This window comes from Dendrobates tinctorius, unplaced genomic scaffold (genome assembly GCF_039654945.1).
Source record: "Dendrobates tinctorius isolate UK_male_01 unplaced genomic scaffold, ASM3965494v1 ptg000143l, whole genome shotgun sequence".
NCBI classification, from domain to species: domain Eukaryota; kingdom Metazoa; phylum Chordata; class Amphibia; order Anura; family Dendrobatidae; genus Dendrobates; species Dendrobates tinctorius.
The window spans coordinates 9,894,844-10,016,739 of NW_027361810.1; the positions used below are offsets into that span (position 1 = coordinate 9,894,844).

Genomic DNA, 121,896 nt, shown 5'->3' on the forward strand with positions numbered 1-121,896 from the left:
GGAAAGTAAGCAGAACAATTGCGGATGGTACCCACGGTCCGGAGGAGAGGAGACTGTCCTCCGGGCTTTGGGTACCATATCCCTGTAAAAAATAGAATTTAAAATAAAAAAATATTGTTATTCTCACCCTCCGACGTCCCGCGCAGCCTTCCCGCTTCTCTCCACGCTCTCGTTCCCAGTAATCCTTTGCGAAAATGCTCGCGATGACGTCCCTTCTCGCGGGATCGCGAAGTCTCGCGGTCATTCGCGCGACGTCATCGCGAATTACCGCGAGACGTCGCGATCCCGCGAGAACTGACGTCATCGCGGGCATTTTCGCAAAGGATTACTGGGAACGGATGCGCGGGACGTCGGAGGGTGAGACTAACACCGTTTTTTGTTTTTTTTTTTTACATTCTATCTTTTACTACTGATGCCGCATAGGCAGCCTCAGTAGTAAAAAGTTGGTCACACTTGTCAAACACTATATTTGATGAGTGTGACCAACCTGTCAATCAGTTCTCCAAGCGATGCTACAGATCGCTTGGAAAACGCTAGCATTTTGCAAGCTAATTACGCTTGCAAAATGCTAGTTTTTCCACGGGAAAATCGCGGGAATTTAAAATGCGATTTTCCCGTGGACTGGAATTCTGGAATTCTCGCGGTAATTTCCGCGAGAGTTCCGGTACGTGTGCACTTAGCCTTATAGTAGTTATATTCTTGTACATAGGAGCAGTATTATAGTAGTTATATTCTTGCACAGAGGGGCAGTATTATAGTAGTTATATTCTTGCACATAGGGGCAGTATTATAGTAGTTATATTCTTGTACATAGGAGTAGTATTATAGTAGTTATATTCTTGTGCATAGGGGCAGTATTATAGTAGTTATATTCTTGTACATAGGGGGAAGTATTATAGTAGTTATATTCTTGTACATAGGGGCAGTATTATAGTAGTTATATTCTTGTACATAGGGGCAGTCTTATAGTAGTTATATTCTTGTACATAGGGGGCAGTATTATAGTAGTTATATTCTTGTACATAGGGGGCAGTATTATAGTAGTTATATTCTTGTACATAGGGGGCAGTATATTTTGCATCATTAACGTAATATAAAACATGGCAGGAGTTCCCTTTAATCAGAGGTAGAATGTAGGTAATTTCTCGTTACATTAAGATCTCAGGAACTTGATTAGTTTGTTGAGGACCATATGACTGATTCCTACGCAAGATTAATTTCTAAGGTAACCTGGAGGTGAGGTCCATTGAGTGATGATCCGCTCTCTCTGCAGGTCCACCCTGGCACAGGGTGCAAACATTTATTTAGCTGCGGCTCCAATGACAGCAGAATATGTGATATGTCAGTAATCCCGGATACAGCGATCTTTATGTACTGATTTAAGCAGGGACATCTGGCCGTCACACTGTGGTCAATACGACCCAGCAGTTTGTTTTGCAGCCGCTGATAACACATTAGAGCGGTTTTATTCTTAGATATTTGCCATGTGATTTATATGCGGAGATGTAAAAATAAGTATTTTGTAGAAGGTCATTAATTAGATCATGAGTGATAATGGCAGGAGGAACACCGGCAATATTTTTTATTATAAGCCCAAGATCTGGACTTTCTTCACCCAGGTGCAAACATTTTTTTTTTCTTATTGGCTATCATATACAGCGGCTTGTGAAAGTATTCACCCCCTTGAGCTTTTACCTATTTTGTTACATTACAACCTGTGTGTAAATATTTATGATCCGATTTATGTGTGATGCATCAGCACTGAATAGTCTAAGATGGTGAAGTGAGAAAAATATAGGCATAAACTAAATTTATGGGATCAAATAACTAACAATTGGCATGTGCGTATGTATTCACCCATTTTGCAATAAAGCCCCTAAAAATTTCTGGTGCAAACAATTCCCTTCATAAGTTCCATGCTTAGTGACAAGACGTTCCCCTGTGTGCAATCTAATGGCACATGTCTGTCAGTATATTCACTTTACCTTCTCTGAAAGGCCACAGAGACTGCTACACCATTAACAAGAGGCACCACTAACCAAACACCACCATAAAGATCAAGGAGATCTCCAAACACCACTATGAAGACCAGGGAGATCTCCAAACACCACCATGAAGACCAAGGAGATCGCCAAACACCACCATGAAGACCAAGGAGATCTCCAAACACCACCATGAAGACCAAGGAGATCTCCAACCAGTGCCATGAAGACCAAGGAGATCTCAAAACAACACCACAAAGACCAAGGAGATCTCCAACCAGTGCCATGAAGACCATGGAGATCGCCAAACAACACCATGAAGACCAAGGAGATCTCAAAACAACACCACGAAGACCAAGGAGATCTCCAAATACCAACAGGAAGACCAAGGCGATCTCCGACCAGTGCCATGAAGACCATGGAGATCTCCAAACAGCACAATGAAGACCAAGGAGATCTCCAACCCGTGCTATGAAGACCACGGAGATCTCCAAACACCACCATGAAGACCAAGGAGATCTCCAACCAGTGCCATGAAGACCATGGAGATCGCCAAACAACACCATGAAGACCAAGGAGATCTCAAAACAACACCACGAAGACCAAGGAGATCTCCAAATACCAACAGGAAGACCAAGGCGATCTCCGACCAGTGCCATGAAGACCATGGAGATCTCCAAACAGCACAATGAAGACCAAGGAGATCTCCAACCCGTGCTATGAAGACCACGGAGATCTCCAAACACCACCATGAAGACCAAGGAGATCTCCAACCAGTGCCATGAAGACCATGGAGATCGCCAAACAACACCATGAAGACCAAGGAGATCTCAAAACAACACCACGAAGACCAAGGAGATCTCCAAATACCAACAGGAAGACCAAGGCGATCTCCGACCAGTGCCATGAAGACCATGGAGATCTCCAAACAGCACAATGAAGACCAAGGAGATCTCCAACCCGTGCTATGAAGACCACGGAGATCTCCAAACACCACCATGAAGACCAAGGAGATCTCCAACCAGTGCCATGAAGACCATGGAGATCTCCAAACAACACCATGAAGACCAAGGAGATCTCCAAACAAGTCAGGGACAGAGTTGTTGTGAATTACAAGTCAGGGTTGGGTTGTAAAAAAAATATCCCAATCTCTGATGATCCCCCAAAGCATCATCAAATGGAAAGAACATGGTACCACAACAAACCTGCCAAGAGAGGGTCTACTGGTGGTCATATCAGTGCAGCTCTCTATCGCCACCTGGTGGTGATATCAGGGCAGCTCTCTATCGCCACCTGGTGGCCATATCAGGGCAGCTCTCTATTGCCATCTTGTGGCCATATCGGGGCAGCTCTCTACTGCCATCTGGTGGCCATATCAGGGCAGCTCTCTATTGCCATCTGGTGGTCATATCGGGGGAAGTTCTCTATCGCCACCTGGTGGTTATATGTGTGCAGCTCTCTATCATCACCTGGTGGCGATATCGGGGCAGCTCTTTATCGCCTCCTGGTGGTTATATGTGTGCAGCTCTCTATCGCCACCTAGTGGTCAAATCAGGGCAGCTCTCTATCATCACCTGGTGGTCATATCAGGTACAGTATATTTACTGGATCGTCTGTAATTTTCTCGTATAACTCTCAGAAATAAACTGAAGTCACAAAACAGAAAGGAAATGTCACTTCCCATCTGTGACACAAGTATAATGGAGCACTCGTCACCATCTATGCAATGGAAAAAACTACGGTCATCAGTGAGGGATTCAGCCACAGCCTGGAAGCCTGTCTTCCCAGGAATGGCGCAGCCGCTGGATCCGGGCGCGTCTGTCGCTCCGTCCCACGTTATCAGGTGATTACTGACAACAGGTTATTATGTTCTTTGTTTCTCAATGAATAATTAACAGAGGCTTTTTTTTGCTGTAGGTGAAACTGACAGAGCGGATGACTGGCAGCCGGGGTGGGGATGGGGCAGAGAACAACGTGATCTGCAGGTGACATATGAACGCTGGATTCTGGCGAGCATGGATCTCATTAACCTCTTCCCTGCCTGGAATATAGGCAAATAATGGAGGGAATGATGACTTCATGTCCCTATGGATTTACTGTCCCCCACCGGTCATTGCACGTGATACTGCCCTGCGGCGTACTGCGGCCACATCGTCACGTGCTTATCGATATCACAGGACACCACATGACATAAGTCACCAGAGCCCCAGTGATAGAAAGTAATGGAGAGACAACTAGTGACACGATGGAGCAGCAATTCTCCTGCTTACTGATGGTTTCCTGATAAAACTAAATTTTATGCAACTGGAAAAAAGAGAAAAAAATTGAAAATAAGTTTATATTTATATGAGAAATATTTCACAACAATAAATGAATATTGGATCATTGATCACATTGGCGGAGACTAATAATAGGGGGGGGGGTCGTGTGTGAGAGCAGCGGAGGGGCCCCTGGATTTATCACTGGTCATTTAATAATACTTATGGTAACACTCTGCCTCCTTTTATACCTGGGACATCCTCCAATTTTCCGGGACCATTTCTGAATACTAGGGATTGTCCTGGAGAATCATGGAGTTTTGGCAAGTATGATCGCTACGTCAGAAAGACCCCACTGACGTCACAACATCCCCTGTGTGTCACAACATCCCCTGTGTGCCAAAAAGACACCTGTGATGTCAGAAAGACACCTGTGATGACAGAAAGACACCTGTGATGACATAGCTGTGATGTAACCAGTGAAGATGGGGTAACAGGTGGGGAGAGGTTGCTGGAGCACAGGTGGAGGGTGAGCAGTTTCTGGGGCACTGGTGGGAGTGTGGAGAGGAGAACGTATGGGGTTAGTTATTGGTTGGAAACTGAAGCTGAACACAGTTGAAAAGAGGCAGCGTGACCTCAGTATCAGTGCGGCATCGGCCTCCTTACAGAAGGAATCCAGGGCCGAATCCCAGATAATCTTCCCAAGACTAGAGGCCCCAAGAGAACCAGGACGGGTTCAGAGTCATCAGAAAAAAGTGACTGTAAAGAGACGTGCGGCCAAATCAGGCACCAAAGTGCCAACTGCAAAAACTAAGAGACAAGCAGCAACTCTCCCCCATACACAGGAGCACTGGAGAAAACTCCCCTGAACACAAAATGTTCTGCAGCTGAAATCCCAACAGCCCGATCCTTCTCTCCTAAAACATCTGTCGGAGGTGCAGGGGCAAGGGGGGGATACCAGCACCTGGAGCAATGGAAGTATATTGCTCCCCCTACCCCAAAACCCATCAGCACCAAGACCCCACCACGAGTTCAGCATCGTACCCCTTATCCCCCACGTACACATGGTGTATTGTAAACAATACTGAGGTCATTGTAGTTTGCCCTCTGCTTCTGTAGCTTTAAGTTAGAAAAATAATCTATATATATAAACGCCTTATCGTGTCTGTCTGTAACCGAAATCGCAGGCAGCTGATTGGTCGCGGCTGCCAGGCCCCCGCCAGGCCACGACCAATCAGCAGCAGGCGCAGGCCTTAATCTGTAAAATAGAGAATTAAAGTAAAAAAACATTATTCTCACCTTCCGACAGCCTCCTGTCTTCTTTCCACGCGCCCGGCCTCGCGTTCCCAGTAATGCTTTGTGGCTTAGGCCGCTAATGACGTCAGTCTTCTTTCTCGCTCTCGCGAGAGTGACGTCATCAGCGGTCTAAGCCGCAAAGCATTACTGGGAACGCGAGGCCGGGCGCGTGGAAAGAAGACAGGAGGCCGTCGGAAGGTGACAATAACTTTTTTTTAATTTTTTAATATTATTTTTGTACAGGGCCGCGTTGCTGATTGGTCGCGGACAGAGGGCCGCGACGCTGATTGGTCGTGGCTACACGGAAAGGGGGGTGAGGGGACCATGCATACCAGGATTGGGGGGTGAGGGGACCATGCATACCAGGATTGGGGGGTGAGGGGACCATGCATACCAGGATTGGGGGTGAGGGGGCCATGCATACCAGGATTGGGGGGTCAGGGGACCATGCATACCAGGATTGGGGGGTGAGGGGACCATGCATACCAGGATAGGGGGGTGAGGGGCCCATGCATACCAGGTTAGGGGGGTGAGGGGACCATGCATACCAGGATTGGGGGGTGAGGGGACCATGCATACCAGGATTGGGGGGGTGAGGGGACCATGCATACCAGGATTGGGGGGTGAGGGGACCATGCATACCAGGATTGGGGGGTGAGGGGACCATGCATACCAGGATTGGGGGGTGAGGGGACCATGCATACCAGGATTGGGAGGTGAGGGGACCATGCATACCAAGAAAAGGGGGTGAGGGGACCATGCATACCAGGTTAGGGGGGTGAGGGGACCATGCATACCAGGTTAGGGGGGTGAGGGGACCATGCATACCAGGTTAGGGGGGTGAGGGGACCATGCATACCAGGATTGGGGGGTGAGGGGACCATGCATACCAGGATTGGGGGGTGAGGGGACCATGCATACCAGGATAGGGGGTGAGGGGGCCATGCATACCAGGATTGGGGGTGAGGGGACCATGCATACCAGGATTGGGGGTGAGGGGACCATGCATACCAGGATTGGGGGGTGAGGGGACCATGCATACCAGGATTGGGAGGTGAGGGGACCATGCATACCAAGAAAAGGGGGTGAGGGGACCATGCATACCAGGATAGGGGGTGAGGGGACCATGCATACCAGGATTGGGGGGTGAGGGGACCATGCATACCAGGATTGGGGGGTGAGGGGACCATGCATACCAGGATTGGGGGGGTGAGGGGACCATACATACTAGGAAAGGGGGGCGACGGTGAGCATAAATACCAGGATTAGGGTGTGAGAGGACCATGCATAACAAGAAAGGGGGGTGAGGGGACCATGCATACCAGAATAGGGGGGTGAGGGGACCATGCATACCACGATTGGGGGGTGAGAGAACCAAGCATACCAGGACTGGTGGGTGAGGGGACCATGCATACCCCAAAAGGAGGGTAAGAGGACCATGCATACCAGGATTGGGGGGTGAGGGGACCATGCATATCAGGAAAGGGGGGTGAGGGGACCATGCATACCAGGAAAGGGGGGTGAAGGGACCATGCATACTAAGAAAGGGGGGTGAGGGGACCATGCATACCAGGATAGGGGGGTGAGAGGACCATGCATACCAGGATTGGGGGGTGAGGGGACCATGCATACCCCGAAAGAGAGGTGAGAGGACCATGCATACCAGGATAGGGGGTGGAGGGGTAGCATGCATATCAGGATTGGGGGTGAGAGAACCATACATATCTGGATTGGGGGTGAGAGAACCATACATATCAGGATTGGGGGGTGCATTATTGCATTATTATTAAATCTTCAAAAATAAACTGCATATATATTCTAGAATACCTGATGCGATAGAATCGGGCCACCATCTAGTAGGTTATACATTGTTGTAATATATTTTTCTTTCTTTTTTATGTAACTATGTTATTACTCTAGCCCTAACACAAATCCTAACCCTAGTTCTAGCCCTAACCCTAACCCTAGTCCACACCTTAAACTTAGCTCTAACCCTAACCCTAGCTCTAACCCTAACCCTAGTCCTAGCCCTAACCCTAGCTTTAACCCTAACCCTAGTCCTAGCCCTAATCCTAGCTCTAACCATAACCCTAGTTCTAGCCCTAACCCTAGCTCTAACCCTAGTCCTCATCCTAACCTTAGCTCTAACCCTAACCCTAGCTCTAACCCTAACCCTAGTGGTAGTCCTAAACTTAGCTCTAACCCTAACCCTAGTCCTAGGCCTAACTCTAGCTCTAACCCTAACTCTAGTTCTAGTCCTAACCCTAGCTTTAACCATAACTATAGTCCTAACCTTAGCTTTAACCTTAACCCTAGCTCTAACCATAACCATAGTCCTAACCTTAGCTCTAACCCTAACCATAATTCTAACCCTAACCCTAGTCCTAACCCTAACCTTAGTCCTAACCTTAACCCTAACCCTAGTCCTATCCCTCACCTGAGCCCTAACTCGAAACCTAGCTGTAACCCTAAACCTTGTTCTAGCCCTAACCTGAATTATGTTTAGAAAAAGTTTGGAAAAAAAACTTACAATGTTTAATAATGTTAGGTTTTTGTTTGTTTGTTTGTTTTTTTACAGTGGACACTTTTATAATCTTGGGTCAGCTCCCCCAAGAGATCCTCATCTGTCCTCAAACAAATGTAGAAGTCAGAGGAGATGCAGAGAGCTGCGAGAGAGCATGGTGCAGCACTCACAAGTCCACATTATTCAATAATGTTGCTGCCTATGCAGAGCGCAGCAGTGGAGATGAGTTTGCCATTGGCTTCTGTGCTTTGCAATGGCAGAGTCCCAGCCCCGAAGCTGGTGACTACGGACGTTCTCAGCGAGATGCGATGAAGCCCACATGTGATATCACAGCTCCAGGGGTCCTGAGTAGGAGCAACATATGGGCTATATTTCCACCTGTTCAGTGCTCGCCATGGACCGCCTAATTCATAGCCCTCCCGACAGACGCCAGTTCTAAGCCCACCCATTAGATTTTGTGAGACGGTTCGAAAGAAGAGATTCCCCTTCAAAGTGACCTCATGAACAGTAAATGTAATGGCGGACCCCCACGTTCATCCGCTGCTAGTGCACTAATAGGACCACCACTGACAGCTCTATGACACTATATGGCGGTGGTTTTAACGCACAGACCAGCACCAGGAGGGTTGGGGTGTAGTTGTCATAGGAGCTGGTGCAAAGCAGATTTGGGGGAAGCAGGTTGTCAGACTCCGCATTCAGTGTGAACGTGGGGAGAGAAATATGGCAACCGTGCGGAGAAGAAGAGAGCAGGCGGCTGCTGATAGCATCGCGCTCACAGGAACATGCCCTTCTGCGGAGCCGGTTACCAGGATGCAGGACGGTTCCTTTTATTGTGATTATACTGAGCAAACAGCTGCTCGGAGCCGAGATAAACAGCAGCAGGTGCTCTCCGGTGTCGGCCGGGTGGGGGCAGGGTGTGCCACCAGCGTGGCACAGATCTCGCCAGGTATCTGGCCATACAAGAGCGGTGCCGCCATGGTAAAATGTATCACATAAATCCAAATGTCCTAGTGATAAGAACACGGGGTCATCGAATGCTGGAGGGATCTGTCAGCAGAATGCAGGCCGCCCTTTATGGTGGTCGGGAGCAGCAGCGCAGGCACCGGCTACAACCCCAAATTCATCACCTGCACACAATCCCTGCGCGGTCTGATGCGGCCGCCATACATTTGGTGGGTTAGTAAGAAGAAGGTAACGAGCAGGATCTGACTACACAGGGTTTGTTTGTAGTCTGTTACCATAGTGACTGCACAGGAGCTGCGTACAGGAAACGGAGGATTTTCATCAAAACTGTTTATAAAGTTGCTTTTTTTTTTTTCTTGTTTTAGCTTCATCACAGCAATAAAATAATAATCTGGCGCAGAACTGACGATGGCCTTTAACCCCTTCCACCAGCTCCATTCACTATCTATGGTACTGTCAGAAAGCGGAGGGCGGCGCTGCTATCGTCAGCAGTCCCATAGACAATGAGTGAATCCTTGGTGCCAGGGCGTCACCATCGCTGTAGTGGCACGGGTCACTTCTGAGCCCCATTTGCTTGATGAGTGCCGGTCCCAGTGATGGGACCCCCCGCGCACCCCCCAGCGATCAGCGTTCCTGTGGATAATAACCTACTAACTCCTTTAAATCCCAGGCATAAAATAGTTTAATATGTTATACAGTAACTGAACTGAAAAAAAAAATAGAGGTAAAGAGAAAGTACAAAGAAGTTTCAATTTAAAAAATATATATATATATGTTTCACAATTTTTTAAAATCAGTAAAATTAGAAATAAAAGCCAAATTTTTATTATAAAGCCCCGAACTGTAAAATTAACACTATTTGTTCCGTGTGGTGAATGGGTAAAAATAAAAAAAAAACTAATAAAATTAAAAAATAATGCAATAACAGATGTACAGATGGAGCAGACCTCGGGGCAGCTGCAGCCGCCTTCAGCACAGATGATGGCTGATAAAAGCAATGGCCGCCTGCGCTGTCAAGTGTCTGCGGATGGAAACATAAAAGAGCTGATAGGAGACACAGGAACAGTTAATCCAGGGGTTAATCATTGACATCACCCGCACTGACAGCTCTGCAGCCACATCCAGGAGGACATCTGTATCCTCATTGGGGTCCTTTGCTTCAGAAGCAGGGGCGTAACTACCGGGGTAGCAGCCGAAGCGGTTGCTTTGGGGCCCGGCCCATACAGGGGCCCGGGTCCCCAGCACCGATCGGCGCTACCCGGTAGTGCAAATGGGTGGACATACCGCTGCGGCCTGTTTAACCGGTGCCGCGGCGCGATCCAAGAGGCCCGGGAATAGCAGAAGCCAGGAGCGGAGCTGCAAGGGTCCGTCCTGCTTCCTGCCCGGAGGCCACGCTTCCTGTCTGACACAGGAGTGCCGCTGAATGACGTCATCATTCAGCGGCCGCTGCTGTGTAAGCGAGGAAGCGCGGGCAATGCTGCGAACAGGTGAGAGGAGAGAGGTGGTGTATGTATGTCTGTGTGTATGTGTATGTATGTCTGTGTGTGTATGTATCTATGTGTGTGTATGTCTGTGTGTGTGTATCATGTATGTATGTGTGTATGTCTGTGTGTGTATGTATGTCTGTCTGTGTGTATGTATGTCTGTGTGTATGTATGTCTGTGTGTATGTGTCTATGTGTGTGTATGTCTGTGTGTGTGTATCATGTATGTATGTGTGTATGTCTGTCTGTGTGTGTGTATGTCTGTCTGTGTGTATGTATGTCTGTGTGTGTATGTATGTCTGTCTGTGTGTGTATGTCTGTCTGTGTGTGTATGTATGTCTGTCTGTGTGTGTATGTATGTCTGTGTGTGTATGTATGTCTGTCTGTGTGTATGTATGTCTGTCTGTGTATGTCTGTCTGTGTGTGTATGTATGTCTGTGTGTGTGTGTATGTCTGTCTGTGTGTGTATGTCTGTCTGTGTGTGTATGTATGTCTGTCTGTGTGTGTATGTATGTCTGTGTGTGTATGTATGTCTGTGTGTGTATGTATGTCTGTCTGTGTGTGTATGTCTGTCTGTGTGTGTATGTATGTCTGTGTGTGTATGTATGTATGTCTGTGTGTGTGTATGTATGTCTGTCTGTGTGTGTATGTATGTCTGTCTGTGTGTGTGTCTGTGTGTGTATCATGTATGTATGTGTGTATGTCTGTCTGTGTGTGTATGTATGTCTGTGTGTGTATGTATGTCTGTCTGTGTGTGTATGTATGTCTGTGTGTGTATGTATGTCTGTCTGTGTATGTATGTCTGTCTGTGTGTGTATGTATGTCTGTCTGTGTGTGTATGTATGTCTGTCTGTGTGTGTATGTCTGTGTGTATGTATGTATGTCTGTGTGTGTATGTATGTCTGTCTGTGTGTGTATGTCTGTCTGTGTGTGTATGTATGTCTGTGTGTGTATGTATGTATGTCTGTGTGTGTATGTATGTCTGTCTGTGTGTGTGTCTGTCTGTGTGTGTATGTCTGTGTGTGTGTCTGTGTGTGTGTAGGTTAGCCTGGCCCTGGAGGAGATGGGGACATGAGGAGAAGACCGCGATGGGGAGAGAAGGCCATGATGATGCCTGGGGTGATGGGAAAAGGCCATGAGGGGTTAATGGGAAAAGGCCATGAGGGGTTAATGGGAAAAGGCCATGAGGGGTTAATGGGAGAAGGCCATGAGGGGGTAATGGGAGAAGGCCATGATGGGGGTAATGGGAGAAGGCCATGATGGGGGGTAATGGGAGAAGGCCATGATGGGGTAATGGGAGAAGGCAATGATGGGAGTGATGGGGTGATGGAGCAGGCAATGATGGGAGTGATGGGGAGAAGGCAATGATGGGAGTGATGGGGTGATGGAGCAGGCAATGATGGGAGTGATGGGAAGAAGGCAGTGATGGGGTGATGGAGAAGGCAATGATGGGAGTGTTGGGGTGATGGAGCAGGCAATGATGAGAGTGATAGGGTGATGGAGCAGGCAATGATTGGAGTGATGGAGAGAAGGCAGTGATGGGGTGAAGGAAAAGGCAATGATGGGGGTGATGGAGAGGGCAATGATGGGGTGGTGGGGGGAAAAGAAATGATGATGGGTGGTGGGGGAGAATGCAATGATGGTGGTGGTGGAGGAGGAGGAAATGATGGAGGTGGTGAAGAGGGCAATGATGGGGTGGGGGAGAGGACAATAATGGGATGCGAGGAGAGGGGGCCAATGAGGGGGGTGGAGGATTGGGATTGGAGGAAGGGGGACTTATAGTGGCCTTAGGAACAGAGGGAGGTGGAGGAAGACATTCTTATCGCTTTCTATGTCTAACACAGTCCCTTAGTATATAGTGTACTCACTATGTCTAACACAGTCCCTTAGTATATAGTGTACTCACTAATTCTGTATAACACCATCCTTAGTTACATAGTTTCCTCTTTTATTATGTATAACACCATCCCTTATTACGTACCAACCTCTCTAGTTATATATGGTGCTGTCCCTTATTATATAGCTTCCTCTGCTGTTATGTATAGTGCTGTCTCTTACATAGTGTATTCTTGTTATTTACAGTGTCCTCTTTTATTACAGTACATAGTCCTGTCAAGGGCCCCGCCACTCTGTACATAGCGGAATTCAGGCCAGGGTTCGCGGCAGAGGTCAGGTAAGCAGCTCCGCTGCGATCCTAATGTGACTCTAGTATGCATTTCCGGTAAGAAGGTGTGTCTTGAAGGCGGTGTGTCTTGAAGGGGGTGTGTCTTGAAGGGGGTGCGTCTTGAAGGGGGTGCGCCTTGAAGGGGGTGCGTCTTGAAGGGGGTGTGTCTTTGAGGGGGCCCCGTTTAAAAGTTTGCTATGGGGCCCAATCAGTTCTAGTTACGCCCCTGTTCAGAAGTCTATTTTTCTAAGAAAGATCCCCCCATGAATCAGCCGATCACAAGATTTATCACATCTGTGATCCCCAGGGGGGAACCTGATACCAAGTGTTAAATTTTCCTACAGCGCCACCACAGGAAAAATGAAGTATTACACTGTTATCATTGAAAACAACTATCTGTCTGTCAAGTGCATGGAGATGCCCGGTCCTCCAGAGTGAGAGACACCACTCATAGCAGGTCTGCACTTTAGTATTATTTGTGGAGTTAAGCTTTAATTACACATAGGCTGTCAAGAATTGTACATCGAACCCACACACATATCTATATATTGCGCCCAGCCGCCTTGGACTGGCCCACAAGAGAACAGGAAAATCCTCCGGTGGGCCCCTGTGCAAGAGTAGGCCACCACCCTCTTATATGAGCAGTACATGCACAATATACTTCACTATGTACAGACAATGGCAGCGTCTTACTCATTTTGCAATCTTCCCAGTGTATTGTTATATAAATTGGTGATTGAGGATAATGTCACATTTACATGTAGCTGAAAAGTGGGGCTCAGGAGTTGGTTACTGGCGGGCCCTTGGCTTCCCAGTCCGACACTGCTTTCAGCCTTTGCATTAACGATTGTCAGAGCTCACTAGGTGAGATGCATCCTCTAAGTCCAAGATCCATGAGGGCACATGGCCCTCACGCGTCATTGTAGGAGTTTGGTGAGGCACACAGGACACAGATAACAGACTGGGTTACAGTTAGCAGAGGTACTGGAAGCTGCAGGTGGACAGAAGACGTCCTGGAAGTAGGCAGGCGGACATGTAGCAGAGGTTCAGGAAGATCGTAGACAAGTAGCCAAGCTACTGTAAAGCAGCAGACAGGTCAGAGGTGTCTGGGAGACCACAGACAAGTAGCAGGGGTGGTCAAATGCCACAAGCTGACAGGTAATTGAGGGACTCGATGTCACAGGCAGCCAGGAGATGTCCTGGAGACTTAACATAAGTAGCTGAGATACTGGGAGCAGCAGGTAGGCAGGGGATGTCCTGGAGACCACAGGCAGGTAGCTGAGATACTGGAAACATCAGGCAGGCAGAGGACATACTGGAGACTGCACAAAAGTAGCTGAGATACTGGAAACAGCAGGCAGGCAGGGTACATCCTGGAGACTGCAGCCATTGAACTGTACACAGACAAACTAAGAGTCAGACTAGAAAGTCTTAGTATCTTAATACCAAGACAGAGATGTGTGTCTTGAGAGTCATTATAAAGACCCAGGCAGCTCAACACACGGGAGCACGCCAGGCTACTTGCAAAGTCAATCGTGCAGCATAAGAAAGTTTAGAGGACAGGGGTGTAGGGAGAAGAACCCAGACCCGGGACAGGTGTGGAACACCAATGTGCTTCTTTCCTGAAATACTTTGTGCTGCTGTGACGTTCTGTTGAGATATTTTATTATGTTATTTATGATTAAAAAGTATGGCTCTTCTGCTACAATACAGAATGCAGCCACCCTGGTCTGGGCCCTGTCTCCAAGGGCCCCATAGCAGCTGCATGGTCTGCCTCTATGGTATACTCTTTGATTCTTGTATTACTTCCGTCGGTTAATACTGATTCATCTATGATGTCCTGTATTGTTGACCCCAGTACTAATAGTGACGGTGGCACCCTCCCTGCACATAAATACCAGCTTCCCCTTTTGAAGCTATATGTGGTATTTTCCTGAGGAAGGGGTGGTATTCACCCTGAAACGCATAGATTAAAACACTTCTTATCTGCTACTACGTCTTGGAAATCTATTATTTGGGCAGCGCGGACTGGAATCCACATCTTCTCTGCAGCGTATAGCCTCCCCTTTATAGAGTTCCGGTGACCTGGAAATGCAACGACACAATGTTAGCCTAAGGCTCCTAAACTCTGGTGCATTAGCTATTCAGTTTCCCTAGAGCGCCCCAGTAGGAGAGATTAAGTATTACATCGGTCCCATTGTGTATAAAGCATGGTTGTGTCTGGCCTTCCAGAGTCAGAGGTGTGCTCCTCTCAGGGTAATAGATGAAGATCACTAATGGGGGACTCTCCCTATGGATTTCCCATGGACATGTTGCTAATAGTGACATCATCTACTTGGAGTCGTCAAGAACATTCCCCCAAAAAATCATATAAAACAATTTTTTTGCAAGTGAATGTTAGAGGCTGCTTTGCCCTCCTTCTGGGCATCAGTGCCATCTCTGCAGTGTCACGGTCAGTGCTTCCATCTGCAGCATATCACCCAGATATGACACCCGTAGGTGGAGACCCAGGCGTCATCAGCTAAGTGTCAGGCTGTGCTCGGCCGCCCAGATGTACCCGATGCAGTGTTAAACTCCCTAATCCTGCGCCTCTACGCAGCGATACCTAACACTAGAGGTGCTCGCCCGGATAATCCTGCCTGCCATTATGAATATGGATCAGGTAACAGCTGGCTCCTTCTGGGGCTGCGGGCAATTAAATTGGTGGGTTACAAATGACATTTGCATTTTCCAAGAAACAGGTTTCATATGTAACCAGGCACCGGGCACAAAAGCGCAAAACAGATTCAGTGACAGCGAGGGGGGGAGATGACCGCGCCAATCCCTGCCCTGCCGCCCCGACCCTCCGAGCTGTGAAGCCGTGAAATCCGTCATTTTATCCATCATCGCTTCAGCCGCCCCCAGATTATATTTATGTGGCGGTTAGGTTGTTCTAGAAAGGCAGGTATTGCCTCTGCCGGATGGGGGGGGCACATAATTACTATTTTTGACCTGCAGGAAAATGATTCAAAGGAGCAAAGACAGAAGACAAACTGATAAATATTGTTACAATGTATCCAAATTTACCTCCGAGTGACACATGCTGATTCCTGCCTCTTACATGAGGACACCACTATCACCAGTGACTCCGGCACAGCGACATTGTCTGTTGGAATCTGCGGTAGTCGGAAATTAGGATTTTGCTCGATGGTTTCTCTGGTTTTATGTAAATGAAGCTTAATTGACTTATAATAAAACTTCTAACCTACTTTGTCGTTCATTTAATCTCCATTTCCAGATCTCTGATGTCAGTGAATGAACGGTTTTGTTTTAAACCAGAGGTTGAAAACCTGAAAAGATCTGATACTGCCCACAGCTGAGGGTTTGGTACATTTTTATCCATTCTGTGATTCAGCAGGATCCAGACGGACGGATTTCAAGGTCCATATATGAATCACTACGCCTGGACTGTCCGTGGGTCTCCTGGACTGAACTTACAGTCTGTGCTGAAAATACCTAAGTGACCACGTAGTGATACAATGGGCAGGCACATCAGTTGGGCAGGAAAGGGAACCTGACGGCTGCCCCTCTATCGCCGCCATGTCTGCATAGCCGTGTTCTGCCTTCTAACAAGAACCTTCATGAGGTTTATTGATTGCTGAATTAATTTAAGCTGAACCTTGAAGCTGCACTTTGGTTGTTGACGCGTCGGGGAGCGTTTATTACTCCGGACCAATCCGCCTTCTCATCACAGAAGCCCAAAAGGTTAGAAAGAAGCAGAAAATTGGGCCAAGTATAGAAACCCATTTAGTATAGCAAGATTTACCCGCCAGCTATCACCCGACAGGCTTTTTATTGACTTTTTCTAACTTGCTGCGTATCTGCCGGCATCTTTGGGGATATTATCTTAATTGAATGCAAGTTTTTTGGCCAAAAAATTATCTTTGCAATTAGGTTTCACCACAAATGTTTATATGCAAATTGTCTCTTAAGAGAGGAAGAAGACTAGGACTCTAGCGCCACCTACAGCAGCAATCATAAAAGTCAATATGGACCCTCTAACAAGCCTTGTCACATGACTTGGGATAAAAGCCAAATCATAATTCAATTTGCAGACCATGTGTTTCGGGATACTGCCCATCATCAGTGCAAAGTATGAGATCTGGTCTGGCTGGGTTAGAGGCATCTGTGTTATGAATGGGTCACCGAGGACAAAAAAGCAAAACAAGCTAAGTCACAGAAAACCAGAGAGGTTGGTAACTATGCAGATTGCAGATCCCTGATCCTACCACACAACTAGCAGCAGCCATGGAGCGTACCTACGATGTTCCTAGACGCTTCGTCACAGCCGGAGGACTAAATAAGCCTGAAGCATGAAAAGGGGAAAACTAACTGCCCCAGAGCAGACCCCAAAGGAATAGACAGCCCCCACACATGTATTGATGGTGAAACAAGATGAAGGCACAAACACAGGCAGGAAAATAGACTGAGCAAACGATGGGGCCCAAACTAACTAGAGAGGAAAGGAAAGGAAAGACACTGTCTGCAACCTGCAAAAAACCCTACAAAAATAATGTCCAACACTTCTGATAGCAAAATTAACCCTGAAGTCAATAAACTTCTCCCACTATATCAGCACTCTGAAATATTCTGAGACAGAGCAAAAAGAGACCAAACTAGTAAGGGACAAAAAGCAAATTGGCAAAATACTGATAAATAAGAGTGGAAATTCAGCACAGCCCCCAGCCGGGGCTGGCAGACCACACAAAAAACTGAATAGACCAACAAAATCAAGTGTGAACATTAGCAGAAAAACTTAGCTTTAGATGACTGGAACAGAGCTGAAAATCAAGAGCTGACAAGCCAGAAGGAATCACCAGCAACTGAATAGGGTGTCGGCTGTCTTAAATCCAATCTGAGACTCCTGAGGTCCAATCGTCATCCTCATTCTCAGGTGGCAGATCTCCACCGATCAAATCAGCCTCACTACCTCCTGTTACCACCAGAGGGAGTCTGGAAGGAGAACTCACAACTGGTGAACCAGAGAATGAACTCACAACACATCTGACCGGGATTCAAGGGGTAAAGTTTCTCCTTGCGGAGAGCAACATGTCAAGTCTGACATGCCAAGGTGAGGAGACTTTTAAGCTGCGAAGCTCCTCTGGGAAATTTCATGTACAAATTGTTTCTTCAGGGAGGAAGAGGACTAGAACTTTAGCGCCAGCTATAGGAAGTAGCGATCCTAAAAGTCAATGTCGACCCTTTAGCAAGCCTAGTCACATGACTTAAAGTTTTACTTTCACAGGCTCCTTGGGCCCGATATCATACAGGATATCTGGAATTAAAGATTTGAAAAGTTGCAAAATTTAGGCGCAACCCTAAGTTTGCAACTTTGGGTGTCTTCACCCAAGATTCTCCCAGCTGAGCGGTGTATAGGGATGAGCGGACTCGTGGAAGTTCTCTCTCTCTCTCTCTTTGTAACTCTTTTATCTGCCTATTTTGGCCACAGACCACATTAAACTGTGCAAAAAAAACCAAAGAGCCTAAAAAGCAACGCAGTGTAAAATTTGTAGCTAAGCCCAATTGCAAAAATCATTTTTATCCCAAAAGTGGACATCCCCTTCCATATGTCTCACTGAGGAGCCTGCATGTTATATCACACTGTCCATGTATTCATTAATTTTTCAGCACGGGGGATTCACACCCTCTATGTGTTGTTGGTTTTTGTATATTTATTTGTTTGTTTGTCTTCTTTACATTGATATATTTTGTGTGTATTTGAATTCCAATAATGTCTTAGGCTTATTTTTTGTCGCCTGCACATTGTTGATTCATTGGGCCTTTTTGCGCCTCTGTGTAGTGTTTTCCCTTTTTGTACATTTCTGTAGGTGACACCAATAGAATTAAATGTATCAGTCGGAAGGAAATTCTATTTCCGATTGTATACACTGGAAACATTTGTAACATACCCTCAGCAGTATGAAATCTTACATTTGTCCAACTCTTAAAGGGAAGGTGCCGCAATTTTTAATTTTTATTTTTAATTTTGTATTAATAATTATTGATTATAGAATCAATTATTTTTAATACAAAATTAAATAGATTTTTTTAATAGATTTTTTTTATTTATTAATTTTTACCTTAACCACTGGGGGCTTCCATTTTCATTTGGAGGAGTGTATTTGTCTGTGCAGGACACTTACACACCTCACTTACAGCCGCCCCTGGGCATAAGACTGCGGTTGGACGGTGACCGCATATCTTGTATTGGGGCCGCTGCTCCTGCCTCTAGCTGCTACCTGGGCATGTCCCCTGGGCTGTCCAGGTCACAGCTGTAGGAGGAGATCGCTGCCATTTTGTTGTAGCCCACAGCGTTTGCGTTTGTCATCGCATGCACTAAACATTGCGTGCAATAACACAGGGAACATGATGCGCACAGCAAAGGCTATGGGCTAATACTGACGGAGCAGTCAGGGAGAGAAGGTGACGGGGACTGGAGGTCCAGGGTGAGTCTCTGCGGCGGCGGGGAGAAGTGATCGGAGCCTGTCATTATTACACTACATGCTGCAGCTCACCGGCCACCGCAGACCACAGCAGGGAGATCATCCATCTGCTGAGCTCTGAACAGACTGACAGAAGTGGACGCAGTGCCGTGAGGGAGAGCGGGGTAGCCTTGCCTGTCATGGTGGCTTATTAATATGATTTTAAAACCTTCCAAATAAATGTGAGTTTTATCTTTTTTCACTAATTTTGGTGCTGGAGACCCCCTCTTTTTTTCTTTGGAATTGGACAATACTTTATTGTTTTTTTTTCTATGCATTGAAAAGATGGAGGACACATACCAGGATGGGGGAGACGTATATCATGATAGGGGTCATATACCAGGATGGGGGCTATATACCAGGATGGGGGCTATATACCAGGGTAGGGGCCATATACCAGTATGGGGGTCATATACCAGGATGGGGGAGACGTATATCATGATAGGGGTCATATACCAGGATGGGGGCTATATACCAGGGTAGGGGCCATATACCAGTATGGGGGTCATATACCAGGATGGGGGAGATGTATATCATGATAGGGGTCATATACCAGGATGGGGGCTATATACCAGGATGGGGGCTGTATACCAGGGTAGGGGCCATATACCAGTATGGGGGTCATATACCAGGATGGGGGAGATGTATATCATGATAGGGGTCATATACCAGAATGGGGGCTATATACCAGGATGGGGGCTATATACCAGGGTAGGGGCCATATACCAGTATGGGGGTCATATACCAGGATGGGGGAGACATATACAAGGATGGATGTGCCATATACCAGGATGGGGGTCATATAACAGGATGGGATTCATATACCAGGATTGGGGCCATATACCAGGATGGGGGTCATATACCAGGAAGGGGGTCATATAACAGGATTGAGACCATATATTAGGAAGAGGGGCATATACCAGGATGGGGGGTATATATCAGGATGGAGCTATATAACAGGATGAGGGCCATATACCAGGATGCGCTACATGGGGCCATTATACTGTGGGGCACTATATGATGGAGGGATGGAGGGGATATATACAAGGAAGGGGGACATTTAAAGAAGGAAGTAAAGAAGTATTGCCCATTTATTGAGAGCAAGAAGAGATCTGGCAAATGGCAAAGAATAGACTTACAAAATTTAACATAGTCTCAGAATCCTTACATATATGAACTAGTAACCTGTTTCCGAATATGTATTCTTTGTTACAGCCCCTATTCTGCATGGACCATCATGGATTTACTCGTCTCCGCTCGGCTGGCGCTTGTGTAACAGGTTTCCTGCCGCCTCTGATGATTCCACTGGCAGAACTGTGCCAGACCGGCGTTGTAATGACATTAAACTGCGTTATGACAAATTAAGATTTCATTTACCTTTCAGATAAGAGAGAAGTCACATATGGAAGGTGTTTGATAATGAGGACAGACAGTGATGACCCCAGAGATGTGTGCTGGCGCCGCTCGTAATTAGCATTATACGGCCAGGGCTTACAGGGGGCACAGGAAGCAAATTAGCAAATGCTTCATCTAGAAAGCGCACATATGAGGATGCGGACTATCTCTGCTGCAGAGGGGTCGCTTGTATGTCCTGGGCCCCAATGCAAAATATGAAATAGGGACCTAAACCTCTATGTGTCTTTTATGTAAATAAAAAAGGGGCAGATAAATCTTTGCAGCCCCTCAAGCACTAGCTCCTGGTACAGCTGCTGCCCCTACAACCCCTAAAGCTTCTGTATATCATATTATTAGTTACATGAAAGCAGACAATATTTTTATATTAAATGTATCTATCACTTTTTATGTATATACAGGGTAGGCCATTTATAAAGATGCAAGCCAAAATGGCCATCTTCAAAATGGCCGCCATGGTCACCACCCATCTTGAAAAGTTTTCCCCCTCCAATATACTAATGTGCCACAAACAGAAAGTTGATATCACCAACCATTCCCATTTAATTTAGGTCTATCCATATAAATGGCTCACCCTGTAGATCCAAAATACTGACCGTATTTATTAACTACTGACTGAATGTTTATAGAGGTCAGAGCTTTGTGCTTTTCATATACACCTCCCCTGCTACCCTTTCTGCACCCATAGAGTTACATAATAAGATTCTGTCTGCCGGCAGCCACCACTAGGGGGAGCCCCCTGTATACAGAGATACATAAGATCCTGTCTGCAGCCACCACTAGGGGGAGCTCCCTGTATACAGAGCTACATGATAAGATCCTGTCTGCAGTCACCACTAGGGGGAGCTCCCTGTATACAGAGATACAGTACATGATAAGATCCTGTCTGCAGTCACCACTAGGGGGAGCTCCCTGTATACGCAGATGATAAGATTCTGTCTGCAGCCACCACTAGGGTGAACCCTCTGTATACAGAGAAACATGATAACATTCTGTCTGCAGTCACCACTAGAGGGAGCTCCCTGTATACAGAGATACATGATAAGATCCTGTCTGCAGTCACCAATAGGGGGAGCTCCCTGTATACAGAGCTACATGATAAGATCCTGTCTGCAGCCACCACTAGGGGGAGCCCTCTGTATACAGAGATACAGTACATGATAAGATCCTGTCTGCAGTCACCACTAGGGGAGCTCCCTGTATACAGAGCTACCTGATAAGATCCTGTCTGCAGCCACCACTAGGGGGAGATCCCTGTATACAGAGATACATGATAAGATCCTGTCTGCAGCCACCACTAGGGGGAGCTCCCTGTATACAGAGATACAAGATACATGATAAGATTCTGTCTGCAGCCACCACTAGGGGGAGCTCCCTTTATACAGAGATACATGATAAGATCGTGTATGCAGCCACCACTAGGGGGAGCTCCCTGTATACAGAGATACAAGATACATGATAAGATTCTGTCTGCAGCCACCACTCAGGGATATACAGAGAAAACACATTGACAGTCCTATTCATTGACAGTATTCCTCACTGAAACTTGATTGACATACTGTATGCCAAACCTTCTCCCTGTGTTTGGGGTCTCCTAATGGGACTCAAACTCACTTCCAGTTCACACGCTGTTGCTCTATCTAGGAGCCACAACCAGCAATGATGTAGATAGGATAATTTGGTAATCTTGACCTCTATTGCAAGCAGTGAAACCAGAAGCAGGTTATACAATATAACAATGTATTTCCATGTTCCCTGTTTACTGAAGTGAAGAAAAAGATTTTTTTGCCCCTATAAAAGTAGTAAGAATAATAAGCAATTACAACAACGTCATTTTTTTTCCCTCTAGGAATCTTCGCATTATTTGGACCCACAACAGTCAGGAGCTTAAGTTATTGAGCCTCAAGCTCTGGGGATATAAATGGGACAATCTTGTGTTCTTGATCTGCATTACAGGCTCCGACTCCTCTGATTCTAGATTATACTGATACATTGTACACAGCAAAGTATTTCTATGCATTTGTATTCTCGAGGGAAAAATACGATTTTTTCATCTTATAAAATTATTAAAAAAGTAATAATGAAAAACACTTGATAATGAAAAAAATATGTCATATTTATTATTTAAAAAAAATGCATTGAAAATCACAAATCAGCAAATAATATGGACATATTTGTGTACCTGTAATCGTAACGACCCGCACAACACAGCCATCAGATTATTTATGGGGATCGGTAGATGACGTACAAAAATGGCATGATTGATATTTTTTCTCTATTAAATACATGAAAAATGTAATAAAACTGTTACACTGAGGCCGTGTTCACACGTGGCGTAGATGCTGCGTTGTTTCTGCGGCTTTTTTTTTCTGCAGGTGTCCGCACCAGATGACGCAGTAACAGTCTTCTCTGATTAATACATGTTTGCTGTGTTTCTTTTATGCGTTTTCCCCCCTTATTTGATGAAATTTGGGGGCAGATTATGAAGCAGAGTTTTTAACCCTTTTTTAATAGTAGAGAAAAGCTTTGATTCTGCGCTCAGAAATACAAATACATTTTATTTTTAATCTTTTTTTTTTTTCAGAAGAAGCCACCGATGGCGGAGATTTCATGGAATCACATCCACTTTGCTTGGAAATGTAGACCGTGTTCACATGTAGCGTCCATGCTGCGCATTTTCTGCTGCTTTTATGCACAATAATTCTGCTGTGTTTAACTGTCCAAACAAAGCGGATGTGATTTCACGAAAACTGCGCCCACTGTGCACCCAAGGATGCTGCTGAACAGTGCGGGTTTTGGTGTTTTTTTCTCTCTCGTCCTCTGTGTGGAGCCTAAAAAAAACACATGTAGAAAACTGCCGATACTTTATCAAGAGCAGAAAACAAAAGACACGGCATTTCTGCAACGTGTGAACACGGCCTTATAGAGACCAAAAAAGCCAGATGTTGTATAGTGAAGCTACATAAGGATGAGAAAGTCCTGGCGGCTCCGACCGTGAATGAAGAAACAAAAAATAAATCCCCAGGACCCAATTAGAGATGAGCAGGACACATAGATGACATAGCTCCAGCCCTGGGGGGATCAAAAGCCACCGGGGACTCCGGAATGCCGGAAGGTAAGAGATTCCCATCAAGCTGCCCAGTACCACTAACTTGCACGCTGGACCAGAGACCCGTGAATCCATCCGCTCATCTCTAGTCCCAACTGTCCCAGACACAGCGGACAGTCCTGGATTTGGGTCTACGCCCTGCAGGATCGGACGTCTGCTGAATTTTCTTCACTACCACCGCCCCTCTGACAACTCTCAGGCATGGATTTGGATGTGGCCAAAATTTGCCGCAACACACACACACACAGTGCGCCACATGATCTGTTCCTCTTTCTGTCCTTCAAAAGTTGGGAGGTATGTGTAATGTACAGACAAAGCTAGTGGTCAGTCAGCAAGTAGGACATCCCACTGGACTTTCTGTGCAGTGAGCTCCCCCTAGTGGTGGATGTATGAATCTCTGTGTAGTGAGCTCCCCCTTGGAGGATGTATGAATCTCTGTGCAGTGAGCTCCCCCTAGTGGTGGCTGCAGACGTTCAGACTTGTATTATTTAACATTATGGCTGTGCAAAGGGAGGAGGTTTTGGCGATCTATATAAGATAACTGGAACTCTGATATTTATAAAAAGATAAGTGAAAAAATGTGTGCTTGTTAAAGACATTTCCATATAAAAATCTTAAAAAGTAATCCTGAGTACATAGATGGCTTTGTATTCTCCCGTTCTAGTAACCTTCGGTCCAAGTATTTCTTGGAAGCTGGGTGACAACTAAGATGTTTGACATTACAATTTCCACCCAACTTTCCCAGACTCCAGCTTTACAATTATTATCTGACCTTATTACAGAACGGGAAGTGACTCATTATAAGGACATTTATAGGAGCAGTTCCTGTAATAACCGCATGTAACAAAGATTCAGTGTTCGGGGCAGGTTTTTTACGGCCTCTTATCTGTTCCCCGTTTGGCTCTGAACGCCCCATTTATAAGAGGCACTGGAGATATCATCGTCTGAAATGCAAAACGACTTCTTTAAATCTGCTTCAGTTTTACTGGAGAAATTGTATGATGACAATAAGAACTGAAGAGTCCAATGAAAAGCGGACAAAACACATAAACAGAACATTATCAGAAGGAAAGTGATTGTCCAGGACAGCGACACTGATGGCATATATTCAGGATAGGTCATTAATATTGGACTTGTGGGGGGCCGACAGTCAATACCCCCACGATCAACTGTTTGCAACCCCTGCGGCAACCAGATGTAATGAATGAAAGCAGCTGGAATAACAGCACAGCTCAATGCACCGAGTAGTGGCCATCTTTGGGTACTGCAGCTCAGCTTCTATGGAAGGGAATAAGAGTCAGGCTGCAGTGCCTGAGAATGGCCAGCACACAGTGTATGGCGCTCTGCTGATTTGGCTATGTACGCAGCTTACGTCTGGCTGCTGCGGTAGACGCCAACAGCTGATCTTCAGGGCTATGACTAATCTTGAGGATAGGTCATCAGTATCACAGTCGTGGACAACCCCTTCAATACCTGAATCTATGCCTGGTACTGGAGCTGATAGAAGTGGTATGAATTGTTTGCAATTGTCTACAGGGGCAGTCTGCTGTTTGATGAGCTACTTTGATGGCACTTTGGCAACAATTGGGCTCTTCATGGGAGTGGCCTATATTCAGGGGTGGGATTTACAAAAAAAAAATGTCCAATATCCCACCCACAAAGTACCTTGACATTTCAGGTGTTCCTGAGAATTATATTTAAGCTGAATTTCTTTGCAACATTTTGCAGCATTTTTCATGTTTGTCTGTTGTTGTTCTTAACAGTGTTTTTGGGGAGCAAAAAACTCTGTAGTTCAGATGTTTAGCACTGTTTCCGGGGCTGCTACCCCATCTGCTGATCTATTGGTGATGTGTTACGTGCTCTGGTCCATAGTCCGGAGGCTTAATACTAATGACTGGCTTCAGATACGTTAATTACAAGATGTTCCGCAGCATTTGTGCATGCAATAAAAGTCATCGTCTTATCCAGGAAGCCGGAGGCAGCGACAGGCACAGGACAGGGTTGTTGGGATCACAGCCCCAAACTGCTGCAAACAAATAATAAAACAGAAGTCGAGGCCGCGATGGGGAAGAACATGGAGTATCTGATGGGAGATAACAGCTCGCACCATCTGTCTCAGGCTGGATATAGATTTCTGCTGTACCAGGATCAGGAATCTCATTCAATATCGCTCTGACTGTAGAAAAGCATTTCATATCAGAAATATTGTGTAAGGCTGCCTGATTATGGCGAGAATGGCCTATCACATCCATGAAAACTAATGACATTATTAATAATGCCGCTTATTCAGTCCCTGGAAACTAGTAACATCACTGATAAACATCATCATCAATGCCCTGGAACATAAAGCTATCACATAGATACATCCTATCAATGCTCTGGTATCCACTTACATTAATAAGATTGTAACCTAGTCCTTTAAATTTTATGACATCACCAAGACTATGGCCCTGCAATTCCCTAAAATATGGCACCACTGAGAATGTCTAGCAATTCCCTAAAATATGATGACACCACTGAGAACGTAGTCTAGCAATTCCCTAAAATATGAGGACACCACTGAGAATGTAGCCTAGCAATTCCCTAAAATATGATGACACCACTGAGAACATAGTCTAGCAATTCCCTAGAATATGATGGCACCACTGAGAACGTAGTCTAGCAATTCCCTAGAATATGATGGCACCACTGAGAACGTAGTCTAGCAATTCCCTAGAATATGATGGCACCACTGAGAACATAGTCTAGCAATTCCCTAGAATATGATGACACCACTGAGAACGTAGCCTAGCAATTCCCTAAAATATGATGACACCACTGAGAACGTAGTCTAGCAATTCCCTAAAATATGATGACACCACTGAGAACATAGTCTAGCAATTCCCTAGAATATGATGGCACCACTGAGAATGTAGTCTAGCAATTCCCTAGAATATGATGGCACCACTGAGAACGTAGTCTAGCAATTCCCTAAAATATGATGGCACCACTGAGAACGTCTAGCAATTCCCTAGAATATGATGGCACCACTGAGAACGTAGTCTAGCAATTCCCTAGAATATGATGACACCACTGAGAATGTAGCCTAGCAATTCCCTAAAATATGATGACACCACTGAGAACATAGTCTAGCAATTCCCTAGAATATGATGGCACCACTGAGAATGTAGTCTAGCAATTCCCTAGAATATGATGGCACCACTGAGAACGTAGTCTAGCAATTCCCTAGAATATGATGACACCACTGAGAATGTAGCCAAGCAATTCCCTAAAATACGATGGCACCACTGAGAACGTCTAGCAATTCCCTAGAATATGATGGCACCACTGAGAACGTAGTCTAGCAATTCCCTAGAATATGATGACACCACTGAGAATGTAGCCTAGCAATTCCCTAGAATATGATGGCACCACTGAGAACGTAGTCTAGCAATTCCCTAGAATATGATGACACCACTGAGAACGTAGTCTAGCAATTCCCTAGAATATGATGGCACCACTGAGAATGTAGTCTAGCAATTCCCTGGGATATGATGACACCACTGAGAATGTAGTCTAGCAATTCCCTAGAATATGATGGCACCACTGAGAATGTAGTCTAGCAATTCCCTAAAATATGATGACACCACTGAGAACATAGTCTAGCAATTCCCTAGAATATGATGGCACCACTGAGAACGTAGTCTAGCAATTCCCTAGAATATGATGGCACCACTGAGAACGTAGTCTAGCAATTCCCTAGAATATGATGGCACCACTGAGAACGTAGTCTAGCAATTCCCTAGAATATGATGACACCACTGAGAATGTAGCCAAGCAATTCCCTAAAATACGATGGCACCACTGAGAACGTCTAGCAATTCCCTAGAATATGATGGCACCACTGAGAACGTAGTCTAGCAATTCCCTAGAATATGATGACACCACTGAGAATGTAGCCTAGCAATTCCCTAGAATATGATGGCACCACTGAGAACGTAGTCTAGCAATTCCCTAGAATATGATGACACCACTGAGAACGTAGTCTAGCAATTCCCTAGAATATGATGGCACCACTGAGAATGTAGTCTAGCAATTCCCTGGGATATGATGACACCACTGAGAATGTAGTCTAGCAATTCCCTAGAATATGATGGCACCACTGAGAATGTAGTCTAGCAATTCCCTAAAATATGATGACACCACTGAGAACATAGTCTAGCAATTCCCTAGAATATGATGGCACCACTGAGAACGTAGTCTAGCAATTCCCTAGAATATGATGGCACCACTGAGAACGTAGTCTAGCAATTCCCTAGAATATGATGGCACCACTGAGAACGTAGTCTAGCAATTCCCTAGAATATGATGACACCACTGAGAATGTAGCCAAGCAATTCCCTAAAATACGATGGCACCACTGAGAACATCTAGCAATTCCCTAGAATATGATGGCACCACTGAGAACGTAGTCTAGCAATTCCCTAGAATATGATGACACCACTGAGAATGTAGCCTAGCAATTCCCTAGAATATGATGGCACCACTGAGAACGTAGTCTAGCAATTCCCTAGAATATGATGACACCACTGAGAACGTAGTCTAGCAATTCCCTAGAATATGATGGCACCACTGAGAATGTAGTCTAGCAATTCCCTGGGATATGATGACACCACTGAGAACGTAGTCTAGCAATTCCCTAGAATATGATGGAACCACTGAGAATGTAGTCTAGCAATTCCCTAGAATATGATGGCACCACTGAGAATGTAGTCTAGCAATTCCCTGGGATATGATGACACCACTGAGAATGTAGTCTAGCAATTCCCTAGAATATGATGGAACCACTGAGAATGTAGTCTAGCAATTCCCTAGAATATGATGGCACCACTGAGAAAGTAGTCTAGCAATTCCCTAGAATATGATGGCACCACTGAGAACGTAGTCTAGCAATTCCCTAGAATATGATGGAACCACTGAGAACGTAGTCTAGCAATTCCCTAAAATATGATGGCACCACTGAGAATGTCTAGCAATTCCCTAGAATATGATGGCACCACTGAGAACGTAGCCTAGCAATTCCCTAAAATATGATGGCACCACTGAGAACGTCTAGCAATTCCCTAGAATATGATGGCACCACTGAGAATGTAGTCTAGCAATTCCCTAGAATATGATGGCACCACTGAGAATGTAGCCTAGCAATTCCCTAAAATATGATGGCACCACTGAGAATGTCTAGCAATTCCCTAGAATATGATGGCACCACTGAGAACGTAGCCTAGCAATTCCCTAAAATATGATGGCACCACTGAGAACGTCTAGCAATTCCCTAGAATATGATGGCACCACTGAGAATGTAGTCTAGCAATTCCCTAGAATATGATGGCACCACTGACAACGTAGTCTAGCAATTCCCTAGAATATGATGGCACCACTGAGAACGTAGTCTAGCAATTCCCTAGAGTATGATGGCACCACTGAGAACGTAGTCTAGCAATTCCCTAGAGTATGATGACACCACTGAGAATGTAGCCTAGCAATTCCCTAAAATATGATGGCACCACTGAGAACGTCTAGCAATTCCCTAGAATGTGATGGCACCACTGAGAACGTAGCTTAGCAATTCCCTAAAATATGATGACACCACTGAGAACGTAGTCTAGCAATTTTCTGGGATATTATGACATCACTGAGAATGTTCATAATAGGCAACAGGTGGGTTGATCAACCTTCAATTTATATGGCAAAAGAGAGAATGGGTGCTTGTTCCTGTGGAGATACACAAGAATGTATTTTAATGCCTTGTATTTTTTTCTGCCTTATCTAAAAATTACACCACAAAGAGAAGTTTAGCCACGTTTCTGGTGACGTGCCCTTCGTCAGGCGAAAATAGAATGTACAGGAGATATCCCTCTTGGAAGAGAAAAAAAGGAATGTATCCTATTGTATCTTACAGTTGTGGCCAAAAGTATTGACACCCCTGCAATTCTGTCAGATAATACTCAGTTTCTTCCTGAAAATTATTGCAAACACAAATTCTTTGGTATTATTATCTTCATTTAATTTGTCTTAAATGAAAAAACACAAAAAGAATTGTCCTAAAGCCAAATTGGATATAATTCCACACCAAACATAAAAAAGAGGGTGGACAAAAGTATTGGCACTGTTCGAAAAATCATGTGATGCTTCTCTAATTTGTGTAATTAACAGCACCTGTAACTTACCTGTGGCACCTAACAGGTGTTGGCAATAACAAGGATTAAAGTTGACTCAACCTCTGTCCTGTGTCCTTGTTTGTACCACATTGAGCATGGAGAAAAGAAAGAAGACCAAAGAACTGTCTGAGGACTTGAGAAACCAAATTGTGAGGAAGCATGAGCAATCTCAAGGCTACAAGTCCATCTCCAAAGACCTGAATGTTCCTGTGTCTACCGTGCGCAGTGTCATCAAGAAGTTTAAAGCCCATGGCACTGTGGCTAACTTCCCTAGATGTGGACGGAAAAGAAAAATAGACAAGAGATTTCAACGCAAGATTGTGCGGATGTTGGATAAAGAACCTCGACTAACATCCAAACAAGTTCAAGCTGCCCTGCAGTCCGAGGGTACAACAGTGTCAACTCGTACTATCCGTCAATGTCTGAATGAAAAGGGACTGTATGGTAGGAGACCAAGGAAGACCCCACTTCTTACCCCAGACATAAAAAAGCCAGGCTGGAGTTTGCCAAAACTTACCTGAAAAAGCCTAAAACGTTTTGAAAGAATGTTCTGTGGTCAGATGAGACAAAAGTAGAGCTTTTTGGGCAAAGGCATCAACATAGAGTTTACAGGAGAAAAAAAAGAGGCATTCAAAGAGAAGAACACGGTCCCTACAGTCAAACATGGCGGAGGTTCCCTGATGTTTTGGGGTTGCTTTGCTGCCTCTGGCACTGGAATGCTTGACCGTGGGAGGTTCCCTGATGTTTTGGAGATGCTTTGCTGCCTCTGGCACTGGACTGCTTGACCGTGTGCATGGCATTATGAAGTCAGAAGACTACCAACAAATTTTGTAGCATAATGTAGGGCCCAGTGTGAGAAAGCTGGGTCTCCCTCAGAGGTCATGGGTCTTCCAGCAGGACAATGACCTAAAGCACACTTCAAAAAGCACTAGAAAATGGTTTGAGAGAAAGCACTGGAGACTTCTAAGGTGGCCAGCAATGAGTCCAGACCTGAATCCCATAGAACACCTGTGGAGAGATCTAAAAATGTGTCAATAATTTTGGCCACAACTGTATATGGAAGGAACATTGGTCTGTCTCGGAATCCAGAGAAAGTGTTATTACCCTGAGGGGCATCTCCTACATATTCTATTTGAGCCTGATGAAGGGTACAGCACCAGAAACGTTGCTAAACTTCTCCTGCAGTGTAATTTTTGGATAAAAGAGATGCAACATAAAAAGCATTCAAAGGTGTCCTTGTTGTGTCTATTTATGGTGTGCTTTTATTCTAACAACTATTTGATCATTAAGAAATGTAGTTTATCGATTTCCAGGAATATGATGATATCCCTGAGAATATAGCCAATCAGTTCTTTAGAATATGAAGTATCATCAAGAATGTAGACTATAAATTCCTTGGAATATGATGACGTCACTAAGAATGTAGCCAATAAGTTCCTTAGGAATATGATGACATCACTGAGAAGGAAGCCAATTAGTTCCTTAGAATATGATGACATTACGGAGAATGTCACAACTCAGTGGTCAGGTGACCCGGGACTCATTCCTTGTCCCAAACACTAGGGGCACCCTAACTTGCCCTGTTGCCCAGATTACTTTTGATGGTGAAGATGCCGGGGCCACATACTTTGCCTTAGCTCCTGAATTCTCCCTCCGTCTGGACCCTTTCCCCACCCAGGGGAGAGGGGAGTAGTAGTGTACCATAATACACCAACCAGACTAACAAGGTAATACAAACAGGGATAAAGGAAAATACCAATCATACAAATATACTCACACAAACAACAGAGGTAAACAGTGGGGAGTGGAGGATGGGGTAAAACCAAAGTAGGAGAACGATGCGAACTAGCACACACACAAAACCTAGCAACAGTCACAAATAAATCCACTAAACACCTTATCAAACAACAAACCACCATTTCCTAAAAATACAGCATAAGCTATCCTCTGGCAATGAGTGCTAATCAGGGCCCAGAATATATAGAAGGGAGTGGCCAACAGTGAACAGGTAAGAGCCTTAATGCAGGAAGGCTTCCAAGAGCTCTCAAAAGAAATCTGCACCATTTAATATGAAGGTGAAGTGCTTAGAAACAGCGCAGGAGTAGGAGAAATCATATGCTGGAGTATTCTGGCTCATCTCTATCGCAGCAAACCCATGATAGAGAATGTAGCCAAACAGTGCCTTAGAATATGACCACATCATCAAGAATGTAGACTATAAATTCCCTGGAATATGATGACATCACTAAGAATGTAATCAATCAGTTCCTTGGAATATGATGACATCACTGAGAAGGTAGCAAATCAGTCTCTTAAAATATGATAACATCACTGAGAATGTAGCCAATCAGGTTTTTAGAATATGATGATGTCACTGAGAATGTAGCCAATCAGATTTTTAGAATATGATGACGTCAATGAGAATGTAGCCAATCAGAGTTTTAGAATATGATGTCGTCACCGAGAATGTAGCCAGATTTTTAGAATATGATGACGTCACTGAGAATGTAGCCAATCAGAGTTTTAGAATATGATGACGTCACTGAGAATGTAGCCAGAGTTTTAGAATATGATGACGTCACTGAGAATGTAGCCAATCAGATTTTTAGAATATGATGACATCACTCAAAATGTAGCCAATCAGTTCCTTAGAGTATTTCCTTTAGAGCCAATGACATCACTAAGAACGTTATCTATCTCATCTCTGGCTTTGTTGTGTGTGTGGACTGTATAATTATACATTACATGTGGATGATATGGAGGGTGATGTTCATGTCTGTGTAGTATTTGGTGAGAACAGATCGCGGAGGTGTATCATCAGATTTCATGGGAGCTTCACACATGTTATCTACACAACACAGGGCAAACACACCGCCATATCACCACCATCATGTACATATATACTCTGCCTTCATATACGTCATCTATACCGGATGTACAAACACACAGCACAATGCAAACAGCTTGGGAGTCACATTACTCTGGGAAACACACCCAAAATCTCCTCCAGGGAAACATCATGGATGATTGCGTAAATTTAAAGACTGGTGGAAATGTCTTAAGGTTACATGATGCTAAACTGGCGACGTTGTGAGACTCCACCCACAGAACGAGCACTCCTCGTGGTGGAGATGGTACAGACAGGGCAGATTGTGATCGCTGGGACCACCGGCCGCCATGATAATGGTTAATGGGCGAGTTACAAATTGTGCAAATCATTCAGGGAAGGTTTCCAAATCCAGACGGAAGATCCATACATGCCCGACACACAGGAAAGCACGACGGGTAAAATAAATAAAAGACTCATTAAACTTTGTATCAGTTTATTTTCACTCTAAAATACGAATCAGTTTTGTCTTTATTGCGTCCGGACGTGGAGCACGGCACAGTAACTAGTGCAGTTGTCCATTACATATACTGTACGTTATAGTACTTTTACATTCAGGGCTGTGCAAAAGTTTTAGGCAGGTGTGGGAAAAAATGCTGCAAAGGAAGAAGCTTTCACAAATAGAAGTGTTAGTAGTTAGCAATTACCAAAATGCAAAATTAATAAAAGAGAAATGTAAATCCCATCTATATACAGTATATATAAAACATATTTCGTCACCAACCGTCGTCTTCACCACTTTTTCTAAGGATTCTACCAGACAGGTGATACTGATCATTTTCATATATAGTTAAGACACAGTCATTCACAGAAACAGACACAGCTGTGTAGGAGGCTTAAAACTGTGAGAAACAGCCAAACTTTGCTACAAAGGTGAGGTTGTGAAAGATAGTTTCACATCCCTATCCATTCACCATGGCGGGACTGAGTGCTGCAACAAGACACAAGGTAGTTATACTGCATCAGCCAGGTGTCTCCCAGACAAAGACTTCACAGCACACTGGAGTTTCACAACATGCTGTTCATGTTTTTTTCATGAAATTCCAAGAAATGAGCAATGCTAAGGACCGTAGCAGCATTTGTCAGAAAAGAAAACTCTGAGCATCAGATGAAAGACACATCATGTTACCTCCATTGGACAGCAGATGTCCAGCAGAGCCATCAGCTCAGAACTGGCAGTAGCCAGTGGGAAACCACTACATCCATCTACTACCCGGAGAAGTATGGGCAGATATCATCTTTACGGGAGAGTTGTGACCAAAAACCATCTACATGGAAACAAGGCCAATGAATATGCATGAAAGCACAGAGGTGCAAAAAAATGGCAGCAAGTCCCTGGACTGAGAAGTCAAAATGTGAAATATTTGTCTGTAACAGAAGCAGGTTGTCCCCAAAGGTCTGGAGAGCAGCACAATAATGAGGGTCCACAGGAGGAGTGATGCATGGTGGAGGGTCCAGAAAGTCTGAAGCTGCATTTCAGCAAAGTTGTTGATTTAGTAAGGATTAGTGATGAGCGAGTATACTCGTTGCTCGGGTTTTCCTGAGCATGCTCGGGTGTCCTCCGAGTATTTTGGCGTGACGGAGATTTAGTTTCTGTCGACGCAGCTGCATGATTTGTGGCTGCGGGACAGCCTGAATACATGTGAAGAATGCCTGTTTGTTAGGGATTTCCCACAAGTATTCAGGCTGTCCAGCAGCCACAAATTATGCAGCTGAGGCGACAAAAACTAAATCTTCGAGCACTCCAAAATACTGGGAGGACACCCGAGCAACGACTATACTCGCTCAGCTCATCACTAGTAAGGATTAATCGTGTCCTAAATGCTGATAAATTCAGAAAGATAACTATAATGTAACACCATCAGGAGGCGTCTGATCATCTCCAAATTTATCTTGCAGCTGATCAACGACCCCAAACATCCAGCCAGTGTCCTGGAAGTGATGATCCGGTCAGAGCCCTGATCTCCCATCATCCCGCCTGTCTGGGATCACATGAAGAGACAGAAGGATCCGCACAAGCCTCATAAACAGGAGATCTGGGGTCAGGTCTCCAAGATGTTTGGGACAACCTCCGGCCAAGTTCCTCCACAAACTGATAGAAGAACTAATGCTGTTTTGAAGGTAAGGGGAGGTCACCAGATACTGTTGGGATGTAGATTTATCTTTTATTTAATAATTTTGCATTGTGTTAATTAATAAAAATTAAATAAACGATTAACACTTGTAGTTTTTAAAGCAATCTTGCTTTTTATTTTACACCCGCCTAAAACATTTGCACAAAACTGTACATTTTATAATCACATCTAAAAAAAGGAGTTTTACAATATACGAGATTCTTCTATATAAACTAATGAAGTGTTGGGGATCCCAGAACCAGATTAGGAGAGTTTTTGAGTCCCCGACCGCCGCTGTCACCAGTCCCATTGTCTCCTGCTGTGTTCTGCTTACATTGCTCCAATCAATCACTGACCACAGATCAGTGACACAGGATGGTATTTTACCACCCATTGTTTAGGATACTTTACTGTATAGATGGCCACTCGGCACTTCTGGGGTCGGTAACCTCCTCGGGATTCTCTGATATCAGCCAGACATAATACTACAAAGCTATGATCAGATGGATCTACCCACTGATCACTATTACTACATGAAGCCATGGATGAGGCATAGTTACCAAGTTGCAGCAGTGAATAGAAGTTTTTATACCCATTACAAAATGGGGCATCAAGTCTGACGCCCAATCGCCACTCTATACATTGTCAATGGGGACGGCGAAAAAAGCCAATCACAGCGTTCAGCATCCCAAAAGGGAAGGAGCGGTTGAGCGTGCACACTTCTGCATTCTAACAGGGATAGAAATTTCCCATTCTACCGATCAGGGCGGGTCTCAAAGGTCGGACCCCACAGATCAATATGTTATCACCTATCCCCTCCTCTGGGGGGAGTAATGGAGCTCACACAAGTCAGGTTTATGATTGAGTTTGATCGCGATTGTTTAACTGTATGGGGCCGATATATTTCCATTGGTGGCTGTGACTTTTTATATGTACTGTTAATAATTATCTTAATAATTATTTTAATTATCATTGAACAAAATCATTTGCAGAATTGATTGAATTAGTTACTTTAGAAGAAAATTATTTACTGTGAATAGAACAGAGAGCAGTACAGGAGTGCTGCAGAATAAAGTGCGCCGTACTCATGAGATATTTATCTGCAGCTCATTGCCGGCCATATACATAGTGAAATGTCGGCAGAACTTCTTGGTTTCAATAGGACAGGGTAACCACATAACATGTCTTAGGGCAGGGGTCCCCAGCCTGTAGCTCGGGAGCCACATGTGGCTCGCGGTCCCATGAATTGTGGCTCACGACCCTCTCTCAGAGCTGAATGTGGCTCTCTAGGTCAGAAAGGTTGGGGACCACTGTCTAAGGGTCTCCAGACTGTTCCTCATCCGCAGATGTCTGGGGATCAATCATGTTGGCTTTCCAACTGCTTTTAATTTATGGGAGATAAACTGCAGATACACAGGCAGTAGAGGAGGGGAGTAGGAATGATGGTTCACAGAGGAGTGCTGCAGGAACAAAGGCAGAAGGAGAGGTAGAGGAAGACTGCTGCAGGAACAGAGGTAGCGGAGGACTGCTGCAGGAACAGAGGTAGAGGAGGACTGCTGCAGGAACAGAGGTAGAGGAGGACTGCTGCAGGAACAGAGGTAGCGGAGGACTGCTGCAGGAACAGAGGTAGAGGAGGACTGCTGCAGGAACAGAGGTAGTGGAGGACTGCTGCAAGAACAGAGGTAGAGGAGGACTGCTGCAGGAACAGAGGTAGAGGAGGACTGCTGCAGGAACAGAGGTAGAGGAGGACTGCTGAAGGAACAGAGGTAGAGGAGGACTGCTGCAGGAACAGAGGTAGCGGAGGACTGCTGCAGGAACAGAGGTAGCGGAGGACTGCTGCAGGAACAGAGGTAGCGGAGGACTGCTGCAGGAACAGAGGTAGAGGAGGACTGCTGCAGGAACAGAGGTAGCGGAGGACTGCTGCAGGAACAGAGGTAGTGGAGGACTGCTGCAGGAACAGAGGTAGAGGAGGACTGCTGCAGGAACAGAGGTAGTGGAGGACTGCTGCAGGAACAGAGGTAGAGGAGGACTGCTGCAGGAACAGAGGTAGAGGAGGACTGCTGCAGGAACAGAGGTAGTGGAGGACTGCTGCAAGAACAGAGGTAGAGGAGGACTGCTGCAGGAACAGAGGTAGAGGAGGACTGCTGCAGGAACAGAGGTAGAGGAGGACTGCTGCAGGAACAGAGGTAGTGGAGGACTGCTGCAAGAACAGAGGTAGAGGAGGACTGCTGCAGGAACAGAGGTAGAGGAGGACTGCTGCAGGAACAGAGGTAGAGGAGGACTGCTGCAGGAACAGAGGTAGCGGAGGACTGCTGCAGGAACAGAGGTAGCGGAGGACTGCTGCAGGAACAGAGGTAGCGGAGGACTGCTGCAGGAACAGAGGTGGAGGAGGACTGCTGCAGGAAAAGAGGTAGCGGAGGACTGCTGCAGGAACAGAGGTAGAGGAGGACTGCTGCAGGAACAGAGGTAGTGGAGGACTGCTGCAGGAACAGAGGTAGAGGAGGACTGCTGCAGAAAGAGAGGTAGCGGAGGACTGCTGCAGGAACAGAGGTAGAGGAGGACTGCTGCAGGAACAGAGGTAGCGGAGGACTGCTGCAGGAACAGAGGTAGAGGAGGACTGCTGCAGGAACAGAGGTAGCGGAGGACTGCTGCAGGAACAGAGGTAGCGGAGGACTGCTGCAGGAACAGAGGTAGTGGAGGACTGCTGCAGGAACAGAGGTAGAGGAGGACTGCTGCAGGAAAAGAGGTAGCGGAGGACTGCTGCAGGAAAAGAGGTAGCGGAGGACTGCTGCAGGAACAGAGGTAGCGGAGGACTGCTGCAGGAACAGAGGTAGAGGAGGACTGCTGCAGGAACAGAGGTAGAGGAGGACTGCTGCAGGAACAGAGGTAGAGGAGGACTGCTGCAGGAACAGAGGTAGCGGAGGACTGCTGCAGGAACAGAGGTAGAGGAGGACTGCTGCAGGAACAGAGGTAGAGGAGGACTGCTGCAGGAACAGAGGTAGCGGAGGACTGCTGCAGGAACAGAGGTAGAGGAGGACTGCTGCAGGAACTGAGGTAGCGGAGGACTGCTGCAGGAACAGAGGTAGCGGAGGACTGCTGCAGGAACAGAGGTAGTGGAGGGCCGCTGCAGGAACAGAGGTAGAGGAGGACCGCTGCAGGAACAGAGGTAGAGGAGGACCGCTGCAGGAACAGAGGCAGCGGAGGACCGCTGCAGGAACAGAGGCAGCGGAGGACCGCTGCAGGAACAGAGGCAGCGGAGGACCGCTGCAGGAACAGAGGTAGAGGAGGGCTGCTGCAGGAACAGAGGTAGCGGAGGACTGCTGCAGGAACAGAGGTAGAGGAGGGCTGCTGCAGGAACAGAGGTAGAGGAGGGCTGCTGCAGGAACAGAGGTAGAGGAGGGCTGCTGCAGGAACAGAGGTAGAGGAGGGCTGCTGCAGGAACAGAGGTAGAGGAGGACTGCTGCAGGAACAGAGGCAGCGGAGGACCGCTGCAGGAACAGAGGTAGAGGAGGGCTGCTGCAGGAACAGAGGTAGCGGAGGACTGCTGCAGGAACAGAGGTAGAGGAGGGCTGCTGCAGGAACAGAGGTAGAGGAGGGCTGCTGCAGGAACAGAGGTAGAGGAGGGCTGCTGCAGGAACAGAGGTAGAGGAGGGCTGCTGCAGGAACAGAGGTAGAGGAGGACTGCTGCAGGAACAGAGGTAGCGGAGGACTGCTGCAGGAACAGAGGTAGCGGAGGACTGCTGCAGAAAGAGAGTTAGCAGAGGACTGCTGCAGGAACAGAGGTAGAGGAGGGCTGCTGCAGAAAGAGAGATAGTGTAGGACTACCCCAGGCAGAGAGGTAGTGTAGGACTGCCGCAGAAAGAGAGGTAGTGGAGGACTGCTGCAGAAAGAGAGGTAGTGGAGGACTGCTGCAGAAAGAGAGGTAGTGGAGGACTGCTGCAGAAAGAGAGGTAGTGGAGGACTGCTGCAGAAAGAGAGGTAGTGGAGGACTGCTGCAGAAAGAGAAGTAGTGGAATACTGTTAAAGGAAGATTGGCGGTGGAGGACTGCTGAAGGTAGCGAGGTGGTGGAGGACTGCTGCAGAATCAATAGGAAGTAGAGGACTGCTGCAGGAGCAGAAAGGGAGTCAGGCTCATTATTTAATGTCCAGCAGTCTCTTTCCGTATGTAGAAGCCTTCTACATGAATTAGATTGTAACGCTGCACAATAAAGATAGGAAAAAAAAACAAAAAAACTAAAAACACTGGGGAAGCATTGTCCTAATGATTAGTCAGCCCTGACAATTAAAGTTCAGCAAATATGTACCTAACCTAAACCAGTCACACTACACTGATTATATTGTATCCACAGGAAATATCACCTCTAAGGCCTCGTTCACACGTTCAGTATTTGACCAGTATTTTACATGTATTTATATGCAAAATCAGGAGAGGAACAATCTGAAAAGTATAATAGAAACAAGTCACCACTTCTGGATTTATACCCACTCATGGTCTTGGCTTACAAATACTGGTGTAAAATACTGACCAAATACTGACCAAATACTGAACATGGCCTAAAGATGCATGCATTCAATGTCCCAAATAGTCAGGAGAAACCCTGATATTTTGGATGTGGTAGAGGCGCCCACTAGTGGAAGAATGGCATCTATTGGCATCTCTTCAATTATAGCAATGTCTAAGAAGGAGATTGTTAATAATCTCTGGGAGAAGCTGGGAACTACACATGTGAATAGGGAGCGAAAAGGGGTGAGAAAAAGCTAGAGCAGTTATAGGAGCAAGGGGACTGCGAGGGGTTAAAGGGACATATGACAAAAGGGGGTGCAAGGGAACATTACATGAGATATAGGGGTGCAGGGGACATTACATGAGATATGGAGGTACAGGAGACATTACATGAGATATGGGGGTGCAGGGGACATTACATGGGATATGGGGGTGCAGGAGACATTACATGAGATATGGGGGTGCAGGAGACATTACATGAGATATGGGGGTGCAGGAGACATTACATGGGATATGGGGGTGCAGGAGACATTACATGAGATATGGGGGTGCAGGAGACATTACATGAGATATGGGGGTGCAGGGGACATTACATGGGATATGGGGGTGCAGGAGACATTACATGAGATATGGGGGTGCAGGAGACATTACATGAGATATGGGGGTGCAGGGGACATTACATGGGATATGGGGGTGCAGGAGACATTACATGAGATATGGGGGTGCAGGAGACATTACATGAGATATGGGGGTGCAGGAGACATTACATGAGATATGGGGGTGTAGAGGACATTACGTGGGATATGGGGGTGCAGGAGACATTACATGAGATATGGGGGTGCAGGGGACATTACATACGATATGGGGGTGCAGGGGACATTACATGGGATATGGGGGTGCAGAAGACATTACATGAGATATGGGGGTGCAGGGGACATTACGTGGGATATGGGGGTGCAGGAGACATTACATACGATATGGGGGTGCAGGGGACATTACATGAGATATGGGGGTGCAGGGGACAATACATGGGATATGGGGGTGCAGGAGACATTACATGAGGTATGGGGGTGCAGGGGACATTACATGAGATATGGGGGTGCATGGTACATTACATAAGATATAGGGGTGCCGGGGACATTACATGAGATATAGGGATGCAGGGGACATTACATGAGATATGGGGTTGCAGGGGACATTACATGAGATTTGGGGGTGCAGGGTACATTACACGAAATATGGGGGTGCAGGGAAAATTACGTGAGATGTGGGGGTGCAGGGAACATTACATGAGATATAGGGGTGCCGGGGACATTACATGAGATATGAGGGTGCAGAGGACATTACATGAGATATGGGGGTGCAGAGGACATTACATGAGATAAAGGTGTGCAGAGTACATTACATGAGATATGGGGGTGCAGTGGACATTACATGAGAAATGGGGGTGCAGGGGACATTACACGATATATAGGGGTGCAGAGAACATTACACGAGATATGGGGGTGCAGGGGACATTACACAATATATAGGGGTGCAGGGAACATTACATGAGATATAGGGGTGCAGAGGACATTACATGAAATATGGGGGTGCAGGGGATATTACATGGGATATGGGGGTGCAGGGAACATTACTTGAGATATAGGGGTGCAGGGAACATTACATGAGATATAGGGGTGCAGAGGACATTACATGAAATATGGGGGTGCAGGGTACATTACATGAGATATGGGGGTGCAGTGGACATTACATGGGATATGGGGGTGCAGTGGACATTACAAGAGAAATAGGGGTGCAGGGTTCATTACATGAGATATGGGGGTGCAGGGGACATTACATGAGATATGGGGGTGCAGGGGACATTACATAAGATATGGGGCTGCAGGGAAAATTACATGAGATATGGGGGTGCAGGGTACATTATATGAGATATAGGGGTGCTGGAGACATTACATGGGATATGGGTGTGCAGAGGACATTACATGAGATATGGGGGTGCAGAGGACATTACATGAGATATGGGGGTGCAGAGGACATTACATGAGATATGGGGGTGCAGGGAAAATTACACGAGATATGGGGGTGCAGGGAACATTACATGAGATATAGGGGTGCAGGGAACATTACATGAGATATAGGGGTGCAGGGAACATTACATGAGATATGGGTGTCCAGAGGACATTACATGATATATGGGGGTGCAGGGGACATTACATGAGATATGAAGGTGCAGGGTTCATTACATGAGATATGGGGGTGCAGGGTACATTATATGAGATATGGGGGTGCAGGGTACATTACATGAGATATGGGGGTGCAGGGTTCATTACATGAGATATGGGGGTGCAGGGTACATTACATGAGATATGGGGGTGTAGAGGACATTACATGAGATATGGGGGTGTAGAGGACATTACATGAGATATGGGGGTGCAGGGGACATTACATGAGATATGGGGGTGCAGGGGACATTACATGAGATATGGGGGTGCAGGGGAAATTACAAGAGATATGGGGGTGCAGGGGACATTACATGAGATATGGGGGATGTTAATTAATCTAAGTAATCAGATGTCCAGGGAATGTCCAGACACTGTAGCGCTCAGCGCTGAGTCAGGTATCTGTTTGGCGTAGTAGTCCTCGGTGTCCGGCTACACCGGCATAACGCGAGCCGAACGAACAAAACGTTGTATCAAGCATTGGACGTCTGGCTCGACGTCAGCCCGGTGCAGAGATGGAGCTCGGGGGCAGCGGGCTGTGATCCACAGGTAACCGGGGTCTGTAAACAGAATAGCAAGGACAGCTTATGCGAAGGACAAGCTACCGGTATGGTCAAACTACAACTCCCAGCATAACAGGAGCTGCTGAGGCTCCGGATCCCTATTCAGTAAGTCCAATCAAAAGTTGAATCCACACACGGGTGACAGTCAAGATACATAGCAAAGTGTACAGAGGAGTACACAGAGGACTATGTAGAGAAGTATACAGAGGAGTATACGGAGTATACAGGGGAGTATATAGAGGAGTATACAGAGGAGTATATAGAGGAGTATACAGAGGAGTATATAGAGGAGTATATAGAGTATACAGGAGTAGAGGAGTATACAGGGAGTATATAGAGGAGTATACAGAGGAGTATATAGAGTATACAGGAGTAGAGGAGTATACAGGGGAGTATATAGAGGAGTATACAGAGGAGTATACAGAGTTACACATAGAAGTACACAGAAGAGTATACAGAATTATACAGAGGAGAATACAGAGTATAAAGAGGAGTATACAGGAGTACACAGAATTATAGAGAGGAGTATACAGAGTACACAGAGGAGTATACGGAGTATACAGGGGAGTATATAGAGGAGTATACAGAGGAGTATATAGAGGAGTATACAGAGTTACACATAGAAGTACACAGAATTATAGAGAGGAGTATACAGAGTACACAGAGGAGTATATACAGGAGTATACAGAGAAGTATAAAGAATTATACAGTACAGAGCAGTACACAGCAGAGTATACAGGTGGGTAATATATGTAGCTACACACCTAACCTCTGTGCTCCCACTATGTATCTATTCTGTACCCATGGAAGATGTCTGGCTCCCATTTAAATCATGTCAAAAGCATAAAATTCAAACAAACTGAGACCCCCCGGGGAATTTCTTCCCACGATGCCATAATATAGCTACTTATGGTGATTGTGTGTCCGGAGGAGACTTACCTGTCTGTCCTTGTGAGCAGGTGTACAGGCTCTGGTGATTGTGTGCAAAGCTGGAAAACCTATAGTCACAGGTGCCCAGGTAAGAGACAGTGCCGAGAGTATGACCACTTATCTGTAGTAAGGAGGAACCATCTAACCTGTGCACCAAGAAAGACCACCTGTAGCTCTTGTGCCCATCTGTGTTTGTCTAGTGAGGACCACCTGAGTTGCTGCTGGGTGCTCTGTGTGCCAGATGCAGATGATCTGTATTCTGTAACTACTTTTTGGTGGCAGGTAAATGACACCTATAGCTGTATGTGCCAGGTAAGGGCCACTCGTGCACCAGGTATGGGTCACCTGTAGTTCTACGTCACATATCGACCCTGTCCAGCTTTGTGCTGGGTAAGGTCCACCTGCAGCTTTATTCCAGGTCTGGGTCACAGCTAGTACTGTGCTATGTAAGGTTTAGCTGTAGTTTTATCCCAGGGAGAGGCTACTTCCAGCTCTATGCTGGGCAAGAACTGACCTGTCGCTCTGGGTCAGGTATGAGCTACCTTCATATGTGTGCTTGGTAAAGCCCACCTGTAGCTTGATGCCAGGAATTGACCGCCTATAACCCTGTGCCAGGTAACACCTTCAGCTATGTGGCAGGTAAGGATCACCTGTATCTCTGTGTCCAGTAAGGACTACCTGTATCTCTGTGTCCAGTAAGGACTACCTGTATCTCTGTGCCTGCTAAAGACCACCTGTATCTCTCTGGCAGGTTAAAAAACACCTTCAGCTCAGTGCCCAGTAAGGACCAATTTTTATCTCTGCGCCTAGTAAAGACCACTAGTAGATCTGCGCCCGGTAAGGACCACCTTCAGCTGAGTGCCAGGTAAGGAGCACATGTATCTATGTGGCCAGTATGGATCACCTGTAGCTCACTGCCCTGTATTGATCACTTTCATCTCTGTGCCCAGTAAACACAACCTGTAGCTCTGCGCCCGGTAAGGACCACCTGTATCTCTGCGCCCGGTAAGGACCACCTGTATCTCTGTGCCCGGTAAGGACCACCTGTATCTCTGTGCCCGGTAAGGACCACCTGTATCTTTGTGCCCGGTAAGAACCACCTGTATCTCTGTGCCCAGTAAGGACCACCTGTATCTCTGTGCCCAGTAAGGACCACCTGTATCTCTGTGCCCAGTAAGGACCACCTGTATCTCTGTGCCCAGTAAGGACCACCTGTATCTCTGTGCCCAGTAAGGACCACCTGTATCTCTGTGCCCGGTAAGGACCACCTGTATCTCTGTGCCCGGTAAGGACCACCTGTATCTCTGTGACCGGTAAGAACCACCTGTATCTTTGTGCCCGGTAAGAACCACCTGTATCTCTGTGCCCAGTAAGGACCACCTGTATCTCTGTGCCCAGTAAGGACCACCTATATCTCTGTGCCCAGTAAGGACCACCTGTATCTCTGTGCCCAGTAAGGACCACTTGTATCTCTGTGCCCAGTAAGGACCACCTGTATCTCTGTGCCCAGTAAGGACCACCTGTATCTCTGTGCCCGGTAAGGACCACCTGTATCTCTGTGCCCGGTAAGGACCACCTGTATCTTTGTGCCCGGTAAGAACCACCTGTATCTCTGTGCCCGGTAAGGACCACCTGTATCTCTGTGCCCAGTAAGGACCACCTGTATCTCTGTGCCCAGTAAGGACCACCTGTATCTCTGTGCCCAGTAAGTACCACCTGTATCTCTGTGCCCAGTAAGGACCACCTGTATCTCTGTGCCCAGTAAGGACCACCTGTATCTCTGTGTCCGGTAAGGACCGCCTGTATCTCTGTGACCGGTAAGGACCACCTGTAGCTCTGTGCCCGGTAAGGACCACCTTCAGCTCAGTGCCAGGTAAGGACCACCTGTATCTCTGTGCCCGGTAAGGACCACCTGTATCTCTGTGCCTGGTAAGGACCACATGTATCTCTGTGCCCGGTAAGGACCACCTGTATCTCTGTGCCCGGTAAGGACCACCTGTATCTCTGTGCCCGGTAAGGACCACCTGTATCTCTGTGCCCGGTAAGGACCACCTTCAGCTCAGTGCCCGGTAAGGACCACCTGTATCTCTGTGCCCGGTAAGGACCACCTTCAGCTCAGTGCCCGGTAAGGACCACCTGTATCTCTGTGCCCGGTAAGGACCACCTGTATCTCTGTGCCCGGTAAGGACCACCTGTATCGCTGTGCCCGGTAAGGACCACCTTCAGCTCAGTGCCAGGTAAGAACCACCTGTATCTCCGCGCCCTGTGACAAGTTAATACCACCTGTTGCTGGGTGCCAGGTAAGGGCTCCCTTCTGCCATATGCCAGGTAAGGCTCCCCCAGCTTCTCGGCTGCTGTGGTTATGGCGGAGACGTCCTCGGAGCTTCATCTCAGGTAGGACGGTACCTGTAGTTCTCGGGGTAAGTGCCGGCAGTTCTGCTTGACTGCTGTGACACGTTGGCAGGAGCTCGCAGGTGGAAGCAGCTGTGTGGAGTGAGCGCAGGCTCCGTGGCTTTATATAGCCCTCCCACCCAATTAGCCCTGGCTCTGTAATTTATCAGCGGAGCAGAAAGCATCCATATAGATAGGAGCACATACATACATGCACACAGACGAGCCACGCATGTCCGCAGAGAGGATATTGGCTTTTCAGAGTAAATGGAGAGAAGTCTTCTCAGCGCACCTGTCACTTAGGTGCGTTGGTCCTGTGCAAATATTGACACAAGAAGGGGGGGAGGGGGCGCGAAATAGGGCGAGGGAGGAGGAGTCCATTACGTTTGGGGCTTTTTGCAGCTTTTTTTTATGCAAAGTAGTTATCTGTCTTTTGTTAATGCAGCCTGATGGGTCAGAAGAGAAGGCGAAAAAAGAGGGTGCACGGCGCAGGGGGAGGGGAACATGGATTTATTAACCTGCATTGAAACAACACCAGCTGCCACCTTCCACCCACCTGAAATGGCTCATTTGCACACATTTCTGTAAGGAGGGGGCACAGGTGATTGGACGGTGGGGGGTTGCTGGGCAGACGCCACTTGATGGGGTATTTTAAGGGTATTACAGCCCCAGACCGTCCTTCGCCATCATAAACAGACATCATGAATTTGCTAACAGGCGCGTGGACTTTTTCATTATTCCCGGACGCCATCTGCGCGGCTTTAGCTGCACCTGGCCTAACCGATGTGTTACCTGACAACGCGCGCCCAGGGCTGGATATACCAAATCGGTTTCAGGACTATAGAAAGTCTTTTTTACAAAAACAGAAAATTTATCACAATAATTAAAAAATGTAAAAAAAAAGACATTAGACGGAGGGTCTGAAAGACTCCACGGCCCAATACTCTTTCCCATTGAGCCCCTTCTTCACTGGACAATACCCATGTGCTATAAATGGTGGCGACACCGGCGCACAGTATAATAATGGCGCAGACACTGTGCTAACCCTACAGATATCACTCTGCAGGTAGGTTACTACGTGGCCCCTGCTCCGCACTATTAGGGGTTCAGCCGATTCTGCACCCCCCATCCCCCTTATGACGGTCCGCAATGGGGAAACATTCACGTACACCGATAACGCGTCTCACACGACCATCTGCTTTATTGATTTTCCTATTTGCTGGTGAATCATTTCCACAGATTCACTGTTTGTCTGTAGGTAATGGTGACGGCTGCAGTGAACGATTATTGCTTACTGCAGCCATTAATGCAATCGCTCCTCATCTGCTCGACTTTAGAAATCAAAATTTGATGACTGCTCTGTATAATTCTCAGTTTTTGGAAATTACATGAGCTCCAAGCACAACTCAGACTGGTATTTGAACCTCAACCATAAACCAGACTGGTACCTGAACCCCAACCATAACCCAGACTGGTACCTGAACCCCAACCATAACGCAGACTGGTACCTGAATCCAAACTGTAATCCAGACTGGTACCTGAACCCCAACCATAACCCAGACTGGTACCTGAACCCCAACCATAATCCGGACTGGTACCTGAACCACAAACATAACGCAGACTGGTATTTGAACCTCAACCATAATCCGGACTGGTACCTGAACCCCAACCATAACCCAGACTGGTACCTGAACCCCAACCATAACGCAGACTGGTACCTGAATCCAAACTGTAATCCAGACTGGTACCTGAACCACAAACATAACGCAGACTGGTATTTGAACCTCAACCATAAACCAGACTGGTACCTGAACCCCAACCATAACCCAGACTGGTACCTGAACCCCAACCATAACGCAGACTGGTACCTGAATCCAAACTGTAATCCAGACTGGTACCTGAACCACAAACATAACGCAGACTGGTATTTGAACCTCAACCATAATCCGGACTGGTACCTGAACCCCAACCATAACCCAGACTGGTACCTGAACCCCAACCATAATCCGGACTGGTACCTGAACCCAAACAGTAGCACAGACTGGAACCACAACCTTAAACATAAACCAAACCTGTACTTCAACTCTACTCATATGCAAAATTTCCATAGGCCTTCTTTCCACCAATCACTAAGTATATTAAAATAAAAGTTTTAATATTATTATTACTAAACTCTGCAACATTCTCCCCTTTATTTTCCATTAGCCACATAGCCGTACTGCCCTATGTATTATGACACTATTACAGAGGGACACAATATCACCATTTATTTATTATCCTGACAGTGAATGTCCACACATAACCTTAAATACAAATAAATACCTGCAATAAAAAAAAAACCAGTTGATTGCAGACTGTATAATGTCAAAACATACAAAAGACAAAATAAGAAAAACCCTGCTGTAATTAAATAAATAAAAAGCAAAAGTGCATTTAAGTAATACAGAGTTCTTAGTAATACTGTATTTGATCAAATATAGCATAAAAGCCGTCCCACCATCGACAAGGTGACTCTGTGGTCGGGGCGGTCCTACACTGCCTAATATTAAAAACCTTATCATGTGTCAAAGTTGATCTCAGTGTGTGAATAAGGGCAGACAAGGACCGGGTCCCAACCTACTGGACACCAGTCTAGGGAAGCCTTTATATGTGTTTACAGTATATGCTACATGTATACTAACTCAAACCAAGCTCAATTTTTGTGTGACTATATACTGTGTAGTGTGCGCCATATCCGATTTACAATACTGGTATATCCGGCTGGGTGAACAGGTAACATGCTGGCTGTGTCTTATACGTGCAGGTGGTAATGCCTCCGCTGAAAACCAGGCATTAGTAAGAGCTATATAATTGCTGATTAAAAGACATTTATACAGTCTTGAAAATACCGTAAGTGTTTGATACACTACCATTTTTCAAAGTTTTCCCACCTACAAAGAATGGAGAGGTCTGTAATTGTTATCGTAGGTACACTTCACCTGTGAGAGACGGAATCTAAAAAAAAAAAAAACAAAACAGAAAATTACATTGTATGATTTTTACATAATTAAATTGCATTTTATTGCATGAAATAAGTATTTGATCACCAAACAACCAGTAAGAATTCTGGCTCTCACAGACCTGTTAGTTTTTCTGTAAGAAGCCTCCTACTCTGCACTCATTACCTGTATAAAAGACACCTGTCCACACACAATCAATCACACTTCAACCTTTCCACCACGGCCAAGACCAAAGAGCTGTCTAAGGACACCAGGGACAAAATTGTAGACCTGGACAAGGCTGCGTTATAATGTGATTTTCTGGATTTTATTTTTAGATTCTGTCTCTCACAGGTGAAGTGTACCTACGATAAAAATTACAGACCTCTCCATTCTTTGTACGTGGGAAAACTTGGAAAATTGGCAGAATATCAAATACTTATTTTCCCCACTGTACAAATACCCCCTATGCCCTACAAGTGGCTTCCTCAGTGGGTATAATAGCCCCATGTTCCCCTGATGAAGCCACTTATGCAGTGAAATTTGTAACGTGTGTTTGTGAACAAGACAGGACTTTTGCAATAAAAAGAAAAGTAATACTTTAATATACTTTGTGATTGGTGAAATTTGGGTAGTTATTGTATTTATTTGCTTATGGCAATTTTGTGAATAGTTCAGTTAATGTATCGTTCCACCAATCTTGGATCAAATTATTATTTAATTTTGTCAAACTTAAACATAAACCTTAATACTATCCGCAACCCAAAACATAACCGAGAATAATACCCCAGCCTTAAAAAATAACCCAGGCTGGTACCCCAACCCTAAAAATGAAGCCGACTGATACAGCAACCCTAAAACCCAACCCTAAACATAACTCACACTAGTACCCCAGCTGTAAAAAAATAACCCAGACTAGTACCCCAGCCCTAAACATAAGTCAGACTACTGTAGCACCCCAACCCTAAACATAACGCAGACTAATACCCCAGCTGTAAAAAATAACCCAGGCTAGTACCCCAACCCTAAACATAAGTCAGACTAGTGTCCCAATCCTAACAATAAAGCAGACTGATACAGCAACCCTAAAACCCAGCCCTAAACATAACTCAGAATAATACCCCAGCCGTCAAAAATAACCCAGGTAGTACCCCGACCCTAAGCATAACTCACACTAGTACCTCAGCTGTAAAAAATAACCCAAACTAGTATTCCCAACCCTAAACATGACTCAGACTAGTACCCCCAACCCGAAGCATAACTCAGACTAATACCCCAACCCTAAACATAACTCAGACTACTGCCCCAACCCTAAACATAAGTTAGACTAGTACCCCAGCCGCAAAAAATAAAGACTAGTACCCCAATCCTAAACATAACCCAGACTAATACCCCAGCCATAAAAATAACCCAGGCTAGTATCCCCAAACCTAAACATAAGTCAGACTAGTACCCCAACCCTAAACTTAACTCAGACTAGTACCCCAACCTGAAACATAGCTCAGACTAGTACTCCAACCCGAAACATAACTCAGACTAGTACCCCAACCCGAAACATAACTCAGACTAGAACCCCAACCTGAAACATAACTCAGACTAGTACCCCAACCCGAAACATAACTCAGACTAATACCCCAACCCTAAACATAACTCAGACTAGTGCCCCAACCCTAAACATAAGTTAGACTAGTACCCAAGCCGTAAAAAATAAAGACTAGTACCCCAACCCTAAACATAGCCCAGACTAATAAACCAGCCGTAAAAATAACCCAGGCTAGCATCCCCAATCCTAAACATAAGTCAGACTAGTACCCCAACCCTAAACATAACTCAGACTAGTACCCTAACCCTAAACATAACTCAGACTAGTACTCCAACCCTAAACATAAGTCAGACTAGTGCCCCAACCCTAAACATAACTCAGACTAGTACTCCAACCCGAAACATAACTCAGACTAGAACCCCAACCTGAAACATAACTCAGACTAGTACCCCAACCCGAAACATAACTCAGACTAATACCCCAACCCTAAATATAACTCAGACTAGTGCCCCAACCCTAAACATAAGTTAGACTAATAAACCAGCCGTAAAAATAACCCAGGCTAGCATCCTCAATCCTAAACATAAGTCAGACTAGTGCCCCAACCCTAAACAAAAGTTAGACTAGTACCCCAGCCGCAAAAAATAAAGACTAGTACCCCAACCCTAAACATAACCCAGACTAATACCCCAGCCGTAAAAATAACCAAGGCTAGTATCCCCAACCCTAAACATAAGTCAGACTAGTACCCAAACCCTAAACATAACTCAGACTAGTACCCCAACCTGAAACATAACTCAGACTAGTACTCCAATCCTAAACATAAGTTAGACTAGTACCCCAGCCGTAAAAAATAAAGACTAGTACCCCAACCCTAAACATAACCCAGACTAAAACCCCAGCCGTAAAAATAACCCAGGCTAGCATCCCCAATCCTAAACATAAGTCAGACTAGTACCCTAACCCTAAACATAAGTCAGACTAGTACTCCAACCCTAAACATAAGTCAGACTAGTACCCCAACTTTAAACATAACCAAGGCTAGTACCATAACTATAAATGCTGTATAACCTAGACTATTACTCCAGTCCTATAACAATAACCCAGACTAATGCCCTAGCTGTAAAATCCTCAAAGTAAAAATGACATAAATCAATAGTGCATATGAAAACAATAAACTTTGTAATATATCTTATAAGGGAAATCTGCATCTTTCTCCTCCTGGACAGATCTTTCACTATCAATTCATAGCTAAGATCTGTATTCAGTGAAGGCAGATCTTCCCATTACTGAGATAGGAGATGACAGTTGGTGCTCATAAGATTCAACAGAGATGGCAGGAAGGAGGAGCTAGAGTCAGGCAGACATTCTGCTGCAAGTTCTCCATAGAACTTTCTGAGCACCAACTGTCATCTCTATGTCAGTAGAGGGAAAGTCTATATTCACTGAAGAAAGATTTTACTCGTGAATTGAGATATTTGGGACTGAATGATCAGTCCAGGAGAAAAAACAAGCGGATTTCTCTGATAAGATACATTACAAAGTTTCTTATTTTCATGCATCCTAATGATTTATGACATCAATAAATAGATAAATAATTACGATGACATTTACTCTTTCAGTCTCACAGGATTTCTCTACGAGTCCTGGCAGCAAATAATTCACTTTTTACATGGTTATACTAAATCCAATGATTGAATCCAATATATCCCCCAGCTCGACCCATCTCCCTCCATCCTGCCCGCAGACACAGACCTGGCAGAGCGGCTCCAGTATTATAGAGCAGATCCTTATCTTATAGGGGACAGTTTCATAAATCCTTTGATGGTCCTGGATGGTGACAATGTAACACTGACCAGAGCCAAATATAAGAAGTGACTGATGCCTCCGCTCCTGCCTTGTAGGTGACTGGCAAATGAACGAAACGAGCCCCAGTCCTGAGACACAGGTGACATTGTGTGCCCCTGTGAACAGTCTTAAACCTGCCCCTGTGGGGGCAAATGTTGAGAGCGGGCAATAGGATACAAAGTATTTTAAAAATTTGTGTTCAGAGGAAACATTTTTGCTGAGAAAAGATAAAATCTTCACCGTTTTTTTTTTTTTTAATCTGTTGAATTTTTAGGGGGCTGAATACATTATGTAAGGCAGAAGATAGGAAAAGAGCATAAATGTCTGCAAAATAGAAGCAAATATCAGACAAAGACATTATTGGTCCCTGGTTAAGAGGAACTGACAAACTTCCTATAATCCGGCAGGTGCCAATTGCCAACATCCCGGAGAATTGTGCAGACGGCCGTCCAACCCCCTGACTCACCAAAACAATTGTAAAGTAAGAAATCCAGCAATCAGAGGATAATTCTAATCCAGGATCAGTCTCTCATGTGATTAAACACGCACTCATCCTCCTCCTCCTCCCATCAAAGTGTTTATCCTCTTAATATATTGCAATCACTATATTATATAGCACTGTGCACTTACAGTTGCTCATTTTACCCTTTCTACCCAGTTAATTCTTCTCTTTTATCTGCTCTATGTAGAAACAGGAAGTCTCTTGTCCCTGCAGAAATGATCTGCACCTGCAACTCCTGACTCAGCTGCTCCCTCCTCCCCATGCTGCCACAGACTTCTGAGTGACTCATTAATTGTGCAGAGAAAATTGACTTCCTGTTACTAAATGTTATTATAACTACTATAATACTGCTCCTATGTACAAGAATATAACTACTATAATACTTCCCCTATGTACAAGAATATAACTACTATAATACTGCCCCCTATGTACAAGAATATAACTACTATAATACTGCCCCCTATGTACAAGAATATAACTACTATAATACTGCCCCCTATGTACAAGAATATAACTACTATAATACTGCCTCCTATGTACAAGAATATAACTACTATAATACTGCTCCTATATGCAAGAATATAACTACTATAATACTGGCCCTATATACAAGAATATAACTACTATAATACTGCCCCTATGTACAAGAATATAACTACTATAATACTGCTCCTATATACAAGAATATAACTACTATAATACTGCTCCTATATACAAGAATATAACTACTATAATACTACCCCCTATGTACAAGAATATAACTACTATAATACTGCCCCCTATGTACAAGAATATAACTACTATAATACTGCCCCCTATGTACAAGAATATAACTACTATAATACTGCCTCCTATGTACAAGAATATAACTACTATAATACTGCTCCTATATGCAAGAATATAACTACTATAATACTGGCCCTATATACAAGAATATAACTACTATAATACTGCCCCTATGTACAAGAATATAACTACTATAATACTGCTCCTATATACAAGAATATAACTACTATAATACTGCTCCTATATACAAGAATATAACTACTATAATACTACCCCCTATGTACAAGAATATAACTACTATAATACTGCCCCTATGTACAAGAATATAACTACTGTAATACTGCCCCTATGTACAAGAATATAACTACTATAATACTGCTCCTATGCACAAGAATATAACTACTATGATACTGCCCCTATGTACAAGAATATATCTACTATAATACTGCTCCTATGTACAAGAATATAACTACTATAATACTGCTCCTATATACAAGAATATAACTACTATAATACTGCTCCTATGTACAAGAACATAACTACTATAATACTGCCCCTATGTACAAGAATATAACTACTATAATACTGCTCCTATGTACAAGAATATAACTACTATAATACTGCTCCTATGTACAAGAATATAACTACTATAATACTGCCTCCTATGTATAAGAATATAACTAATATAATACTGCTCCTATATACAAGAATATAACTACTATAATACTGCTCCTATGTACAAGAACATAACTACTATAATACTGCCCCTATGTACAAGAATATAACTACTATAATACTGCTCCTATGTACAAGAATATAACTACTATAATACTGCTCCTATATACAAGAATATAACTACTATAATACTGCTCCTATATGCAAGAATATAACTACTATAATACTGGCCCTATATACAAGAATATAACTACTATAATACTGCCCCCTATGTACAAGAATATAACTACTATAATACTGCCCCTATGTACAAGAATATAACTACTGTAATACTGCCCCTATGTACAAGAATATAACTACTATAATACTGCTCCTATGCACAAGAATATAACTACTATGATACTGCCCCTATGTACAAGAATATATCTACTATAATACTGCCCCTATATACAAGAATATATCTACTATAATACTGCTTCCTATGTACAAGAATATAACTACTATAATACTGCTCCTAGATATAAGAATATAACTACTATTATACTGCCCCTATGTACAAGAATATAACTACTATAATACTGCTCCTATGTACAAGAATATAACTACTATAATACTGCTCCTATGTGCAAGAATATAACTACTATAATACTGCTCCTATGTACAAGAATATAACTACTATAATACTGCTCCTATGTACAAGAATATAACTACTATAATACTGCCCCCTATGTACAAGAATATAACTACTATAATACTGCTCCTATGTACAAGAATATAACTACTATAATACTGCCCCCTATGTACAAGAATATAACTACTATAATACTGCCCACTATGTACAAGAATATAACTACTATAATACTGCTCCTATATATAAGAATATAACTACTATAATACTGCCCCCTATGTATTAGAATAACTGATATACTGCTGACTATGCGGATACGATTATAATAGTGTTGGCACAGAGATGATTAGTTTGCTTTTCTCCAGATACGTTGCAGTGTGTTACCACAAGACATTGCTCATTAGTTTCAGTCTAAAAATGAATTAACTGAGACAATTACGGTTTTATAGTCTGGTTTCTGCACTTACATGAGCTGCGGCCACTAAGGGGTTCAACAGATTAATCTAATAATGGAGAGTAAATGTGAGACGTAGTGTAACTTAGTGTCTCTATTAATTATATGCTGTGACGTACATTGTAGCCACTCTTTACAAACACTGGAGGGCATTGATGGCAGGGAGGGGCGGTATTCTACATATATCGATGGCTATGGGGAAATGATACACAATGTAACATACTGGTTACTTTACAATGAGTGGTGCAGGATAGTGGAGCCAAGGTGAATGCTGGTAATAGTAATCATAGAGGGTCTGAGAGGTATATCAGACGGTTTTTGGAAATGATTCTGCATATGAAGAAGAGTGGGACACGCAAGCAGTCATCACTCCAGCAAGTAGAGGGGACTGGGCACATCTATGCTCACAGTCATTATGGATTTTAGCAGCCAGACCCCCCCAAAATCATTTCCATGTTACAGAAAGTACCAAATATACTAAATAATGTAGCAGTGAGAGGGAATAGGGTGAGAGATTAGGAAGATTTCGTCAGTGAGGGCCGGACACAAAGGGCCAGTGCTGTCAGTTGCCTTTTAAGTGATTGCATCCCGGCCTCTCCCTTCACCATCTGCTTCTGTGTGATGTTTATTCTCTTCCTCTTTACTATCAACAGTTTCCTTTCTGTTGGTTTTGAATAATAAGGGAGCCGTCCGACTCATTCAAATCTCTGAGAAGTGGATTACGACTTCCATATGAAAATTCTCTCCAGTCATTTTTGCGCCAAACAGCTGCTGTCACCAGAAAAACACCTGAGCTTTGCATACGATATGATGGCCGCACCTAAGACAGGTACAGCTGCGCCCAGGACTAACCTCGTGCCCAGTCTGGGTGATGGCAAAGCTGGATGCACACTGACATGAATCTATAGTAACAGTAACCTGATATGAATGCATATTTCTCAGCTCTCCTAGATATTTTAGGAGAGTCCCCCAAATAAGAAGAGGAGGCCTCCTAGACTCCCAGGAAAGCCACAAAATCTCCATGGTTGTCCACCTACTTATTTCCTCAACTCCCGTGCTTCCTTCTGCTCCCAGCGTCCCCCACAACAGTCTTAGATGCCTAGCAGCTCTAGGGTGCAGGAAGCAAAGGAACGGAGATCTCCGGTCTGTAAAGAGGTAGTTTGGGGGTTTGTAAGCACGGGGGCTGGTTTTAGAGTCAGTAAAGAGAGAAGGGTCTAGTCTAGGATTTATAAACAAAGGTTTAGTCACAGAATCATAGCATGTTATAGTTGGAAGGGACCTCAAGGGTCATCATGTCCAACCACCTGCTCAATGCAGGAGTCACTAAACCATCTGAGACAGAAGTCTGTCCAGCCTCTGGTTGAAGACTTCCATCGAAGGAATGCATTGTCTTTAAATTTGATTAGTTTACCTTCAGTTCCCTTATCTAGATCATTTATAAAAATGCTGAACAACACTGAGGCCAGTAGAGAGTCAAGTGGTACCCCACTGGAAACACTTTTCCAACTGGATGTGCAACCATTTATCACAACTCTTTGAGTACGATCACTGAGCCAGTTATGAATCCACCTAAGCGTAGCCTTGTCAATCCCATACTTAGTCATTTTTTCAACAAGGATAGTAAGAGATAATTTATCAAATGCTTTGCTGAAGTCGAAATACACTATATCTACATTTCCCTGATCCACCGAGTCAGTGATTCAATCATAGGAAATTAGATTAGTCTGACATGACTTCTTTGCTACAAGCCCATGCTGACTCTAGTTAATTACTGTATTCTTATTCAAGTACTTACATACATGCTGTTTGATAATTTGTTCACAAACCTTTCCTGGTATAGAAGTAAGGCTCACTGGCCTGTAATTTCCTGGATCCATCTTCTTTCCTTTTTTGAAGACAGGGACAACATTTGCCCTTCTCCAATCTTCTGGGACTTCTTCTGGTTTCCAGGATTTTTCAAAGATTCTGGCTAGTGGTTCTGCAATTTCCTCTGCTAACACTTTCAGTACCCTAGAATGTAATTCATCTGGACCAGGAGATGTAAATTCATGTAAACTAGCTAAGTGTTCCCTCACCATCTCTCTGTTTATGGATCGTGTGGATTCTTTGTTCCTTCAATGGCACCGTGAAGATCAGTTGATGTTACAATTGCTTTCTTAGAGAACGCATATGAAAAATAGGAAAAAGTTCGACCATCTCAACATCATTTTTGACTTCACCCTTTTCACCCTGTAAAAATCCTATAATATCTTTGACTTTTCTTTTGCTTTTGACAGACCCTCTTTAATCCGTTACGTTGTGTGAATCACTAGCGGACACAGACAAAAGAGGCTCCTGCACAAGAACACTATATGGGCCCTTTGCCCTTATCTCATCACAATGCACAATTCCACATGGTTTGGAGATGTAAATGGGCCCGTTGACCTCTTGCAGCCACACAGATTGCACCAATGATATGTCTGCCCCTGGTGTGAATTACCGGTGGGTGGAGTGGGGGTTCTCATACAATATGGCCTCTATGCTCAAGGTGATGTCGTCATTTTCTCTCAATGGCGGGCGGCTGTGATACTGTGCATTTGAGGAAGTTCTGGATGATAGTAGAAGATTTGAATGCCATTTACAACCTGGGGTGAACTTTGCATATTTGTGCGTAATACTCTGGCTTTTATAACATCCTGGGAGCTTCAGCACTCGCTGATTTATGGACCGCTGGATGGGTGCGATACAGTACGGCTCCACTAGTGTGGCACCTTGTGGGCTGGTAATCCTGCGTGTGATGTGCATGGCAGTTTCTGAAGATCGTGACATCCCTGACACAAGTGGAATATCGGCTCCGCCATGCTCTTCCATCTGAGGTTATCGTATATACGTCAACATTTTGAAAATCCCTCCATAACTTTCCACTGTCTCCCACCCCTGAATGTGCGCCTGGATGCTTGGGTACAACCTGATGAAGAAGCATCCTGGCACTGCACAGGACACCTGGAGCTAAGCTTTTCAGGAGGTGCTGGGAGGCTCCTCATAGGTGTCGCCGATCCTCTATATACACATAGAATGGGCACATCACATTACACTGTCATTTTTTTTTAGCTATACAACATGTTTTGGGGTGATCTGTTGGGATAGACAACCATTACTAGACAGCATCAACAACCCTGCAGGCCTCCTATGGGGTGAAGGTTCCCTATAACGTTCTCCTGCGGGACCCGAGGGTCTTGTAGTATGTAAAGGGGACAGGATCTAGGAACCTAATGTGACTATTCTAGTTTTATCAGGATTTATAGAAAATGTCAAATATAATCTGCTCATAGTGAGAAAAATGTGACACCCCCTGTCCTGATACAACAGGAGCTGTGTGCGGGGCTGGAGCAAAGCCTCAGGGCACAACAGCCGATAAGCGGCCGGGAAAAGAACATTAACCCTTCATCTAACACTCACTGCATCACAGGATTACGGGGTTTTTTTTTCACTACCGGTTGTCAAGTAATTATTACAGTGTAAATATCGCTAGAATCAGTATGGAGTTTCCTAATCCAGGATGTTATCAGATTGGATCAACATCTTACTGTTTACATGTAGAAATAATCTATATACAAAGTAGAGTCATACATACTGATGCTGAGTGACATCCTGTATTATACTCCCGAGCTGCGCGCAATATTCTGCTGGTGCAGTCACTGTGTACATACATTACATTACTGATCCTGAGTTACATCCTGTATTATACTCCAGAGCCGCAGTCACTATTCTGCTGGTGCAGTCACTGTGTACATACATTACTGATCCTGAGTTACATCCTGTATTATACCCCAGAGCTGCACTCACTATTCTGCTGGTGCAGTCACTGTGTACATACATTACATTACTGATTCTGTGTTACATCCTGTATTATACTCCAGAGCTGCACTCACTATTCTGCTGGTGCAGTCACTGTGTACATACATTACATTACTGATTCTGTGTTACATCCTGTATTATACTCCAGAGCTGCACTCACTATTCTGCTGGTACAGTCACTGTGTACATACATTACATTACTGATCCTGAGTTACCTCTTGTATTATACTCCAGAGCTGCACTCACTATTCTGCTGGTGCAGTCACTGTGTACATACATTACATTACTGATCCTGAGTTACATCCTGTATTATACCCCAGAGCTGCACTCACTATTCTGCTGGTGCAGTCACTGTGTACATACATTACATTACTGATCCTGAGTTACATCCTGTATTATACCCCAGAGCTGCACTCACTATTCTGATGCTGCGGTCACTGTGTACTCATATTACATTACTTACTCTTGTGCTCTTCAGTGTAGCCACAGAGCTGAGCTTTGGTTGGTGGCAGGCTGTTACTATAAACCACGTTGGAGACGATCCATTGATGTCACATAGTCATTTGTGGGTATTTCCTTTGCCCAGTCTCCAGTGTCCGCGGTGAGAGCGTTGCTATATTGCTATGTCTGGCGCTATTTCACAGTCTGACCAGGATCCTTTTCTTCCATTGATGGCAGATACTAAGTATCGCTGGAGTCAATAACTGAGAGGAATAAGTGCTGGCGCAGGTGAGGACTTGGAATTGCAACAGGTTTGCAGAGAGGAGCGCAGCGGGTGCGTCGCCAGGTACAGACTGTGCAGCTTACAGCGCACTGAACCACAATGGGCACCATGGATAAAATCCATCCAGAGTCATTTATAAAGCGCCGGCCCGCAGTGTTTCGTTTGGGGATGGTTGTGACAATATAGAGCCCAATTCCAACTTCTAATGAATAGTTGTTACATCTATGGCCGTCTAAACTGAGCAGGGACACTTTATAGTTAACGGGTCCCCCAATAATAAGTTGAATTTGTTTTTAGGGACCCCCCATATGACCAGGTGCTATAGTTAGAGATAGTAACCGTAGACCATAGGAATCGCTGTGTTTCCATGTCAGCAGCGTCACTCGCCTTCTCGAGGACCATGATATTTTGGGGATTTCATGCCTGGTGTAGTTTAAGCCTTGATTTAAGACAATGCAAGGAGTGTCACTTTAAACGGCCCATCTGCAGATTTAGTGCATTACACAGACTGAGCCGCTGCACCTGCGGAGATAAGGAGCAGGTTTTGTGGACAGGTCTGTCCTCACTGATGTCCTAGTGATTAGATAAGGAAGGTTCCCCTATAGAGAGCAGGGAAACAAAATATACAGATGTAGCAGAGCTGAGTTTGACATTTGGAAGACCTAATGCTTTACAGAATTGGCAATTACGTTTTGCAGAACTGGGGGCAAAGCTTCTTGTGCAATAGAATAACAAAATCTGCTCTGTTACATCTACAGAAACTCCCTGATACACAATCAGCCGTCACATTGTAAAGGCAGAACAGAGCGTTATTGTACTGAAAGCAGGAAAAATGGGTAAGAGAAGGACATGAGAGACAAGGGGCAAACTGCAAAGTTTAGGCAACTAGGCCAGAGCATCTTCAAAGTAGATCTTGTGGAGTGTTCCAGGTATACAGCGGTTCTTGTGGCGTGTTCCAGGTGTATGGCGGGTCTTGTGGAGTGTTCCCAGTATACGGCGGGTCATGTGGGGTGTTCCCGGTATACGGCGGATCTTGTGGAGTGTTCCCAGTATACAGCGGGTCATGTGGGGTGTTCCCGGTATACGGCGGATCTTGTGGGGTGTTCCCGGTATACTGCGGTTCTTGTGGGGTGTTCCCAGTATACAGCGGGTCATGTGGGGTGTTCCCGGTATACGGCGGGTCTTGTGGGGTGTTCCAGGTATACGGCGGGTCTTGTGGGGTGTTCCCGGTATACGGCGGGTCTTGTGGGGTGTTCCCGGTATGCGGCAGGTCTTGTGGGGTGTTCCAGGTATACAGCAGGACTTGTGGGGTGTTCCCGGTATACGGCGGATCTTGTGGAGTGTTCCCAGTATACAGCGGGTCATGTGGGGTGTTCCCGGTATACGGCGGATCTTGTGGAGTGTTCCCAGTATACAGCGGGTCATGTGGGGTGTTCCCGGTATACGGCGGATCTTGTGGGGTGTTCCCGGTATACGGCGGTTCTTGTGGGGTGTTCCAGGTATACGGCGGGTCTTGTGGGGTGTTCCCGGTATACGGCGGGTCTTGTGGGGTGTTCCCGGTATGCGGCAGGTCTTGTGGGGTGTTCCAGGTATACAGCAGGACTTGTGGGGTGTTCCCCGTATGCGGCAGGTCTTGTGGGGTGTTCTCGGTATACAGCAGGACTTGTGGGGTGTTCCCGGTATACGGCGGGTCTTGTGGGGTGTTCCCGGTATACGGCGGGTCTTGTGGGGTGTTCCAGGTATACAGCAGGACTTGTGGGGTGTTCCCCGTATGCGGCAGGTCTTGTGGGGTGTTCCAGGTATACGGCGGTTCTTGTGGCGTGTTCCAGGTGTATGGCGGGTCTTTTAGGGTGTTCCCAGTATACAGCGGGTCTTGTGGGGTGTTCCAGGTATACAGCAGGTCGTGTGGGTTGTTCCCAGAATGCGGAAGGTCTTGTGGGGTGGTCCCGGTATACGGCGGGTCTAGTGGGGTATTCCCGATATAGATCAGGTCTTGTGGGGTGTTCTTGTTATACAGCGGGTTTTGTGGGGTGTTCAAGGTGTAGACCAGCTCTTGTGGGCTGTTGCTGGTATACGGCAATTCTTGTGGTCTGTTCTCAGTGTACATTGCGTCTTGTGGGGTGTTCCCAGTATACGGCGGGTCTTGTGGGGTATTTCCGGTATAGAGCAGGTCTTGTGGGTTGTTCTCGGTGTACGGCGGGTCTTGTAGGTATACAGCAGGTCTTGTGGTGTGTTCCCAGTATACGGCAGGTCTTGTGCGGTGTCTTTCCGGTATACGGTAGGTTTTGTGGGGTGTTTCCAGTATAGAGCAGGTCTTGTGGGGTGTTCACGGTATACGGCGGGTCTTGTAGGGGTTTTCTAGGTATTCGGCGGGTCTTGTGGGGTGTTCCCAGTATGCGGCAGGTCTTGTGGGGTGTTCACGGTATACAGCGGGTCTTGTGGGGGTGTTCCAGGTATACGGCAGGTCTTGTGGGGTATTCTTGGTATATGGATAAGGTGGATCTTCAGGAGATGGTTTAAGAAGAATGACAAAGAATTCAATGAGACGACTTCCCCAAATCTGATTCTAAAAACCACATTCTAATAGACAACTTACAAGACTCCGAGGATCCACTGCAAAGTGTTGAGATCCCACACAAAGAGATCTTGTGGTGTCACGGCCTCGGTGGGTCAGAGCACGCGGGGGATCAGAGTATTAGGTTGGTGACCGATAGGTGTTTATTCTGATCGTACAAGTCACCTGGCAATGAGTACAGGGGCCATTATTCATTTATTTTACTCATTTATATAGCGCTATTAATTCCACAGCGCTTTACAGACATGTTACACATGAGTGAATCTGACAGAAATAGGGCGCAGTCAGGATTCCCTTCTAATAGTGACGTTCCCTTTTTTACCAATATTTTTAAATGTTCAGTTTAATGGAAACCAGTGTATGCTGGGACTTGTAGTTGCAGGCTTTATACACATTGCCACTGGCTGCATGCTGGGACTTGTAGTTGCAGTGTGTGTGGAGACTTGCAGGCTATACACACATTTTACCACTATACGTCTGTAGATACTTTGGCTGCATGCTGGGACTTGTAGTTGCACTGTGTATGGAGACTTGCAGGCTATACACACATTTTACCACTATACGTCTGTAGATCCTATGGCTGCATGCTGGGACTTGTAGTTGCAGTGTGTGTGGAGACTTGCAGGCTATACACATATTACCACTTTACATCTGTGGATACTCTGGCTGTATGCTGGGACTAGTAGTTGCAGTGCAGGCTATACACACATTTTACCACTATACGTCTGTAGATACTATGGCTGCATGCTGGGACTTGTAGTTGCAGTGTGTGTGGAGACTTGCAGGCTATACACACATTTTACCACTATACGTCTGTAGATACTATGGCTGCATGCTGGGACTTGTAGTTGCAGTGTGTGTGGAGACTCACAGGCTTCTGTACATTTCTGAGCAGAGAGCGCAGTTTCTGGACAGTGTACACTTTCAGCACAATGGCCGGGCACACATCCAGGTCTAAATCCGGTGGGATGGAGCAGTGGTGTAGGGTTCACAGGGCGGCTCTATGGATGTAGGTTGGGAGGGAGGTGACAGCTGCACCACGCTGTGTGCGGCTATATATGAGCAGTCAGAATGGCGGTATATCCCTACACATGTGATGAAGAGAAAAGTAATGATCATATACTAGAAAGCTCCTCGCCATTTTCAGTAACTCTGATTGCTGTTGGCAAATTACAACACTGCTTGCTTACATTTCAATGCCGAAAAATAAACTCAGACCTCAACCGTCTCACAGCTGATGATTCGTTACAATTGAATCCCATCCAGACAATCCTCTGTGAGCTAAATACATCAGAAATCCCTCGCTTATCCCAGGATCCAGGCTGCTTGGCTCACGGAGGAATGTCCAGACTGGATACTACTGTAACAAATCCACAGCTTTGAGAAATATGAGGTCTGGGCAGATTGTCAGACTGTGGACAGAAATTAGTGTTTGCATTCACCAGCAGCAAGCAGAGATCTTAAAAATAGAAAGGAAATGAGCCACAAAAGTTTATAAAAAGTTGAAGAAATGTTTCATTACACACTGAAGACTGAAGGACCCCCCTGGAGATTAGCACTAATTTTGGAGGTTTTCCGAGGTCAGAGTCTGCCGCTGGGTCACAGAATAATTTATTCCTCGTTACACAAATTGAGCACAGAGTCGGTGTGACATAAAAGCACTCGGGCAGCGCAGCACAGGTCTTGTCAAATCTATGGCTGGATGTGAAATCCATGGCTCTGTGTAGTCACTCTGTATCCGGGTTACTAACCGTATGTACAATACATATATTTAGAGGAGATCTTCGCTCCAAAGGGCTCATCTGAAGGAGGGGCTTCTTTATTTCTTGCCTGCACAGGATGCCCCCTTGGGGAGAAGAGCCCCTCTAAAATGTCCTCGGATAAGTGAACTCATGTGACTGGAGAGGAGACGCTTTGGTCCTTTATTCTGTGCGCTCACGGCTGAAGGTTCGCAGGTAGAACATGTCCCGGGGCTTCGGGGGTGCTTGGACTTGGCGGTACACTGTGTGACACGGTACAGGCTGAGGCGGCCGGTGTGATTCCCCTGTGAAGCAGAGAGCCCAGGATGTGATATCTGTACACTACACACGGCGCCGTGGTGTTGACACAGCTGTAAATTATGTGGAGCTTCTGTCACCTGGACAGGTGGAGCGTCTGCTGTGTACCCATGTTCAGCGTGACACCCCTAAAACTGCCATACACCTGCAATAGCTGTCAGCACACCGCTGACAGTTATTCCTCCCCACCCCCAATTCAGAAGAGCATTTATGTGTTTCTATTGTGGATCGGGAGATAAGCAGCTCCAGAAGTGATTGGCAGCTGCTTATCTTCCCAGAGTACAGGCGCTGATGATTTCTTCAGTACGCCCAAATACCTGTAAGATAGGTGGCTGATCCTGCCAGATTAAGGCTATGTGCACACGTAGATTTCCTTCCTGCGGATTTTTCCGCGCAGATTTTAAGAAATCCGCAGGTCAAATGACCTGCATTTTTCCTGCGGATTTCTTCCTTTTTTATTGCGGTTTTCCAGCGGTTTTCCCCCTGCGGATTTGGAGAATGGAGCAGGTGGAAAACCGCACAAAAGAAGTGACAAATCCGCAGGTCAAATGACCTGCATTTTTCCTGCGGATTTCTTCCTTTTTTATTGCGGTTTTCCAGCGGTTTTCCCCCTGCGGATTTGGAGAATGGAGCAGGTGGAAAACCGCACAAAAGAAGTGACATGCTGCTTTTTTTGGACCGCAGGAAATCTGCAGGGAAAAGAGAGAGGGAAAAGAGAGAGGGAAAAGAGAGAGGGAAAAGAGAGAGGGAAAAGAGAGAGGGAAAAGAGAGAGGGAAAAGAGAGAGGGAAAAGAGAGAGGGAAAAGAGAGAGGGAAAAGAGAGAGGGAAAAGAGAGAGGGAAAAGAGAGAGGGAAAAGAGAGAGGGAAAAGAGAGAGGGAAAAGAGAGAGGGAAAAGAGAGAGGGAAAAGAGAGAGGGAAAAGAGAGAGGGAAAAGAGAGAGGGAAAAGAGAGAGGGAAAAGAGAGAGGGAAAAGAGAGAGGGAAAAGAGAGAGGGAAAAGAGAGAGGGAAAAGAGAGAGGGAAAAGAGAGAGGGAAAAGAGAGAGGGAAAAGAGAGAGGGAAAAGAGAGAGGGAAAAGAGAGAGGGAAAAGAGAGAGGGAAAAGAGAGAGGGAAAAGAGAGAGGGAAAAGAGAGAGGGAAAAGAGAGAGGGAAAAGAGAGAGGGAAAAGAGAGAGGGAAAAGAGAGAGGGAAAAGAGAGAGGGAAAAGAGAGAGGGAAAAGAGAGAGGGAAAAGAGAGAGGGAAAAGAGAGAGGGAAAAGAGAGAGGGAAAAGAGAGAGGGAAAAGAGAGAGGGAAAAGAGAGAGGGAAAAGAGAGAGGGAAAAGAGAGAGGGAAAAGAGAGAGGGAAAAGAGAGAGGGAAAAGAGAGAGGGAAAAGAGAGAGGGAAAAGAGAGAGGGAAAAGAGAGAGGGAAAAGAGAGAGGGAAAAGAGAGAGGGAAAAGAGAGAGGGAAAAGAGAGAGGGAAAAGAGAGAGGGAAAAGAGAGAGGGAAAAGAGAGAGGGAAAAGAGAGAGGGAAAAGAGAGAGGGAAAAGAGAGAGGGAAAAGAGAGAGGGAAAAGAGAGAGGGAAAAGAGAGAGGGAAAAGAGAGAGGGAAAAGAGAGAGGGAAAAGAGAGAGGGAAAAGAGAGAGGGAAAAGAGAGAGGGAAAAGAGAGAGGGAAAAGAGAGAGGGAAAAGAGAGAGGGAAAAGAGAGAGGGAAAAGAGAGAGGGAAAAGAGAGAGGGAAAAGAGAGAGGGAAAAGAGAGAGGGAAAAGAGAGAGGGAAAAGAGAGAGGGAAAAGAGAGAGGGAAAAGAGAGAGGGAAAAGAGAGAGGGAAAAGAGAGAGGGAAAAGAGAGAGGGAAAAGAGAGAGGGAAAAGAGAGAGGGAAAAGAGAGAGGGAAAAGAGAGAGGGAAAAGAGAGAGGGAAAAGAGAGAGGGAAAAGAGAGAGGGAAAAGAGAGAGGGAAAAGAGAGAGGGAAAAGAGAGAGGGAAAAGAGAGAGGGAAAAGAGAGAGGGAAAAGAGAGAGGGAAAAGAGAGAGGGAAAAGAGAGAGGGAAAAGAGAGAGGGAAAAGAGAGAGGGAAAAGAGAGAGGGAAAAGAGAGAGGGAAAAGAGAGAGGGAAAAGAGAGAGGGAAAAGAGAGAGGGAAAAGAGAGAGGGAAAAGAGAGAGGGAAAAGAGAGAGGGAAAAGAGAGAGGGAAAAGAGAGAGGGAAAAGAGAGAGGGAAAAGAGAGAGGGAAAAGAGAGAGGGAAAAGAGAGAGGGAAAAGAGAGAGGGAAAAGAGAGAGGGAAAAGAGAGAGGGAAAAGAGAGAGGGAAAAGAGAGAGGGAAAAGAGAGAGGGAAAAGAGAGAGGGAAAAGAGAGAGGGAAAAGAGAGAGGGAAAAGAGAGAGGGAAAAGAGAGAGGGAAAAGAGAGAGGGAAAAGAGAGAGGGAAAAGAGAGAGGGAAAAGAGAGAGGGAAAAGAGAGAGGGAAAAGAGAGAGGGAAAAGAGAGAGGGAAAAGAGAGAGGGAAAAGAGAGAGGGAAAAGAGAGAGGGAAAAGAGAGAGGGAAAAGAGAGAGGGAAATGAGAGTGGGTTAAGAGAGAGGGTAAAGAGAGAGGGAATTGAGAGAGGGAAAGTGTGGATTGTGAGGGTTTTGTGGTTTGTGTTGGTTTTGTGTGTGGTTTTGGAGAGGGAAAAGAGAGAGGGAAAAGAGAGAGGGAAAAGAGAGAGGGAAAAGAGAGAGGGAAGAGAGAGGAAAAGAGAGAGGGAAGGAGTGGGAAAGTGAGAGGGAAAGAGAGAGGGAAAGAGAGGGGTTTGAGTGTGGTTTTGTGTGGTTTTTGTGTGTGGGGTTTTGTGTGTGGTTTGTGAGAGGAAAGAGAGAGGGAAAAGAGAGAGGGAAAAGAGAGAGGGAAAAGAGAGAGGGAAAAGAGAGAGGGAAAAGAGAGAGGGAAAAGAGTGAGGGAAAAGAGAGAGGGAAAGAGAGGGAAAAGAGAGAGGGAAAAGAGAGAGGGAAAAGAGAGAGGGAAAAGAGAGGAAGAGGGGAAAGAGAGAGGGAAAAGAGAGAGGGAAAGAGAGGTTTGTTGGGAAAAGAGAGAGGGAAAAGAGAGAGGGAAAAGAGAGAGGAAAAGAGAGAGGGAAAAGAGAGAGGGAAAAGAGAGAGGGAAAAGAGAGAGGGAAAGTGTGAGGGTTATGTGGTGGGTTGTGGTTTTGTGTGGTTTTGTGTGTGGGTTTTGTTGAGGGAAAGGAGAGGGAAATGTGAGAGGGAATTGGAGTGGGTTAGTGTGGGTTTGTTGTGGGTTTTTTTGTGGGGATTGTGAGAGGGAAAAGAGAGAGGGAAAAGAGAGAGGGAAAGAGAGAGGGAAAAGAGAGAGGGAAAAGTGTGTGGGTTTTGTGTGTGGGTTTTGTGTGTGGTTTTGTGTGTGGGTTTGTGTGTGGTTTTGTGTGTGGTTTTGTGTGTGGGTTTAGAGGGGAAATGAGAGAGGGAAAAGTGAGTGGGAATAGAGGGGAAAGAGAGAGGGAAAAGAGAGAGGGAAAAGAGAGAGGGAAAAGAGAGAGATAATTTTTTTTTGTCCGGCACCCAGAAAGAAATTCGGGTTAAATCAGTGTTTGCAGGATCCGCCAGAGGAAAAAACGTTACAAGCTCCGTTTTGAAATTTTTGAGGATGGTGACGGACAGCAACTTTTGGCGGATCCTCACAAAAAACGGATGCAACGGACAGCAATCCGTCACAATCCGCCATTAATGCAAGTCAATGGGAAAAAACGGATCCTCAAAAAAAATTTGAGGATCCGTTTTTTTTCAAAACCTGGCGGATTGTGACTGATTGTAAAAAACGGAAGTGTGAAAGAGGCCTTAGACTAACGTCAGCCGAACCTACAATGTGTACGAGGCTCTTCTGACTCTCCTCTGACAGATGAGGTGGGGGGAAATAATGATCCATTGCAATGATCCGTTACAGTGTGCAGAATGCACACAGTCAGGATTCTGTGTGGTTACCTGCTGGAGACGACGTCACGTGACGGCAAGTGCATGATTTGCAAACTTGCCGTAACCTGCCGACTAGCAATTTTTCCTGCAACTATAAATGTTGTATTGAGAGAAACGGATGAGAAGCCACGTGGCGGCAAGTATCCAAATCACAGAGAGGCAACTGTGCACAAGCCTGACAGTGTGCATATTGCAGCATGGTTGACCGTGCACTGATCAGCCTCACTGTTCTTCACGTCCCCGTTAACGTACCTGGGGGTTGCAGGTGGCAGAGCGATGACGCGAGGCCGGGTGGTGAGAACGACTTCTCCACGGTTGGCTTCCGTCATGATGTTCTGTAGTGTGTTTTCCAGTATGGACTCCACCAGTTGGCTGAACACTGGTGTCCTGAAACAGAGAGTGGGCATTTAGAAATTCGGTAGCACCTGTGTAGTGTGCGCTGCACCTCGCACCGTGAGCAGAGGGTTAAATGTCTCCTCTTGCTCATGGATCCAAGTTTCTGTAACACGTTTCTTTACATCACAGGTTTGGGTTGTCTCACATGGGGGCTTCACTTTTCTGTGAGAAGAGGGAAAGAACTGGACCCAATGTACCCCAAATCACAGAGTGTTTGTCAGTGTTTTCTCCCCCATCTCACCAGTAAGGACTGGTCAGCGGGGGTATCCTCACATAGTGAGACCCTTTTCAATCAGTGTTCATCATGTCAGACAGTCCAGGGACACGTCCTAATGGCAAGAAGTTTGGTAACAAGCAGTGAATTTTCAGCCTGAAGTTTCTGGATGGAAAATCCACTGTATGTTACAGACCCGGCAATGTGCACGAGGTTTTAGGAAATCTCTTTCGCACTGCAAAAAAGATCTACATTGTAAACTCGGATTTACGCTGTGGATGTCAGTGCAATGAAAGGTGAAATGTGCCGCCTAAGTGTGCCATGTTCACAACAATAGCCGCCTTAATATTCACTGCCATGGATTTAATAGTTGCGCTTCTGCTGAGGGAGGTCTGCAGGGGAACGTACCATAATTCTGCAGCAGACCTCTAATCGGATGAAGGGGTCGGCTGCAGCTCTAGGTGGTCGGAAGCGCTTCTGTGCAGGACATGTAGATTGGATGCAGCACTATATCAGTGCCGCGACCCCTATAATTTGTAGGAAGGCCCCGGGGGAAACAACGGGGTTTTCCTCATCTATGCTGATTATTGCAGAGACGAGAATAACAGCAACCCCCACTCTCTTCTATATTTCTGAATCATGGAAAAAAACAGTGCAGACGCTCTCGGCTGTCTCCGAAGCCCCCAACCTCCTGTGGCTGACGCTGGGCTGCTGATAGTCCCACCTCAGCAATGACTGGAGAAGGGAACAATCCGAAAGTTTGCCATTTTTGACCCCAGTGCATGAATGGAATTTAAAAAAAAGAAAACTACCCTTTTATTAAAATATGACTGAGGCCATTGGATTTCTGCAGAGCGCAGGATCTGTGCTCTGATGAGGGGCAGACGGTGTATCCAGCCCCTAATTCTCCATCCTGCTTTCTGTACCATATACAAGGGCCGGACTCGGGCCGTGTCCCTGTCTGGCATCTATCAGGACCTGATTTCACGTCGGGCGCTGCTGTCTCCCCGGTGACTTATTCCGGGTGACACCAAGGATCAGTCGTATACGGAGGTGGCATAAGCCAAGGCCTCGGTGTCCTCGTGACAGAACATGATGTTAGATCACCTCTTGGAAAATAGATCAAGTGTCGTCCGCTATGAATGATGTGATCTGGACAATCTGGTTAGGTTTAATGGGTCGCCCAATAATTAATTGTGAGGGTTATGGCCAGCTGTCCCTGACATGGGTTAGGTGGGGGGTTTGGTGGTAAGACTGAGAGAAAATAAAGGTGGTCACATGGACATCAGCGGCAGGAACCCAGGGGTGCTGGAATAATAAACTATTGTGTCACCTCCCATACACATTAATGTCGCCTGAACCTGCCGATACTGACGTGTTCGGCTGACGGTCTGATGTGTATGGGTCGAATGATGATCGGGAGAGATGTAGATTTCGGACTGCCGATCGCGTTGTTCTAAAGGGGATAAGTTGCTGCCAGACATGTCAGCCGGCGGCTTTCTCATAGAGGACACAGGAGCGATCAGGCAAACAAGCGCTCCGGGGTATGGGAGAGACAGCTGAGATGGACGATCGTTTATGGCTGGCGTTGTTAGGGGAAAACAGAGGGAAGATTAGGATAAAGACTGGATATCTGAAAAGGGATAGATTTTAGGCTAGGAAAGAACAAGACTATATGTTAGGGAGGCCATACACATTACACTTAAAGCATTATTCCCCAAAAGTCAAGTTATTCCCTACCTAAAGGATACAGAAAAACTTGCTGATCTATGGAGTCCGGCTGTAACTATCCCCTAAATACCCAAATTGGGTCCCTGAAACAGAACTGCACAGTCTGAACCTCTGCTGCATTCATCGAGCATGGGACTGCCGAGCGCAGCGCTCTGCTGTTCCCAGCAGTCCTAGAGACAATTAAAGGAGTGGAGGTCGAACCTGCGCTACATTCATTGCGGCTACATAAAAAATGGGCATCACATAGTCCTCCATACAATATTATGGACAACACATAGTCCTCCATACAGTAATATGGACACCACATAGTCCTCCATACAGTAATATGGACACCACATAGTCCTCCATACAGTAATATGGGCACCACATAGTCCTCCATACAGTAATATGGGCACCACATAGTCCTCCATACAGTAATATGGGCATCACATAGTTCTCCATACAGTATTAAGGGCATAATATGGTCCTCCATACAGTAATATGGGCACCACATAGTCCTCCATACAGTATTATGGACACCACATAGTCCTCCATACAGTAATATGGGCACCACATAGTCCTCCATACAGTAATATGGGCACCACATAGTCCTCCATACAGTAATATGGGCACCACATAGTCCTCCATACAGTAATATGGGCACCACATAGTCCTCCATACAGTAATATGGGCACCACATAGTCCTCCATACAGTATTAAGGGCATCACATAGTCCTCCATACATTATTATGGGCACCACATAGTCCTCCATACAGTATTATGGGCATCACATAGTCCTCCATACAGTATTATTGGCCCCATATATTACTCCACACAGTGTAATGGGCTCCTATAATGCTCCCCACATAAAAAATAAAATAAAAAATCAAATACCCACCTCTCCCGTCTCTTCAGTGTCTTCTGACTCTCTGCACTGCTCAGCACAGAGGGCGCTCTGTAGTGACGTCATTACACCCTGAGACGTCACAGAAAGTCAGTAGACGCTGAAGAGACCGGAGCAGCAGAGACCAGAGCAGCGGGGAACGGGGAGACGCGAGTATTGGGGGAGGGGTTGGTGCCTGCGCTGGCACCATGCTCCCCTAACTTCTGGGCCCCTTAGCATGCCAGTGTCCCAGATGGCAAGTTGGGCCTCCCCCCCGTGCATCCAGAGCCCCGACACTTGCCGGGGTGTGTCAGATGGTGACGGTGGACCTGATAGCGCCTAATGAGAATGGATATAGGGGCCACCAGATGAGAATATAGAGCCCTATAATTAGGGCGATGATCGCAAGGTGTTCATTTTCAGTCATTTTCCAGCGTAAACCTGACCAGCAATCAAACAACAAGCGAGAAAACAATTGTCACTTCATGCAAACACGAATGTGCTGCCGGGAAACTGGCGATCAAAAGAATGACTGCTCATATGGGCCCTCTGATGGTCATAGGGGCATGTGATTGAAGGGAAACAAGCACTGGCTGACTTCTTTGGTCGTGGAGAGGAGCTCCTCGCTGGTAATTTATGGTGCCTAAATAAAAGGACTCCAAAGTCAATAATTTGTAATGTTAGAGTGCCCCCTGGTGATGAGTGGCAGTGAGGGATTACATCTGGCCTTTGATGTCGTGCTGATTGTGAAGTCAAGTGATAAGCACTGGTGGGGTCCCTTTAAGGGTATGTGCACACGTTGCGGATTCAGCTGCGGTTCCGCAACGGATTTGACCCTGTGTATCTGCAGCAGTTCCGCAGGCATTGTACAGTACAATGCAAAGCAATGGGATTTCAAAAATGCAGTGCTTATGCTGCGGATTTTTCCGCGCGGATTTCCTGCGGTTTTAAATCCGCAGCATGTCAATTCTTTCTGCGGATTCTGCAGCGGTTTGACACCTGTTCCATTGTCCAGGTGTCAAACCGCAGGCAAATCCGCAGATAAACCGCAGGTCACTTTACCTGCGGTTTTACCTGCAAATCCGCGTGGAAAAATCCGCAGCTGAATCCGCACTGTGTGCACTCACCCTAAAAGTTATTAAAATAAACACTTTGCAAATGTTACTTTTAATGTTATATAACTGTAAACACCTTTCAGATCAGTGGGGTCCGGGTCATTCAGAAGCGCTCAGCTCCGGCATGAACGAGTACAGAGTACATTAACTTACTACTGAGCCTGTACACCACTCATACAGGAGCGGAGCCCTTCTGCCTCCAGAGGTAATTGCTACTGAATAGTATTTGGGGAGATCGGTGAGGGTCTCAGGACCCTCACGAGACGTTTAGAATACGGCGGAGCCCTGCATGCAGAGCTGGTAGGCAGTGCACGACTCGCTTAGTACAGAGCGGTGCCGCCTCCGTGCCCCGTCTTACAGGCGGGTGTACAGAGATATTCTCTCCCAGCAGCAATGCTTCATACGGCATCAGATGGAGCAAGTCACTATTTTCAGTCCGTTTCCTACAGAAAAACCCTCTGCATGAGTCTGTATGAAGGTCTCTATGTGCATGAATCCTAGTCTGTAGGTCATGATGTCCAATGGTAAAGAACATCCAATAGTCCGGCACCTTGCTGTTCACATGGATTACTGGGTATTCTCTGCATTATTTGCACTATGGGTTTATTTTACCTTTTAATCTTCTCCCTCTGTTCATCTTGTGGTATGAGCATAGGTTTGGTCTGGGTCTCCTCGTGTGTCATGTCTCTTGATATTACCCGTGAGTCTGCTGGCATCTCTTCCTCTGCTGCCGGGGGTGCAGACTCTGCCACCATCACGCTCTGGTCTTCCGGGGCGGCGTCTGTCGTGGTTGGCCTGGACTCCGAGCTGCGTAGTTGGGTGAAGTAGGGCAGAGGCTCATTCTGGATCTGGATCAGCGCTTCATGAAACTGCTTATCATCCAGGAGGTTCCTACAAGATCAGGGAAGAGCAGGTTATAGCCGAGGGCACACAATACATAATCTATAGCAATCTATAGGCATATTACCCAGGTCTGCACCGGTAACACGAGCCTCAGAAATCCTCTGCCTATAACACTGGTATTTACCCGCATGCTGCAATCATCTGTTACCTCCTGCAACAATGTGCGGTGCTATAGGAGCTGACAACGGTATTAAATAGTGACCTCTGGCTCTCTAGCTGGAGTGAAACGGCAAGTCCCAGCATGCTGTGCAAGCTGTAGACTGCGATGCCGTGCTGGGACTTGTAGTTTCACACGTTGCAGACCATTTTTTTAATCTGTGCTCCTTGTAACTTCATGTTGCATTTGCCATTTTATCAAAATCAAGACAAAACTGCAACCTGTGAACACAGCCTGAAATTCATTTTAGGTGGCATCAATGGTGACCTATCGATGCCGGATTATTGGTGTAAAAGCTGAGAACAGCCGCATCACGTCACCTGATGATTGAGGTCATAACGTCCCGAGTCATCTCCTGCTGAGCATCGCTCGGTCTCTCTCTGTATCTGTCCGGCTCTCCTGTCTCTGGCTGAAGCTTCACAGGAACAGGAATTTCCATCTTCTTTTTGTATGGACTAAAAAGTGTAGAACAAAAATAAATCTCAACAAAAGAATAAAAGTAAATTACACAATGAATTGCTGCAAATGCAACTAATGCCAGAAATAAAAAATCCACATAAATAGTTCAGTGACTTTATCATGTATTATATTCCAGAGCTGCACTCACTATTCTGCTGGTGCAGTCACTGTGTACATACATTACATTACTGATCCTGAGTTACATCCTGTATTATATCCAGAGCTGCACTCACTATTCTGCTGGTGCAGTCACTGTGTACATACATTACATTACTGACCCTGTATTGATCCTGAGTTACATCCTGTATTATACTCCAGAGCTGCACTCACTATTCTGCTGGTGTAGTGTCACTGTGTACATACATTACTGATCCTGAGTTACATCCTGTATTATACTCCAGAGCTGCACTCACTATTCTGCTGGTGCAGTCACTGTGTACATACATTACATTACTGACCCTGTTTTGATCCTGAGTTACATCCTGTATTGTACTCCAGAGCTGCACTCACTATCCTTCTGGTGCAATCACTGTGTACATACATTACATTACTGATCTTGAATTACATCTTGTATTATACTCCAGAGCTGCACTCACTATTCTGCTGGTGCAGTCACTGTGTAGATACATTACTGATCCTGAGTTACATCCTGTATTATACTCCAGAGCTGCACTCACTATTCTGCTGGTGCAGTCACTGTGTACATACATTACATTACTGACCCTGTTTTGATCCTGAGTTACATCCTGTATTATACCCCAGAGGTGCACTCACTATTCTGCTGGTGCAGTCACTGTGTACATACATTACTGATCCTGAGTTACATCCTGTATTATACTCCAGAGCTGCGCTCACTATTCTGCTGGTGCAGTCACTGTGCACATACATTACATTACTGATCCTGGGTTACATCCTGTATTATACCCCAGAGGTGCACTCACTATTCTGCTGGTGCAGTCACTGTGTACATACATTACATTACTGATCCTGGGTTACATCCTGTATTATACTCCAGAGCTGCACTCACTATTCTGCTGGTGCAGTCACTGTGTACATATATTACATTACTGATCCTGAGTTACATCCTGTATTATTCTCCAGGGCTGCACTCACTATTCTGCTGGTGCAGTCACTGTGTACATACATCACATTACTGATCCTGAGTTACATCCTGTATTATACCCCAGAGCTGTTCTCACTATTCTGCTGGTGCAGTCACTGTGTACATACATTACATTACTGATCCTGAGTTACATCCTGTATTATACTCCAGAGCTGCACTCACTATTCTGCTGGTGCAGTCACTGTGTACATACATCACATTACTGATCCTGAGTTACATCCTGTATTACACCCCAGAGCTGCACTCACTATTCTGCTGGTGCAGTCACTGTGTACATACATCACATTACTGATCCTGAGTTACATCCTGTATTATACCCCAGAGCTGTTCTCACTATTCTGCTGGTGCAGTCACTGTGTACATACATTACATTACTGATCCTGAGTTACATCCTGTATTATACTCCAGAGCTGCACTCACTATTCTGCTGGTGCAGTCACTGTGTCCATACATTACATTACTGATCCTGAGTTACATCCTGTATTACACCCCAGAGCTGCACTCACTATTCTGCTGGTGCAGTCACTGTGTACATACATTACATTACTGATCCTGAGTTACATCCTGTATTATACCCCAGAGCTGCACTCACTATTCTGCTGGTGCAGTCACTGTGCACATACATTACATTACTGATCCTGAGTTATATCCTGGATCATACTCCAGAGCTGCACTCAGAGTTCTGCAGGCTTTGGGTCCTGACTAAAGATAACTCAGTGTGGTAGCACTATATGTGAGAACTGTAGCACTTCAAAGAATGAAATTGTGGGTATCTGAAAAAGGGACATCATGTGGTATCACTATAAGGGGATACTATGTGGAAGCACTTTGAAAGGAGCATTATATGGTTGCAGTATAAAATGGTAGTATGTAGTAGCATGTTAAAGGTGCAGTGTGTGATAGCCCTATAAGAGGGACCTTACTGGTGGGAACTATGTGGTGGCACTATTAAAAAAGCAATATGGTGTGGCACATTGCAGTAGTACTAAAAAGGGAAAATATGCCAGGGCAATATAATGGGACAAAATATGGGGTCGAGGTGCAGGGTCACCATCATCTCTTGGCAGACTGGAGTGTGGCACAGTCCTCAGGGGCCCTGTGTGACAGATCTGCCAGGCACTATCTTCAGGGCCTGCAATGTATGGCACTGTTATATTCCAGGGGCACAGTGTAGGACAATAGTCAGTACGGATGTGAATGAGGGACTAATGACACGATGACGTGCACTCTACAGGTCCAGGATGGAAGGAGAGTCACATCAGAGAAGACGTCACCTGTAGTCACACCTTACTCCGCCACGGGACGACTTCTATGGCCTATAGATGATTGTCTGTGTACCCCTACCAATTACCACTGCTCCTGTCATACTGGGAGCGGTCATTTCACATGGTAGAAGCGCACAAAGCAAGAGAAATTACAGGGTTTGTCCAGTGAGAAGCTATCACCTATCCATGCGCCTAGATTGCCGGGGATACAAGCGCTGAGACTTCTGTCCCTGCAGCTCTCTTCACTCTCCATGAAGTGTCTGAGACATCCCTTGTCCGGCAGTCCTACCTGTGGACAGGTAATGTCTTATGGCCCTTTATCTAAGACCTTACAGAGCCTTTCCTTTCTTGTGCCCCTTTTATGCTCAATCCCGTCCAGATCTACATTCAGGATTCCGCTGGCTTCCTGTTAGCTCTCAGGCGCCACCATTTTCTGTTCCTGGGTTATTGTGAGTCAAAGATCATCTGCTCAGGACGTAACTGAGCGTCACGGCGTCAGAAGGGCTTAATATATCATCTATTTTGTACGTGGTAATTGCTTTATCTGATTATCAGCTTAGGGACATTTACGCTGCGGGCACCCGATGGGTTTAGTCTGGAAGCCTTCTGCTGGCAGCGCCGGGACTGCAGTCCCATCATACATTGGTCTCTCTGCAGTAATGACCGAACACTCACCGCTGCTGGAAATGGCGCAGTAAATCATCCTGGAATTGGTTGAGAAAATCTGGAGTGTGGTGGGATCGTCCGGTCACTGACAGGTGGAGCTGTAATGGCACAGGTGGATGGGGTCTCGCCCAGACTCGCTGTGCCTGCTTCACTGCCTTTCGGTTCTCTCTGCCTCGGCTGGCGGGTGCTCGGACATTGTCTCCATTCTTGATGGGTGGTAGGGTCTGTTAATAAAAACACACTCCAGTCTGTAATTGTCTCATTAGGTAGGAAGTATATATTATGTGACATTCACATGGTCGCCTGAATAACAGTGATTTGCAATTTATGACCCAGTGCCCAGAGTCAGTGTTGGAATAAACAGGTGATGTGGCCCTGATGACATATGCTATCACTGCACAAAGATGGAAAATTCCTTTTAAATTGCTTCATAGTTGAAAGATAGTGCTGCCCCCTGGTGGTTATCTTTTTCATGACGTGCAGTAGCATTATCAGTGCGTATGGCTTCTGATTACTAATGTGCATGACACATTGAAGAACAAACCATAAAGTTTCATGACCTGCAAGCATGACGTGATCCGCAGCTTACCTTATATCTCCTTATTTCCGTCAGAGGTTGCCTAGCAGGAAGGATCTGGGCACCGCCGGTCTCCAGCGCACACTACGATATAAGCAGACATTCAGTACACGCCAGCCATTACCGGGGAACACTGCACAACTTATATTTGACAACTAATGTTTTTTTTTTTTTATTGACTGAAATTGTTTCTTATATTACAGTCACCTCCACAGCTGCATTCAAACTTCTGCTCACTACCAACTTAATTCTGCACTTTTGTATTGTTTTTTCACATTTGTCCTTGGATAAATACCATGGATTTAATTCATTTACATTTTGTGCCTACTCTTTGTCTTGTTTTTCCTGTTTTAAAGCCAAATTCTTCTTTTAAGTTGCGCCTAGTTTTGAAGTCTATTTTCAACTCATTCGTCTGTGTTTTTTTCCTGTTCGCCATTGTGGGCTTCGTTTTTGTAATCCAAATTTTTTATTTTTTTGTGACTTTTGAAAAAGTAGCTACATTTTGGCACAGATATATTCCAGTTCTCCCCTTTCCCGGAGTGATTTTTTTTTTATACATCAGCAGAAATTTCTACACAAATGTTAGAGATGCATGTAACATTTAAACAGATTGAGCCGCCCTTTTGCTAGAAAAAGGAGAAAAAAAGGGTAAAGGAAAAAAAAAAAAAGCATTTTTTAAATTTTGAATAAAATTCGTGAACTTTCCTCTATGTGCCATTTTGAAGTATTTGGTCCTAAAAATGGTAAGAGAATACCACAAGGTAACAAAAGAAAGTTGACTTAAGAAAATGCGAAAGGTGAATCGGGTGCCACATCTCCACAATACACCACAGGGCGCAGGTGTAGTACAGATTCTGAACCAGCAGCAGGGAATCCTGACCAAAGAGGCAGAAGCATGTAGGTGATCGCTGCTGCGCCCATTCAGCTGTGCTCTGCGCTATGAGGCTGATCCCCAGAGAGGGACGGCTATAGTATAGATGACCCCAGAGCTTGTGAGTCCGTAAACTCCCGTGCTCACGTCTCAGAGGAACAGTCTCTCTTTGTTTCAGTGATTAGTAGGGGGTCTCATTTACAAGACCCCATCGATCTGTCATTCTGACATATTAGAAGTTTTCTGAAACTAGAACTGTGTAACTCACACATACTGTGACACAATTCTGCTCAGCCCCATCCAGAGCTGCACTCGCTGCTCAGCCCCATCCAGAGCTGCACTCGCCTTTCTGCTGGTTTTCTGTTAGCTCCCAGGCAGCTCCGATCTCTGCTAGTCAGACACCCTTCAGGGTGAGTGCACACAGTGCGGATTCAGCTGCGGATTTTTCCGCGCAGATTTGCAGGTAAAGTGACCTGCGGTTTTCCTGCGGATTGGCCAGCGGTTTTCCCCTGCGTTTTGACACCTGTATAATGGAACAGGTGTCAAACCGCTGTGGAATCCGCAGAAAGAATTGACATGCTGCGGATTTAAAACCGCAGTAAATTCACGTGGAAAAATCTGCAGCATGTGCACTGCGGTTTTTAAAATCCATTGGTTAACATTTTACTGCACCTTGCTTGTGGATCCGCAGCAGAATCCGCACCGTGTGCACACACACCCTCATGGAGTACCTGTGTAAATGCAGATGTACCTCTGTCATCTGGCTTCTCTTTTCTGGCTTCTCTGCTTTAGTAATTGTGAACTCCAATGACTGCCGTTCCCCTTCTTCTTCCCATTCTCGGAGATCTCGCTCATACTCAGCGATGGCTCGCTCCATGAATATCTACATGGGGATATCACATTACATAAGATCCGCTATAGAAAGCAATCACCGCCATACAAAGCATCAGTACGTACCTCACACACCAGCTCCAGAGTATAGAAAGAGGCCTGCTCCCCGGTCTGAAGAGTGACCATGATGCTGAGGCTCTCACCTGGTCGTACAGCACCGGACAAAGGGGAGACCTGAAGAGTCTGTGAAACCAGATGGGACCCCAGTGACAGACTCACAAATTCAGCCATGGCAGGTGAAACAGGGTCCTGGGTTTTATCAAGTCCACTACTTGGACAGCCCCTTCTTGACTACTATATTCCCATTTCTAAAATAAACCCCCTTATACTCACCTGGTGCACCAGCACTGTTGCAGAGATGTCGGCGCTGGGTCTCCTGAGGCCCAGGTAACATTGTTATGCCACGTGAGCCCTGTTCCCAATCAGCAGCTGCTAATGGGCTGCACAGCTCACACTTTGCCCGGGAATCCGAGATTCACCCAAAGGGAACACAGCAGAACAATAGCAGCCGCTGATTGGCTGCAGGGGTTCACGTGGCTTAACAATGTTACGGAAACATCGGGAGACACGGCGCTGACATCGCTAGTACAGGGCCGGTACAGGAGTTGAGTATAGGGTATTTTTTTGTATATTGTATTCAAGAAGGAGCTGTCCTAGTAAGGATTATTCCCCACACTGAAAGTCTCTGTCATCCTCTGTAGGACTGCTGAAAGCAGACCCCAGCCCCATAGAGAATGAATGGAGTAGCTGCACATACACAGCCATTGCTCTATTATGATGGGGAATTTCAGTGCCCCAGTCAGTGGATTAGTGGGGTAAGGTCCCAATTGTCGGATTGCCACCGATCAGAATGTTATCTCCTTTACTTTAGAATGGGGCCAACTTTCAATGTTGGGAATAACAGATCATCAAAACCTGCCCCATTTAAAGTGGGCTAGTCACTGTACCCACCTCGCTGGCATTGGGCGACGCTGCATACCAAGTGAAGAGGATGGACTCGGACTCAGAAGTGTTGTTCAGGAACAGCAGCCGACTGGACTTACTGAAAACGGGAATATCCCCAAATGACAGCTTCTGCTGGGTCAAGTGAGGAACCTGCATACGAGAAGTAGCACAAGACACCGCGACATTACACCATCCGAAAAAACGTGTAAGGACCAGACTGTGTGGGATGTATTCTCGGCTGAGCCATGGGGGAGTGGAGTGAGCTACTGACAACCTCGACTGACTGCCGCTAATCTCGAGGGAGAAGAAAAGTGCTCGACCTCATCTGCCCCAACACCATCTTCAGGGAGGGTCAGGAGACCCTCATACCCAAATACATTTCAGTCCCTCCAAAATTGGTGGCTGCAGCTGACTTTTATCTCATGTCATACAAGTGAATCTATGAACCCTATGGGAGTCTTCAGTCTTCATATGTCTACTCCGCAGATCAGTGTTCTCACCTGTCCAGGAAGAGTAAGTCGTGGCACCGCTGATAATGGCGAAAATGCCTCAAATGCCGCTGTGTCCCCTAGAACACTGCGATCATAACCAGTCCCTTCAAAGGTGATCAGGGCAGAGTCCCCGCCTAAGATGTGAACAGGAACAGTGACCTGCATGTGAGGAAGAAGAGGCCATTACTGGACAAACCCAGCAACCAATAGGCCGTATACAATCCAGAAGACTAGGAGATGCTGACCGAGTAAGTCCTGGCCTCCAGCGGGGAGAAGATCCATTCCACACATGCAGTTGCCCCCGGTACTATCTCCCCTCGGGGGTTCAGGCACTGGAATATGGGGTGGTGGTAGTTCTCTTCTTGGACTCCCCGTAATGGTTCTAGCTGGATCTCATAGATTACGGCTACAGAACCCCCATTGAACAGCTCATAGATCTAGAGAAATGTGGAGGATCACAAATCAGTAAAGAAGAAGCAAGATTGTGACTTACAGCCTTACTGCACACACAGTGACCCCATATACTGACACCATACAGTGACCCCCATAATGACCCCAATACCCTGACTCCATACAGTGACCCCATACACTGACTCTATACAGTGACCCCATACAGTGACCCCAGTGACTCCAAACAGTGACTCCATACAGTGACCCCCAAACACTTTTCCCCATACACTGACCCCACTGACACCATACAGTGAGCCCCATACACTGACCCTATACAATGACACCATACAGTGACCCCTATACACTGAACCCATACACTGACACCATACAGTGACCCCCATACATTGACACCATACAGTAACCCCACAAACAGTGAGAGTGCTTTATAGCTACATCTTACCTGCTTAGAAGGACTGGAGCTACCGATGGCCACTGGGGTGAAGCAATGTTTAGTGGAGGTGAAATGTACGTAGCGTTGATCTTTCTCTACGGTCACCCCAATGAAGTTCAACTGGAATGGTAGACAGGTAGATAATGATATGAACGCTTCTATGAAATGATGCAGTATATAAACTCTGAATAGGGCACAAAACACTGGCAAAGACATCTGACCTCTCTTTACGAATGGTGACGTTACCATTCCCACCACCAGGGGGAGCGTATGAGTCTTCTGCATACAGTGTTATAGTTGATTTCAATGTAGAAATTGTATGCACTGAGCTCCCCCTAGTGGTCACTTCAGGTAATTACTCTGGTGGTACATACCAAAATTTCTCGGCCATGTGAGATTTTTAAGAGGACGGGCAAGCGGTCAGTCCCGACAAAATCATGTCTGTGCAGAAACAGATAAAAACACAAATGTCAACAATCCAGAGTTTAGTAACTTTTTGTGGAGCTCCGTACATTCGTGGTTCAATCATGTGAGGTTTTATTTGCTTTTTGTCAAAAAATATAAACTTGCACTCTAAACCCAAAAATTACACATAAAATTATCAACATGTAAGTCTGCTGAATATTCACCCCATGGGAACGTAAAAAAGATGCTGTGTTCTCAAAGCTCCAAATAGAAGCATCCTCAGGAAATTAAAGGGTTGCTCCAGTCCCAACACTACCCCACCTGGACATGAGCCGCACTGATGACGTCCTGTTGGCAGGCGTCACCAGGACACATGCCGGGCCAACGGGTTTAGAGAAATTGTGCTAGAACAAGGGCATGATATCGGCCAGCACGGCTTCATGCAATCATCTGGTCACAGAATGCATCAATTGCGCTCACCCTACAAACATGGAGGCAAGTAGCACCAGAACAACCCTTTAATGGAGAAGGAAGCACCATGTAAGTCACAATCAGTACAAAATGAATGAAGTGCAGGATTTACAATGTGAAGGTAAATTCTGCACTATGACTATGGTATGTGCCGGGGCCCATGGTGCTTCGTGTTCACCTGTGTGTCTCACCTGTACGTTAGCTGAAGAGTTTCCTGCTGGCCTGGTTTTAGATTCCCTGATTTCGGGCTGATGGTAAACAGTTTATTATCCTGAATTCTCATCTGTTGAATCTCACTGGGGTCAAATTCCCAGGTCTCTGCCCAGAACTCCAGCTCAATCTGCTGATCCGCAGGAAACAAAAAATCCCTATGGAAGAGCACAAACCTCAAATACAACAGACCAACAGGTACGGAGAAAAGGGAAAAATATATTATAAGTTGCCTAGTTGACAAATGGCCAAATGTCCCTATTGTGGCAGCAACAGGTAGCACCCGACCCTTGTCATGTTAAAAGGGTTTGTCCTGCTACACACATTTATACATCGGGAGGTGAGCCGCGAAGAGGGCATCGCATCTGCACTTACCTTTAGGGACAAGTGAACGATCAGCAGAGTCCTATCCTGTCTGCACATATGTGCCAGGACGAGTGCACAATCAGCAGGACTGTGCATGTGTCCTGTCTGCACATACACTACCTGCCAGGATGAGTGCATTGTTAGCAGGTATTGTGTTTTATTCTGTCTGCACACACCTGCCAGGACAAGTGAATGATCGGCAGGTATTGTGCATGGTCCTATCCTGTCTGTACATACCTGCCAGGACAAATGAATGATCAGCAGGTATTGTGCATGTGTCCTATTCTGTCTGCACGTGCCTGCCAGGGCGAGTGCATGATCAGCAGTGTGCTATCCTATCGGCACATACCTTATAGGACGAGTGCATGATCAGCAGTGTGCTATACTGTCTGCACATACCTGCCAGGACGAGCGCATAGTTAGCAGGTACTGTGCAGGCACAACCTCATCAGTATGGCTCACCTCTGGTGTGAGCTGCACCAGACAACCCTTCCAAGGGCTTATTTACAGGCTGCAATTTTCAGATAATTGCTGCAAAGAAGGCGAAGTGTCAAAAATGTGCCATTTACAACATGTGGCATTAAATAAACCAGGTATATAAACCGTTATTGTGACACTCTTCACCAAACAAATATAAGGAATACAAGGTAAGAATGTGTCCTATCCGGTCTCACGTACCTGCCAGGATGAGTGCATAATCAGCAGTGTGCTATCCTGTCTGCACGTACCTGCCAGGACAAGTGAATGGTCGGCAGGTACTGTGCATGTGTCCTATTATGTCTGCATGTACCAGCCAGGACAAGTGCACGATCATCAGTGTGCAGTGCATACACCTGTCAGGATGAGTGCACGATTAGCAGGAATTGTGCAGGTGTCCTATCCTGTCTGCACGTACCTGCCAGGACGAATGCATGATCAGCAGTGTGCTATCCTGTCTGCACATACCTGCCATGACGAGTGCATAGTTAACATGTAATGTGCAGACACAACCTCATCAGTACGGCTCACCTCCGCTGGTGTGAGCTGCACCAGATAACCCCCCTAAGGCTATGTGCACATGTTGCGGATTCTGCTGCAGATCCGCAGCGTTTCAGGCTCTGCGGGTCCGCAGCAGATTTAGGTGCGTTGTACAGTACCATTGTTTTCAATGGTAAACTGAAAAACGCTGTGCACATGCCGCGGATCTTTCCGCGCGGATTTGCTGCGGGTTCAAATCCGCTGCATGTCAATTCTTTGTGCGGATTCCGCTGCGGTTTCACACCTTCTCCATTGTAGAGGTGTGAAACCGCATGGCTAAACCACAGGCTAATCCGCAGGTCTTTTGACCTGAGAATTTACCTGCAGATTTTTCCAAATCCGTGCGGAAAAATCCACAGGCCCTCAAAGTACGTGTACACATAGCCTAAGGGTTTATTTACAGACTGCAGTTTTCAGATAATTGCTGCAAAGAAGGTGAACTGTGAAAAATGTGGCATTTACAACATGTGGCACTAAATAAACCAGGTATATAAACCGCCATTGTGACAGTCCTCAAAAGAGAAATGTGAGGGATACAAGGTGAGAATGCTACAACTGTAGAAAAAAATCCCAAAACTCTATTGTGGCTAAGGAAAAATTTACAAAACTGAACTCAAGTTTCCGCCTATTTTTCTCTGAGCTTTTCTTCTGAGATGTGGATGGTGAGTTTTTTAGCTCCTATCCCTGGTGTTGGTGCTGTGTGGCGGCCATAGTTGCTGTGCATGTAGCGTGTTGTGACCTGGAGCTGAGGGGGCTTTGCCTTGCAGCATGGATGCTGTTGGGCGCCTCGGTCGCTCCCTATGCTGGTGCGGTGTTGAAGTTGAAGCACAGTGCCGCACCTTTAAGGTCAGGGACCCACGAGGAGGTTCACAGTGACACGATAGTGGCGTCATACAATTAGATCTTCAGTTTTGGACATTTTTCCTTAGCCGCCATAGACCAGTGTATGAGTTTTGGATGTGCAGCCCCAGGGTCTCATGTTATACGAGGTGGGGATGCTCTGGCCATAGTGTCGTACGATCACTCACCATCTTACAGGCAATACTCCTTTATTCTCCAATAGAAAAAGAGCCACAAAAGGATCAGACCCTACGGGGGCTGCTCCGAAGTTAAAGTCTAGGAGGACCGGAGTGTTTACAGAGGGACATCGGCGGATGCTGTGTGGAAAAAGTACAAAAATGCATGATATCCTGTTTTTAGAGTTTAGGGTTTATGCATAGTAAATACATCGGCCTCATCTTCCAGCTGTAATACCCAGATAGGCATTACCTGTGTCGCATGGGCACCCTGTATATCAGCTCTCCTGGGGTGGGGTCACTTTGCAGACAGGAATTTAACCTTTCTAGAGAAAAGAGCTTCCAGAGCTGGATCTTGCTAAGGGCACTAGCGCCTCCCGCTGAACATGCGTCCACCACAGAGAAGGTTGGGTATACACCCTGTGCTGTCACCGTACATAGGAACTGCTCCTCGCTGATGGCACGGACAGGATCCAGAGCTGCAAAGAGAGAACAGTCAACTCAAGGGACAAAAAGAACCTGCAGGTGATGAGTATTCATCTCAGGTTACTTCTAGCTACAATAAGGAGTAAAAATCACGGCTGCTTGCATCCATAAACAGCGCCACTCCTGCACCCAGGTTGTGTGTGGTATGACAGTTCAGCCGTGATCATTAGCACAGAGCTGTAATGTCCGATACCTTATAGACCCTGGCTAAGGAAGGCGAAGCAATCTAGCCCTGCTAAATGGCACAAGCCGTCGGCATCAATTGATTTACACCCCCCAATGAGAAATTAGAACATACCCCCAAAGATTATTTATACACGGTGCTGCCTATAAGAAGCACAACAGGACAGTGTGTCCCTCATACAGATACAGCAGCTTCTGATCGCTCGTCATACTGACAATTTAGGGTTTTTATTTTGCATTTTTTTGGGGGGATCAAATGTTACCTTCATATCTTTATAACCCACATTTACTCCTAGACTTTTTTTTAATGCAGGACGCTCTGGCGTCTTTGGCATTTTTTGATAGAAAAATGCCGGAAAATGAGGATACAAAGAGCGTCCTGTTATGATTGAGTCACCGTAGGAGGCAAAAACAGAAATGCTAGCTAAGTCCTGAAAACCCAGAGAAGTTGGCAACTATCAGATTGCAGACCCCTGAACCTATCAACACAACTAGCAGTAGCCGTGGGGGGTTCCTACGATGACCTAGACCCCTCGATCACAGCCGGAGAGATACATAGGCCTAAAGAAGGAAAGGGGAAATCTAACTGCCCCAGAGCAGACCCCAAAGCAATAGGCAGCCCCCCACATATAATGACGGTGAAGCAAGATGAAAACACTTACACAGACAGAAAGATAGACGGGGCCCAAACACTACCTAGATAGGAACGGATAGGAAGGCTGCTGTCTGCAATCTGCCAAAACCCTATCAGAGAACAAGCCAACAAGCTGATATAAAAATGGCCCTGAAGCAACTAAGCTTCAAAAACTAAATCAGCACTCAGGTACTTTCAGAAGACAGAGCTCACGGAACACTGCACACTCCAGCAGGGAGTGGCAGAATCCAAAAAGCAAGAAAAACAAAAACAAATCTTAGATGCAAAAAGGCAAAACAGAAAACTTAGCTTTAGGATAGCAGGAATCAGACTGGTGTCCAAGAGTCCACAGAGAAATCACCCGCAGGGCAGAAAGGGCGTAGGCTGCCTTAAATCCAGTCAGTGACTCCACTCAGCCAATCGTCTTCATTAGTCCCAGGTGCCTGATAATCAGGCTCACTACCTTCCTTCACTAGAATAGGGAGTTCACCAGGCCTCAGTGACGGAGGGGAAAATGAACTCACAACAGTACCCCCCCCCTTGAGGAGGGGTCACCGAACCCTCAACAACGCTACCAGGGCGATCAGGGTGAGCCCGATGAAAGGCACGCACCAATCTTTTGGCATGAATATCAGAGGCAGAGACCCAGGAATTATCCTCCTGACCATAACCCTTCCACTTAACCAAATACTGGAGTCTCCGTCTAGCCAGACGGGAATCCAGAATTTTCTCTACCTCATATTCCAAGTTACCTTCAACCAATACAGGGTCCGGAGGTGCCACCTCAGGCACAACTGGCTCAACAAACCTCTTCAACAAGGACTTATGGAACACATTATGGATCTTAAATGTGACAGGAAGAGCCAAACGAAAAGAGACCGGATTAATAATCTCCAAAATCTTGTAAGGTCCAATAAATCTAGGCTTAAACTTAGGAGAAGCCACCTTCATAGCAATATTTTTTGATGATAACCACACCATATCACCAATCTTAAACTGGGGACCAATGGTCCTATGTCGATTGGAAAACCGCTGGGCCTTTTCCTGGGAGAGAGATAACTTATCCACCACTTGGTCCCAGATCTGGTGCATTCTCTCCACCACAGTGTCAACACCTGGGCAGGCAGAAGGCTCCACCTGCCCTGAAGAAAATCGAGGGTGAAAACCAGTTACAAAAAAAAGGTGACATCAAAGTGGCGGAACTAGCTCTATTATTTAAAGCAAATTCGGCCAAGGGCAAAAATGAAACCCAATCATCCTGATCAGCGGAAATAAAACATCTCAAATACGACTCCAAGGTCTGGTTTGTTCTCTCTGTCTGCCCATTGGTCTGAGGGTGAAAAGCAGAGGAGAAGGACAACTGAATTCCCAACTTGGAACAGAACGTCCTCCAAAATTTAGACACAAATTGAACTCCTCTGTCAGATACAATGTTCTCAGGAATCCCGTGCAAGCGAACCACCTGTTGCAAAAACAGGCACCAACTCAGAGGAAGATGGCAACTTAGGGAGTGGTACAAGATGAACCATCTTAGAGAACCTATCACAAATCACCCAAATAACAGTCATTCTTTGAGAGACCGGCATATCAGAGATGAAATCCATTGAAATATCGGTCCATGGCCTCCTGGGGACCGGCAAAGGCATCAACAACCCACTAGAGCGAGAACAAGATTTAGACCGGGAGCAAGTCCCACAGGACTGCACAAAATTCCTGACATCATGAGACAAGGTGGGCCACCAAAAAGAGCGACTCACCAGATCTCTAGTACCAAAAATACCTGGATGACCAGCCAATGCAGAGCAATGAACTTCAGACATCACTCTCTTCTTCCACTGGTCAGGAACATACAACTTTCCACTGGGGCAACGCTCAGGTTTGTCCTCCTGGAACTCTTGCAGAGCAAGTCTCAAATCGGGCGAGATGGCAGAAAGAACTACCCCTTCGCCTAAGATGGTGGCAGGCTTGGTCACCACAGGAGAATCAGCAAAGAAACTCCTAGAGAGGGCGTCTGCCTTGACATTCTTAGTTCCAGGAAGGAAAGAGACCACAAAATCAAAACGTGTAAAAAACAAGGCCCACCTAGCCTGTCTAGGGTTCAAGCGTTTAGCCGACTCCAGGTAAATCAAATTTTTGTGGTCAGTGAGGACCACAACTTGATGTTTGGCTCCCTCCAACCAATGTCTCCACTCCTCAAATGCCCATTTCATGGCCAACAGTTCCCGATTCACCACATCATAGTTACGTTCAGATGAAGAGAACTTACGGGAAAAGAAAGCACAGGGATTCATTTTAGATGTTACCGGATCCTTTTGGGACAACACCGCTCCTGCACCAATCTCAGAAGCATCCACCTCTACCTGGAATGGGAGTGAGACATCAGGTTGCCGCAGAACTGGGGCGGAGGTAAATCTACGCTTCAGCTCCTGAAAGGAAGCAACCGCCTCTGGAGACCAATTCAACACATCCGCACCCTTCCTGGTCAGGTCAGTCAATGGTTTGGCAATACTAGAAAATTTTGCTATAAATTTCCGATAAAAGTTAGCAAAACCCAAAAACTTCTGGAGGGCCTTCAAAGAAGTGGGCTGAACCCAATCATAAATGGCCTGTACCTTGGCCGGGTCCATTTCAATAGTTGACGGAGACAAAATAAATCCCAAAAAAGAAATTCTCTGTACTCCAAAAAGGCATTTTGATCCTTTTACATACAGAGAATTCTCTCTCAAGATCCGGAACACAGTCCGAATATGTTCCACATGAGAATCCCAATCCTTGGAGAAGATCAAAATATCTTCCAGATAGATAATCAAAAATTTATCGACAAAGTCTTGGAAAATATCGTTCATGAAGCACTGGAAGACAGAAGGGGCATTAGTGAGCCCAAAAGGCATCACCAGGTACTCAAAATGTCCCTCCGGAGTATTAAACGCCGTCTTCCATTCATCCCCCTGCTTAATGCGGATAAGATTATACGCCCCCCTGAGGTCAAGCTTGGTAAACCAGCAAGCACCTCTGACTCTAGAGAACAGATCCGAAATCAGGGGTAACGGATACTGATATTTAATAGTAATTTTATTGAGGGCACGATAATCAATACAAGGCCTTAAAGAACCATCCTTCTTGGCCACAAAAAAAAACAGCACCTAAGGGTGAAGAGGATGGTCTAATATGACCCTTCTCCAACGCCTCCTTAATATAGGACCGCATAGCCTTGTGCTCGGGTACAGATAAATTGAAGAGCCGACCCTTAGGAAATTTACACCCCGGGTTTAGTTCAATTGCACAGTCATAACTCCTATGAGGAGGCAAGGACGCAGACTCATTCTCACTAAATACATCATAGTAGTCCGCCAAATAGTCAGGAACCTCATGCGACTGAGGAGAGGTGGAAAAAACCGGAGCCTCACTAAAGGTACACCGGCAACCCCAACTCACCACAGACACAGACTTCCAATGCAAAACTGGATTATGAATCTGCAACCAGGGAAACCCCAGAACAACGGCATCATGCAGACCATGCAACACCAAGAATCTGCAATTTTCTTGGTGGTCTGGGGCGACCTGCATGACCAACTGGGTCCAAAACTGAGGTTTATTTTTAGCCAGAGGGGTAGCATCAATCCCCCTCAAAGGGATAGGCGTCTGCAGAGGTGTCAACGGAAATCCACAACGTTTAGCAAAATCCAAGTCCATTAGGTTTAGCGCTGCTCCCGAATCCACAAAAGCCTTGGCGGAAAATGTGGACAGGGAACAGATCAGAGTAATTGCCAAAAGAAACTTAGGCTGAACCCCACCAACAGAAAACGTATGTGCAAAGCGTTTCTCACGTTTAGGACAAACAGAAATAACATGTGAGGCATCTCCACAGAAAAAACACAGCTTATTACGCCTTCTGAATTCCTGACGTTGCGCCTTAGACAAAACTCTATCACATTGCATAGGTTCAGACGTCTGTTCAACCGGTGGCAACACCTCTCGTGTAATCCTGCGTTCACGTAAACGCCGATCAACCTGAATGGCTAAAGACATAGAATCGTCCAGACCAGAGGGAACAGGAAATCCCACCATAGTATCTTTTACGGCTTCTGACAAACCCTTCCGAAAGAGAGCAGCCAAGGCACTATCATTCCAGGTAGTAAGGACCGCCCACTTTCGGAACTTTTGACAGTACAACTCTGCAGATTCTCGACCCTGGTTCAATGCTAACAGGGTCTTTTCAGCCTGATCAATAGCATTAGGTTCGTCGTACAGCAACCCCAAGGCTTGAAAAAATGCGTTCACATTAGTCAGAATAGGATCATCTGGTTTCAAAGAAAACGCCCAATCCTGGGGATCGCCACGCAGCAAAGAGATGACAATTTTAACCTGCTGCGCGGGGCTCCCTGACGAGTTAGGCTTCAAAGCAAAAAATAATTTACAATTATTTTTGAAACTCAAAATTTAGATCGATCCCCAAAAAATACATCAGGTGTGGGGATCTTTGGTTCAACAGCATGTGAACGAGCAAGATAGGCGGAAATTCCTCGCACTTCAGCAGCGAGCTGCTCCACACGATCAGACACTTGCTTTATCTCCATTGAGAGAAAAAAAAAAAAAATCCCCCTACGGCCTCAGAGATATAGAGGAAAGAATATACACACACTTTTTTTTTTTTTTTTTCTTTCCTGCTATTGAGTACCCCAGGATCTGCGGTTTGGCGGGTGATTCTGTTATGATTGAGTCACCGTAGGAGGCAAAAACAGAAATGCTAGCTAAGTCCTGAAAACCAGAGAAGTTGGCAACTATCAGATTGCAGACCCCTGAACCTATCAACACAACTAGCAGTAGCCGTGGGGGGTTCCTACGATGACCTAGACCCCTCGATCACAGCCGGAGAGATACATAGGCCTAAAGAAGGAAAGGGGAAATCTAACTGCCCCAGAGCAGACCCCAAAGCAATAGGCAGCCCCCCACATATAATGACGGTGAAGCAAGATGAAAACACTTACACAGACAGAAAGACAGGCTGAGCAAAGACGGGGCCCAAACACTACCTAGATAGGAACGGATAGGAAGGCTGCTGTTTGCAATCTGCCAAAACCCTATCAGAGAACAAGCCAACAAGCTGATATAAAAATGGCCCTGTTGCAACTAAGCTTCAAAAACTAAATCAGCACTCAGGTACTTTCAGAAGACAGAGCTCACGGAACACTGCACACTCCAGCAGGGAGTGGCAGAATCCAAAAAGCAAGAAAAACAAAAACAAATCTTAGATGCAAAAAGGCAAAACAGAAAACTTAGCTTTAGGATAGCAGGAATCAGACTGGTGTCCAAGAGTCCACAGAGAAATCACCCGCAGGGCAGAAAGGGAGTAGGCTGCCTTAAATCCAGTCAGTGACTCCACTCAGCCAATCATCTTCATTAGTCCCAGGTGCCTGATAATCAGGCTCACTACCTTCCTTCACTAGAATAGGGAGTTCACCAGGCCTCAGTGACGGAGGGGAAAATGAACTCACAACAGCGTCCCCTGCTGTTCTTGATGCTATCTTAGACTATCGACCTTATGTGTCATGTGCTATTGTGCACACGGCTAATGAAAGTCAGCACCAAGACGCCGAGAAATGAATCCGCGGCTCTAGTGATGAATCGCGGCTCTAGTGACGAATCTGCGGCTCCAGTGATGAATCTGCGGCTCTAGCGATGAATCTGCGGCTCTAGCGATGAATCTACGGCTCTAGAGATGAATCCGTGGCTCTAGCGATGAATCCGCTGCTCTAGAGATGAATCCGCGGCTCTAGAGATTAATCCGCGGCTCTAGAGATTAATCCGCGGCTCTAGAGATGAATCCGCCGGCTCCAGTGATGAATCCGCGGCTCCAGTGAGGAATCCGCCAGCTCCAGTGAGGAATCCGCCGGCTCCAGTGAGGAATCCGCGGCTCCAGTGAGGAATCCGCGGCTCCAGTGATGAATCCGCGGCTCCAGTGAGAAATCCGCGGCTCTAGTGGTGAATCCGCGGCTCTAGAGATGAATCTGCGGCGCTAGTGATGAATCCGGGGCTCTAGTGATGAATCCGGGGCTCTAGAGATGAATCTGCAGCTCTAGAGATGAATCTGTGGCACCCTCAGGAGTATGGCCGCCACAATGGCTTTGCCTTCCTCCAGGGGAGGGTAATGCCAGGCTTGGAGGCAATGATTGGTCTCTCTCGCAGTCAATCTATGCATGCAACACAGTTCCACTCCAGGCCAGCAGGGGGAAATCTGAACCGTGATTAAGGGGAGGAGTGCTCACTGAGGGCCAAGAGGAAGGAGTGGTCAGTAGTTAGTCTGCGGAAGGTGAAGTGTGGAGACAGGGAGAGAGAAGCTGGAGGTTGAGCTGGGAAAGGAGAGCTCCCTCACAGTGAGCGCATGAACTGGAGCCTGGTCTCCACGGTTGTACGGATACTAACGGTCCTACAACAGACACCAGAGGAGTAGGAGGCTGTAAATGCCCTACTCCCATCTAAGACTTGAGGGCACAACAGCAGCTTGGATAGAGAGCCGGGACTCAGGAGAATGGAGCCCCCCAGAGAGGCTACAACTGTCTGCCGTGCAAGTAAATGTTAGGAATCTGTGTCCTGCCATACTAATGCAGAGATCCAGATCCTCACATTCATCTCCAGAGGCTAAGTCCTTTCTGCCAGCTTGTGAGCATGCTCCTGGAATGAGCTCCCATTGGAGTTCAGGAGTCAGGTGCTCAGGTCCTGCTCCTGATTCCATTGGTTCAGCTCAGGTCTCTGGAGATTTCCGGAAGGTCCCGGTCACTATAAAAAGTGCGCATGGCCGTTATGCCACGCGCTAGTATTTTCTGATACTTGCTGCTGTATGTTTGTTGATGGATGCTTGGTCTGGTGTAGGACTTATTATGAAACCCCTTCCCTCGGTTATTACGAGTGTGTGAGTGATTGGGTCAGCCAGTAGCAGCGCTAGCGCCAGCGCGTTCAAGCTTCAGCCATCTCAGCAGAAAAGCGTCCTGCATCGCGCTTGCGTTATTGCGGGTGCAGACTTCTGTGGCGTTCGCAGTTGCGACGCCGTGCACACGCTCATTCACGGTAAGTCCGTTGGTTGTAGTGCCACTTTAACTACTCCTGTTTTCGGCTACCGTACGTGTGTCGCTGTGTCCCTGTGCGTTTAACAGGCTCAGCGTTACCTTTTTTTTTTATTACTTTTCTGTGCAGCTCTGTGTCCCATAACAGAGACTGCCTCTTTTGCACTTGGGTGATTTAGAACCCTGTGCACACTACCGCTGTAGTGCACTGCCTCCCTTAGCAGCGGTTTTGCCATCTGCCGCACGGTGGACCCCGAGTGGCGAAGGCACTTTAATTATTTATTTTTTTTAGTGCCTTCCGCCACTCATAACAGTAAGGTTCTTGAGAACATCTGACAGGAGGAACTTCAGTATAACTCAGTACTAGGAGTACTTAATTCAAACAAGCGCTGGGAAGGAGACCGCACAGCCCGTCTGCTGAGAGAGAATCCCTGAATTGCTTCCAGGCCAGCCTGCTCCCATACCATCTGTAATCAGGACCCTGGACTGCAGTTATCAAGTAAAGGTAGAGAATCATAGAATCATAGAGTTGGAAGGGACCTCCTGGGCCATCTGGTCCAACCCCCTGCTCAAAGCAGGATTCGCTAAATCATCCCAGTCAGATGTCTGTCCAGCCTCTGTTTGAAGACTTCCATTGAAGGAGAACTCACCACTTCTCGTGGCAGCCTGTTCCACTCATTGATCACTCTAACTCTCAAAAAGTTTTTTCTAATATCTAATCTGTGTCTCCTCCCATTCAGTTTCATCCCATTGCTTCTAGTCTTTCCTTGTGCAAATGAGAATAAAGTTGATCCTTCTACAATGTGACAGCCCTTTAGATATTTGTAGACAGCTATTAAGTCTCCTCTCAGTCTTCTCTTTTGCAAACTAAACATTCCCAAATCCTGCAACTTTTCCTCATAAGACAGGGTTTGCAGACCGGTCACCATTCTGGTCGCTCTTTTCTGAACTTGCTCCAGTTTGTTGATGTCTTTTTTAAAATGTGGTGCCCAAAACTGGACACAATATTCCAGATGAGGTCTGACCAAAGAGGAGTAGAGGGAAATAATGACTTCACGTGATCTAGACTGTATGCTTCTGTTAATACATCCTAGAATTGCATTTGCCTTTTTTGCTGCTGCATCACACTGTTGACTCATATTCAGTCTGTGATCTATTAGTATACCCAAGTCTTTTTCACATGTGCTGTCACTTAGCCCTATTCCTCCCATTCCCATCAGCTTACCCTCAATTCCTTCATCTAAATCGTTGATAAAGATGTTGAACAATACAGGGCCCAGGACAGATCCCTGTGGTACCCCACTTAAGACATTCTTCCAACTGGATGTGCAGCCATTTACGACCACTCTTTGGGTCCGATCACTAAGCCAGTTATGAATCCACCTAACAGTTGCCTTGTCCATTGCATACTTAGTCATTTTTTCAATAAGGATTGTATGAGAGACTTTGTCAAATGCTTTGCTGAAGTCAAAATATACTATATCTACAGCATTTCCTTGATCCACCCAATCAGTGATTCCGTCATAGAAGGAAATTAAGTTAGTCTGACATGACTTATTAGTTACAAACTCATGCTGACTCTGTTTAATCACTTCATTCTTATCCAGGTACTGACATACATGTTGTTTAATAATTTGTTCAAAGATCTTTCCTGGTATAGAAGTCACTCACCGGCCTATAGTTGCCTGGGTCCACCTTCTTCCCCTTTTTGAAGACAGGAACAACATTTGCTCTTCTCCAGTCTTCTGGCACTTCTCCTGTTCTCCAAGAATTTTCAAAGATTATGGAGAGGGGTTCAAAAATTTCTTATACTATCTCCTTCAGTACTCTGGGGTGTAATTCATCTGGGCCTGGAGACTTGAATTCATTTAGGTTAGCTAAGTGTTTCCTCACTATCTTTCTGTTTATAGATATCCTGGATTCTTCTATTCCCTTAATAGGACAGTGAAGAACAGTTGATGTTACATTTCCTTTCTGAGAGAAAACAGATGCAAAATAGGAATTTAAAAGTTCAGCCTTCTCAACATCCTGTCTTACCATTTCATCATTTTCATCCTGTAAAAATCCTATAGCATCTTTGACTTTTCTTTTACTTTTGACATATCCCCAAAATCCTTTATTATTGCTTTTGACATCTCTTGCAAACCTCAATTCATTTTCAGCTTTAGCTAATCTGATTTGTGCCCTGCAGGTTCTGCAGACAGCATTATAATCTTCTTTAGATATGCCTCCCTCTTTCCATTTTATAAACATTTTTTTCTTCCTTTTTAGCATGTGCTTAAGTTCTGTGTTCATCCATCCTGGTTTCCTTAAATGCTTCCTATTCTTCCCTCTTTTCGGAATTGTTAACAACTGTGCTTTGAGAATTTCATTTTTCAAGATTTCCCATCCTTCCAGGACATTTTTGTCTTTAAGGATATCCAGCCATTGGATCCCTCCAATTCTCTTTCTGAATCCCTTAAAATCTGCCTTTCTGAAATCTAACCTTGACGCCTGAGTCTTCACAGGTCTTCCTCCTCTAGTTATCCAAAATTCTAAAATAGCATGGTCGCTACCTCCTAGAAATTGCAACCCGCTGTGTCTTGTCTGCTTCCTACCCTTACTGCACTGCTACATCCCTGTGCCAACCACCTCTACACTGCCCTGGGACTATAGCTTCACCTGTGGGGAGCTTTGACATCCTTGCTGCACCCTACCATCAGTCCCAGCGGATCTACATGCAGCGTCGGCTTAACACCTCCCTTGCCGAGCACCACAGGTGGCGTCACAAACTATTCCATTCCATTAACTACATTCCCCCATTACTTGGGCGCCCAGGGCCACGGACCGGGTCACCGCTGCTGTGACACATTCCCCTGACACCGGCCTGGTACCGAGTACCCCACAGCCCTGGGAGGGCGACCCAAATCCACCGCTCTAGTGAGGAATCCGCCGGCTCCAGTGATGAATCCGCGGCTCCAGGGATGAATCCGCCGCTCTAGCGATGAATCCGCCGATCTAGCGATGAATCCGCCACTCTAGCGATGAATCCGCGACTCTAGAGATGAATCTGCGGCGCTAGTGATGAATCCGGGGCTCTAGTGATAAATCTGCAGCTCTAGAGATGAATCTGTGGCTCTAGAGATGAATCCGCCGCTCTAGTGAGGAATCCGCCGGCTCCAGTGATGAATCCGCCACTCTAGCGATGAATCCGACGCTCTAGCAATGAATCCGACGCTCTAGCGATGATTCCGCCGATCTAGCGATGAATCCGACGCTCTAGCGATGATTCCGCCGATCTAGCGATGAATCCGCGACTCTAGAGATGAGTCCACCGCTCTAGTGATGAATCTGTGACTGTAGTGATAAATCTGCGGCTCTAGCAATGAATCCGCCGCTCTAGCGATGAATCCGCTGCTCTAGCGATGAATCCGCCGATCTAGCGATGAATCCGCTGCTCTAGCGATGAATCCGCCGCTCTAGCGATGAATCCGCCACTCTAGTGATGAATCAGCCGCTCTAGTGATAAGTCCACAACTCTAGAGATGAATCCGCGGCTATAGAGATGAATCCGCCACTCTAGTGATGAATCTGTGACTGTAGTGATAAATCTGCGGCTCTAGCAATGAATCCGCCACTCTAATGATGAATCTGCCGCTCTAGCGATGAATCTGCGACTGTAGTGATAAATCTGCGGCTCTAGCAATGAATCCGCCGCTCTAGCGATGAATCCGCCGCTCAAGTAAAGGTACAGAAATTGCACCCCGCTGTGTCTTATCATAGAATCGTAGAGTTGGAAGGGACCTCCTGGGCCATCTGGTCCAACCCCCTGCTCAAAGCAGGATTCGCTAAATCATCCCAGTCAGATGTCTGTCCAGCCTCTGTTTGAAGACATCCATTGAAGGTGAACTTACCACTTCTCGTGGCAGCTTGTTCCACTCATTGATCACTCTGTCAAAAAGTTTTTTCTAATATCTAATCTGTGTCTCCTCCCATTCAGTTTCATCCCATTGCTTCTAGTCTTTCCTTGTGCAAATGAGAATAAAGTTGATCCTTCTACAATGTGACAGCCCTTTAGATATTTGTAGACAGCTATTAAGTCTCCTCTCAGTCTTCTCTTTTGCAAACTAAACATTCCCAAATCCTGCAACTTTTCCTCATAAGACAGGGTTTGCAGACCGGTCACCATTCTGGTCGCTCTTTTCTGAACTTGCTCCAGTTTGTTGATGTCTTTTTTAAAATGTGGTGCCCAAAACTGGACACAGTATTCCAGATGAGGTCTGACCAAAGAGGAGTAGAGGGAAATAATGACTTCACGTGATCTAGACTGTATGCTTCTGTTAATACATCCTAGAATTGCATTTGCCTTTTTTGCTGCTGCATCACACTGTTGACTCATATTCAGTCTGTGATCTATTAGTATACCCGTCTTTTTCACATGTGCTGTTGCTTAGCCCTATTCCTCCCATTCTGTATATGCTTTTTTCAGTTTTATTGCCCAGATATAGTACTTTGCATTTTTCCCTGTTAAAAACCATTCTGTTAGTTGCTGCCCACTTTTCCAGTTTATTTATATCTTTTTGAATCCTCTCTCTCTCTTCTCTAGTATTAGCTATCCCTCCTAGCTTTGTGTCATCAGCAAATTTAATCAGTTTACCCTCAATTCCTTCATCTAAATCGTTGATAAAGATGTTGAACAATACAGGGCCCAGACAGAGCCCTGTGGTACCCCACTTGAGACATTCTTCCAACTGGATGTGCAGCCATTTACGACCACTCTTTGGGTCCGATCACTAAGCCAGTTATGAATCCACCTAACAGTTGCCTTGTCCATTCCATACTTAGTCATTTTTTCAATAAGCATTGTAAGAGATACTTTGTCAAATGCTTTGCTGAAGTCAAGATATACTATATCTACAGCATTTCCTTGATCCACCCAATCAGTGATTCCGTCATAGAAGGAAATTAAGTTAGTCTGACATGACTTATTAGTTACAAACCCATGCTGACTCTGTTTAATCACTTCATTCTTATCCAGGTACTGACATACATGTTGTTTAATAATTTGTTCAAAGATCTTTCCTGGTATAGAAGTCAGACTCACCGGCCTATAGTTGCCTGGGTCCACCTTCTTCCCCTTTTTGAAGATAGGAACAACATTTGCTCTTCTCCAGTCTTCTGGGACTTCTCCTGTTCTCCAAGAATTTTCAAAGATTATGGAGAGGGGTTCAAAAATTTATTCTGCTATCTCCTTCAGTACTCTGGGGTGTAATTCATCTGGACCTGGAGACTTGAATTCATTTAGGTTAGCTAAGTGTTTCCTCACTATCTTTCTGTTTATAGATATCCTGGATTATTCTATTCCCTTAATAGGACAGTGAAGAACAGTTGATGTTACATTTCCTTTCTGAGAGAAAACAGATGCAAAATAGGAATTTAAAAGTTCGGCCTTCTCAACATCCTGTCTTACCATTTCATCATTTTCATCCTGTAAAAATCCTATAGCATCTTTGACTTTTCTTTTACTTTTGACATATCCCCAAAATCCTTATTATTAGTTGAAATCTCCCATGACAACTATGTCATATTTTTTGGAGAACTTGGCCATTTGATGCATAAAGAGTTCATCCATATCTTCAGCTTGCACAGGCGGCCTGTAGTAAATGCCTACAATGGTGTCCTTTCCATTGTTCTGTCCTTGTATTCTCACCGAAACAGTTTCCACAGAACTCCCAGTCTCTGAAGCTTCAATCTCTGTGCAGATATACGCGTTTCTAACATACAATGTGACACCTCCTCCTCGTTTATCAAGTCTGTTTCTTGCAAATAAGTTGTATCCTTCTAGTCTTGTATTCCAATCATGTGTATCGTCCCACCAAGTTTCAGTGATTCCAATGACATCATATTTCTTTTCCTGTGTTAGTAGTTCCAATTCTCCTTGTTTGTTGCCCATGCTTTGTGCATTAGTATAGAAACATTTTAGTTTGAGATTGGTTTCTCTTTCTCCAATATTTTTATTAATTAGATTCTTTTGTCTTTGTTCTTCCTTTCCACTTCTAATAGTAGAGTTCTCAAAAGCATTTGTCAGATGTATGGCTTTTTCTGGTCTTTTGCTACCCTTCCCATGTTGTTCTAGTTTAAAGCTCTCCTTACAAGTGTAGCAAGGCGACTTCCAAATACATGTTTTCCAGTCTTCGTAAGGTGCACCCCATCTCTAGCAAGTAGTCCATCGTAAAGGTAATCCACTCCGTGATCCATAAATCCAAATCGTTGCTGACGGCACCATCGACGTAGCCAGTTGTTCACCTGCAGAATCTTATTCCACCTCCTTGTTCCATGGCCATCCACTGGGAGGATGGAAGAGAAGACCACCTGCGCTCACAGTTCTTTCACTTTCTTGCCTAAGTCTTCAAAGTCTCTGCAGATGGTTTCCAGGTCATTTCTTGCGGTGTCATTTGTCCCCACATGTAGTAGCAGGAATGGGTAGTCATCTGTAGGTCTGAAGAGTCCTGATATCCTGTCAGACACATCTTTAATTTTTGCACCTGCACATTTCTCTTGAAGTTATATCCGGTCTGCAGATAGCGGCCTCTGGTCCTCTCAACAGGGAATCCCCCATGACCACCAGTCTCCGTTTCTTCTTCACAACATTTTTCTTTCTCCATCCAGGAGGACTCTGAAGGCGTACAAGGTAGCTGCGTGTGGGCAAAGTCTTATCCTGATGTATTTCCTCATCGTTTTCCTGCGTGAGAGCCTGGTACTGGTTCCTGAGCAGTATGGGTGCTGACTGCCTCCTGATCCTCCTGCTTCTCTGGGTCACATGTCTCCAGTCCTCTGTTTCTTCAGGTGCACTTCGAATTTCTTCTCTTTCTGTAACATGAAGAGATAATTCTGCTCTGTCTAAGAACTCTTCACCTTCCTTAATGATCTTCAACGTAGCCAGGCTCGGACTGGCCCACCGAGGTACCGCTGGATCCCTCGGTGGGCCCCGCCCCCGAATGTCACTGTCACTCACTGGTGGTCGCTCGTACCACCTGTGTTGCAGGGGCGGGCTGGGCCGGGTGGCAGGGAGGCATATGCCCCCCGGGCCGCTCCCCCAGGCGCACACGTGGGCCGGCAGCTTTCTCTGAGCTGTGCATAGCTGTCTTACCTTGACAGCTGCGCAGCTCCGACTCTCCCTCCGCCCTCCCTGGACTTCTGGTCATGTGACATGGCTGTAGCTAGAATGTAGGGGCTCCTTGCAGGTCCTGACTACAGCCCATACAGTCTAGCTGATTCACTGCTGAAAGTGATACAATGCATGGCGGGCTCCTTCCAGGTACAGCGTCTGCCATGACAAGAGGAGCTGCAGCTGTGCCTGCTGGGGATCACTGGTGAGGTAAGTATGAAAAACGTTTTCTTTTTCTTTATCAAATGAATTAAATGGGTGAGGGGGCTGCCAATGGTGGAGGGGGGCTGCAAATAATGGAGGGGGGCTGGAAATGATGGAGGGGGGCTGGAAATGATGGAGGGGGGCTGCAAATGATGAAAGGGAGGGCTGCAAATTATGGAGGGGGGCTGCCAATGGTGGAGGGGGGCTGGAAATGATGGAGGGGGGCTGCAAATGATGAAAGGGAGGGGGGCTGGAAATGATGAAAGGGGGGGCTGCAAATGATGGAGGGGGCTGCAAATAATGGAGGGGGGCTGCAAATAATGGAGGGGGGCTGCAAATGATGGAGGGGGTGCTGGAAATGATGGAGGGGTGTGCTGGAAATGATGGAGTGGGTGCTGGAAATGATGGAGGAGGTGCTGGAAATGATGGAGGGGGTGCTGGAAATGATGGAGTGGGCTGCAAATGATGGAGGGGGGCTGCAAATAATGGAGAGGGGCTGCAAATGATGGAGGGGTGTGCTGGAAATGATGGAGTGGGTGCTGGAAATGATGGAGGGGGCTGTAAATAATGGGTGTGCTGGAAATGATGGAGGGGGGCTGCAAATAATGGAGAAGGGCTGCAAATGATGGAGGGGTGTGCTGGAAATGATGGAGTGGGTGCTGCAAATAATGGAGGGGGGCTGCAAATAATGGAGGGGGGCTGCAAATAATGGAGGGGTGCTGCAAATGATGGAGGGGTGCTGGAAATGATGGCGTGGGTGCTGGAAATGATGGAGGGGGCTGCAAATGATGCAGGGGGCTGCAAATGATGGAGGAGGTGCTGGAAATGATGGAGGGGGTGCTGGAAATGATGGAGGGGTGTGCTGGAAATGATGGAGGGGGTGTTGGACATGATGGAGGGGGTGCTGGAAATGATGGAGGGGGTGCTGGAAATGATGGAGGGGGTGCTGGAAATGATGGAGTGGGCTGCAAATGATGGAGGGGGCTGCAAATGATGGAGGGGGTGCTGGAAATGATGGAGGGGGTGCTGGAAATGATGGAGGGGGTGTTGGACATGATGGAGGGGGTGTTGGAAATGATGGAGGGGGGCTGCAAATGATGGAGGGGGGCTGCAAATGATGGAGGGGGGCTGCAAATGATGGAGGGGGTGCTGGAAATGATGGAGGGGGTGCTGGAAATGATGGAGGGGTGTGCTGGAAATGATGGAGTGGGCTGCAAATGATGGAGGGGGTGCTGGAAATGATGGAGTGGGTGCTGGAAATGATGGAGGAGGTGCTGGAAATGATGGAGTGGGTGCTGGAAATGATGGAGGAGGTGCTGGAAATGATGGAGGGGGTGCTGGAAATGATGGAGTGGGTGCTGGAAATGATGGAGGAGGTGCTGGAAATGATGGAGTGGGTGCTGGAAATGATGGAGGAGGTGCTGGAAATGATGGAGGGGGTGCTGGAAATGATGCAGTGGGCTGCAAATGATGGAGGGGGGCTGCAAATGATGGAGGGGGGCTGCAAATGATGGAGGGGGTGCTGGAAATGATGGAGGGGGTGCTGGAAATGATGGAGGGGTGTGCTGGAAATGATGGAGTGGGCTGCAAATGATGGAGGGGGTGCTGGAAATGATGGAGTGGGTGCTGGAAATGATGGAGGAGGTGCTGGAAATGATGGAGTGGGTGCTGGAAATGATGGAGGAGGTGCTGCAAATGATGGAGGGGGTGCTGGAAATGATGGAGTGGGTGCTGGAAATGATGGAGGAGGTGCTGGAAATGATGGAGTGGGTGCTGGAAATGATGGAGGAGGTGCTGGAAATGATGGAGGGGGTGCTGGAAATGATGCAGTGGGCTGCAAATGATGGAGGGGGTGCTGGAAATGATGGAGTGGGTGCTGGAAATGATGGAGGAGGTGCTGGAAATGATGGAGTGGGTGCTGGAAATGATGGAGGAGGTGCTGGAAATGATGGAGTGGGTGCTGGAAATGATGGAGGAGGTGCTGGAAATGATGGAGTGGGTGCTGGAAATGATGGAGGAGGTGCTGGAAATGATGGAGTGGGTGCTGGAAATGATGGAGGAGGTGCTGGAAATGATGGAGTGGGTGCTGGAAATGATGGAGGGGGTGCTGGAAATGATGGAGGAGGTGCTGGAAATGATGGAGGGGGTGCTGGAAATGATGGAGGGGGTGCTGGAAATGATGGAGGGGGTGCTGGAAATGATGGAGGGGTGTGCTGGAAATGATGGAGTGGGCTGCAAATGATGGAGGGGGTGCTGGAAATGATGGAGTGGGTGCTGGAAATGATGGAGGAGGTGCTGGAAATGATGGAGTGGGTGCTGGAAATGATGGAGGAGGTGCTGGAAATGATGGAGGGGGTGCTGGAAATGATGCAGTGGGCTGCAAATGATGGAGGGGGTGCTGGAAATGATGGAGCAGGCCAGCAAATGATGGAGGGGGTGCTGCAAATGATGGAGGGGGCTGCAGTGCAAATGATGGAAGGGGTGCTGCCAATGATGAAGGGGTGGATGCAAATGATGGAGGGGGGTGCTGCAATTTGCAAATTATGGTTGGGGCCTGCAAATGTTGGAAGTGGCTGCAAATGACGGAGGGGGGCTGCATATGATGATGTGAGTGAGGGGGATAGGGGACTGCACATGAACGAAAGGTGACTTCACATGAAATGGGAGAATGGGGGACTGCACATGAAATGGGGGGAGAATGGGGGACTGCAAATGATGAAGAGAGGGGGGAAGGGGGACAGCGAATGATGAAGTGAGGGGGACTGCAAATGATGAAATGAGGGACGGGGACAGCAATTGAATTGAAGGTGGGGCATGGAGAGAACAAACGAGGACCTGGGGGAGAGCAAATAATGAATTTTCAGGGTGATGGGAGTAAATGATGTATTGAATGTGGGGTAGAGCAGTTGATAATGAATAGAGGATGGGAGAGAAAGAGATGACAATGAATTGGGGCGGAAGGGGCATATAAATATAACAAATTGGGGGAGCGGGAGGCACATATTGGGGGACATTGAGGATGCAGTGACTGGTAATGAATTGGAGGAAGAGTACGGGGCTAATTAATGTATATATTTATTAGGTGGGGAAATTGCTATTTATTGTTGGTGGGGGCGCAGTGGTGAATTATAATTTATATTTGGAATGGTGGATTATTATATATTAATGGTGGGTGCACGTCTGTATTTAATGTGTAGTGTAGAAGAAAGGGGAAAAATGGGGAATGTGCTGTGGAAGCCGTGCTCAAGGTAACTTTGTGTTATTTTACGCAGAGACGTGTCCTGGCTGAAAGAAATGATGGCGGTCTGCCCTGCATAAAAAAGAAAAGCAAAGATGAGGGACTTCAGCTGGAGACGTCACTGGTGAGTCAGTGTGCTCCCTATACACTGACACTATAACCTGTTCACTGTGCACTATATTCAGAGCTTCTGTGTATAATGTCACAGGTAATCACTGTATTACCTGGACACTGACACTGTATACAGAGCTCCTGTGTATAATGTCACTGATGAGCTCTGTATTACCTGTACACTATATACAAAGCTCCTGTGTATAATGGCATTAGTGTTGTGTAATTTTTTATTAATAATCTGTATTGTAGTCTTCGGTCACTATATGGTGGTAGTATGTGATCTGGTTATGGTGTGGCGGTATTTCTCCCTGTATGTGGTATTATTTGGCACTATGTGATGGTAATATGTGGTCTGGTCATGGTATGGAGGTATTTGTTCCTTATATATGGTATTATTCGGTCGCTATGTGGTGGTAATATATGGTCTGGTCATGGTGTGACAGTTTTGTCCCTTGTATGTGGTATTAATGGTCATTCTAAAAAATATATGCCACTCATTCCCTTAAAGAAAAATAAATAGAAATAAACCTAAAAAGAGTATTGGATATTTTAGGAAATGTTTAATAAGTAAGACTAGAATATGGCCCGGCCAAAAGAGTCTACCTTGTTGTGGTGGTGGCTTAAAAATTCTTTTGGCCAAAACAAAAGCTGCTGGTTATGTATGTGGTCTGTGCTGGGAACTGTTAATAGATTGGTGAGGACGTGGTGTAGAAGATGAGTTTTTCCAAGAGCGGGCGGTGGGACTGTGGCAGGTTTATCTCTGGAGTAAGCTCGGTTCTGCGCTCATATCTCTGGAGTAAGCTCCGTTTTGCTTCCATATCTCTGGAGTAAGCTCGGTTCTGCTCCCATATCTCTATAGTAAGCTCAGTTCTGCTCCCATATCTCTGGAGTAAGCTCGATTCTGCTCCCTTATCTCTGTTGTAAACTCGGTTCTGCTCCCTTATCTCTGTAGTAAGCTCGGTTCTACTCCTTTATTTCTGTAGTAAGCTTGGGTCTGCTTCCATAGCTCTGTAGTAAGCTCTGTTCTGTTCCCATATCTCTGTAGTAAGCTCGGTTCTGCTTCCATATCTCTGTAGTCAGCTTGCTTCTGTTACATTATCAATGTAGGCAGCAAGCTTGGCTCTGCTCCCATATCTCTGTAGTAAGCTCTGTTCTGCTCCCATATCTCTGTAGTAAGCTCCGCTCTTTTCCCATTTCTCTGTAGTTAGCTCGGTTCTGCTCCCATATCTCTGTAGTAAGCTCCAGTCAGTTTCCTTGTCTACGTAGCATTCTTGGTTCCGGTCTCGTGTCTATGTAGTCAGCTTGCTTCTGTTACAGTATCCGTTCTGGTATCATGTCGATGTAGTAACCTCCGTTCTGGTATCATGTCGATGTAGTAACCTCCGTTCTGGTATCATGTCGATGTAGTAACCTCCGTTCTGGCATCATGTCGATGTAGTAACCTCCGTTCTGGCATCATGTCGATGTAGTAACCTCCGTTCTGGCATCATGTCGATGTAGTAACCTCCGTTCTGGTATCATGTCGATGTAGTAACCTCCGTTCTGGTATCATGTCGATGTAGTAACCTCCGTTCTGGCATCATGTCGATGTAGTAACCTCCGTTCTGGCATCATGTCGATGTAGTAACCTCCGTTCTGGCATCATGTCGATGTAGTAACCTCCGTTCTGGTATCATGTCGATGTAGTAACCTCCGTTCTGGCATCATGTCGATGTAGTAACCTCCGTTCTGGCATCATGTCGATGTAGTAAGCTCCGTTCTGGTATCATGTCGATGTAGTAACCTCCGTTCTGGCATCATGTCGATGTAGTAACCTCCGTTCTGGCATCATGTCGATGTAGTAACCTCCGTTCTGGCATCATGTCGATGTAGTAACCTCCGTTCTGGCATCATGTCGATGTAGTAACCTCCGTTCTGGCATCATGTCGATGTAGTAACCTCCGTTCTGGCATCATGTCGATGTAGTAACCTCCTTTCTGGCATCATGTCGATGTAGTAAGCTCCGTTCTGGCATCATGTCGATGTAGTAACCTCCGTTCTGGCATCATGTCGATGTAGTAAGCTCCGTTCTGGTATCATGTCGATGTAGTAACCTCCTTTCTGGCATCATGTCGATGTAGTAAGCTCCATTCTGGTATCATGTCGATGTAGTAACCTCCGTTCTGGTATCATGTCGATGTAGTAACCTCCGTTCTGGCATCATGTCGATGTAGTAAGCTCCGTTCTGGTATCATGTCGATGTAGTAACCTCCGTTCTGGTATCATGTCGATGTAGTAACCTCCGTTCTGGTATCATGTCGATGTAGTAAGCTCCGTTCTGGTATCATTTCGATGTAGTAACCTCCGTTCAAAATATATATAAAATATAATGATTATTAGACAATGTAACCAGTGGGATGATTTCCCGCTGGTTATATTACACAGTGGGGATTGGCATTTTTAAAAATGCCGATATTTCTCCCCATAGACTTCTATTGATATCGGAAATCGGAATTCCGATATTTTACTTTAGACCCTCAAATACCAGTTAAAAAAGACCAGCCGATTATTTCCCATTATTCTCATAATTGGAAATAATCGCTCATCACTAGTCAGCAGATAAAATGTAATATATTATTTTATTTATAGAGCAATGTCTTCTAAACAACCCTATGTTTCTGAAGAAAAATCAGAAGAAGCAGTCCCTAAAAATACCCATGGTGTAATTCCGCGGTCTCAAAGCCTAAATGTTGAGTTGTACATTACTGTAGGTGGGCCCCTAAAATTAATTCCCTTGGTGGGCCCTAGACACCCCAGTCCGACCCTGAACGTAGCTAACCTCTCTTCGAGATTTTGCAACTTTTCCTCCAACAGGGACACAAGCTTGCATTTGTGGCATGTGAAGTTTGGCTTTTCCACTGGTAAGTCTGTGAACATGTAGCAAGAAGTGCAGCTCACCAAATGGCTCCTGGCCTCTTCCATATTGAGATTTCTTAAAAACGATGAAAGATGAGGAAAAATTCGCGCGCCGAAGGCACTGGGAATATGCAAATGATCTCCGCAAGACTCTTCCCCTGGTTTTCCGATTTCCTCTTTTCAGCTGCAACGGCCAAAACCCAATGATCGTTGAGCTCGCGGAGACTCTTCACTTATCCCAGAAGGCACTGGGAATATGCCAATGATCTCCGCAAGACTCTTCCCCTGGTTTTCCGATTTCCTCTTTTCAGCTGCAACGGCCAAAACCCAGTGATCGTTGAGCTCGCGGAGACTCTTCACTTATCCCAGAAGGCACTGGGAATATGCAAATGTCTTGTCTGCTTCCTACCCTTACAGCACTGCTACATCCCCGTGCCAACCACCTCTACACTGCCCTGGGACTAGAGCTTCACCTGTGGGGAGCTTTGACATCCTTGCTGCACCCTACCATCAGTCCCAGTGGATCTGCATGCAGCGTCGGCTTAACACCTCCCTTGCCGAGCACCACGGGGTGTAACGAACTATTCCTTTCATTAACTACATTCCCCCATAACTTGGGCGCCCAAGGCCACGGACCGGGTCACCGCTGCTGTGACACATCCCACTGACACCGGCCCGGAACCGAGTACCCCACAGCCCTGGGAGGGCGACCCAAATCCGCCGGCTCCAGTGATGAATCCGCCGCTCTATCAATGAATCCGCCGATCTAGCGAAGAATCCGCCGCTCCAGCGATGAATCCGTCGCTCTAGTGATGAATCCGCCGCTCTTGAATCCGCCGCTCTTGAATCCGCCGCTCTAGCGATGAATCCGCCGCTCTAGTGATGAATCCGTGGCTCTAGAGATGAATCTGCGTCGCTAGTGATGAATCCGCGGCTCTAGAGATGAATCCGCCGCTCTAGTGAGGAATCCGCGGCTCCAGTGATGAATCCGCGGCTCCAGTGATGAATCCGCCGCTCTAGCGATGAATCCGCCGCTCTAGCGATGAATCCGCCGCTCTAGCGATGATTCCGCCGCTCTAGTGATGAATCCGCCGCTCTAGCGATGAATACACCGCTCCAGGGATGGAAGCTGCTTGGTGACATAGAAACAAAACGCACCTTTAGGGGAGAGGATGCAATAGTAGATCGACCAGATGTAAGAGACCTGGCGGGCAGGGCGAGCGGTGACCCAGATCTTCACCTTGGTACGTGCAGGCAGGCTGCCCTTCTCATGTTCAAACTGCAGAGCTGTAGAGGAAAGCACAGACAATGTGGCACAAAGGTACAGTCATGTGGTATACAGCCTTGTGGTATATGGTCGTGTGGTATACAGCCATGTGGTATACGGTCATGTGGTATGTGGTCATGTAGTATATGGTCATGTGGTATATGGTCATGTGGTATGTGGTCATGTGGTATACGGCCATGTGGTGTACGGTCATCTGGCATGTCCCCACAGTTACTCACCCACAGCGTCAGTGATCACGACGTCCGGGTCACACTGCCCAGAAATCTCCTGTTTAGCGATGAGCATATACTCCAGGGTGCAGTCACCATCATTACAGAGAAGCAGATCATAGGACTGAAAACTCCCAACCAGAACATTGCCCAAGTCGACAGACTCCTGCTCCGTCTAGAGAAGTAATGGAGTTTTACATCAGGAGTATTGTAGGGGAGTATAATATGGAAGAAAAGAGCCTTGCCCAATGCTGCAGCCTTACTTACCGACAACCATCCTGTGCAGCCCTCGCCAGTGATACGCAAGGTGTAGTGGTTTTTGGGGCCTTGATCATCCAGCCAGGATAGGACAGTGGCTTTTATGAAGTAATTTCTCTCTTCTTGCGGCACAAATGACCACTTCTGTGACTGCCAATCGAGAAATCACAGTTTACTCCCAACTCCAACCTGCTTAGAAATCATCATTTTTGGCAGCACTAGTTCATATGCTGCCAACAAGAATGACAGTTTTTGAGCACAGAAGGATTGTATTAAAGGGTTATTCCCATCTTCATAGATGGATATTGTTGGATAGAGCTTGCAGAAACAAGCACTTTTGCAATTTACTACTTATTAAAATTTATTGCAATTGTTGAGACATTAACACTTTTCTCTTGTTTACATCTTGCTGTCTAGGAGACCGACCACCGCTGCTGTCTAGCTTGTAAGCAATATGCTGCGACTGGCTGCTGTGATTTGTAGACAAGAGCACTCGGCGATCCAAGACTGCTTCAAAACAGCGCTTACAAGCTCAAGACTAAAGCGCTTGTTAGCACTGCATATGTTCTGCTGTGGAGAAGTCGCTGTTAGTCTGCCAGGCAACAAGTTTTAAGTAAAAGAATAGTGTTAATATCTCAAAAACGGTGAGTCAGGACACCTAACAGACATTAGAAAATGGTACAATCTTGACAAAATCCGTTGTTTTTGATCGACTTTCATCCAATATGTATGGCCACAATAAGCCGTATGGTCTGAGCCAATGCTTCAAAACATCTGACAAGAAGCCAGCTCCTCCATTATGTGACCGCTCACCAGGATTTCATTAGGTCTGATAATTCCTGATCTTGGATGAACTGATATATATTGCATTTGTTCTTGCTGGATCCTCCACTCGAAGTGTGCAGGGACTCTGGAGATGTTCCTTATGGAATAGGAGCACTCCGACTGGCTGCCCACGCAGGTCGACTTAAAGAAAAGTTTTCCTTCTTTCTCTAGAGATAGTTGTGGAGTTTCTGCTCGACTGAATAACACAATCGCCTGAAGAATATAAGGTACAGAGAAACAGAAGTGAATGTCACCTCTCCATTATTAGATATGGCTCTATATAACCAGAGCATTCAGAATTAATGAGTCAACTACAGGCTGGGAGTCCTGCGGACAACAACCCCCAGCGTGGAACGCTTTCTGATTGCTCTTTATGCTGCGTACCGTCATGTGTGGATGTTACATACTGGAAATCTCCCGAGACACAACGACTACTTTTGATCATCATGAAAACTCATTAAGCGCCACAAAGAAGTGTTGGGCCATGTAGTAGTCACCCAGCAAAAAATCTAAGGTCGGGGGCGATCAGTGCATTTATAGTCTTGAGGAGCTGGCAATCAGCCCGTTTTTCCAGAAACTTAACACTGGAAAGATTTTTACATAAGACTAGAAAATGCTCCTGGAACATATGTTAAACATATAGTCTATGAGCACAGCGTCTTTTCAAGTAGATTCTGCCCGGAATCCACCTGATAAAGCGCGGCAACACAACCCCATAACATGTCCATAATGTACAGCAATGTCAAAACGACATAGTGCACCAACACTTACTAAATAGAACTGCTGACATCCGTAGAATGGAATACATGATGGCTTTGCTGAGAGCGGGAGTGGACAGATTTGATACTATTTGGGCCCCGTGGGACAATTATTGGGCTCAAGTTTATGGGCAGGACTTTTCTCTCTTAATATCTCTATACAGTTTGTGCCTTTTTTCCATTATCCCTTCCGGTCTATGTCTTTTCCTTTTTTATATTTGTTTAGGGATCAGTTAGAAGATGAAAAGATATAGCTAGCATATAGTGGAATAAAACACCGGTTTAAAGGGAATCTGTCACCCCATTTTTGGCCTATAAGATGTGGCCACAGCCTTCAGCGGCTTATCTACAGCATTCTGTAATGCATTCTGTAATGCTGTAGATAAGCCCCCCGATGCTGATGTAACCTGAAAGATAAGAAAAGCAAGTTAGATTATACTCACCGGGGCAGGTGCGGTGGGTGTCGCGGTCCGGGCCCGGTGCCTCCCATCTTCTAGCAATGACGTCCTCCTCCTTGCTTCTGCCGCGGCTCCTGCACAGGCGTACATTATCTTCCCTGTTGAGGGCAGAGTAAAGTACTGCAGTGTGCAGGCGCCAGACCTCTCTGACCTTTCCCGGCACCTGCGCACTGCAGTACTCTGCTCTGCCCTCAATAGGGCAGATAAAGTACGCCTGCGGAGGAGCCGCGGCAGAAGCAAGGAGGAGGACGTCACTGCCAGAAGATGGGAGGCGCCGGACCCAGACTGCGACACCCACCACACCCGCCCCGGTAAGTATAATCTAACTTGTTTTTCTTATCTTTCAGGTTACATTGGGGTTTATCTACTGCATTACAGAATGCTGTAGATAAGCCCCTGATGGCGGTGGCCGCAGCTTATAGGCCGAAAATGGGGTAACAGATTCCCTATAAGGATTTACTTCTGTACTAGTTTTCGAGTCTATCACTACACATTTAAGTTTGGGTTCCACTAAGGGGGGTGTTCCCTCATTTTATAAGCCTTGTAATTGTACTTTGCATTTGAAGATCTTTCAAATGTCTGTATCGTATTTTGGTATTTTCATTGTACTCTGATGAAGGATTGTAATATTTGACCTATTTAGGTCATATGTTTCTATTTGTTTAAATGTAAAATTTAATAAAAATGTAGAGTTAAAAAAAACAAAAAAAAAACGACATAGTGGAATGACCACTGGTGTTATCCTGGGAAAACTTGGCGACTGCACCAGCGCCAAATGACGCTGCGTGCACGAACGCTTACACAGCTCCATTTACCCACCGAAGGCAAAAAAATGTGACACAGAAACCATGTAAAAGAAAAAAAAGCACAACCAAATTTGAAGCTTTTTTGTACATTTTTTTAAACGGATTGTATTTTTCTGCTTTAGGTTAATTCAACTGACAAATATGGTGCAGTTTTTTACACTGAAACATAGCAATAATTGACATGTAACGTTGTAAAACCTCACCATGTGCACTATGATTGCATTTGCTTACTGAAATCAGTAGAAAGATTATGTAAGGGGTGTTTAAGTGTTTTTCAGCACAGACTGTGGATGAAATCCTGCTTCAAAAACCCCTGTGTGAACAGTGATCATACCAACAAGACCAACTCCTATTGAGGGCTCCATCAGTGCAGGGAAGACTCACCTGAGTGTAGTCAGGGCTGCAGTTTAGCTGCAGCGGCACAGTGTGTTTTACTAGTGCACCTTCACTTAGACAGGTCCTCGCTAGTAAAATCTGATGGGATCCAGGGTCCAGGTGACCGGATCTTGGTTTCACTTGGACCTCAGGGCAGCTGTTCTCATCAATCACAAATGTCATTATAGTCGGTCCTGTATTCTGCAGCAGCAGAGTCCGATGTGTGTGGTCATCTGGTTTAGCCGGTGGAAAAAGCTGTGATAAATGGTTAGAATGTGAAGCTTCATGTCTTACATATTACCACTAAATCCCGCTCTTACTATTCTTACCATCCGTGGAGAATCCAGAACACACCTGGGAACAAAATGTTCTTGTCCCAATGCAAAAGTGTGTCCCCTCGCTCGAAGCGTAATGCACCACGGAGGACAAATAGTGATCTCCTTCACATTGCGGTAATCACGCTGAACCTGCAAGACAAGCGATCACGTGACATAGTTGTATTTTCTATTTTCTTAATTACTGTTAAGGGCCCTTAGAAATAAGAAAATCAAGCGTCTCCCCTTAGCTCACCTTATAAAAGACAAAACCCTCCAGTTCTGCAGCATACAAGGTATTGACTTGTGTTGGGTGAAAGATCACTCTGAAGGCCGTGGACTTGAGCGGAGATATCTCAGTGCGCTCCGGGGTGATCCGGAAAGGGCTGCCAGACATGCAGGTCCAGATAATGGTCACCTTTCCTTTAGTGTGATTGGTCAGAGAGAGAGGTAGAGGTTCCTGAGAGCTGCAGTCACAGCGGCCGAAGTCAAAGTGTCTGCTGCTGGCTGTGATATGGGGGGTCTGCTTGGAGGTCTCGTGATTAAACTCATCATGGAAGTATTCAGTGGAGGCATTAGAGCGGGCACACGTCTCAGGAGAGGGGTAATTTGCATCCTAGAATAAAGAAAAAAGAGAATATCAGACTAAAAATTCTACTATAATGGAAATAAAATAAAATTAAAAAATAATAAAATGATATTAATGCTCATATATCTGTAGGACTAAGGGGGTGTCCTGCACTGACCTTGTGTGCAGGATAGCGGGATCCATTTCTGGCACTTATACAAACCTCTTTAATTTCTATTATACTTTTATATTGACAAACATCAATTCCAAAAAAGCTATTTTTTTAATGTACACCGAGCACCATGAGTGATCCAACACTCATACAAGGTGTAGACCTGATGTGACCAAAAATTTGTGTAATATTTTAACTTTTGGAACTTATATTTAATAAAGATTATTTATTGGAAAGAGTGCATTTCTGTGGACCTTTATCAAATATTATTTTTAAATATAATGCAATGGCTCATACCTGTATGTCAGTAAATTACCCTGAGAACAAATATTACACATACCGAACGACGAAGTACATCCTAAAAAGAGCACAAGTAGTATGGTGGCCCCGGGGTCCTTCATTGCTCTGGGTGGTCTACCCATGTAAGGTCTGGGCCCCTGTCATGTCACAGAGATTCCCTGCTATACAGGGGGACCCACCACAATCTCTCCCACCCACACACCCCCATAGTTTGATGACACGCATGCTGCGGACCAAAATAGATTTCTATTGTCCGTGAAGACAAAAATGAGGAGACGACAAGGTAGAAATGAAGACCATAGAAGAAGACTATAAAATTCGAGTAATCCCTTCTACACTTGGTGGAAAAACTTGTGCAGTTTTTAGGCCACGCTGCAAATGTCTAAATCCATGGCATGTAATATATCCCCGTTACGAATCTCACCGGTTCCAGGAGAGCGAGCGCTCCGCTTGTGTCTGCGCTGAGCTTTCCGCTTTCCAACATGGCATCCAGAACGTCAGGGGAGTAAACAGACAGACCACGCGCCATATTTGTTCTGTAGATAGAAAGGTGTTTTGGAAGAACAATGGCGGGTTTATCTATATCCGAGTGACAAGTGCCGATCACATCCACAAACAGAGGATCCTAGACAAAGCAGAGGGTGTTTGTCATCCACAAATGTACCTAACACCAAAATAAATATTAACAGCAAGCGAATATTTCTTATTATGGAGCTACCTGGTGATGGATGAGACAGGCGACCCTCCGATAGTGTGGGATCGGGTGCACTGGACAGAAGATGATCTTTATGCTCCGAGTCTCCTTAGCACTCAGATTCCCATAGGGAGGATCGAAGGAGAAAACGCTTTCACTGCTGTCAATGTCAAACTGGTAGACGGCGGGAACCTCCGAGGAGTTGGTGATTTCTAAGGTCCGTGTGGCCTTCTCTCCCAATTGCAACAAACCAAAATTCACTAAAGACGTCTGGAGAGAAACAAAGGGCCCTGCAAAATAATGACCCAAATAGGTGAGAGACATGTCTGACTGCTCTGAATGCATCAGTAAGTCCTCAACTGAAGTCGGGGTTCCTCTATGGTCCTCATTAATAACACTGTAGAGCGGAAGTCCCCAACCTTTTGTAAGTCACTAGCCACTTTCCCATAGTACAGGTGGTTGTGTGGAGCCACAGTGAATGTTAAAGGGGTTGTTCACTAGTTTGATATTGATGACCTATCATATGGATAGGTGCTCGATATTATATCGGTGGGGGTCCGACACCAGGACCCTCCATGTTTGCAAATGTAAACAGTGAATGGAGTCCACAGCGCTGTACATAGTGTAGTGGCCATCCGTGGGTACTGCAGCTCAGCTCCTATTCACTTTAATAGGTGAGCTGCAGTACTCAATAACAGTCGCTACCCAATGTACAGAACTAGGATGTCCCAGCTCTATTCACCTTTTACCTCCAGCTAATAATGGGAATATCAAGTGTCAGACCACCACTGATCAAATAAGTAATGGCCAACCCCTTAAAAGTCTATTAAACATAACCAAACTGTAAAACTCTTAGCCTAAATAAGATGCCAATTATTATCTTCTGACTGCGTAAAGTACCAGTAATGCTATAACAGCCAGAAGGTACATCCAGTGGCCAAGGATGTACATGCAGAGGCCCAGGAGGTATATACAGAGGCCCAGGAGGTATATACAGAGACCAAAGAGGTACATTCAGATGCCAAGGACATACATGAAGAGGTCCGGGAAGTACATACGGAGACCGAGGAGGTACATATGGAGACCTGGGTAATACACGCAGAGGGCCTGAAGCTACACACAGAGGGCAAGGATGTACCTGCAGAGGCCAGGGAGGTACATGCAGAGGCCCAGGTGGTGCATGCAGAGGCCCAGGTGGTGCATGCAGAGGCCCAGAAGGTACATGCAGAGTTGTAGGAGGCGCATGCAGAGGTCCGGGAGGTGCATGCAGAGGTCCGGGAGGTGCATGCAGAGGTCCGGGAGGTGGCATGCAGAGGGGCATAGGCCACGAGGAGCATGCAGAGGCCTGGGAGGTGCATGCAAAGGGGCTGGAGGTAAAAGCAGAGGTTGGGGAACACTGCACAGCACTAGGGAACTTAGTCCCTAATATTATTACCTTTACATGTTCCAGAAACCTTGAGCACTGTCCTCGTGAGATTCCCCGCTGGAATAACATGAAAATAGTCCACGCTCTCCAATCCCACAATACGTGGTCGATACTGCAGGGGCACTCGCTGCTTTCCTTGGGCGGGAACGACCCCACAGACCACTTCACAAGAAAAGTTACGGTCCACTTGGGAAGAGCGTTTCTCTTGTTCAATACGGAATGGAGAATCTACCTACAGGTGCAAGGATGTAAGATGATCACAGCACATGACATACAAAATGCCATAAAAAGCGATCAATGTCGTATTTACCCCCAAATGGTGACACAAATCAATTTTTTTTTTTTTTACAACATTCAGAAAATTTTTTAGCACCAAAAATAGTAAAACATAAAACGACACAAGTTTGGGATCGCTGTAATCATACTGAGCTTGGAGAATTATGTTTCCAGGTTGTTTTCACCAAATAATGAATGTCATAAAAACAGAAAACAATAGAATGGCTTTTTTTTTAGCATTTCACACAACTCACAACTTGGAATTTTGTCCCAATTTTCAGTACATTATATAGTTGTCAATTTATTCCTACATTTCCAGCGGGAATATTAGAGGGACAGTAAAGTATGGTAGAGAAGTTATTTAGAATTGATCATATTTATCTTAGGGGTTTACAAAGAAGGACTCAGATACGACACTTCTAGACTACAGAACGTACCATAGATAGGTTGTGTATTTCAATGACTTTTTCCACTACTGTGCTCACTCCTACAGATCCAAAATCCAGAAGTGGTCCTTCATCTTCCTTCTTTTCACAGGATATATCTGGCACCGTCACTAGGAGATGGGGATACTTTGCTACGACACGAAACATACTAAAGTTAGTTACCTGTATTCATGAAAAAATATTCTGGGTCCCAATATATCAGGTCCCCCCGAACAATCATGTGACATCTAGAACAGAGAGTCCTCCAGAGACAAAGATCCAGCAGCTTCAACGTGATGTCACTGACAGACAGAGACCTTTCAATCTATGAGTCTACGAATCTGCTTGGATTAGTGGCCGCTAGACAGAACCACCTCTTACCTGCCGAAATCCTTGTCTCTTCTCTTGATTAGCCGGGTCTGGCGTGATATCATGTGTGTCACTCCATAGCTATGATGTCGACAGGCCGGCTAATCAAAAGAGGAGTTGTGGATGGTGGCAGGTAAGAGGTGGTTTGCAGGGCTACCGTCCAGCGGCCACGGGATACCGACCTCTCCAACTAGAATACATACTCAGCACAGAAGCAAGCTTAAAGGGGTGGTCCGACAGTTATCGATGGGTTCCAACACTCGGCAGCCTGACAAATCAGCTGTTTTAAGCTCTGGTAGCGGCAGGTTGTAAAGAGTGGTTGGTGCCGGACAGCACAGATCAGTACGCTGGGTTGTGGTTATTCTCTGGTACCTGTAAATCAGCTTCCATTGAAGTAACAGCAATCAAAGCTGCGGTACCGAGAATGGCCATTGCACAATATATGAAGTGGTGCAGTCGGTCACCATCCACAGAGTACTGAGCCACCATTGGAGGTGAAAACAGCTGATCAGTGGAGGCGCTGGGTGTCGGACCCCCACCTATCTGATTTACTTTCCTGAGGCTAGGTCATAAATGGAATAAGTCATAAGTTTAGTAAACACCTTTAAGAACCCTTAAACTTTTTTGGTGCCCACTTATACCAAATTCAATCATCTCCAGAAGATTTTTTTTTAAATAGCACCGGGGGTACTCCCATATCATAAAGTGAGAATAAGCCATTAATACACTATTAGTGGAGCCCAACCTCAGGGACACCTACTAATCGGGGGAATGAAGGGGGCATAGTGATGACAACTGCTTTACTATTATCCCCCATACAGCGGCTTGGTGACCCACAAAAGCAGCTGGCACAATTCTCTTACATTGGGCTGACTGACGTTCTCTGCGCCCCCGCCATCAGCTGTGCAAGGAACTGCTGCCAGCCCAATTTAAGTAACGACTCTGCAGCGCCAAATTACGGTAGTGCTGAGACCCCTTTATCAGGATTGTGGGAAGTCCAGGGGGTCAGACTGCACTAATCAAAAAATAATAGTGTATTCCAGCAATATGTCATCAGTAACTGAGATAGGAAGACTCCTTTACAGCAGAAATGCTACTGGTACATCCAGTTTTCTATCTAATATATTGGCGCAGTGCTCTGGCATCAGATTCCTGAATGCAGGAAACACTCTGCTTCTCTTCGTCTTACCGATTGCATTAAACTGGATGATTCTTTTATATTCTTCTCGTTCCCCAAAGTGACACGTTGCAGTTGCGTTATACACAAAAGCAATCTGTGGTTGGAATATGATTCTGGTCCGAATCTCGCACCTGGGATCAATGACGCCGCTGGCCGGCATCAGGAGAAAAGGCTCAGGCACATCCCAAAGGAACCGAGTCTGCAAGTCACTGAGGAGGCAAAGCGTACAACACATGATGGGGCATTCACAATGGAAGTGCACGCTGGCTCAGTGGTTAGCACTGCACACTTTAAACTTTGGGGTACTGGGTTCAAATCCCACCAAGGACAACATCTGCAAGGAGTTTGTATGTTCTCCCTGTGTTTGCGTGGGTTTCCTCCAGTTTCCTTCCACACGCCAAAGACATACTGATAGGGAATTTAGATTGTGAGCCCCATCGGGGACAGTGATGATACTGTATGTAAAGCGCTGTGGAATCAATGGTGCTGTATAAGGAAAGCATAATAATAATAATAATAATATATTTCTAATTGACATGGATATCGTGCTTCACAATGGAGAAAGGGATTCCTTACCTTACATTACGCAGGACAAATGTAGCCTCTGATGTGTCATACACGGCGCAGGTGGGGAGACTGAGGTCTTCAGGGAATAGCAGCGCGTGGTGGGTGAGAGTAGCACATAACGCCACTGAGAAACTGCCATCTTCTGTCTCAAAAGTGATTGCATCTTCGTAATCCCGCTATAAATTTACAACCAATGCAAAATCAGCAAGAATCACCCTTAATGATTGCATAATGATATGTTGTGCCTCGGATCCTCACATGATCCCTGCTTGCTGTCATTGAAAGGAAATAACTTTTTTTATAGCTAGTAGCTGATAACCTGTTCTGACCTAATAATTCACATAGTTGAGGGTTTGTTACAAAAGTCTAGAAAATCCTTTGTGAAATAAATATATCACAAATCTCTCTTCTATGTATGAGACTGGAGTCAAACCACAGTATTGTCAAAAGTGGAAATAAATACAGGGTGGCGATGGAGAATATGCAGTGCAAGTCTATGGGGAGAAGCATAAGATATGGGCAAATTTTCAGCTTCTATAAGTAAACAAGAATCTTCTATACAGCAAGAAGAGATCCTAAGGTCAAATAGGGAGCAGCAGAAAGTGGCAGAAGTTTGTATTCTACAATCACATGCCATTCCTGTGACCACTAGATGGCGGTATAAGACAAGCATCTGAAAAACTTTGGTGTAATTCTGGTAACATGAGAGCTACCTAAATAATCCCCCGATCAGGAGTCTATGGGAGAGCAAGTAATACCTTCTCCAGGGGGCAGAATGTGATCGGCAAAGTAAAGGACGTTCCTGCCCTCAGTGTGACCGTCTGTGGGAACAGAGTCTTGAAGAAGGTGGTGACGGGAGGACTGCAAGACAGATCAATACAGCCGATTATTAGCCTTTGTATATCTGAGGGTATACAGGAGTTATAGATTGAGGTGATCCAATCCTCTGACTGAGGACCAAGCTTCAATATTTGGGCAGCCCAAAACTACCACCCCGGTACCCCGAGTGTAGCTTGAATGTACGTCTACCCAAATTCTGGGTGTTACAGGTGTCAGTTTTTTAACACCCTGAATCTTTTCATTACAATCATTTGCAATCCCAAGTTTCAAAGTGACATAGTTCAGGGGTCCCAGCTCTGCACGGATGCATTCCTGGGGGGGACCCAAATGGAGATCATTATTCTGTAGGAATGTGGTTCAGTCTAGGATACAGTAAGGCTGTGTGCCCACGATGCGTTTTGTTAAGCGTTTCCGCAGCATTTGAGCCGGATCAGACGCTGCAGAAATGCTTAAAAGATCCATCAAATTAATTTGCATGCGTTTTTGGCTTTTTGTGCCAATGCATGCGTTTTTAACCGCTCAGGAATCGCTTAGCGGCTAAAAACGCAGCATGCTCATTAATTTCCGCATTGCTCAGCGTTTTTAGCCATCCCCAATGTTCCCAGAAATCGCGTGTCAAAAAACGCGTAAAAAATCGCGCAAAAAAACGCACGGAAAAAGACGTGCATTTTCAGGGAAAGGGGATCCTTTTCCTGAGCGTTTAAAAACGCTAGCGTGGGCACATAGCCTCAAACATGTTTGAGACAAATACCCCAAACCGCATTGGAAAGTGGTCTTCAGGGGGTGAAGAAAGTTTGGCACAATATATGGTGGAAGTGAAAATCTGTAACAGGATATCTGGACCGTAAAATATGGTGGTCTTCTCATAAAGGTGGTCTTCTGGAGAGGCTTCACAGTAAGTATATAGATTATCCCCTAGTTGTGGTAACATGCAGGTGCAGTTCTGTATGGGGGGGGTCAGTGCTCAGAGATAAAGGAAAGAAGCATCAGACCCTCATCAAGATCCCCTGGACAGATGAAAAATGTCTGATCAATGGGGTCCGACTTCTGGGTCCATAACAATCACAAGGACAGAGATCACAAATTCACTGTGTAAATGGAGCAGCTGTCAGCATCTGCGACCACCGTTCCATTCACGGTCTATAGGAGTGGTGGTCGCACATGCTCCCTTCTGCACCATTCACATAGGGGACGCTAATCTCGGGAACACAGCAGCTGGACCCCCAACGGTCAAACATTTATCATGTATACTGAGCAAGGTGATAAATAATGTTTTTGGGATACCCCCTTTACAGGGGTCTTCCCATATATAACACTCATCACCTAATGATGGGATATGTGATGTCTGTCCCATGGGGGCCCCACTATGGGACCTTCAGAAATTACCTTAACAGTGGTTCTGATTCATGATCACATTGAATCAACATTTGTATAGGGAGGCGATGGAGTATACGCAGTGCAAGTTTATGTATGGGGTTACAGACAAATGCAATGACACTATCCCCGTCCTAGTGATCAGTGGGGGTACAAACAGTGGGGCCCCCCAGGAATTAGACACTTATCACCTATCCTGTACATAAGTGATGCATTTCTGTTGTGGGAATATCTTTATAATACTATAATTGTACGGTAAGTCCAGAAGGGACTAAGTCACAAAATGGGTAAAATTTGCTTGGATTTGGTTTCATCTAATTGGAGTTGTTTGGCAGCAAATGAGCAGAGAGAATACACAAGAAACCGAGGGGAATGCAGAGCTGTAGGGTTTCCTCCTCCCAATACAAAACACTCAAAGTATTAACCTCACCATGTGCCAAATACCACGTCCCAGGCTAAGTGGCTTATTGGGGTCCCCCTGACCCCCTGTTCCCTTTACCTTCCTGTCATCACCTGAATTTTATCTTCCGCTTCCTCAGTCGGACATTTTTCAGGGTAAGATTCTTGGTGCTTTCCTTTCCTAGTTCCCAGTTCTGCCATTGTAGATGTTTGCAAACCTCGAACCCCAAGATATTGTCCTTCTCTTTCACCTTCCTGCGTATAACAGAGCAGGGCTGAGCCTCCGAGGAGACATGTCTCTGTAATACACATGTGGCCGGAGTTGGGTCACAGGCTGTCCTTACATAGGACTGCTCCTGGGCGCTGTGGATGGCTTATACACTCACCAGCTTAATTGAGGGGCTCTGTCCCCCAAATGGACTGGAGTCCAAAGGTCTCATGTGAACTGGTCCAAGCATCGTACCCCAAATTCTGAAGTGAACACAGCTCCTTGTGAAACGTGAGCCTGCGGAGCAGAGAAAAGAAACAAAGAAAATGGTTCAGGCAGAATATAAACACTGGATAAAGATGCATAGCCTTCTTCAGAAATTGTGCCAAAAGGGGTCTCATCTCCTGCCACTGTGAATGGGGGAAGACAGCAAATGTTCTTGTGTCTCCACATTCATCTATGGGAGTTCATATAACGCCATGTGAGCGCAGCCGGGTAGGGCGGTGAATACAGAGCTGAGCTCGAGCAGCGGCACAAGGAGAACGACTTTATCTGTCAGACATTAAAGTAGTTTCTGGTTCTGGAAAACCCTGGTCCTCCGGCTGTAAATTGATTAAAAAAAAATACTCCCCCTCACCAGGTCCAGCTTGCAAGCACTGCAGCCAATCAGTGATCTCAGTGGCTCTGTGGTCTATCCAGGCAGAACCGCTGAGCTCAGTCATTAGCTGCAGCGCTGTCAACATCTCTGCACTGCAGCCAATACTGGACACCGGG

General features: G+C 45.8%; 1 protein-coding gene across 2 annotated transcripts; it reads right to left on the bottom strand.

The window, feature by feature from the left end:
• Positions 1-63,665: 63,665 nt before the first annotated feature.
• CFAP65 (cilia and flagella associated protein 65) lies at positions 63,666-121,419 on the bottom strand. 2 transcript variants are annotated; one of them, XM_073545421.1, is made up of 32 exons: positions 121,301-121,419; positions 121,029-121,213; positions 119,060-119,162; positions 118,311-118,477; positions 117,744-117,943; positions 116,198-116,337; positions 115,494-115,716; positions 114,083-114,348; positions 113,789-113,989; positions 112,581-112,940; positions 112,340-112,477; positions 112,020-112,265; positions 109,602-109,826; positions 108,798-108,938; positions 108,540-108,705; positions 108,192-108,320; positions 85,325-85,550; positions 85,084-85,212; positions 82,654-82,830; positions 81,961-82,027; positions 81,596-81,706; positions 80,991-81,182; positions 80,755-80,904; positions 80,261-80,404; positions 79,376-79,492; positions 79,170-79,301; positions 77,560-77,631; positions 76,980-77,194; positions 73,778-73,912; positions 73,010-73,288; positions 68,332-68,466; positions 63,666-64,115 (listed from the first exon to the last, which is right to left on the bottom strand). In XM_073545421.1, exons 1-32 carry the CDS (start codon positions 121,370-121,372, stop codon positions 64,007-64,009), a joined length of 5,352 nt encoding a protein of 1,783 aa, XP_073401522.1. In that variant the 5' UTR covers positions 121,373-121,419; the 3' UTR covers positions 63,666-64,006. The 2 variants fall into 2 exon arrangements, with proteins under 2 accessions (XP_073401522.1, XP_073401523.1); XM_073545422.1 differs by lacking the exon at positions 79,376-79,492.
• Between the last annotated feature and the right edge of the window lie 477 nt (positions 121,420-121,896).

Coding starts and splice junctions, on each gene's coding strand:
- CFAP65 (XM_073545421.1), bottom strand. CDS start 121,372: ATGCTTGGACCAGTTCACATGAGACCTTTGGACTCCAGTCCATTTGGG. Junction 118,478..119,059: donor CATTCTGCCCCCTGGAGAAG/GTATTACTTGCT, acceptor GTAAATTTATAG/CGGGATTACGAAGATGCAAT. Junction 82,831..85,083: donor GGAGTATTGCCTGTAAGATG/GTGAGTGATCGT, acceptor GCTCTTCCATAG/GGATTTTTTGTTTCCTGCGG.